This window comes from Rhizophagus irregularis, chromosome 13 (assembly GCF_026210795.1).
Source record: "Rhizophagus irregularis chromosome 13, complete sequence".
NCBI classification, from domain to species: domain Eukaryota; kingdom Fungi; phylum Glomeromycota; class Glomeromycetes; order Glomerales; family Glomeraceae; genus Rhizophagus; species Rhizophagus irregularis.
The window spans coordinates 1,890-112,891 of record NC_089441.1 but is presented as its reverse complement, the minus strand read 5'-3'; the positions used below and the strand labels follow the sequence as shown (position 1 = coordinate 112,891).

The window sequence follows — 111,002 nt, the reverse complement described above, 5'->3', positions numbered from 1 at the left end:
ATTGGTTTAACTGTGAACATAGTGCGCAGATTCTTCAAGATCAAAGCCTAAATTTTTTCCAATAGATAAGGCTGCCTTTGCTAATCTTGTGTAAATACCACTTTTTAAAGGGATATCTAGTAAAATATTTATAACATTAGATAATAATTAAGTTAAATTAATTATTAATTATAAAAAATTTTATTTACCTCGGAATTGTGGATGCAGATAAAAACAAAAAAGGTATTTATCATCGTCAAACTCCTCAAATCGCTTATTCATCACAGTAAAGCAATGATTTTGAAAATCACGATGAAAGCTTTGTGGTAGATTTTTTAAAACTACTCCAAGTCGTGCGAGACTTAGGTAACAATCTGCCAATGTTGCCCTACGAGATTCTAAAAAGAGAATAGCTTTTCGTAATGGATTTAACACAAAGGCTAAAATTTCAAGATCTGAAAAAAAATTACGCCCTTGAATGATTGATTTTATTCGATTATTTGTTAAAAGATCAGCATATTCATTTGCCATCTAAAAACAAATTAAATAATTAAAAATACGTTTTAGTTTTACAAACAAAATTAAAAGTCTTTATATTACCTTTTCAAGAACTGGTTTTAAAGTTAATACAGAATTTACCGATTCACTTGAAGTAGTCCACCTGGTTATACAATACATTTTAAGACTACCACCTTTAATACCCGATTCTTCTATTAATTTTCGGAATTTGCTACCTATACTTTACAGAAACTTTAAGTTTTCAAGTGATATCATTTCGATATCATTTTGATATCATTTCAATATCGATTTAATATTGATATGATATCAAAATAAAGTATTATGATGATATTAAACGATATCATTTCGATATTAAATCAATATCAAAATGATATTAAAATGATAATAGAAATGATATTGAAACAACATTTTTAAGTTTAATTTAAAGATGTCATTTTAATATCATTTTAATTATCATTTTGATATCATTTCAATATCGATTTAATATCGAAATGATATCAAAGTGATAATACTTTATTTTGATATCGTATCGATATTAAATCGATATTGAAATGATATTAAAATAATATTGAAATGATACCGTTAAGATAAACTTAACGATATCGATTCTATATTGATTAAAAATGGTAAGTTTCTGTAAAGTATACGTATTATATAAAAAATTTATTTCATCAATAATGTCAGTAATTAATAATCATATAATAAAAATTATATATTTACCCGCCATATGACAATTGCGAAAAAAAGATCCTAGTATGTTTACTTTACGAAGTAACCGATCTGCAAATGTATGACAAACAATATCACATGCAATTAAATTAATGCAGTGTGATATGCATCGAACGTTTTCAATCCTTGGATATTTTTCGCTAATAATTGCCCTTGCTTTTTTGACATTAGCTGCATTATCGGATACTATTGCAGAAATTCGATTAGGTCCTATTTTTTCAATAACATCTTCGATTTTTACAGCCAAAAATTCTGCGGTATGTAAATTTGATAACAAATCCAAAAGTTGATACAAGTATTCTTTACGAGATGGTGTAAGAATAACAAAATTCCAGATAGATTGGTGACGTCCAGATGTCCAACCATCCAACGCTATATTTAAAAAATAATTGTAATAATAATTTCATTAAATAATACCAAATTGTGAAAAAGACAAAAGAGTGAAACAAAAAGTACTTACCAAGAGTCAAATTTTGCTGATTCATAATGTCTTCTTCTATTTTATCATTAATGACACATAATTCAGTTTCAAGCAAACATCCAGATAAATATTCACGTGTTGGAGGATCATAACCGGCATTAAGTTCTTTTAAAAGGTCAAGGAAAAGGAGGTGCTCCACGATTTTATATGAAATTCCACAACAAACAAAAAATTTTACAAGAGCACGGTTAATTCGATTAGTTCTTGCTTCTGGAAGATCGCTTGAATCATGAAAAGCTGTTATAGTGGTTTGACCAGTTGTAGACTTGTCAAGTTTCCTCTTTTTGTTAGAAATATTTTCGCGTGCCCCAACCTTTTGTATATATTCACGCAATACAAGTCTTGGTACATTTGAACAATGACTTGCAAGATGTTCTTCTAATATAGGAACTTCTCCACGTTTCCAAGTTTTTGAACAATATTTACATTCAGCCTCAAATTTTCCAGGCGAAACTTTACTTTTTCTAGAAAAATGTTGCCATACGGCTCCTAAAGGTCGTCCACCTAACCATTTTTCTTTTCCAGACTGTTGAGCTTGTTGATTAACTGGAGTATTAACAGGTTCTATTGCTTCTATAGGACTAATAGAAGTTAAAGTATCCATTTTAAATGTAGTTTAGTTTTATAAAAATTAAAATAAATGACGCGTAAAAATTTTTCTTTGCAAGAGTAGAGAACGAATTTATACATACTCCTCCTATTTTACACAAAACCAAAAATACACGAGGAGTTGTAATTAACAAATGACAGTAAGGGTATATATTCATTATATAATAATTAAGTTTTGGTTTGAATTTAAAGTACTTTGCAATACCGAATATATGAAAAATTTTTTACTGCAAAATGATGATCTAAATCATCTGATCATATTTTATTGGTTGAAATGATTTTCCGCAGTTTTGACGTTTCAACATTAGTTTTGACATTTCGCAAATACCAAAATATTTTCCAATAGTTTTAATATTACTAATTAAAGTTTTGACATTTTCCAAAATTACAAATGGGTTTCACCCGGCATCCTTAGTTCGATCCGAGATCATTCAATAATATGGGCAAGAATAGCGAGGAGAATAAGCAACAATTATAACTTTATTGTCACCCAAAATTAATGCCGCAATAAATGGAAGGCATTGAAGAGAGGTGAATCTTTTACCATTTGTAATTAATTTGTGAATATTAGTAAATACTTTATTAATATATTTAATTAATAATAGGTTTCGAAAATTTGACCAGGATTAATAATGGTTTGTATATTTGAGGTTAACGTTAAATTTCTCAACCAATTCACATAAAACCAATTTTATTTATTTTAGGAAATCCTGATGGTCATCCGATCCACTCTCCCAACAATTACGATATTCGCTTTTTTAATGAATTAAGCGATGAATTCTGGCTGCAAACTAGTAATTGATTCGATCTTAATTATGATACTTTGTATATATTACTAATTCATTAAATTTATATTTACATTTTTTTCTTTTTATTTTAGATAGGTTACCCAGGGCATACCTGCAGCAGAGAGTGGATTGATGGACCTATAGGTATAGGGAACGACGCCAGCGTCGTTCCCGAAGCCGTAGCAGCAGCAGCAATAGCAGCGATCAGAGGAGGAGAAGAAGAAATAGAAGAAGAAGAAATAGGAATTAAGGTAAATACTAATTAATCATGAATTTATAATTAGATGGATATATATCACTAATGCGTAAAACTATAATCTTATTCTATGAATTTTGCGAAAAATAGACTCTCCCTTCCTTTCATTTTCCCTTCCCTTTCCTTCCCCTTCCCCTTCTCCTTCACTTTCGTTTCCCCTTTACCTTTCGTTCTTCCCTTCCCCTTTTCCTTCCCCTTCCCTTTCGTTTTTCCCTTTACCTTTCATTCTCCCCTTCCCCTTCCCTTCCCTTTTGTTTTCCCCTTCCCCTTCCCCTTCTTCTTCCCTCCTGAAATTGTCATTTTTAATCTTTTATTTTAGTTTATTATTTTTATTATATTTTTTATTATAATAATAAACAATATTCTTATATCAAATTTTCTTATTTTTTAATATAATATTGTTAATTGGTTTTTGATTTTTGGGCTTATAAAAAATAACTGATAAACATAAAAGCTATGTGGGTAAATAAAAATGATAATCCTTAATCTTCATTATTATGCCATCTAGAATCTATATAATTATTGCCGTTTTCAGAAATGTTGACATTAGAATGTCGATCATTTCTATAAATCGAACACACCGAACACACACCGAACACCCACCGAACACAGCAATTAAAATTAAAAAAAAACAAATTTTCCTTTAAAAAAAACAAAATTAATATATTTTTAGATAGTGTGCATAAAAAAATGTATAAAAATTATATTATTTACATATATGTATTCACTTGTATTTGCTTGTATTTGCCAATGTTTGGTGTGTTCGGTGTGTTCGTTTGTGTTCGGTGTGTGTTCGGTATAAATTTTCATATTTTCAATTGTATTCATATCTAAAAATGACAAAAATAGTTTTTATATAAAGTTATGCATGAATACTTCAAGTTTGCATAATTTTTTGTATGTGTTCACGGTGTGTTCGGTGTGTTTGGTATAAAATGGTCAAAATTTCAGATTGTCAACATTTCTGAAAACGGCAATAAAACATTTAGTCTGTATAAATAACTTATAATTGCGACCATCGCCTGTGATCTATTATAAGCTTATTAATCAATTAATACCTGATGCAAAGCAGCGGCTAAATTTATTCATATTGGATATTGGATGTATATCACGTATGATTATTCAATCAGATTATTTTGAAATATAAATTTATCAACGTAATTTTATTTATGTCACGTCGATGTTGTTTAAGATAATAAAAAAATTAATTCTGTAATATTTAAAAATATTAAAAATGATATAAAATTATATACATAAATAAAAAAAATTCTCAATAATCATTAATAAGTTCGTCCAATAAATAATTACATCAATAATATTATAAATCAACTTAATTCTCCAATAATCATCATTGTTATTGATATATATTAACCAATTAGGATCATTATGATTACATGCATGTGATATCTAAAAATAGATAAAATCGCGTGATTGTTTTTTTGTTTATTTTCAATTCTTTTCTTATTAAAACTTACAAAAATGTACCCACCAACTCATTCAAAAGAAAAGAATAAAAAAAAGGAAATAATATGCCCACCTACCCACATATATTTCCTGTTAATGAAGATGATGTCAGTGTAAAAACATTTAGACGAATGGAAGCATATGAGTTTGTAGATGCATCAGCTATTGACCATTGTGTAGGCTTTATTGAAATTGATAAATTATTTTATATCGTAGACAAAGAGGTTGATAGTGATGAATAACAATTTACAACAAAAAAAAATATCAAAAATTGCGTAATTATTGGATAAAATACATAATAATATCATATATTGTTATACGGTTTAGTATTACAAATACTGCGTAATTATTGGATAAAATACACAACAATATTATACGACTTAGTATTACAAATACTGCATAATTATTGGATAAAATACATAATAATAATGTACATTTTTATATGACTTAATATTAATAATACACTTTAAAAGATATTATAATAATGTGCATTTTATATACAATTACTAAATTCCTAGTTTTTACAAAAATAAATCAAATATCGTATAATTATTGGATAAATTGTAGTGTTGTACATTTTTATACACCTAGTTTTTACAAATATGAAACAAATACCGTATAATTATTAGGTAAATTATAATATTGTGCATTTTTATACAATTTTATACAATTATTATACACATCCTAGATATTTTATATATTGTATAAATATTATACAATATTAAGCTCATTTTGGATATAACCTATACAAGGCCTTACAAAAATATGATATAATCTGAATGATTTTTTTTATAGGGAGTGAATAACTCTGATAATTTGCGCTTTATCTTTTCAAACTTTTGGTAATGTTGGAATATAAAAACATTTCATTTTGTAAAACAGCATGTACCACAGGCTACGTCCCAAACTTGTATTTATTTTTGCGTGTATTACTGCTATTTTTATAAGACCTGGGACAAAATAAATCTTTGAAACTGACTGCTGACTCAGTTGTTATTTATTTTACAAATAAAACTATCAAATCTGGATCACGTGCCTAGCTAAAAATACTGGATCAGCGGGTCGGCAGTTAATTTCAAAAATTTATTTTGTATGAAAACAGCAGTAATAAAAAAACTTTTTTTGGCAAAAGTGATCTGCGTTCCAAATTGGAATGTCTTTTTTATTTTAAAAAGTGTTATAATATTTACTTAGGCAAGAAAATGCTAAATAGTAGATTTCCAACATATTCAGATATGTTTTAAGCAAAAATAATAAGCAAATACTAAATTTGATAAGGAATTTAATAAATACTGGATTACTTTGATGAAGAAAACATCAATGAATATAATAAAATATTATAGGTTAAATCTAGAATTTAAGAATTTAATGAATTATTATCGTATGATGGTCACTATGGTGAAAGTATAGCACTTGCTTTAAAGATTATAACTATGCAAGAATTAATTTATTAGTTGAAATTTTACACAATTATTACAATCATTGAACGTATTGTTAAGAATGGTTAGATTAAAATATTTAGATACTATTTATTAAAAGTGTTAAGAATACAAATAAATCTGATAATATAATAATTTTCATAAGATATACAGTAAATAATAATTTTAAAGTTAATTACTAAAGGACCTTCAATACATATCAACTAAATTTAAAAATGCAAATATTTGCTACTTCACAAATAAATAAATTACTGCATTCTTACCTTCAAACTTAGTATCAAGATAAAATTCATATTGACAAAATCCTTAGGGCCAGATGGCAGGTTCATTAAAATTTCCAGCTACAAAAGGACATAGGAAAATGAGTTGCTCCTTGCTGTATTGTGATTTATTGTATATGTTCTGATTACTTTATAATAGTGATACACACTTTATGATTAGTATAATTAGTGATATACAAAATTTTGATCGCTTTATTATAAAATAATCAATAAGATACCCGAAAAGGCAATCCTAGTGGTAAATCAGTTATCATATATCCACAACATGATCGATAATCCGAAGGGGTCCCGGTGTCGAGATGAAAATCTAGTTCTTTATACATATATAATTGTATTAGACACAACATGATTTACATACCGATACTTTTTTGACTGTATGCAAAATCGTAAATATATATTATTTATTATCTGAAAATTAAAAACTATTTTAATAACATATTGCGATGAAATAAATAATTAAGATTATTCATAATGAATCTTTTTTGTTAAGAAAAAACTGATATTCTCAATATAGTTTTAACATGGATCATCCTGAGTGTGAAAAAAAAAATGAAACATTGTTAATATAAAAGCTTATATTAATAGTTGGCAAAATGATTTAAGAAATAAAACCTATTACCCATGAAACGCATTGTTCTTTGCAACAATATTGATTCTGAGTGGATTAAAGAATAAAAATATAAATTGATTAATAATGTTTATGATTTAACGATCATTAAATGAGAAGATAAAGCATAATTACCGGACCGCATACTACATTATTACAACAGGTTACATACTAAATAATAAAATGTTTTTTAGTATCAAGAATTAACAATATCATACAAATAGTCAAAAACATGTATTCCGAATTTACTGATACTGAAGATTTCATTGAAATTTTTTGAAAAAAGTTAAACCCTTCGAATCGATAAATTCGGAATATTGGATACCGTCAAAATAAAGCCTATTACATTATCATAGCATTTGTCACCACAACATTTCTAAAACGGAAATTATATGTTAAGATATTAATAAGTAATAACATAAAAAGAAAAGAAATATATATATATTACCCCGCTACAGCATTTGTCTCCACAACGAGGTTCATCCTGTGTATACAAAAAAAAAGATAAGATGTATATTAATATTGACATACCATGTCATAGATAAAAAAAAATAAAGTATATTACCGGATCACACCACTAAATTTGCAAAAAAAATATATTAAATACTATTAGTGATAAGTAATACGTTGAATTAAATTACAAGATTTAAAAATAATCTGTTACCGGTTCATGGCAATCTAAAGAGTTTTCCTGAATGCGTTAAAAGCAAAATAAATTAGTAATTTAATCGAATTTATGAAATCAATCTCTGTTAATAATGAAATGATTCATACTATTGCGCACAGCCCGCCAGCTGGACGAGAAGTAACCATAAGAAAGAAATTGAATAGCAAAGCTACTAAATATATCATTGAAAAATTTTTAAAGAGTTTCATGATTTATTAAAGGGAATAAGTTAACGAAAATATTATTAATACAAAAAATTTTGAAAATAATGACTTTTTATAATTATCGATATAATGAGTATTTTCCTATTTCATTCTGTCCATTCTAACTATTAGAAAGTTTGGTTTTCACGCTTGAAATCAGAGTCATTTCACGGAAAGCATAATAATTTTCGCATGTCAGCACCATTATTATTAGCCCCAAATATTAATTTAAAGGAATTTATGCTCAGGATTTTACGGAATGTGAATAGTCTCCTTTAATTTATTCATTTCATCGTACTATTACCGGATCTGCGTTTAGTGCATTGAAAATCATTTACCAAGATAAAGCCAAAAATTCGAAATTTAGACAATTGTTCACGTGTAAGGTCTAGCCATCAATTGTGTATAAAATAAAATCCACAAATTTTTCACTTGCAAGGAAAATAACAAATTATTTTACATTTCTCAACGAAACTTTATCATTTTCACAAATTAGCCGGTATGAAATGTCTTATCTCGTTTCCCTTTTTCATCATTATTTGTATCATAATGAATATTGTTTCGGTTACTGAAGGTAAAATTCTTGGACGTATATTAAGAAGTAATTGCCTGTAAAAGAAAGAAAAAAAAGAATTAATTTGAATTTTAATTTATTTGGTATATAGCATACAAGGCTCTTATCCATAGTTTTATGGAATATGGTACATTGTGTCGACTTTATACCGAAGATGAATATGGTAATTACTTATCTGGTGATAAATACGATCGACCATGCCATAATGATGAGGATTATACTTATTATACACCGCAAACTACACATTATGTTGTTGCGCATATTCCCTTTAGCTTTGAAGATGATAAAAAGCGTGGTCCATTCCGCAAAGATAGTTGTCTAACTATACAAGGAACAGTAAATGATTGGGATTTTTATGAATCTTTTTATCCATGTTAAATAATTGTTTTTCAATATTTTCTTATATTCTTTATATTATAATAATTGCAATTGTAGCTCATGAAATATTAAATAGATGTCCATATTAAATTTGAAAAAGATTCTGTTAAATTAGCGTTATAAGTACCGGAAAACTGTACTTCTGTTGGTTGTAAATTTTCATTAAGTTTATAACTAACTTTAGAATTAAAATTCAATAAATTTTTGTGAGAGCAATTATTTATAAAATTCTAAAGGAAGCGAGTTATATATGTATACATTGTATCTTTCTTATTTGTAACTTTTTAAATCGCAAACTCATGCTTTATTAATACAAAATTAGCACGGAAAATACAATAAAGATAAATATATCACAAAAATTGAGACAACTATCCTAAGGCTATTATTTCTAATTAGTCTTTCCTATAAGGTTACTCAATGATTTTACCTTTTTTACTCTCGATTGCTCTCCACTTTGAGAAGCTTCAACTGGTTTCTGGGCCTCCTTCAACAACCATACAATAATCCCGAGGATTTTTTCCACTTACAGGACCCGCGACGAGGCTTGCGGACTTCGCTAAGGAAAGCAAGGAGAAAAAGTTGAGGGCCTTCTCCTTGTACAAGAGTTTGAAGGAGGTGTTGGCGAAACATGGTATTGGTGGCAACGGTATAGGCACCATTCGTCAGTTCCCACCGAGTAAGTCTCTTTGCACAAATATTCTTGACGTTGACCTGGCTAGGCTAACTTTTTTACCCATACTCTTAGAAACCTATCCGCTCAAAGATGATGACGAGGAGTTACAACAATGTGTTAAGGAAATAAAGCGTAGGCTGGGAAACATGGGGACTTGCCGATAGCAACGAACCATGCGTCGTGAATATATTTCAGCAATCCTCCACGCTTCGCTCTATATCGTCAAAAGAATAAACAACAAAGACTCCTCAACTCGAAGTTGTTGGTGAAGAAAGTACTGGTCGGGTTGATTACGCAATCAAGGCTCTCGAGAAACTTATTTGTATAACGGAAGGGAAATTGCATCAGGTGACCATGGGCTTTGCTCAGAATTTAGTACAATGCGAGAGCGCTCTACAGGTTAATAAAAAGAATAGGAAACGTAAATCAGGCGAGGCGTTTGGGAAGACTTCGACTATATCTACGGCATCGTTACAACAGGCGCAGAGTGGTATTTTATCCTTTTCGCCTCGGATGGTTCGATATCAAGCACGAGCAAGGATCCCCTAAATATTCGATTTTCCGAATCTGCTTTGAAGGAAGGATCAGAGGACGAAAAGGAGTTGCGTAAAACGTGAAGCGGGTTATGGAGGTTGTCGTTGGGTTGTTGAAGGGTGTATGGATGAAGAACCTGATAGGAAGAGGGCTAGGATAGAAGCTATCGATTAAAAAAACAATAGCATAGACGTCATGTATCCGGGGCAAACCTTTGTATTTTATTTTTCGCATGTATTAATAAAAAATTAAAGTGATCAACGTGAACAATTGTTCACACACGTGATTTTTGATCGTGAAGATTATTCATATGAATACATGTTCGGTAAGCTAACTTTAGTTTATTTTGGAAGTGTGAGAATCTCGCAGTAGTAGTGTTAGAATAGCTGTAGAAATTTACCGTAAATGTAGGAGCAAAGAATAAATAATATGACGCAGGAACTTGCCTAGGATCCGCTCACTTGAAAGCATGTCATATATTTCACTTGCTACTCAATATTTTACTGGTGAAAATTAATAAAGATTTTCGTTTTTATTTTAGAAAAAAATAAATTATAAATTTTGATCACATGTAAGCACGAAAAACAAGTTTCATAAGCATATTACACTAATGGAGCTATAATTATTGATTCCTGCGTTTTTTTCTTGATTTTCTTGATTTACTATTCTCCCCTTTTTTACCCCTATCTAGTTCCTTTCTTTTGCAGTGCCTTTAAGCTCGTCTAGAAATTGTAGATGATCTCCTCGAAAGACAGTTGATGCATTTTTGTGATCAATAATTCCGATGAGCTGTTGATTGCTTGATCGATTCCTTAGATCATGCAGATGATTATTTGTGACATAAGATTCTTGGAATACATCAGCCGGATAGGCGACCAATAAACCAATAGAGCCAACTTTACATATTTCAATTATCTTATCGATTATGGGTTTATTTGATTCCTCATTATAAACATCTCCGTTTTTATTCTTGTAAAACATATCTGGATGGATCGTACCAAGTGCCCCCGCCATTTCTTTAACTACATAACGTAATTTCACTTGAACAAAAACTGGAACCGTAACTTGCTCAAATTCAACAAAAAAAATGATATCAGGACCACAACGATCCTCTGGAAAATAAAATGTTGGACGCGTCTCAGGCGATTCATTAAAGAATTTATCCAATGTGTAACCTGCGGATGCATTTGCTACTCGTGGAACAGTAACATCAGAGGATTTGACAATCTTTGGTGATCCTATACAGAAAGCAGGCAAGTTATATTTCTTAGCAACTTCAGCAAATACAGGCATATTTCTAATATCACTCCGCCCGTTGAATATTTGCTCAAATTCATCAGGTAAATACATTTGCCACAATGTTCCCCATGAACTCGCATTATTGACTTTGGACATCATATTTAAAATATCTTTTGGAAGACTATCATGATCCTTAAAGAAGTTGAAACCAGCAGTGAGAGCAAAGGGTTCGTCAACATAAGCGACTAAAGATTTCTTTCCTTCCAATGCAGGATGTACATTTACACTTGAGATTCGCAACTTATCTTCATCTATACCTTTACATACTTGCCTTAGGTGAGAAATAGTAGGTGGGTTTACAAACTGGAGACGCCCGAAACCACTTTCAACTAATGACATTTGACTAGTATCAGTGACCCTCCGGAATAGTAATAGGCAAGTGTTACGCTTTTATACAAATTAAGAATATTAGTTGACAGCACATGATTAGGTCTTTCCATCTTAATGATCCTACATAGCTGGTGATATAGTGATTGATCATTGTCACTAGCCTTTGTTAAGACCTTCCAATGTACATCAATAACATCTTCAGCCGGAAGACCCATAATAATATCTTCTACGCAGGTAACAATGGGACGAAATCGGCCACGAAAGTGATTATAAAGACAGTTATATTCATTGTCTGTCAAACTCACAAGATTATTAACATAGTTCTTCACATGAGCAATATCCTGCCACCCTCCAAACTCTGTAAATTTAGGTATCTCAGTCTCTGGTTTCGAAATTCCTGAAATACGAACATCCTCAAGAGAAAGAATTCCGAGTCCAGAACCACACGGAATGACACAATAATTGACCATTGATGGTGCTGGTTGTCTCAGTGCTTGAATTATGGGAGACAAGAGTGAGCGTTTCTGTTTACCTGTTCGTGATTTAAACTTTCCCTTAAGTACCGTTTCGAGTACTTGAGTTTCATCAAGAATAATGACAAACGTTTTGTTAACTGAAATTTCTTGATATATGTTATCAATGTAAGTCATTACAGACAATGGTGTGCAAGTATTGAGTTTCAACATAAGGGCAACAAACATATCATCATTATAATCATAAAGCTTTCCAAATATACCTTGACAAGTTTGTATTAGAAGCCAACGCTGTTTGTTGAATGCAGATGCACTTTCCAAACAATAGTTTAGTATAAGAAGTCGGGAGAGAATTGCACAACGCACAATTCCTAATGCACGTTTGCGGGTTTGTTCAAAATCTTCTGTCATTTTTGTTTCAAGATAAGTTTGGATTTTCTCGATATCAGCCGAACCTCCATTTCCTTTTCTAGACGCGACAAAATAAAGCCCCCAGTTCTCACAAAGTAATTCATAACAAGTCCTCGTTTTTCCACATCCAGATGTTCCTAAAAAAATCAATAAATTGTTCTTTGCTTTTGCAATCGCGGACTGAACATCTGAAACCCGGGTAATTGGTTCATGTTTTTCATCACCTCCGGGGAGATTGTACTTTAAGAGTGAAGGGCGTTCACCCGTAGAGGAAGCGGGTACAGTTGGTTTAAGTTGTATTCGTGATTCGTATGATGGCAACGGATCATTATTCTTTATGTATGTTTTGAGAAATTGACCGTGTTTGCTGTTGAGAAATTCTTTGAAAATATCCTTAGGTTTGGGTGTAGTCACTGAAAAGTTACAAACAGTAATAAAATGAATACTATTGTTAAGAAATCTTTTTAGCTAATTACGGAAAAAAGATAATGTACCTTGTGAAATGCCTTGTTGAGAAGGACCTACTTTTAACGCGAAAAAGAAAGAGATCAGACAAAACTCGATATTATGTTACTGCAAATTTCTTGTTCGAGAGGTAAAACGTTGGGAGACACTTACCAGTGGCGGGGGCTACAATGGTGGGAACTATGAAAATATGAAGGCATTTTGACTTTGGTTTTTTGTCATCATTATTGAAATATTCTTTAAATTCAACCATAGATTCCATCATTGCGCCAAGATCTTCAATTTCATCTTTTGTATAAATTTTATCTTTAAGGTTCGGAAGTCTGAGTTCAACTTTATAAAGATCCATACTGTCATGATCTTGAACTGCCCTTTTTACTTTTTCCTACGAAAGAGAAGCTCTTTGAAGTTTGAAACAGTGAATTTATCAAAGGCAACATCAATTTTATCATCATTAGTATATACTTCGTCAACGAATTAGTTTTAGAAGCTTCTCCTAGAATCAAACAATTTACTGAAGCTATCATTGTGCTTCTGTAAGTGCTGTAAGTGATAAAATATATTTTAGAGAAAGGTAGCTAGAAAGGAAAGTATTTAGAGATATAGGTGTATATATACTTTTCTGAATACATCATGACATAGACTCTTGCATAATTTTTTAATATAGATACTTCGACCAAAATCAATAAGCATAATAAAAAAAGTAATTTATCAGTACATGATTATTACGGTTTTATCATTACTCATTAGATTTTTGATGACGAATTCTCAGGGTATTTATTAAAAAAGGTGAATTCATGTTACGGAATTTTTAGGTCGTACGAGTGGTACGATTGACTAATCAGAGTGGCTTTTTTTTATTGGTAAAGCACAGAATATTTATATAAAATCTATTTTTAGAAGCGGGTCGGGATTACTATACCTTTTAATTTAAATGGTAAATATTTTATTAATAAATTTTATTTTAATTAAAAAATTTAAATATACAAAGATTGATTAATCCATTTTTAAAATTTATTTTTTGTTTTTAATTTGTTATCCTTAATATATCTCAATTTAAAAATAGGCAGTATCAAGAAAAATTCTTAAGAATTTTCTTGACAATCGTAATCTTAACTTTTATTTATGTCGCGAAGTTATAACTAACATTCTTGGCCCACCTTCCAGCATCCGATGACCAGATTTCTTGAAAATACCTGAACATCCTCAAGTATTAGAACTTGAAATCTACTATACTCTGTGCTATTTTTTCTTTACCTATAGTATTAAAGATTCTATGCATCTTTTGTCTCCCCTGGCGTCAGTCGCTACTTCCAAGTTTCTAACCAACACAAGGAATATCAGTTATTAATTCTTTACTTGATACTTTTTCCTACCAGTCTCTAGCTTTTTTGCTCGATAAATGACTCCCTAGCATGTTTTTTCTGTGCACTATCTAGTGGAATCTCCATATGATTATATCGAGAATCGCTTCTTTTCATCTTTATTTACATTGCAATTATGTCCGATAATACTGATTATCTTGGATATGCTTATGCTTTTTTGTAAGTATTAAATATGTTGATGACAGGACACAATCCTCAATGCATTCGTAATTCACAGCGTGTATATATCTTGCAGGGTGCTGACTTTGGAAATTCTACAGTAATTTCTTCAGTGCATTTCTGCTTTGAACTTGCAAGGTGTCCAAATTTATGAAATTGCTAACAATCTGTACCTTATCAATCCCGATGTATGTGGGGAGTTGACTATTAAATGAAATAAGTATTTACGCTGTACAAATAATTGAAAATAATGTAATTAAATCTCTGATCTGAAATAAATTCTTTAATAAAGAATAGAGCAATGCAACTAAATAATTTTTATTTTAACTGAATTTGCACCACAAACATAAGCTACAGTATATACATGATAAAGTACAATTATTTTACTACAATGAAATATTAGTAATTTTATGTTACGTAACCTTCACATATAAAAATATAAAATCCCGATTGATACTACAGTACAAATAATAAATAATTACACCATTTATGACATCCATATATTTTGGAGGGTACTTCTACACAATAACGGCCACCTCCTGGATATGCAACGACTAATCCAAGTTCATTCACACTTAGTTCTCTCGGAAAAAATGTGGCACAAGCGACTCCAATTCGTTCCATACCCAATAATTTCTTGAATTCGAAATCTTTCGTTACCTCCAGTTTATTTGAAAACTCCATTAATCTTTTAACAAGCATGGTAATCTTTTCCTTAAAATGTCAGATTTGTCAGTGAGATTGTCCAACAGATTCGTGAGAGTACATCAATTAATTTTTTTATACTTACTTCGGTCATTTTGTGTTTTGATTCACATAGAAACACCTTGTTACAACATATGAAGATACCATCCCACTCCATGATTGGCTTACCAGTTTTGTCATGCATAACTCATTTAGGAAAGTCTGTGACAGGACTTGAGCATTTTGTTAACCACAGCCAATCTCGTTTCATCTTCCAATGCGACATCCTCGACTTGTGTCCACATAGAACCATTTTTTACTGCCATAAAGATACGAAGCACTGATCCGGTAAAATTTGTTAGTTTGAATATCCTCAAGTGACGTGATAATTTTGGATACTTTATTATTATCTTCAATGTTTTCTAGTCCTCTCGCCTCCACTCTCTTTAACAATTTACTGAAATCTTCATTGTTGCGCATTTCAAATTGTTCAAATTTGTCCAACGGCATACCTTCATTATCATAACATTGGATATGAAAAGTCTTCATTTCCAGATAATTTTCTAATATGATAATAGTTAGCAAGATATCACACAGACACGTGTTAAAGACAACAATATGTGTAACGAGCGCGTGCGTCACGTTGACTTAAAAGCTTCCCAGTTTCAACGACACAGGTTCGTTGTAACTCGTTGCAAATCCTTCGTCAATCAACATTTCCGCACATAAGGTCTTATGTTCTCCAGGTTTTCGTAATGTTATTTGATTAATATCAAATTTTCCTAGCTGGTTTTTTAGTTCGGTCTTAATTTGTTTCTTCAGTGCATTAACGTTATTTCCCTTAAAAGAAATTTCCACCGGTTCGCCTTTCCTGTATTTGAACCAGATATTCATTATTTAATATTTATGTTCAGAAAATAATATAAGAAATAAGAGGCAAATACTGCTTTATTTAGAATAGTGTGTAAAGACGAAGAGTAGGAGACAAATACTGCTTTTATCAACTTTTAAACTTTTATCATTGGCACGTGGTACTAAAATTATCTCAAACTTTTTATATTCACTATACATGTAACGTGTATTATGACATAATGTGATTCAAACTTCGTACGTAATAGATTTTTCACTGATTTTATTATGATTCTATAGCTCGCTAACTACGATACGAAATTCTCACACAAACTATATTTACAAACTTACCCACCCGCACAGATCATATAAAAGTTTCAATTTTAAGAACTTACTGAGATTGATTAAATTTCAATCCTATAGGCTTCGTTTTCACAATATTCCGTTCTTTTCTGTATTATCCATGATATACTGCGTCAAACTTTTGCTGTGCTATGGAGAGAATCATATGAATGTTTTCACTGCGCCTATTATACGGTCAGTGGCGAAGATCAAAATGCCGATATATAGTAAGAAAAGTAATATGTCCGTTTTATTTGGGACATCTATAAAGGAGGAAAAATAGATTAACATCGTGATGACATGTTTCAAGAATCTAGCCGAACAATAAACCAACTTGCCTTATTATTACTTTGCGGAATATACGATAAATGATATTGACGATGTACTGTAAATAATGATAAGATCTGAACAGTTGAATTTTTGTTTGACAGATAAAAGGATTCACTAACCAGGACATCACCTTTTTATATTTGCAGGATCGGTTTTGTTATAAGCTTTTGGGGGGAAATTACATTAATATCAACGGCATCCCCTTAATTTAACAATAAAGAATTTAACGCTATCCATAAGTTTGAGAATAAAAGCCCCTGGATCTTCGCTGGCAATCTTATTGCCCAATAATTTGCCGATCCAGATTTCCTAAATTACCATGTGTAATATACATATACGCTTGAACAGTAAAAAATTGGTATATATTATCTAAAAGATCGTTAATCGCCACGAGAAAAATATTTTACTACATTGCTTGGGTCATTTAGCACCCTAAACGTTTTTTATTTGCAATACATTGAGCCCTCCTTTGATGCTACGCATCTGCAGGAGATAGCCTATTCTAATGGGGTTCTTTTTTCGAATTTATGAGAAAAAAGGGCTTTTATTTTCTTTAAGGCAAAAAGTTCGAGACGTAGTCCATGATATATGCTATGTGCCTATGTCATATGATAATCGTGAAGACTTCCAGCCAATAGAATCAGGATCTACCGACTAATAACGTTAATGACGTATTACCTAGGTATTATTGCGCATGAAATATGCGAAGCTAAGCCACCCGCATGATTCGAAAAAAAGAACGAAGTAACGAAGTAACGAAATAATAATAATTCTCTTAGGCTGTTACCGGAGAGATAATAGGACTCATCATTGGTGAGGTTTTTCTTTCGTATCTTCCATCACGATAATAATAACCTCTATCACTATCATATCCTCCGTATCCATCGTATCTATTATATCCATCATCATCGTCGGAATCATTGTCGTGGCTACAATCACTATCATCATCTGCCATATTTGGCACCTCTTCATTCGTTCCTTTCTCTTCCTCATCTTCGGAATGAAAATACACATCGTCATCATCGTCTGCTTTAGAACCCTCTTCAATCGAATCATTCGCTCCTTCTTCTTCCTTAAAATAATCTGTATCATCTGATGTGTCACTAAAATTATCATCTGAGTCGTGGGCTGAAGTAGTAGCCACGATCTCATTCACACGACTCTGGTGATCACTAGTTTTCGATTTGACTTGTTCTATAATGAATTCGATTTGAGGGTTAGTGAATCTTGAAATTTTGTCAGCACTACAGGTGACCCGATTAAACCATATACCCTGTTATACCATCAATCTTTTTCAGAGTTACGAGGTCATATTCATAGCCAAATAGCTTATTGATTTTCTTACTTTACAGGTCATTACACGTAAATATCCATCGGAAACGCCCGTAAGGTATGGTTTCGTAAGTTTCTTATCATTAGATCTAAGCTCCACGACTTTATCTTCGAACCTTTCGGAGAATAAACACCAAGCTGTTATTTCTGCCTGCTTTGCTATGATCAATTTATTTCTTGCAACATTTGCTTGACAGAAGAATTGGCAAGTTTTTGATGCTTATCTAGGGTTTTGAGAGGAGAAAACTTTATATGTTTCAAAAGTTGATCGTCAGATGAGAGAAGCTCTTCCAACAAACCTTGAACGAATTCGGTTACTATATTCGGATCTACCGCCGATTCATCTTGATCATTAACATAGTTAACGGTTTTCCCGATTTCTTCCATCTTTTCCAAAGCGTTTCGATCGTTAACTTGGTTGACGGTTTTCTAGATTTCTTCCGATCTTTCCGAAACTTCCCGATCGTAACGGTTTTCCCAATTTCTTCCGATATTCCCGAAGCTCCCCGGTCGTTAATGGTGTTCGAATTCACAACAGAACTCGCAATATCTTTCTGGACTTGAAGTGATTCCGGTACCTCCAGCATACTATCTTCGGTGACTAACTTCTCCGATTCACGCTGGAGTTTCTTCTCTTTATTGCGTTACCTAATACCATCGCTAATGCTTTTCTTATACGCCTCGTCCAAGAAATTATCCACCTCTTCTTTCTGCGATGACTTCTCATGGTGGTCTACACCCGAATTGAAGTTAGATGAGTTATTGTAGGAGTATCATTTCCATTTGAGTCATTTTGCAACTGATTCTGTTCCACTTTCGTGAGTCTATCTCTAAACTCAACATTCTCAGATTTCAACTCCTCGATTCTTGCCTTGAGTTTAGCATTCTCGGCATCACGCCTCGTTCTCTCTTCCTCAGTCATTCTTAGAGCCTCAGAAATCCTGCGCTTAAATTCAGCTATCTCAGCATCAAACTCTGAGATCTTTCTTCTAAGATCTACATTCTCAACCTCAAGTTCAGTGATACGTTGTTTTGATAATTCAAGATCAGTTGACATGATCTATATATAACTAATACACTGCGTATAAACATTCAAAGTAAAAAAATATGTACGATAAATTCATCATTAAACTTCGGCCTCTCGAACCTCGGTTGTTGATCGAAGTCACTCTATCGAAAAAGTCGTCCCAAAGTTGCACACTTGTCGGCGGGACACCATTAACCTTTGTAGTGGTCTTCGATTTAGTACATTTCGGAGAATATGTTACTGGTGGGGGAATGCACGACAACGCTTCTTCCAAGCTGAGGACTGGAAACGAATACGCGTTATGCTAGGGCAAATGACGAAAAATACAGACTATACCAGAACTCCAGACACTTACGTGGCAACTTTACATTGACATGGATATGCTCTTCGAAGGTGAGTCTGGAAAATATTTCGAAATCTTTTTCGTTGCAAGGGGTCCTGTAGTGTGAGATTGCTTAAGAGATCGTCGCGATCGTCAGGAATTTCCTTTTTCCATAAGCTTAAGCCCGTCTGCGGGAAAATTGTCGAACTCGGGTGCTTTTTTCGCCTTAATAGCGTCCTTGAGGTGTCCAACAAGCTGGTCCTGATTAATATCGACAGGAAAAGCGTTCGCTAGAGTATTTCCTTTAACGAGGCAAAGCAAAGTGATAGACATGTTTCGGCTTTTATAGATAAGTGAGGACGAATTTTATTTGCGAAAAAAATACTGTGTAATTTTGTTGTCCGATCTGGTGATCACTTACTGACCACCCTGAAGATCGTTCCAGCATTTGAGACGATAAATTCGTTCTCCGCAATAGTTACCGCAACCCATTTACCCGATAATTCACTACATTCATGATCAGCGATAGGCAAACGATATTCAGAAAAAGAGAGCTAGATATAAATTGTTGCTTTATTTCTTTTTTCAAGAAGAGAAAAGGGTTTTTTCTTTATGATCTCCATTGTATATAGATTAGATCTGTCACTATTCCTTAAAGATAAGGAAAGCGCTCTAAAACTAACCCATGATATGTTTTCGTGTTTCTTCTGGATCATTAGTTAAAATAGAGTCGGGTTTTGTTAGATTTACTTACCTGACAGGGGGAGGAAACTGTTATAGAAGTCACATGATTCGGATCGTTACCGATGGTAAAGGTTTTCCAAGTCTTTCCAAATTTTCCGACCCATGATTAGTCTTTTAATTTATTTTTTATCTTTGTTAATTTATTTAATTCACTCTTTTTACGTACATAAATTTTTTTTATGACAATATCGAATCTTTTATTTATAGCTATAAATTATTACAAAATGATACCATTTCATGCTAACAATTTTCTATTTTAGTTTTTTTCATTATAAACTGAACGTTCAATATTGACAAAACCAGAATCTGTCTTGGCAGTCACATCAGTACATGTATTATTATTTACAGTGAATATAAGATTCTCACCACTACGAAAACGTTCAAGTGACATAAATTTTTCATTGAAATCTTCAAGGCCGTTGAAATTAATTTCAAGGGTATGAGAAACCTTGGCCAGCTTAGGCTTAAAGTCCATCAATTTATTGACTACGCCAACGGCAGTAAAGTTAAAGCGTAAAACTTGAGTTATTTTGACACCGAACCCACACATTTTTTACCAATAAGCCATTTACTAGTGTGATTCCCAGGTTCAAGTTGAACCTGATCAGGAGACCTTTTTCCATATTCATACGTCCAATAATCCCCGGTAATACTCTAAGAACCCCCAGTTTTCAAGTGCCATTCGTCTGATATAATCTTGGTACTTTCAGATTTTTTCATTAGGAATCCGACCTTTGATAATGCCCCCAAACTTTCAACAGTACGATTTTTCATTTTTGGAAAGTAATATTCTAGCTCATATAGTGCACTTCTGTTATTAGTTGCATCTGTAATTGGAAAAAAGCTAATTGTAACAGATTCAAGATAATAACCACTACCTAAATTGGAAAGTTGCTTCCAATTTTGATTAAGCAATTGACCTGCTCTACATTCAGATATATCAGCACTGATTAAAAGCATTCGGTTGAATTCATCATCATTATAAATATTTGCATGGAAATGAACACAGATACCAAATATTTGAATATGACCTTCACTTTCAACAGATGCCACAGAAGAAACTTTAATGACTTTTCTCCCTTTAATATCACCACTATGGCCACCATCATTGCCACCACCATCACCACCATCATTATCACTATCACCATCACTATAATCTCTATAATCTCTATCATCATCTTCATCTTCATCATTTTCTTCCTTTCCAAATTTTCATCTTTTTTTATTATTTGACTTATTTCCACCAGGTTTACTGGGTCCTCCTGAAGTACTACTACCGCCACTGTTACTTTTGCAATTAGCTGTTACCATCATTTCATATACAACTTTAAATTCACCATCATATATTCCTCCAAGTTGCTCTAGAGTTGATTTACTTAAAGCTGCTGTTACCACAACAGGTAATGCATGGAAAGTTATAATCTCCATGAAAGCTGGGACCAATATAATATACTGGTTGCAATTCCAGTACATGGAGTGGAATATCACATGTGATATAATTATATCACATGTGGTATTCCACTTACTCTAGATTATAGTACCACATGTAATCTAAATATCACATATAATCTAAATACCGCATGTAATCTAAATATCACATATAATCTGAATATCGCATATGATCTAAATATCACATATATAATCTGAATGTCGCATACAATCTAAATGATGTGATCTAATTACCACATATAATCTAAATAATACAGTCTAAATACCACATATAATCTAACATTTTATTATTTCTTATACCATTTTTACATTCTAATTATGTATTTAAGTCTTTCTTGATATTTGTGTTTTTTATGTTAATATACTTTTATTACCACAATATAATCTAATTACTACACACATATAATTTAAATACCACGCTTTTCTTCTTATTTCTGAGTTGTTTACATGTTAAATTTTATAATGCTATTGTCAACCTTCTGTAGCTGTTTGGATATCTAGTTTTATGTCGAGGTGTTAAGCTTCTGCGCCTGATTGGGTGCTGGATTCTATATTGGAGTACTTACCCTTTGCGCCTATTTGGTTGCCTTTCTAGATACCGAAATAGAGTAAAAAAAAGGTGTCAGGTGGCGCAGTAATTCGATCTAGATCTGTGATTAATTTTGGCTGGACACTATGTCATAATTCTGGCCGATCTTTTGGGTATGTAATTTGAGGATCCAGCCTGGCACCATGATAGTGACCTGGTTGCTATCGTGAAACTGTCATGGAACTGTCATGGAACTGGTAGTTTGCCAGCTTGAATGCCGAGTTGTTATATCCAAGTATCTGGCCGAAATTGTGAAATAATGCTGGCCAGTACTGCATCTTACTGTGCCAGTCACGTGATTTTTGCTAACCTGCGGGTCAGAGAATTCGAAATGCAAATATAAATATATCACATCTTGTTCTATAAAAAATCATCAAAGAAGATACTAGAAGTACCTTGTTAAGTTTTTTTACCGTCCCTATAAAAATTTTCTATTCCTATAAGAAAAATTCTTGAGGATGCTTTTAGGGATAATCTTAATATCATTTTTGGGCTTCTTAATGCTCCTAGTAAAAGTAAAGTTATATGAAAAAAAAATATCGAATCCATCCTATATGTATGCTGTCACCAAGAAAATTTGTTAGTGATGCTCTTAGTGATGCTCTTAGTGACACCCCTGTATACTTTTTTCGAAATTTGGAGACGCTCAGTTGTCTTCCTTTATATCTGTCACTATGTCACTAAGAGTCACTAAGAAAAAGTAAAGTTCTAGGAAAAAATCAAATTTTCTATGGTATATCAGTATGGTATATCTATCAGTATGCTATATGTATGCTATATTTTGAGCATCACTAGTGTCATAAGTTTCATATACTAACCTGTGATGCAATCTGTGACATGTTCATTATGTTTTTTGAGATTATTAGGCTATTTTATTCCTTTCTTGATTACTGTCACTAGTGTCACAAGTAAAAGAGTAATAAATTTTAGAAAAAAAATCAAAAATTTTCTATGCTATCCTAATGCTATATATGTATCGTGAGTATATGTATGATATATATGTGGTGTATATATGTTATAAAAAATAAAAAAAAAGTTAGGATTTAGCCGATTTTTCCAGTAACGCCTGTGCCACCTGTAACACTCATCAAAAAAACTTTCTTTCGACCTAGAATTCCTAAAGAGCCTATCATCTGCGTTATAAGCTTCTGTCACAAGTTCTATCACAAGTTTTTTTTCTAATGACAAGTTGTATCATTTTCGTTTACCTCTAAATTATCTACCAGTTTCTCCGCTAAAGCTAAGTCTACCATCCTTTTTTGATGGTATTGTTCCCTTTTACGGTGCTTTCTAGCATGATCATTGCAATATCCATATCCAGAATAAGATAATTTTTCACATTCTTTGCAAAATACCTGAGAAGGAGAATTGCAGGACCCCGGAAAATACTTATACCCTATAAAAAAAAATTTTACTTAAAATATATTTAAAATATATTTAATTTTCTTTAAAATATACTTAATTTTCTTATTTTATACTTAAAATATACTGAAAATTGAATTTTTGCAAAATTTGAATTAAATTGTATTTAATATATACTTAAAATATATTTAATTTACATTTAAATTTTGCTTATTTCAGTATATTTTAAGAATATTTAAAATAAGAATATTTTAAGTATATTATTATATACTTAAATTATACTTAAATGATATTTAATTTTTGCCTATTTAAATATATTTTAAGTATAAGATAAAATTTTAAATATATTTTAAGTATAAAATAAAATTTTAAGTTTATTTTAAGTATATTTTAGCAAAAATATTTTTTATAGGGATATAGGTAAGGTCCCAAAAATATTTTTTATTAGTAGCTCTAAGCATAGGTTTTTACTATGATCGCTAAGCATTGTTGATATCTAACCTTAAAAATTATATAAAAATAAGCAAATCAATCTTCTAACCTAATTAAATTTTTATTATAACACATATAATTTATAAAATATATTTATTAATTAATATATTTTATTAAATCCAATTTTAAATATGTTGTGAAGCTAAACTAAACATAATATACAAGTAGATTAACAATATTCAATTAATAAAGTTAATAAACAGTAAAAGAAAAATTCGAAATTAATACTATTACAAAAAATGTAAATTTCTCCATAAGTATTATACTTACACCCATAAAAATTAATATGTAGGTAGTTTCGACCTTGCTGAACAATTTTCAATTAATTTAGAAAGTCGATTTCATTTGACCAAAGATGTGTAATTACGCTCTGAAGTTGTAAACGGAGAAATGAAAAATTCGGAAGTTAGTACCGTTATGAAAATGCACTTTTCTCCATAAGTATTATACCCACACTCATGAAAATTTATATATAAGTAGTTTCGACCTTGCTGAACAACTTTCAATTAATTTAGAAAGTCGATTTCATTTGACTGAAGTGGTGTAATTACGCTCTGAAGTTATAAACGAAAAAGTGAAAAATTTAAAAGTTATTACCGTTAAAAAAAATATGCTTTTCTATATAAATATCATACTTAGCCTTATGAAAATTAAAATACAAGTAGATTTAACTTGCTGAACAAACTTACTTAAGCATAAAAGATAATTTGATATAACCAAAGTGGTGAGTATTGAAATTATATTTAAAGTAAAACATATTTATAGTAATTTTACTATTTAACAAAATAAACATGTATAATATAGTAATTTTATATTAAAAATAATACACTGAGTTTAATAAAAATTAAAAAGATACTATTGACAGATAATTAATAAAACATTGAAAAAAAAAAATGAAATTTCATCAAAAAAAAATTTTTGTTTATGTATTTATATAAAATTGTGAAATTGTAGTACAAAATTAACACTCACCGTTAGTGAAAATAAAATAAAAATTAATTATAAATTCAATATATAATATTTTAAAAAGTTATATAAATATGAAAAATAAGCAACTAAAAACTCTTAGTATTTTAAAATAATACCAAAAATATGCAATTTAATTATCTTACATAGTATAAAATTTTCTTAAAATTAAGCATTATAAAATTCTTACATCATAAAACTTTACTATGTTGGCTAAGCACCTTGGTACCTTACATATATAAGCATTTTCCGGGGTCCTAGAATTGCGATAAATAAAACATCCTTCCAGATGGTAGCATCCTCGATTGCAAATCTTACCACTCCTGTGGATATAAGTACATTGATAAAATACCATTTTTAATAACTATGAATTGTTGATTTATGTATCGATCTATATAGTTCAGAATTAATTTTCATTTTAAACTTTTTTCTTCTGGAGTATATAGTTTCTCTCGAACTGTATATTTGCGATATAATATCATAATCAAACAATCCTCGCTTTCAGAGTTCCTCTCCAACGTACCCTCCGTCCTGTACTATCAAGGACAGTGTTGGCACATGACCGGATGTGACCTAAATGACTTAGTGACTAAGTCATTAGTCATATGGTCATTTTAGCTTTGAAGAATTTATGTGACTTGGTCATAACGATATATGATCACGTGATTTAATATGATTTAATTTTTACCGTTATAAAATTTCAAAATTTATTTATTATTTAATATATCATAAATTTTTACAACAAATACTATAAAGATTAAAACATATGAATTCATTTTTAAAGTGCTGAATAAATCTGATTTCCCTGTAAATAAGCAGGAAATCCTAAATTAGAAATGAACAAAGATCGTAACGGCCATTTTGCTGTCAGATTGTCTGCAGGATGAATTGTTCTTCCTCCAAAATTAAAGTCATTATCCATTTCACCATCTAAAAGTATTTCATCTTCAGAATGATCAAATGTATTTTCACGTTTAATAGCTTCAATCCATTCTTTAACAAATATATTCCATCCTTGTTCTTGTTCTTCAGTATGAGGTTTGGAAGAGTCATTTAAAGTCAAATTATTACTTTCATTTTCACCATTATCATCGTCACTAACCAACAAATCATCATCAGTTAAGTTATTAAATTCAGGATTATTTATATTATCATCTTCAATAATTGGTGTTGCTATATGTAAACGCTGAACTTTAGTATCTAATTCTTTTGCATTTTTTTTTGACGATGATAAAGTATATCACTTCGAATCTGACTCATAGCTAATACTTTTTTGCTCTAAAATATTAAATAATATGAATTAAATTTTTGTGTAATAAATAAAATAAATATTGATATAAAACATACCTTTAATTTATTTCGCCTATTCGTGTGAAGAAAACCCATACTACTCCACAATCTTTCAACGGATGCTGAGTTAATACAGACACCATGTATGTGTATTGCAACTTTTGCTAATTCTGGTCCAATACCAGCTGTAGAATCCCAATAATTTACCAAATTACCTTTAAATTGTGAAAATGTTTCAAGGTCATAAGGATCTTCACCATGTTTATATAAAATCATTTCAGCTACAATTGATGAAGGACGGGAATTAAAAAAAGCTTGATAATAGTATTTTAACCATTTTCCAATATGAGTCCATGTTAAATTATTATTTGTAACTTGAAAATTTTCTAATTTGTATTGGGGGTGAAGAACAATAGAAAGAATAAGGAGCGGCTGCTCCCACTCCTTCCAACGGTTTTTGATTCTTTCAACCATTCGTGAACCAAAATCAGTATCTTGGTGATTTTTAAAAATCTTAATAGTATTTGCAAAACAATGTGTTACTTCAAACAATCGTGCAGTATCCTTCTGCAATTTATTTAAAAAGCCACATAGTGGATAAAGCATATGTTGTAGTAAAAAAAGGGTCGACCAAAATTCTGAATCATTTATAGTATCAGCAATGTCATCAGGAAGTTTTCGGTCACCATTTTGACTTGAAGATTTATCTGCAGATGCTGAAGGTATTCCATTTTGACGTGTTACATTAGCCCGATGTGGATTGAATTTTGCTGAAATAAACTTTAATAAAAAAAATTTAAATATTATATTTTTATTGATATAAAATATTTATTAAACTAATAATATTTACCTTTAATGCTGCTTGAGTTTTTAAAATAGAATAAAAACAAAAGTAATAACTGTTCCATCGAGTATCTCCTGGAGATGCTAAACATATGTGTTTATTATAAATTCTCATTTGTTCATCACGAAGATTTCCAGTAAAATACACTGATTTATTAAAATAAGTAACTAATCGGACTGCTTCCTTTAATATTCTTTGATATAATTCTTTCTCTTTTAAAATGTCGCCAAAAACAAGATTCATTTGATGTGCCATGCATGGTAAAAAAATTTTACTTGGATATTTTCTTCTTATTTGCCGTCTAGAAAAAATAAAGTTAAATTATTTTTCCATTAATAAATTAATAAGTATTATAATAATGAATTAAAATTAGGTTTATTAAATTTACCTTGCTGCTGCATATTCGCCTGCTGAATCTGAGACAAATGCTTTTATACAAACATTTTTGTTTTTTGCGTCTTCCATCATTTCTTCTATATGTTGGATAACATTAGTTGTACGAGATCGCTCAGCACTTATTTCATGTGCTCCCCAAACCAAAGGTTGTCCTTTTGATGTAATAAATACTACACCCCATAATTGCTCCATTTTTACATTCGTCCAACCATCAAAGGCTGCCGTAACACCATCTTTATCATTTGCTGCGATTTTTACAATATTATGTTGAAGAGATTTAGCTGCATCTTTTAAGATTCTGCCACCAATTGCTTTACGATTAGGAAGAACAAGTCCAGGAGCAATAAATTCAAATAATGCTTTAGTTTCTTCATTCTCTACAAAAGAGAAAGGAAGACTATTAGATACTGTCATTCTAATGAATAGTTGTTCAAATCTAGGTACATCATTTGTTGATATTTGGCGACGATAATATGATGTTAATGATTTTTGTTGGCTGCCAATTGAGTTAAAACTTGATACTGTTGATGTAGAAAGTCTCCTTCGTTTTGCTAAATTTTGAATAGATTCATCATCATCATCAACTTCTATAATATCATTAACTTTGTCTTCAGGTACTGGCAATTTAAGGATTTCCTTTACTTCTTCTTCAGAAAAGGTTTTCTTAAAATTTTCACATTTAGCCAAGTGTGCACGACATAATCTTGCTTTATTTAATGTATAACATTCTGGTCTTAATTTAGCTTCTTCTAACCCCCATCACAATTATTAATACAACTATTGCATACTGCAAACGCATTTCCTTTATTTATTGTATTTTTAACAAGTGTAAAGTACGGACGAAAATTATGTGGTTCCGGAGGCATTATTTATTTGGGTTGACGTTGAGTAAAAATTTTTTCGGTTAGTTGATTTACAAAAAAAGATTATCAATTAGAATTTTATTGGTTAATCAAACAAGGGGTCACGTCAATTGTGACATGACTAAGGTGACTTATGGTCATGATGGTCACGTCACTTGGTTATTTCTGATATGACCGTAATGATCAATGACCATAGGTTACATGCGTAGTGACCTATGTCATTTAAAAAAAAACAAAATGACCTGGTCATTTTCCATCACTGATTAAGGATACAGAGCCTCTGATATAGGTGTATCTCTATATAAAATTTGAGATGATAGTGTTAAACCAAGGCATTTTCTTGATGCAGACAATGCGGATGAAATAGAAGCCATACTAACAGAGCATGAAGCAGGGCCACTCCTTACATGAATTTATTGATGGAGATAAGCCACTCTGTCCTGTTATAGACTTTGATTTGCCAATAGAAACATTAAATGTTATAACTCCCAAGCTTTCAGGCAGTCAGGCAAAAAATTCACTTTGTTATGCCTTTAGAGATACTTGCCTAAAAATATTTCCAGAATGGGATAAAGAAACTTTAACTATTGCCAAAAGTAGTGATAGATGAGAAAAAAATATCTCTCCATGTTTCAACCTTTAATATGAGACTTCCAAATATTGCTCAGGTCACGATGTTTATTGAGCTTGTTCGTAAAAAACTTCCGACAGCTTTACAAGGAAATAGCATTATCGATAACATAGCAAATAAATGTTCATTCTCCTTGCAGATGCTTGGATCACTCAAATACAATGAAAAAACTGGAGAATATATTCATGTGAAAAAAGCTATTCGTCCTAAAGATGGAACAATCTTTGACTTCATGATTCGCTCACCCAATGATGAATCAGAAGTCATCAAGAACAGTCCTTTTTTGGTTGTTCCGAAAGTAAAAATGGAGGGATGTCCTAGCACAAATAATGTTATCACTGACAGTAATGGAAAATGACCAGGTCATTTTGTTTTTTTTTAAATGACATAGGTCACTACGCATGTAACCTATGGTCATTGATCATTACGGTCATATCAGAAATAACCAAGTGACGTGACCATCATGACCATAAGTCACCTTGGTCATGTCACAATTGACGTGACCCCTTGTTTGATTAACCAATAAAATTCTAATTGATAATCTTTTTTTGTAAATCAACTAACCGAAAAAATTTTTACTCAACGTCAACCCAAATAAATAATGCCTCCAGAACTACATAATTTTCGCCCGTACTTTACACTTGTTAAAAATACAATAAATAAAGGAAATGCGTTTGCAGTATGCAATAGTTGTATTAATAATTGTGATGGGGGTTAGAAGAAGCTAAATTAAGACCAGAATGTTATACATTAAATAAAGCAAGATTATGTCGTGCACACTTGGCTAAATGTGAAAATTTTAAGAAAACCTTTTCTGAAGAAGAAGTAAAGGAAATCCTTAAATTGCCAGTACCTGAAGACAAAGTTAATGATATTATAGAAGTTGATGATGATGATGAATCTATTCAAAATTTAGCAAAACGAAGGAGACTTTCTACATCAACAGTATCAAGTTTTAACTCAATTGGCAGCCAACAAAAATCATTAACATCATATTATCGTCGCCAAATATCAACAAATGATGTACCTAGATTTGAACAACTATTCATTAGAATGACAGTATCTAATAGTCTTCCTTTCTCTTTTGTAGAGAATGAAGAAACTAAAGCATTATTTGAATTTATTGCTCCTGGACTTGTTCTTCCTAATCGTAAAGCAATTGGTGGCAGAATCTTAAAAGATGCAGCTAAATCTCTTCAACATAATATTGTAAAAATCGCAGCAAATGATAAAGATGGTGTTACGGCAGCCTTTGATGGTTGGACGAATGTAAAAATGGAGCAATTATGGGGTGTAGTATTTATTACATCAAAAGGACAACCTTTGGTTTGGGGAGCACATGAAATAAGTGCTGAGCGATCTCGTACAACTAATGTTATCCAACATATAGAAGAAATGATGGAAGACGCAAAAAACAAAAATGTTTGTATAAAAGCATTTGTCTCAGATTCAGCAGGCGAATATGCAGCAGCAAGGTAAATTTAATAAACCTAATTTTAATTCATTATTATAATACTTATTAATTTATTAATGGAAAAATAATTTAACTTTATTTTTTCTAGACGGCAAATAAGAAGAAAATATCCAAGTAAAATTTTTTTACCATGCATGGCACATCAAATGAATCTTGTTTTTGGCGACATTTTGAAAGAGAAAGAATTATATCAAAGAATATTAAAGGAAGCAGTCCGATTAGTTACTTATTTTAATAAATCAGTGTATTTTACTGGAAATCTTCGTGATGAACAAATGAGAATTTATAATAAACACATATGTTTAGCATCTCCAGGAGATACTCGATGGAACAGTTATTACTTTTGTTTTTATTCTATTTTAAAAACTCAAGCAGCATTAAAGGTAAATATTATTAGTTTAATAAATATTTTATATCAATAAAAATATAATATTTAAATTTTTTTTATTAAAGTTTATTTCAGCAAAATTCAATCCACATCGGGCTAATGTAACACGTCAAAATGGAATACCTTCAGCATCTGCAGATAAATCTTCAAGTCAAAATGGTGACCGAAAACTTCCTGATGACATTGCTGATACTATAAATGATTCAGAATTTTGGTCGACCCTTTTTTTACTACAACATATGCTTTATCCACTATGTGGCTTTTTAAATAAATTGCAGAAGGATACTGCACGATTGTTTGAAGTAACACATTGTTTTGCAAATACTATTAAGATTTTTAAAAATCACCAAGATACTGATTTTGGTTCACGAATGGTTGAAAGAATCAAAAACCGTTGGAAGGAGCGGGAGCAGCCGCTCCTTATTCTTTCTATTGTTCTTCACCCCCAATACAAATTAGAAAATTTTCAAGTTACAAATAATAATTTAACATGGACTCATATTGGAAAATGGTTAAAATACTATTATCAAGCTTTTTTTAATTCCCGTCCTTCATCAATTGTAGCTGAAATGATTTTATATAAACATGGTGAAGATCCTTATGACCTTGAAACATTTTCACAATTTAAAGGTAATTTGGTAAATTATTGGGATTCTACAGCTGGTATTGGACCAGAATTAGCAAAAGTTGCAATACACATACATGGTGTCTGTATTAACTCAGCATCCGTTGAAAGATTGTGGAGTAGTATGGGTTTTCTTCACACGAATAGGCGAAATAAATTAAAGGTATGTTTTATATCAATATTTATTTTATTTATTACACAAAAATTTAATTCATATTATTTAATATTTTAGAGCAAAAAAGTATTAGCTATGAGTCAGATTCGAAGTGATATACTTTATCATCGTCAAAAAAAATGCAAAAGAATTAGATACTAAAGTTCAGCGTTTACATATAGCAACACCAATTATTGAAGATGATAATATAAATAATCCTGAATTTAATAACTTAACTGATGATGATTTGTTGGTTAGTGACGATGATAATGGTGAAAATGAAAGTAATAATTTGACTTTAAATGACTCTTCCAAACCTCATACTGAAGAACAAGAACAAGGATGGAATATATTTGTTAAAGAATGGATTGAAGCTATTAAACGTGAAAATACATTTGATCATTCTGAAGATAAATACTTTTAGATGGTGAAATGGATAATGACTTTAATTTTGGAGGAAGAACAATTCATCCTGCAGACAATCTGACAGCAAAATGGCCGTTACGATCTTTGTTCATTTCTAATTTAGGATTTCCTGCTTATTTACAGGGAAATCAGATTTATTCAGCACTTTAAAAATGAATTCATATGTTTTAATCTTTATAGTATTTGTTGTAAAAATTTATGATATATTAAATAATAAATAAATTTTGAAATTTTATAACGGTAAAAATTAAATCATATTAAATCACGTGATCATATATCGTTATGACCAAGTCACATAAATTCTTCAAAGCTAAAATGACCATATGACTAATGACTTGATCCACAAGTCATTTAGTCACATCCGGTACGTGCCAACATCGATCACTGATGCTGAATTCGAACTAGTAGAGACATTACTTCAAGAAGCTAGCATCGAAGGGTATAGTCTCTCATATCCATCTGAAAATTTTCCTAACAAATTTCCATTATCACGCATCTCTCCATCGCACTGCCCAATATGTAACTGAGAACATAATAGTGATTATGGATATATTATTCGAAATAAAAAATCCTACAGTTTTTTCTGCTACCAGGCAAACAATGATAGGGAACCCAGTTCTAGAAAACCTTTAAAAAAGCTTACTATTAGTGAAACTGTCTTGTATCAAGAACAAAAGCTCTCAAGTCCTACAAAACTAGACTGATCCAGAATTTCTGACCCAAATGACCGTTTCATATGGAGAGATTTAATTGATATGAGCACCTCTGGACAAAAATTTTCTCGTAATAAAGTTTATAAAGCAATACAGGTAAAGCTCCGCACGAGCCAGCTTGAGCCGAGCTGAGCCAAAATTCTAGCCAGCTCAGCTCGATTAGAATTTTCAAGCTTGGCTCGTGTCGAGCCAACCTCGAGCTGAGCCGAGCCAAGTTTTAAAGTGGCTTGGCTCAAGCCAAGCTGAGCTTTTATCAAATACTACATATTTCTCGTGATTTTTTTAATTTTGGCCGGAATTAAGTAATCGACATTGGCCCAAATTTCCTTTTTTGAAACAGCATGAGTAACGTTATACAATCCAAAAAAGGCAATTTTATTTCTTATCAAAAATGGGGAAATGCATTGCACAGGATTCCAAAAAAGGAAATTTCCATGTCGATCACTTAATTCTGGCCAAAATTAAAAATCACGTAACGCCGGCAATAATAAAGAAAAAAGTTCTGGAGCTTGTGAGAGCTCATAACTGTGACTAGCTCGAATGAGCGTATCAAAGCTCAGAACTAAATGAGCCAAGCCAAATTTTTACGAGTCGTGGCTCAGCTCGGCTCGATATACCTGGCTCGAGCTGGACTGGCTCGTGCAGAGCACTAAATACAGGCAACGGTCGCCTGTATTCAAATAACATCAAGATTATAAGTGCTCAAAATAGAGGATACGAATAGTGGACTCTATTATGATATGGCACCAAAGCTAGATCTTGCCAAGTATGAAGTTAGCTTGCTTGAACTAGGTGGGGTGGGAGTGAAATTAATTAACTTAATAGATTAGGCGGTTATCAAAAGTCTAATCTTTTACCACAATATTAATTTTCTACCGTATTCACTGAATAGTCCAGTTTCCAATACAAAGTTCTTTAACCTTTTCATAGGATTTTTGGCTAAGCCAGTGGTGGAAATTAATCCCAAAATCATGGATCCTATTTTCTGGTATACGAAGAATATAATCAGTAATGAAAATGTGGAACTTCACGAATATCTTTGGAATTGGTGAGCATATTTAGTGCAGAAGTCAGAAAAAAGCCTTGGTCAATCTTAGTCTTAAAGTCTACACTACAGCAGTATGGAAAAAATATTATCACTGACTTTATTGGTGATAAAGTCCTAGGAGAATATCTCCATTATGCTACATCAGATTTGGAGAAAATTCTTGGGCAATTTAATAGTGCTATTCAAGCTTAAAAACTTATTGTTATGAACGAGACTGGAATGTCTAGTGGGGAATAGCATAAATTTAACGGACATCTTAAATCCCTTATAATAGAAGAAATGGTGTCTATAGAGCGTAAGGGTATTGAAACAAAGCGAATTAGAGATTTTACCAGATTTATAGTTATAAGCAACCAGGATACTCTGCTCAAAATAGATATAGGGGATTCTCGTGTAGTCTGTTTTGATGTGTCTTCATGATGTAGAGGAAATACAGTATATTTTAAGCGACTAGGAAAGTTCTTGACCATCCCGATGCACCAGGAGTAGTCATGAGATATCTTTTTAATCGCGACCTCTCAGACTTTGAACCACAAGAAATTCCTGTAACTAAAATGAAGATAAAAACAATGCGAGACCAATTACCTAATCCCATCTGATTTATAATTGACTATATTTCTTTATGGTGTGGGGTTAAAATAGCCAGTCCAAGTCGTACATTATTATATTAGAAGTATTTTGAATGGTGTGAAGAGAATGGTGAAAAGCCATTTTCTAATAACATTACTGGAAAAAAATTTTCAGATATTGGTATTGAGAGCAAATAAGCATGAATAGGTGGCGGAAAAAGGGAATGGCAATATATACTTGACCGCTCCAAGATCGTAGTCAAGTTCTGTGAATTTGGCTTAGATGATGTGAAAGAATTTTCTGATATATTTCAAGACGACTTGCCCAAAAATGAGACTACAGACATACCCATATTCAATATGCCAGAAACTATTCCACAGAAAATAATCACGCCTCAGCTAGAGCACCATAACAGAGTAGCCAATAGAAAGAATAAACCTTCACCTAATACTAGTAAAAATAAGAAGGCCAGTAATCAGGACGATTTGATTCAGATCCTCTTCGACTATGTAGCAACTGAAATTCCGGTCGCCTCAACATCTGGAACTTCCGAGGCTTCTAAGATTTCTGAACTATTTAATAAGCCTGAAACTAGCAAACCTTCTAAGCCTATCGAGCCTATTAGTAATGTGATAAAAGCACCAAAACCCAGTAGTAATGAAATATTATCTGCCAGAGCCCAGCGTGAAGAGCATCTCAGAAAATGGGCTATCGATCACAATGAGGATCCAGATATCTTCATGAACATCACAGAAAAAGATGTTAATCAGTCCCAGGAATATCAAGACAGGATGATGGCAGATGCAGAAGTCATCAAATTCGCTAGAGAAAATAAGATGAACTCAAATGATTTATTTTATATGACTAGAAGAGAAAGGTTAATAAGCGAAGAAATATATCTTTGGGAGTTCGAGCATATGGAAAAACCCCAGAAGTATATTTACGATGATAAGGAATAGGAAAAAAATATAAGCATACTCCAGAAGAATGGTATGCTTTGGTAAAGAGTGAATAAAAAGCCAGTTTACAAGAAAGCTATTTGGATAAGAGGAAATCCCAGAGGGATCAGGTCTTTATAGTCTTTACAAATGGGCAATATATAATTCCAAATTATTATTATTTTTTTCATATATCCTATCTACTTGCAATTTTCAAATATATATAAAAGATACCCCAGCCGGTGGCTTCATAGAGACCTAACATAAGCTATATCATTATTTTTTCGCCCTCTAATCCTCCGATAGCTTTCACTGATCATGAGGTAGTAAAATGATGGAATATTTTTTTTGAATTGAACTTTATCCCACATAATATAATCTGAATACCACAGATTATCTAACTACTATATATAATCTATATACCACATAATGTCTGCAATTGCAACCAAGTTCGTTACATCAGGAATTTAAACACGGCATAATGTTTCGTAAGTTTACAGATTTTCGTAAAATTACGTACATTTACGGTATAATGTTCCGTAGATTTACGGATTTCCGTAAATCTACGTAATTTTACGATCGAAATATTCTGAAATAATACGGGATCGTAAATGTTCCGAAGCATTACTAAGGTTGCTTGTCTAAACCTCTTCAAAATCCTACGATTAGTTTCATCAAAATTTTACTATAGATTTATTATAGTTTCGGCAGAGTTTCGGCAGTTTCGGCATTTATAATAAGTTTCAGCAGTTTCGCCTTTCTCCAAAGTTTCGCCAGTTTTTTAATATAACTTTAATATAGTTTCGGCAGAATTTCGCTTTTCGGCGAAACGCCATCTTGCCTAAACCCCTAGGTTTCAGCAAGCAACCTTAAGCATTACAATCGAAATATTCTGAAATAATACGTGATCGTAAATGTTCTGAAGCATTATGGTCAAAATATTCTGTAATAATACGTGATCGCAAATGTTTCGAAACATTACGATTGAAATATTCTGTAATAATACGTGATCGTAAATATTCTGAAGCATTACGATCGAAATATTCTGTAATAATACGTGATCGTAAATGTTTCGAAACATTACGATCGAAAATGTTCCGAAGCATTACAATCGAAATATTCCGTAATAATATGATATCGCAATTGTTCCGAAGCATTACGATTGAAATATTCTGTAGAATTATGATATCGTAAATGTTCCGAAGCATTACGATTGAAATATTCCGTAATAATACGTGATCGCAATTGTTCCGAAGCATTACGGTCGAAATATTCCGTAATAATACGTGATCGAAAATGTTCTGAATCATTACGATCGAAATATTTTGTAATAATATGATATCGCAATTGTTCCGAAGCATTACGATCAAAATATTCTGTAGAATTACGATATTGTAAATGTTCTGAAGCATTACGATCGAAATATTCCATAGAATTACGATATCGTAAATGTTCCGAAGCATTATGATCGAAATATTCCATAATAATACGTGATCGTAAATGTTTTGAAACATTACGATCGAAATATTCCGTAATAATACGTGATCGTAAATGTTCCGAAGCATTATGATCGAAATATTCTGTAGAATTACAATATCGTAAATGTTCCAAAGCATTACGATCGAAATGTTCCATAATAATATGTGATCGAAAATGTTCCGAAGCATTACGATCGAAATATTCTGTAATAATACGTGATCGTAAATATTCTGAAGCATTACAATCGAAATATTCTGTAGAATTATGATATCGCAATTGTTCCGAAGCATTATGATCGAAATATTCCGTAATAATACATGATCGAAAATGTTCCGAAGCATTACGATCGAAATATTCTGTAATAATACGTGATCGTAAATGTTTCGAAACATTACGATCGAAAATATTCCGAAGCATTACAATCGAAATATTCCATAATAATACGTGATCGTAAATATTAGCCCTGTTCATTTCCGGTCGGGTACATTTTTCGGTCGGATTTTGTTGTACAAAAATTATCCAATAAAATTTTTTTATTTTCGATCGCAAATTGAACTGCTTTAGATTGAAATTTAGTTCAAACTCCTTGTATTTCCTGTAACTGATTTTGTTAGGATTAAAAAGGAAATTATAACTTATGTCTTTTTCTTAAATATCACGTAAACAGAAATTATCTAATTTTGGTTGGTTGTTTTTGGTATTCAAAACAGGCTAAAAGTTCAGAAAATGGTTGCGTTATACACCGAAAAATGCGATCGATCAGAAATGAACAGGGCTATTTTGAAGCATTACGGTCGAAATATTCTGTAATAAATTCAATAACTTATATTACGCTACGTAACTTATCTCATCTGATAATTCAAGTTTCTAAAATAATCATTCTTATTTATTACAATCGTAATATTTCACATTTACACAAAATAAAGTGGCCAACTACATAATGATCAAATATATTTTACCCGAACATGTATTTATTTATTGACTTGAAAATTATCTCCTTTATTAAAATAAATGGGATATTAAAATATATGGGGGGATATTAAAATATAAAAAATATATGCGTAGTCAATTATTATTTTATTTTTTATATTGTTTTTTTAATCGCCTCATTCTTTCTTTTGTCTCTTCATCTGTACTACTTATATAAATTCTTCCGCCTTCCTCCTCATCTTCTTCTCTTATCTCATTTTCTTCCTCTTCTTGTAATACTTCTTCTGCTTCGTCAGCTACTTCTTCTGCTTCATCAACTTCTGCTGCTCCATCAACTCCTTTGTTTGTCTCTTCAGCTTCTTGGGAAGCTTCTATTTCGTCATTATCGGAATATGAATAATTATCCTTACTTGTAATTTTTTTCTAAGAAGTAAAACAAAATTAGTTTTTAAATATTACTATTTATTCAAATTTCTAATGCTTACCAAATTCTTCGTTAAAACGGGTTTTATGACAGATTCTGTAACCTGAATATGTAAATTTTTCGGATTTAAAATAATTTCACAAATACTTATTGCATATGCAATTTGCATATCAATCACCGGACAAATCCAGTTACACCAATTTACTAATTGTTAAAATTCTGTATAACATTAATCGTTAAACTTCATTCAATATTAACTTATTCAAACATAATGTTACGTCATGATTTTATCACAGAAAATCAACTTCTGACTTCCATTTTAGGTATTAAATTCATTTTTTTGAACATTAACTAATTAAAATAGAAATTCAAAATATTCGAGACTTTTTTCATTATTTTGGTCTTTTTTCTCAAGATCCTTTTTAATTTCAAGCTGTTAAATATCAACAATAGCCAAAATATATGTAAAAAGATGTGCCAGTTACGTCTACTTTATCTTATAAAATTAGTTTACACACTACAGTCCCCTCTCGATATAACGAACCCTAGGTTCCAGCTGATCAGGGCTTCGTTATAAGCAACTTCGTTAATACTATAACGAATTCTTCGGTATAGGAATATTGGTTATACAGATCATGTGACTTGTTGATCTGATTACCGATAATTTAACATTTTTTTTAATCTTTTTTTTATAGGGGTGCTTTCTAAACTTCAAAATAGATGCCTAGAATGAGAAGTAAGTGAGAACTGGAGGTTTTTTATATTAATTTCGTTTAAGAACATTTACTAATGTTCTTTTTTATTTTTTTTATTGTAGGGAACTTCCTGGACTTCGAAATGGATGCCTGAGACGAGAAGTAAGTGGGGAACTCAATTTTTTTTATTTAAGAACATTTACTAATGTTCTTTTTTTATTTTTTTATTATAGGGAACTTCCTGGACTTCGAAATGAACGCTTGAGACAAGAAGTAAGTGGGAAACTCAATTTTTTTTATTAATTTCGTTTAAGAACATTTACTAATGTTCTTTTTTATTTTTTTTATTGTAGGGACTTCGAAATGGATGCTTGAGACAAGAAGTAAGTGGGACAACTCAATTTTTTCTTTTAATTTCGTTTAAGAACATTTACTAATGTTCTTTTTTATTTTTTTTATTGTAGGGACTTCGAAATGGACGCTTGAGACAAGAAGTAAATGGGACAACTCAATTTTTTCTTTTAATTTCATTTAAGAACATTTACTAATGTTCTTTTTTTATTTTTTTATTATAGGGAATGCTTCCTGAAGTGTTCTATATAAAAATGTTTATTATAATTCCTTTTTTTTGTAGGAATGCTGTTTAACAATAACTGACTATATAATAAATAAATTATTAATGATATATTAATTTAACTAGGAGTGTCCTTACCCCTGTGATAAATATAAATTAATAACAATTCACATCGAATCCTATTACAACCGAATTAATGTAAATTAATGTAATTCTGTCTAAATATTAAATAAAATAGCCAGAATTATTAATCCTGATACGATCCTAATACAATCCTGATCCATAATTTAAATATAAAACACAGGGTGATATTTAATGTCATAATGCATCAATATTTATTAATAATTACATTTAATTATAAACTATAGAAATTCTTCGTTATAACTGAAAAAAAATTCGTTATAAAAAAAATCCGTTATATTGAGAGGCATTTTTATATAAGAAATTCACACACTTTACTTCGTACTACGTTATACAGTAAATAAATAGTAAACTTCATTATATCAAGGTTTTTTTCATATTTAAAATCGGTACCACACTGTATGATCTGTTATATCGTGTTATTCGCTATATCGAGGTTCGCTGTAGAGAGGGGTGACTGTAGATTTTTTTTATATATGTAAAAACACTTTTTGTAATAGAAATGCACTTTTTCAATATTACAACCTGACTTTATTGCTTTGAAAAAAAGATATTACCTATTTACTTTTCTTTTTATGCCTAATATTATTATTCCAATACCTTTTAACACGCTGGATATTCCATTCTTGTGATAGTTTACTTAAGACTTCATTAATTTCAGTTTCTGTGGGTAATGTTTCCTTTTGTAACAAGCAACTTAAGATTTGTTTTTTTTCTTCAGTTGTTATAATTCTAATTCTTTGGCATTTTGGTTGAGGCTCATTTTGATTGTCTAATTCAATACTTGCTCTTTTTAAATTACCTTTAACTGACTGAAGAACTTGTTCGTTAGATTGAATGGGCAACACACCAGATGATTGATTCCCATTATTTTTTGGCACAGTATTCTTTCTTGGTTTTTTATTTTTTGATAAATCAGAAATTTTAGTTTTCATTACTGACAATACCCTTCTTCCTTTAGTATTAATTGCCTCAGTTTTTATTACTTCTTGTCGAAAAATTTCTTTGATTCTCTTTAATCCATCCATATATGCTTGGTTTATTTTTATTAATCCTTCTTAATTCAATTCAGGTGGAGAGTTTTTCTTGAAAAGATCATGATTAATAGGATTATCCATTTCGAATGCTTCTAATAAATCATGCACTAATTTCCATAATGGTTCAATACGATTATTTGTGTTGCGATCCTTGTGTTGATATGTGTAAGTACCCAGAAATTCATTTAATAATGTATCTATTCGATTTCTTTCCTCTTGAGTTGCTTTAATTTGTAACTCTAAGTTTTCTTGATTACACGAATTTCCAGTAATATTCTGTTTAATATAAGCAACAACATGAGTTAAGGATGGTCATCGGTCCTACCGGTCCTACTCGGTCCTGGACCGGTCGGTCCCAGGACTTGTAGGACTGGACCGCGGTCTTGCATTTTTTTGTGGCGCAGTAGGACCGGTCCTGAGGACCGACCAGTCCTCATACCGGTCTTCATATAATAAATGATTTTTATATTGAATAAACCTATTAATCTGACAAAGGTCTTCATAAAATAATATAAAGACCGGCCATTTCCAAACCAATAAATAATAACAATCACTCTTCCCACTTGTAGAGTTGCTTGTCAAAACGCTGAAACTCCGAAACTCCAAAAAAGCGTTTAAGCGGAATATCTCGTCATCCAGTGATCATAAAAGGATGAAACCACCACCATTCGAATCGTCTCAGCGAGACTCGTCGAATGGTGACTAAATCATGTTTCTAGGATCGATAGATAGTCGGTAATTATTGAATTTATTATCAAATAGTTTTGCTGACGTAATTTTTTTTTATCGATTCTAAAATCATGATTTTGATACCATTCGACGCGCCGCAGCGAGACGATTCGAATGGTGGTAAAATCATCCCTTTATAATCACTGGATAGCGAGATATTGCGTTTTGAAGTATTTTTTCTCAAAGCTTTAAATTTTGCATGACGTTGTGATGATATCCAGGTGATTTGTAAAAAAAAAAATTTATATTAAAAACCATCCCAATTAGTGTTCATTTATAAAACAAGGCTATTCCTAATAAAGTTAGGGAAGAAAATCTTTTTTTATTTGCAAAAAAAGAAAAAAGACCGATCGGTCTTAAAAAGACTGCGGTCCATAAAAAGACCGACGGTCTTATTATATGTGATACAGGACCGAAAGACCGCGGTCCTACACTAAGACGGACCGGTCCATCTTTTTATGGTGTAGGACCGTAGGACCGCGGTCTTCTAGGACCGATGACCATCTTTACCATGAGTTTCTAACGCTTCGTCAAAAGCAGGATAATGTCCTTCTCTTGCTAAATTTATAGAAGCACAAAGACGAAGTTTTTTTTCTAACAGTGGATATTTTTCTAAATTCGCAAGAAAATGTGTAACAGAAGTAGCATAATTGCTTTTTCCCGCGGCAGGAAAAAGTGGAGCAAAAGCTGCTAATCCAAATTTTTGTAATTCATAATTTCCATAGCGTATTCTGGTAAGATGAGTTTTCCATATTGCAAACCATTCATAATATAAGTACCATATTCTTAAGCATATTTTCTCATTTGCAGGACATGATAATATTTTCTTTGATTTTAATCTTACTTTTTTGTAAGTATATATTAATGGCTGCTCCAACTGCAACCCAGATTAGTTCTAAAACCCTTCTTGTAGATCGATAGTCAATAACAGCTGCAAATTTATCCAAAAATTTCACACCTAAAGCCGTAGCCAAATCATATATTCTGTAACTTGAAAATAATGTAACCAAAGCGCTCATTATATCCTTTGAGGTGTGCCACTGACCAAGAATAGGCCGTATATTTTCTGATTTATTGCGGCATTTTAATTAATCGTCTAAATATCGCCTCATCTGCACAAATATCTAGAAAATCATTCTCCTCCAAAGAAAAATCTCTTCTATACATTTCCATAGCACGTAAGATTTCATTATCATCATTTGGGGATCCACTTGGTTCTAGTATGACTACGTTTGGAGGTGGAAGATTACAGCCGAATTCTGTTTGCCTTAATATTTCTGAATTTATTGCTGTAAGATCAATCTTATTGTATTCTAGTTCTTGTCTTTCATTGTACCGGAATGCCAGCAAACTTATAAAAATTTCATTTATTTTGAAAATAATATCGCGCATTTCTTATGATATTCCAAAGATTTGTGTATCAATATTTAGATCACGTATTGGTTCTGGTTTTTCAACAATAACTTCCGGTAATGAAAACTGAAACACCATTCTTAGCGTAGCATGTGATGTACCTCGAGTTACATCATAGATATTTCCAAATTGAAAGCTTCTTTCTTTAAAATCGATATTATCAATCACAGCTAAATTAAAGACATTTTTTTCGGTCAATAGGCGTTTAAAAGGGTCAGCACTTTTCATCCGTATTTTTTCCAATCTTCGTTCATGTCTATTCGTATGTCCAATAATAGAACATTTGGTTAAAAGGTCATGCAATGAAGATAATAATTTTGGTCGTCGGCATAATGAAGCTAATACATTCGGTAGCCACAAATTTAGGTATGGAAATGTAAAATTAATTAAAGCTGAAATTAATAAAGAAAAAAGATGGTTGATTTTTTGCGAATCTAATTCCTTTAATGATTTTTCTTTTAGGAGTCATTTTCGGTTGGATTCTGCGGTCTTTCTTTCCAATATTGTTGTAAGCATGGACTCAAAAAAATTTGTTAAAGACTCGGAAAATACACTAATATAATCATTAAGACTTTCTGAAGTTTGTAAGTTATTTATATTTTTTTTAAGACATTTATATGATTGCCATAGATTTTATCCCATTTCCCGGCCAATTTCTTTATATTTTAGTTCATTCAACTCCTCTTCTTGAAATTCGATAGGAATTTGGTTTAATTTCATTACTGTTTTTAATATAAAATAACTTGGAGCACTGTGATTAGAATATAGAGATTTATCGAGTGTATTAGATATGTCTGGTTGTGATACCATTGTAGATTTATTTTTTGCATTAAAAAATGGACTAATTTGTGGCAAAATTGCCGTAAGAACATTTTCCTGATATTCAAAATTTTCATTATTTGCGACATGTAGAAGCCAATTGGCTAACATTTTCAAGTTTTTTTTTATATCCCCCTTATGGTCTCCCCCTTTTTTTACATAATAGTATTTCTCGACCTCTTCTTGGTCTAGTGTGAAAATGTCCTCCTTCATGTTCATAACAATTACAACATACATATCGAGGATTTTTAATTTTATTAAAAGCACGTTCACATAAAGAATTGTATGGTTCTAACGCGCTACAATTAAATTGGCCATTACAGACCACTTGAACATTCCTTTCAATTATCTTCCATGAATGTTTCTCGCATCCCGTGCTTCATGTAAAAAAATAATAAAGTTTTTCACAAAATAAACATCTTCTTCAATAAAGTACACTTTGACTTGTGTCTTTTAATTGTTTAAAGCCCGGTTCATGAAGATTTTTTTGATCATTGTTAAAATGATAACTACAAACGCCTAGCCGTTCTAATACACCATCTGCTTCAACAATGCTTTTCCCATCTATTTGATATACACCACAAAGCTGCCATAATGTTCGAAAACTTTTTGAATTTTCACATTTTTTAATATGGCCTTCGATCTTATCAACAATAACACATCGTGTTAAATTTTTAGATGCTTTTTGTTCAATAATTATATCATTGTCTTCCGAATCTGTTTCTGAAATTGAATCATCGTCAAATATACTATCTGTTTCACTTGTATCCTCTATATCAATAACTTTTTTTAAATATTCTTCATCCAAAGAAAAAGTAACTTGTTCAATTTCAGTTTCAAAATTATCATCATATATAGTTTCAGATTCCGTGTTTTCACTATCAAAAAGACAATATTCTTCGCTTCCTTTTGGTAAAATACTTGATATTCCTAAAAGTGAAGCTTTTGGGGCTTTTTCGTGTGTTTTATTTAAAGACATTTCAGAATTTAAAAGTTTATACGTAAGCTTTGTGAGTAACCTTATAGCCGAGATCCTTTTAAACTAAATTCAAAAAGCGCGTTCTGACAACATACCTACTTTTAAAAAAGGCTTTTTTTGATCTGTAACTAGGTCACATTTCTTATTAGCCAGCCAATAATTTTTTTATTGTGTATGAAACTTCAGTTATTTGACGATTTTATATGAAATCGGTGATGTAATATGTAGATCATTACTAATTAAAAAATTTGATCATCATGTGACTGAATTTGTCCGGTGATTGATATTAGATAATTGATTTTTGCCTTTAAGTATTTGGAGGATTCTCGACATATATGTCTCCAGATCCGAATTCTTGATTTTTTTGAATAAATTACCGTAACAATTTTTCACAGCTGGGCTCCCTTTCCATTTTCTTATTTCGCTTTCCTTTAATGCCGTGTTTATGGCAGGGATTGTGGGAAGGTTAAATTCTTTAAAAACGACATACATTATGTCTTTCACTTTAGAAGCTAAAGAACCCCGGGCACTACGATGTTTAGCTAGAAGCTAAAGAAAAGATTTTAAATTTAAATTTCAATAAATTAATGTAAAATCGTAATTTCTCAAAACTTACGGGAGAAGCAATGTTTTTTTTATAAAATATAATCCATTTATCATATCTTTTAAACCGTTTAATAAAATCATTGTAGTTTTCATTCATATAATTATTAGTGAACTCTCAAAGTTCATCGGAGGTAGGATATATTGAAGTTTCAAGTAACTTTTTAGCAACTTCTTTGATTATTTTCTATAATCAAGAATATAATGATTTAATGAAGAATTACTACTAAATGTTCAACCATGATTTACGTAAATATTTGTATTTTTGGGTCTTACTTTTATATATTCTTCATCCCCTTGATTATTATCATTATTTTTATCGACCGATTCTTCTACTTTCGATACTTTGTTTTCTAAAGCCTTTTGGTTGGAAATAATTATATCCAGTTTGGATAAAATTTTTGTATTCTGGCGCAATATTTTTGTTAAAGCTTCTTTATAACAGTAGAATATAAATAATATAAATAATAATATATTAGTAATAATTATTTTTATTTTTCAAAAATATATAATTTAACCAACCATTAATTAATTCATCAGAAGATTCATCGGTTTTTCTCCGTTTGTCTACATGCTCGACTGTTTCAGTGTTTTTTTTTTTTTTATTATTATTATTTTTGTCCATGATTGAAAAAATGAAAAAAAAGAGAAATTTAACGGATAGAAGAGAAGAAAGGAGTTTAACGGATGAATTGAGAGAGAAAAGAAAGGGGTTGGTTAATGGATAAAGGAGAGTTTGAAGGATGCCTGTGAAACAATAGCATGAGTTTTTTTTTCTGTTAGTGGACTTGCATTGCGTTGCAAAATTTTTTTTTTTTTTTTTGAAAGGATTTGTTAAGGGGTGTGAAAAAGAAATAGAAAAGACATGAACTTGCATATATTTCTAAAAAAAAAAAAATCTGGGAACATTTGCAAATCCAGTAGAAGAAAAAAGGTATAAAAAAAAAAAAATCTGGGAACATTTGCAAATCCAGTAGAAGAAAAAAGGCATGAAATGAAAAATGAACAAGACGCTCGAGAGACTAAATCTGCAGACAAAAAAGATGAGGACCAAGCCTAAACGGATAGATTGAAAGGGGTTGGTTAATGGATAAAGGAGAGTTTGAAGGATGCCTGTGAAATAATAGCATGAGTTTTTTTCTGTTAGTGGACTCGCATTGCGTTGCAAATTTTTTTTTTTGAAAAGGATTTTGTTAAGGGATGTGAAAAAGAAAATAGAAAAAACATGAACTTGCATATATTTCTAAAAAAAAAAAAAATCTGGGAACATTTGCAAATCCAGTAGAAGCAAAAAGGCATGAAATGAAAAATGAGCAAGACGCTCGAGAGATTAAATCTGCAGACAAAAAAGAGAGGACCAAGCCTACAGAAGATGAACAGAAACAATGCATATTTATATATTTTATTGTTTGTAAATCTTTCTATATACTGTTGTTTGTTAAAAAAAATTATTTGATCATTATGCGTAATGATCGACTACACAACAAGTTTAATTTCATGTAAAGCCTATATATTTCTAGATCGCAATAAATATAAGGTTTTCGTTACATTTACAACAAAGTTAATAGATAAATGACAATCTTTCATGTAAAGCCTTACAATATTTCTAGATCCGAATAAACATTCAAATTTTATAAGGTTTTCGTTTACATTAAAGTTAATAGATAAATGACAATCTTTCATGCAAAGCCCTATAATATTTCTAGATCTGAAATATTTCGCAATAAATATTCAAATTTTATAAGGTTTCGTTTACATTTACAACAAAGTTAATAGATAAATGACAATCTTTTATGCAAAGCCCTACTATATTTCTAGATCCGAAATATCTCGCAATAAATATTCAGATTTTATAAAATAATAAGCTGTGCATGATTATAACGAAATTTTTCTAAGCTTATTAATTGATAAATATATAGAAAAATGCTTGTGGTCTTTTGATGCACAACTATTGACTGAAAAAATGTATAACCAACCAGATCACAGTTACAATTGAGCACAATTTTTGATTGATCGGGTTGGTTATATATCCATAATAGCTTATGTTTATTATATTTATTATAAAATTAAAATCGATCAGGGGAAAACCAATTTTTGTAGATCTGATTAACCGGCTTATGTTTCCATTAACATGATCTGATCTATAGAGTTTCAAAAATAGGATTTTAGAGATTTTGGCTTATATTAGGCGAGGCTTGTTTCAAATTTGAAATATAGCTTCGCCCGAAACTCACTTTATGATTATCGAAATACGTCACTTTTCGTAGAAAAATTTAAAAAGAGGTAAACTTTTCACAATGATCTATACCTGAGCTGGATCATGTTGTGGCTAATTATTTTTCGGCTAACTACACCATTATGCAAACGTTTATAAATTGACATAAATGAGCAAATAATTTTTTAATTAATTTGTAAAGTTTAAATTCAAGTAAATAAAATACTCTTAAAAATGTCATATAAATGCCCTTTTTGTCCAAGGTACTTCAGCACAAGGTCTGCATACACTCAACATAAGAATTTTTGTACTCCGCCTAATAACGATAGTAGCGATAGTGAAGAATTAGAAGAATTTGAACATAAAACTAATAATCATGATATCGAGGTAAAGAAAATAAAAAATTATAAAATTTTTTGAATTTCTTTTTTAACATAATTAATTTTATAGATGGTCCGTGAAGATTCATGTGAAGATCTTTCTGATAATAAAAGTACAGACTTGGAAATAAATAATCAGAGTTTTCAAAGTATGATGTTAATTTCAGAGGTTGGTGAAATTGATCAAAATATAGAAGAAATAGACCACGATGAAAATGAAAATGTCTTTGAAAATATCTTGGAAGATTCTGATTCAGAATTGAATGAAGAAGAATCCAAACCAGAAATTAATGTTAATTACCCAAGTGAAGCATATGGTGATTTAATGGCATTAGTTACGAAACATAAACTTAACAATGCGACAGGAAATGCTATAATTAAATTCTTTAATAAACATGCAAATTTAGATAAATCACCTCTTCCAAGATCTATCGAACAAGGCCGCAAATATATGGATAATATGAAACTACCAAATTTAAATTATACTAAAACTAGTATAATGAATTATAATAATAATGAGTATTTTCTTTATCATCAGTCTTTAATAAACTGTATAAAAAATATTTTGTCAATTTCGGACATATCACAAAATTTTGCGTTAACTTTTGAGAAAGTTGAGGTAATTATTTTATACTTTCGTATGAAATATACAACTTAATATTATAGGATATTTACTAATCTTCATATAAACTTAAATATTTCTGAGTTCTTTAAAATTTGCTAAGTGTCTGTAATTTGAATACACGATTTTTGCCTGATACACGATTTATTATAATTATAAAAAATCACGTGATACCAGATATATATATAATTTTTTGAAAAAAAAAAATTAAAAGCTGGTTGCCAGGTCATTTCAAAATTGCTATGTCATGAGAACCAAAAAAATCAAGTTTGCATGGCCTAATGTAGATTAAACAAAATCCTTCTGATATTTTCAAAATTTTTAGATATCATTAAGCGGTAACGAAGAGTAAAGTTGAGATCAAGTGTTGAAATGACAACTTATAAATATCCATTTTAACATTATATCATTATAATTTTATTATTAATTCAAAAAATGTATCATTCTTTTGAATAACTACGTATTATTATAATCTGAAAGCAAGAAATTGATGGTAAAATTGGTGAAACTTTAATTGAAATGCTTACTTGTGAAATAGAGTCTAAATTTGGATCTACTATACTACAAGAAATCAGAATGAAAAACCAAAACTGGGATTGATCAACTAAAAATAGTTTTGTGTCTGCTTTTTAAACTTAACTAAATCTGCTATTGATAGCTAAATTGACAAACTTGGAACTTATTCAATTAAAAGTAGCTTAACTACAAAAAAAATCAGAATATGTTTGGTACGTAGTACGTTATATTAAAGAAAGGCATTTAAGAAAATGCATCAGTATGAGTAACTATGTGCATAACAGATACAACTAAAGCTCCGAATGGGTCGGTAATTCTTATCAATTCGTTCATTACTACTCTGCTATCCATATGCGAAGAGTTAATCAAGGTGAGATTTTTTATTTGCAATATATTGGATAAATTACAAATTAGCGACTTTGCTTATTATACAGTTGAAAGGCGCTGGTCCACTTTATACATGATAGTCTATTCTATTCATTGCGTCTATTCTATCACCACCCAATAATCTGCTATATTCATTGTTTTTCATCCTAACCTCCATTTTATCGGTCGTGACGCTAATGAGAGCCTTAAAGGGAAACTATGTATTAGCTGTCTTGCAAATGCTCAGTCTAAACCAAAAGTATCCTACCCTAGGTAATGTCTTGTCCGATATTTCACTAAGTAAGTTTTGTTTCCATTATTTTCACTGGAACTTTCTTATGTAGCAAATATACCTATTTTATTTGCTTATTTACATAGTTGCAAGATTGGGTTGCGAAATTCTGTTTACCTAAAAAAAAATTTATACTGTATATGCGACTCGTACCGTTGTACGTCGCACACAGCCCTATTCTTCAGCAAGAATTTTCCTGATTTTACATGACTGGTCTAAGCTACAATCGCGAACTTGAATTTATTGCTTGAAGTGAAGCAAGTAAGACAATATTCTGTTCTATACCATTCACCATGTAATCCATAATTTCCATGTTTTTCATCACAAATAGGGCATGGTGAGCTCCATGGCTGAGGTGATGCAAAATTATAATTATTAATCCCCCTAAAACTATTTTGGAATTTCAGGTATGTGAAATGCTCTAAGACGGATTTGATAATTAACTTTTGATCAGGTTTGACTTTGAAAGTGATATGCTTGAAATCAGAGGCTTGAGGCTTTGCTGGCGTATTTATCACAGCTCACAGGTTGAAAAGTGAAAAATCAGGTATCAATCAGTCACCAATCAGGCAGTTTGCTAACTTTTGATCCAGTGATCAGAAAAGAATAAAATATAGCTCATTGGAATCGTCTCAATAAGACGAATTTAATGGTAGTAAAATCGCATCTCTAGGATTGATAGTTAAAAAAAAATAAATAAAATATAAATGATACATTTTTATTTTTATATTTTACTTAATTTCTCATCAAGTATTAATCCTAGAAATCCGATTTTACTACCATTAGATTCGTCATGTTGAGACGATTCCAATGAGCTATATTTCATCTTTTTCTGATCACTGGATCAAAAGTTAGCAAACTGTCTGATTGGTAACGGTATTTGGTGAAAATGCCAATCAGTCACCAATCGGTCACCAATCAGTCACCAATCAGCTACCTGATTGGTAACCGATTGGTGCCTGATTTTTCACTCTTCGACCTGTGGCTTCTGATAATTGCCATGGTTCACATCCAGTTTCTTTTTTATATCTTTTGTATAATTTGGTATGAATCTTATCAAAATGCTTGGTAACCCACTTAATTTGGCATGCCAATCCAGATATTCAGAGGTTAGTATTTTATCAGTCTTGGACATATCTTAATTTATATGGTTGTAAGTCAATTTAAATCCCTTTTTTCTCATATAAACCTATTTGTTCGAAAAAAAGATTTCGCCCCAAAGAGTTATCCAGACTATTGTAAAGCAATGAGATTATGCAACTATTTCAATTTCGCACTGTTCACATTTAATAAAATAGGAACCAGTTTTATATCTACTTTCTATTTCTTCATCATCATGACCTAATTTGCATAATGGGCAGATATAGTTCCCGCAGAACCCCAGACATCACATATATAACTCATAACTGATCTGCATGAATTTAAGTACTTTTTACTCCTGCTAAAATAGACCTAATTTGCTAAAAATCAAATTATCACATTTCAAATCTATACTAATTTGCTAAAACTCAAAATATGAGTTAATAATCTTTTTTTTTATTATCAATAAAAAAATAAATGATTAATATAAATTAAACTGCCAATTTTTATAATTAAAATATGTAGATTATAGATAAAATAATAATTAATAAAAATAATAAATTAAATAAATAATTATTAAAAAATAAAATGTTGCAAAACTAAACGGACAGTTTTTAGCCTGCATTATGCTTAATTTTGGCCAAAATATGACCTGGACCCCGAAACTAATATTTTTAAAAATATTATTTATAAAGTTAAAAACAAAGGATAAGTTAAATTTAAAAAAAAAGTACCAATTTGCTCAAATATAAAATATGACTTTGTAAAATCAATACAATTTGCTAAAACTCATAATTATGACTATTAATTAATTTTCAATCAATTTGCTCTTTTTAAAATTATGAGTTTAACCTAATTTTGATTGAATTTGCTAAAACTCAAACGTGAGTTATATATGTGATGTCTGGGGTCCTGTCCTCGCATGATGTTTCATCAGTAATGCCATAATAATCAAAATTTTCGCTACTAAATTCTCTATATAAAGTAGGATATTGGTCCAACGTCTTATTGCGAAAATAGGTGCGGTTATAAGTTGGATTAGATTGGGATGCAGATAATACATTTTCTGATGTACTTACCTTAGCTTTTGGAGAAATATATGCATTAGTCGGATTAATTTTTGAAGTCACATGACTCTGATCGTGAAGAATCTTCACGGTTTCATTGTGTGAATTTATCACTGAACTCACATGATCTATAATATTTTGTATTTATGGGTAACTGAGGCTCGAAATAGCATCTGCACTATAAGAGACCTGTTTAATTTTCTCTATTCCTAATGTATTGAATAACTTATATAATTTTCTAGCTCTAAGAATTTTTTGTCACAAATTCACACCTGATTTCTTGATATACTATAGATGTTGCAGTTTTTTTCTTAACTCCACCAACAACAAGGTTATCAATCCTTTTGTTATATTTTTCTATAAAGTAGCACCAGTATAAAATTGCTTCTTGACTAAGCTTATTAGCTTTCCTGAACATGCAAACTATATTTTGTGCGGTATCTAAAGATGGATCCTGTTCTTCTAAAGTTTGATCTGATGTAGATGTATGTGCAGGTGATGATAACTGTTGCTTTAACTCCTGTTCCATAATTATATTTTTATCCAACTTGGCAATAACTTCATCATGCAAATCGGATTTAAGTTCCTCCATGTCAAATGATTCTGATCATGAAGAATCTTCACGGTTTTCAATATTACATGTTAATTTGGATGCATTAACTTGCGGTTGCTTCGATAAGACGCAAGATGCGGATTTTATGCTCTCAGAATTAGCCTCATAAGATTGTGATAAGTCTTGCTCGTCTTGCTCTGAAGTTAACATGTCTATGACCTCAGGGATTTTAGTCACATCCTGAGAAATTACGAGTGCCTTTTGATCTTTCTGCTTCTTTTCCCGCCTCTTCTCTCTAATTTCATTACTAATGCTTTTCTTATATGCCTTATCCAAGAAATTGACCACTTTCTCATCGTTACCATAAAGATCACTAGGTGCTCATCCTACTTCATTATTGAGCTGATCTATTACAGAATTGGGTACGTCAACAGTTGGCATCGCTTCGTCACCATTTTGTGTCTGACCAAATAACAATAACATCTCATTCACTGCTGAACCCTGTTCTAATAATGCAAGTCTAGTTTCAAGCTCTCTGACTCTGGACTTGAGTTCAACATTCTCAGCATCACGCCTTGCATTCTCTTCAATAATTTGCTTCAGCCTTACATTCTCAACCTCATCCTCAGCAAATTTTAGCAACTTCTTTTTAAGTTCGGGAATCTCAGCATTCTCCTTCCTAAGCTTGGCAATCTCGACTAAGAGCTTGGCATTTAATTCTCTCAATGAATCAGTGGATTGCATGTTCAATAATAATTTTTTATATAAAACGGATTAATTCAAAATTTCGTTAGTATAGATAAAAAAAACCGTGACAAAATGCTACAATCGAAATTATTGATTTATTGATGTAAAAAAAATACATATTGGTTTACAATGTAAAATAGAGTCTCTATACTAATGCCTGCCAGTGTTTCGTTCATCTAAGCTATCTAAGCTATCTATATACTACATTAACTATAATCGATTTTCATTTGTCCCAACATTGATATTCTGAATCAAATAAAGTGGTTGCCAGTTAGCAGAGTCAGAAATAAATTAACCTTAGTATAAAACTCACTAAAAGTTTATGTTCTCCACCCAATAAGGCCCTCGAAATTTCAGAACAAAAAAAAATAGACATTAGCTCTGCAAGCTCAAAGTCGCTTCCTTGCAAATGTACAGTCATAACTGCGTAATGTCTTTGATAGCTGGGAATTATTTTGATTGGCACTCTCATGTGACATTGTGAGATGTGGCTGATTTTTGATAAATTTTTTTTCGCAATTTTGTATTTTTGATCCTGACACATCGCTGACTCAGTTCGTACTAACTCACAGTTTGTAGTAATTAGTCAACAACCATTTATGGAAACATATATATATATGATAAATAATCAAAATGTCAAACTATTCTTCACCTCAAGTACTTTCACCATTCCAGGTATAAACTAAATTCAAGGAAAATTCCCTACCTGCTAGGTCTAATATTATATCCAAAAAGTCTTTTACTCGTGTTATACTGAAAAATTATTTTTTAGAACCTTGTTTTTAACTTTTAATTTTCACGTTTGCAGGTATACCATGGCATATTATCTCATTCTAGGTAAAGTTCCTGCTAAAGAGGAACTTGATTATGTTAAGTTCGATTCCTCAGAACGCATTATGATACTCAGGAATACTATATATGAGATGAAGAAGAACACTCTTTCCAGTATTGACAGAAGCGATCTCAAATTATGGAAAGTCAATATTCCTTTCGACTGTGAAAATGATAAGCTGAAGATGCTTGATAACGCGTTTGGTACAATTAACATTGAAAAAGATCTTAAAGGAGAGAAAATGTTACCAGGAGACGAAATTTCAAAATATTTAAAAAACTTATCAACATCCTCAATCCACATCCTCGTGCAATTGCCTCAGCCCACCACCACTGGTAAGTGTTTCCCAATGGTTTACCTCTCGAACAAGAAATTCGCGTTATCTCACATCTTATATTTTTTATTCAATCAGAAAAAGGAAAGCGATCGCGGATAGATTTGGATGAAGGTCAAAATAGTAAAAGAGCAAAATTTGCAGGTGTGTAATTTTTTGGGTTCAACTAAGACTAAATATCATCATTTTAATATGTAAAATTATTTTATAGATTTAAATATAATTTCTACTGCCCATAAAATCATGGAAGGCATAATGAAACTTGATGAGAATGAATCTACTTACTCAAATCCTAAAAATTTCCTCTCATTACCATATCCATACATTGGCGAAAAATTACCAATAGATAGATTCGCTATTGACAATAATCGTTATTTCAACTTTATGGGACGAAAGGAATTCAGAAACATTTTAGAAACCATAAACAAACTTCGATCTGGTACTGGATATATGAAATTATTTGTTTATGGTACTGTCGGATATGGCAAGTCACATATTCTTTCAGCAATTGCATGCTTCCTTTTCCGAACAGGAAGACGTGTTGTATTTCTTCCCGATTGTCGCCAACTGGCAGTAGACCCAGTAGATTATACCAAGTCTGCCTTATTTCTTGCCTATCATGATGATGATGCAAAAATAAATGAAATTAATTCCTGTGAAAATTTTGAAAATATCGTAGATTTTTGTAAAAAATTACAATTCAAAGAAAAGTTATATTTTATCGTCGATCAAATGAATGCTCTAGATGAACTTGATAATACTGGGGTTAGCTTAAAAATTAAACAACAAATTAATAAAATGAGCAATTACCATTATTATATAATGAGTTTTTCAGCTAACAATAAGACAATACTACATTATCTTATGCAAAAGCAAACTGGTGAATTGAAGATCAAGCTTTATGGAGGGTTTAATGAGGTAAGATTAAGATACTTTATGTGGTGAATTTTTTGTATATTAATATAATGTTTATTTAGGAAGAGATGGAAGAATGGTGGAAAAAGTATAGTTTGCCAGCAATGAATGATCAGGAGAAGGAACAAATCAAAGACATCACAGGCAAAATTCCACTATTCTTAAACTTTTTGCTAGAATATAGTCACGAGAATTTTGAAGGTGCATTTGCATATCTAAAACAAAAATTAAAGTCAATAATACAAAAGCCGATGATAGAATATTCGGAAAATCTATTAGGCAATAAACATACATGGGATCGGTAAATATATTTTTGGTTTGTTTTGTGAACTATATGATCTATATGATGCTGACTTTCTCTGTTTTCATAGTCATGTTGGATTAATGTCGTCATTCATTACAAATACACATCCTAAACTGGGCTATAGAGATGATGATTATGATCATCGTTACTTTTACATCAAAGATGACGATATCTGTTATTATGTCTGTGGTCTTGTACGAGGTTCCATGGTTGAATATCTCTTTGAAAAAAGAGAAATGGAAATATTCACAGATATAAAATGGATCAGTTGCATGGCAGATTTCAAAAACAACCCATCAGTTAAGGGATCTTTTGTTGAAAAGGCGTGTATTGCTAGTATTTTTAGGAATGGATTAATGGCGAACCGTGTAAATTTTAAGCCTGGTGGTATGGAATTTTTTTATAACGAAAAAAAAATTAAGTTTTCTTCGAATGAAGAGAAATGTATGTTTTACTTACCATGCTGTTGGAACCAAGAGGCCATCGATGGATTACTGATCTTGCAAACAAAGGATAAATTGTACGTTGCCCCAGTACAGATTACTCTTAATAAGGATAACCATTCAGATTCTGAGAGAAAGTTTTTCTCCAGTATCTGGCCAAATTTAAAACCAAACTTATCAAATTTTGAGGATAAGTTGGAAATAATGTTCATATGGATTACACACAGAAGTGAGACAGATGAATCAGTAGAATGTATAACTAAAGAAACGCGAAATAAAAATCATGAAATTAATCCCAATTATACTCGGGTAGTAATTGGATTTGGGAATGTCAACAGTGATATTAATAGATATTTACCTAAGATTATAATCACAAACAATAACCATATCCAGTCTCAAATCGTTAAAATTGAGGAAACAAATCACGAATCTGATAAAGAGACTAAAGAACAAAAAAGCGCTCAAAGGAGAAGGGGAAGGCCCAAAAAAAGTTTGTAAATGTAAAATGAAATATGGACGAAGGGAAGGGAATCAAAAAGGACATAGATAAATATTCTGGAAACAATATATACATAATAGAATAACTAAAGATAATAAAAGTTTTATTTCACGTTGAAAAAATCTTTAATTTTTTTCATTGTTTATGATAAGCTAAAAAAACAAATGTAATAAAACAAACGAAGTAGCGAGTTTAAAGGGAGGAAGCATCTCGAGCCCTAACCCATAAAATGAGAGTTCCTTCCCGCTATTCTAATGCCAATTTTTCGCCTAATTTACTATGCTTTTATAATTAACCAATTCCCACCAACATATTCCGTTTCTGTATCTATGCTAAAATTTTCGCAATGTTTATCTATTAACATAAATCATGTAAAAGGGTTTTGATTTTAACCAATTACCGCTCGCGTATTTGAGATGATTTAATTTCAGATCTATTAGATATTCCAGAGCAACAATTACCGGTCGATGAATTGTTACTGTACATATAAATCAACTAAAAAAAAGTCACTATACGTTATTCACAAATCCTTCTAGAGAACACAAAACCAGGTAATTTTTAACAAGATTTATTTTAAAGGATCTTTCCGAAAAAGCCTGTAAAATAGAAAGGAATATACATTTCCATGCACATTAAGAAGGGACACGTTCATCGACCATTACTGTGCATTTATTTATCAAGTTCTGACTCATTCAGAAAAAACAAACAGAACATGCATTATCTTTCATGTATCATAGGTGCATAGGTGTAACCGTGAAGAATCTTTATGATCAAAAATCACGTGCGCATGAATAATTGTTCATGCCGATCACTTTTGCCAAGAAAATTTTTTATTAATATATGTGAAAATAAATACAAGATCGGGACCTAGCCCACAATACACATTATTTTTTGATAATTTTTTTGATCCTAGCCCTCTTGCTAAACGGAGAACTATCTACACTAACCCGATTTTTTAATAACCCAATAATTATACCTATTACCCTTTTCACATTGTTTCGAAGTAGCTCAGAATTTTCTTTAACGGCGGACTTCGAGAGATTAATTTAATATTCACTTCCACTCGTAGAGTATATACCATCAGGAGTATATATGATAAAATGCCACTCCATACCTGTGGTCACAATACCATAGATATAGTCAAAATAGTCGTTCCCAAATGCTTGATCCGCAGTCCATTTCTTTTTATTTGTCTGAAATGCGCTTTCAAGTTGTACTAGATTTTAAGAGATAAACCATCATTAATATCTCTAATATGTTAGAAAGCGAAAATGTGGATAGTAGGCCTACCTGCGCATATTCAATCTTAATATTTCGTGGTTTCCCTTCGGTGATGCAAAGAAAATCCTCTAGACTTTTGATCGTGTAGTCTACTCGGCCAGTAGCATCTTCACCAGAAACGTCTTTCTGCAAAACTATAAATATATCTTGAGAGGTGAGTTTTTTAGCTATAGCGATGGATGCATGTAATAAATTCACAGCGCGTCATCTCATTAGCATCGGTCATAGTTTCCACGTTCGAAAGCTTTAAGATAATGTCTTCCATACAATGTTCGAATGCCTTATCATCATCACTAATCTCCTCGAAGACTACAGAGAAAAATAAAGTTAATATAGCTACCCTATGAAAAAAGTCTGTGTGATTTTTGTTGAAAAATCATTCAATTAAATTCACTACGATTTCTATATATTTAACCATACAATAATTGTGCTAAAAATTGCAATAAATCACACAATTATTGCATGGTAATTCATTCAATAATTATCCTATTTTTGACCTGAATTTATACAATTATTGTGTGATTTTTGAGCCAAATTTTAGGCCATATTTTAGGAAATATAGGTTAAATTTTACAGTAATAACAGGCAATTTGTAAAGTGAAATTATGAATTTTTATTGACTTAAAATATAAAAAATATACACAATATTTCATAAATAAAATACTAAATTTGATATAATTATAAATATAAAAATTTGTAAGAAAATAAAATAAAATAAAGTATGTTAGTAACATGAAAGTAAATTAGTAGTATCAAAGAAGAAAGTAAATTATTAGTGTAAGTAAATTATTAGTATTAAATAAAAAAGTATGAAGTTAGTGAAGAAAGCAAATTAGTAGTGTTAAAAAGTAAATTATTAGTGTTAGTAATAAAAAAGTATGAAGTTAGTGAAGAAGCAAATTAATAGTGTTAAAAAGTAAATTATTAGTGTTAGTAATAAAAAAAAAGTATGAAGTTAGTGAAGAAAGCAAGTTAGTAACATTAAAATGTAAAAAGTTAGGAAAATAAAAAGATAAAGAACACAAGTTTTTCTTACCTGATATTTTAAAAGAAAGTTGAAGAAAAGTTAAAAGGTTAAAAAAACATAAACATAAACAAAAACATTTCACGTCATCATATTTATTTTGACGATCAGATCACGTGATTAATATATATAATTTTAAGAGTTGATTTTTACCACATAATTCTGGCCAAATTATAATTCCAGTCAGAACTAATTGTGTAACCTAATAAAAAGTTTTTGACTTTTTTTTAGTTACAAAAATTTCACCAATGAGTCTAGAATAGAGGTTAGAACCGGAATCGGTTATTGGATTTATAACCAGGTTTAACCAATTCGAAATTTAACCGGTTTACAATTCGGTTAACCGGTTATATTCAAACCGGTTTAAACCGATTAACCAGTTATTTCAAACCAGTTTAAACCGATTAACCAGTTATTTCAAACCGGTTTAAACTGATTAACCGGTTATTTCAAACCAGTTTAAACCGATTAATCAAACTGATCAAAACTGATTTTTAATTTTTGTGAATGATGACATGCCTCCACCTGATCTTTTCATAAAGATCAGCTTCATGATACATCAGTTAATGAAATTTTAGAATTTTTTTTTTGATTAATAATTTTAAATTTTTCATTTTTTTTTTCAAACTGAAAAAAAAATTTTCTTCCTTTCTTCTTTCGGTTTAGTTTTTTTTCAAACCGAAAAATTTGTTTTTTCTCATTTTTTTCCCGTTTAGGTTTAATTTTTTTTCCCAAACTGAAAAATATTTTTTTTTTTGAATTATTGTCCTTTTTTTTTCAGAATTTTTTCAGTACTTATTTTTTTTCAGATTCCTTTTTTTTGGAAATTTCCCTTTTTTTGAACTGATTCCTTTCTTTATCCTTTTTCTTTCCCCCAAATTTATTTTTAATTTTTTTTTCTTTTTAATTTTTTTTATAACAACATGTAGAAAAATGATTAAGATTTTCAAGTTTGATTTTCAAATTCATAAAAATCAAAAAAAATTGATATTTTTACAATATTTTACAATTAATTAATTAAAGAAATTATTGATTTAATAATAGACTATTATAACCAAATTCATATTCGAAATTCTTTAAATAATCACCAGATTTTTGAATAAAAATTTTAATTCAAATGGTTTAGTTAAATTGATAATTTATCGAATAAAATGAGTATCAAAAGAATGAAATGAACAGATTTCTAATATATTTAATTGTTCAAATATTTTTCCTAGATTGATTATAAGTTTAAATTGACGTAATATAAAATAATAAGAAATAATTATAAAATTTATAATTAATTAATAAAATATTTGAAACTTTATAGTGCTGGCCCGAATTACGAAATTTAAATCACGTGACTACGGCTAAATAGTTTAGCCACCGGGTAAGTTATGTTATACAAAATTTTATTATAGATATTTGTATCCCACAAAATTTTGAACTGTATTACACAAGGGATGTAATTCCGGCCAGAATTATAACTTGGCAGGATTTATGCTGATCACATTTAATTCTGGCCAGAATTATCAAATATATACGAATCGGTTATTCAGTTTCAATCGGGTTTTGCGAAATCGGTTTGAAACGGATTGAACCGGTTGTGCTCGTTTTAAATTCAGTTTTCGAAAATAAAACTGGTTCTAAACTCTAGTCTGGAAGATGCCCATTTATAAGCAAATATGCAGTTGAATTTTATGTAACCTTACTGCATAAATCACTTTACTTAGGAAAATCTATTTATAATGGTTAAAAGTGGTCTATTTGACCCTAAAAGTGGTCAAATGTAATCATACAAGTAAGATGGAAAGTAGTATAGTAGGATTACCCCAAAATTGCTTTCCATATTCTAAATTTAAGTCTATTTTCAAGTTGTACAATAATTATAATTTTTATTGTACAAAAATTGAATGTTTTCTGTATCCTAAATTTAAGTTGTATAAAGATCACACAAAAATTGAACATTTTCTATATCCTATATTTAAGTTGTATAAAAATTGCATACTTTTAATATGCTATGAAAAACTTCATAGCTATTTTTATCCAAAAATCTGCAATAATTGTACAATTTCCACATGGACTTGAACAAATATTGTACAAAAATTGAATGATTTTTTTTCATAGGGCTATCTGGTCAGTTTGAAAATTAATTAATTACCTACTAGGGGTAAACTGATTAATGTTTAATATATCTTTCCCATTGACCTTATTTCTACGTAACATTTCCTTCAAGTCATCGAGAGATTTAAGTGAAAAATAGTTTCTTATTTTTTGGCCAAAACCTTCGATAAATTTTGCAAGTGTTGTTGCTGATTCTAATGCTAACCCAATACTGCGAAATTTTTCTTCCGTCAACTCAAGGAAGGCAAGACCAGAAATTTTCTCTTTATGAAGAATTTTAATATCATCTTTATTAAGTTTTAAGTTTTTCCTCCCCAAATAATCGATAAGCTCCTCTGTATTAAAATCCTTAACCACATCCGACATTGTTCTAGTGGAAATTTCTTCCGTTATTAAGGCGGGTGAAGCGGATGAAGAAGCTTGTGAAGACATGGTTTTTATATATGTGAGTTTGTGCTTGCGAAAAAATGTGCACTTGACTGCTGTTACAGGTAAAGCTGGTCTATGGATATAAAAGTATTTTTGGTTTCCGGTATAAGTGCTCATGTGGAAAATGATAGATTTTTGGTATCAATTCATAATGCATTTACCCAATATATATGCAATTAAGATGTAGTACAGGATTGTTAGACGATTATATTACATCATTACACGTGACATTTATCAAAGATTTACGACAAAAACATAATACATGCTTTATTTAAATAAAAAAACACTGCCAGAGTATCTAATACATAAAAAATTGTGAATATATCGCTACATGATATGCATGAAAGAATTCTAACTATTGAAGGTATATGAGGATGAGACCCTCTTCAATGTGATCGATATTAAAATACTTGGAAATCATATCATCTTGTTTCAACGCTTTTGCCGGCCCTTTTGAATTATCCACGTAGAGCTTAATCTCATCAGGAACCTGCTTATAAAGTATTGTCATTCTTTTTTTAATAGTAGGTATGGCATCTTTGACCAATGTTTGCCAGGCTATTTTGATTATGAAGATTTCGTCATCCGATTTATCATGGACTTTAAACCTGAAGTCAATAATATTGGCCATTTTTTTTCATTTCCTAAATACAAGGCTCATAGTGAGAAAAAACTCGCTTCCATACATACATAATTTAGGGCATATACATACCTTATTTTGCGAGAAAGTTTTTTGCGGAAAGTTGGCAGAACTTCCACATACTCCTACATGCTTTATATCTTGCTGGGAAAAAAGATAAAGAGGTATGAGGCGTGATTAGTGTTGTCGTCTGATACCAAGAGCTTCATGAAAGCACATGCAAATAAACTTTCGTACCTTTTCACATGGAGATCTACCAGAGAGACACATAGTTGGTCTTACGCCTGACGATCTCGAAATTGTGACTCCCTCAGCCTTTCATAACATATGCTTTTGTCGTCAATATTTACTTTTAGAGCTGGTTCTGTGTTGCAACTAGATCCCCTTTCACATTTTCTCACATTCGTTTGGAAAAAAAAATAAAGAATAAAGGTTAATATGTTTTTCGAATATATATGCAAAAATTATTATATCGCACAAGACCTGACTGATGATCAGCCTATTTTTGTCGCACAATCTGTGGCCTAGCAAAAATCTTCCGAGCTGATGATTATGAGAATCGCCTCACGGCCTGCTCCAGACTAGCTAGATTGGTAAAGTACGGTACCATTCTGATCATTGATTGGCTAGTATTCTATCACCAGCTCTCGATATTAAGGTGGAAATATTACCTTGAGTCGGTGAATGTCTGTTCATAACTATAATGTGGTGATCGTCATCAGAATCAACCGTCATGAAACTAAGATGCTGGTATATATAACTAAGGTAGAACTGAATTCAGATTATTACCAATACTATGCTGAATGTTATATATCCGTCCTATCTCTTGATCTAATTCAGTTCACATATCTATAGAATTTATGAAATCCTCAATATGGATATTTGGATTAAGTAAAACGAGCTGATCTATGGCTTCTTTAGTAATATTAGCACACCCCTCCAGATTAAGATGTTTTAAATAAAGACACGAACGAGAAATTTCTTTGATAGTTACATCAGTAATTCCACAAAAACTAAGGTTGAGATGTTGGAGATTTGGACAGAAATGAATGGCATTGCAAATTGAAGTCTCGGCGACGTAAACACACCTACCAAAATCAAGATACTCTACACTAAGATGTTTCTCTACATTAAGGTGTTTCTCTACAGCAAGAAGTTTTTCTACTAATATATCACATCTATTTTTTCTTTGACAGCTACCCGGAATACTAAATCTTCGTAAATTTGGGCATGAGTTTAAGATGTGACTTATAAATCTTTCAGAAATCAAATGCACACAAGCAAAATGAAACTCTTGTAAAGCTTGGCAACTGTCTGCAATTTTGATTAAAGATCTATCAGTAATGCCTTGGCAAAAAGAAATATTTAGATATTCTATTTTACGACATGATCCCACCATTCCACATAAAGCTTTATCACCCATAATACACTACTACATAAATTAAGATATTTCAGATTGGGGTAAAGTGGATTATAGTATGGAATTTCGAGATGGGTTAGTTTCAAGCTATAAATTGGCTTTTGCTTCCCACATACTAATTCCATGAATTTCTTTGCTTTGGGATCGTTCCCTTTAGCTCAATGCGTCACCACTCACTATAGAATAGGGGCACCGCATCTGTACCACAATCGGGAAACATATAGAGCGGGGTAGATGGATTTATCTATCAATAAGAAATGTAAAATATGTTCTAGTACTTCTGGTAAATAAAAGATGGTTAAATGCATCATGTGAAGCGTCTCTAGCTAAATAGTCTGTATTATATGTTGTATCTTTAATCGAAAAAATAAATTAGCCAAGCTGGTAGATCACTGCTCCAGACCCTACACCTCTGCATTTTGCTTGTCTAGTCCAAATATCTAGGCTAATTTCTCTGTATCTGATAACTGATTTTGATCAGTTACTATTTTTGCGATATTTCATATATGACATATCTTTAGGCGAACGAAAAAATAAAATCAACTGACCTGTTTCCTCTAGGATCCCCTCTAACCCATATATGTGATTAGTTTTCATCAGAAATCCAGAATGGTTTTGCTTGATCATAAGGTTGTCTTTTCCTTCTAAAATTAACTATAGTATATTTATCAGATGGAGAAGCATGGTTATCAGGCAAATGTCGAAAGGCTTCACTGGCATAAGTATTAGCTTTTGACAGATTTTTAGGCCCATGCACTACAGAAGCAAATACCGCCCCTAATTTGCGCAAGGAACTAGGGAGTAATGGCTCATAAGGTTTAAGAATATATTTATCTTTTTTTAGAAATGAACTTAAGTATGTTGATCTAGGCTTTCCTGGATCTTTTAACACTCTGAAAACGATTGCTTCCTGAATCCATGTAAGCAATTGTTTTGCTCGCTCCTCATTTTTTTTCAGTGATCTAAACACCCAAGGAACATCCTGTTAGCCTCAGTTTTTTGTATATCCAGTTACACCCCCATTTGCTATGCGCAAGTTTTTAATTTCAGCAGGATGGATACAGAGCATGATTATTACATCAGCTAGAGTCTGTTTATCGGGTGTGTTAGATACAACATATAAATCTAGCCGTTCCTTAACTAATTCTAACGAGAAGTAGTCCAGATAATGAAGTCCTTCATTTTTATGTTGCTCAGTACGCTTCTGTTGGATTTTATTAGATGCTCTGATTATCTCCAGAATCTTGGTAGCAGAGATTATTTTTTCTGAAGCATTGAGGGTCCGCAATTCTCTTTGAAGCCTGGAGAGACGTGATGAGGCAACGATAGGATCAGAGGTAGTTTTAGCTAAGGTTCTAGATATCGCTTTTACATTTCTTTTATTAAGATTATCTTGAACAATACGCTGAGCTATTTCTCTAATAGTCTCGCCTTCTGAGGTGTTCTCAAATACTAGGCTTATATTCACTTTAGCTTCTAATCCTAGTTCCTCTAGGATCGGTACTTGACTTATATACCACTCAATTCTCTAGTCAGAAATCAATGCGAATGCCTGTACTTTGCTAAATTTATATCCTTTTTGAAGATGATTACGAGCCTGACGTCTTTTCTCTCTATCATCTCCCAAGAGGTCACACATTTCTGGTGCATACCGACTGAGCTCTTCGATACTCATCTTATTGGTGAGTTGGTAGTCTGTACATCTGCAAATTGAATACGGCGTAATATTACGAAAATTTACGCCTGCGAAATACTCTGTAAATTTACATGACCTTCGAAAAATTACGCAACAGTAATATTTCGTAATTTCAACGCAATATTTCATAAGTTTACGCATAATATTTCGTAGAATTACAGTGTAATATTGCCATGTATGTAAATTTTACATCGTAGAATTTCTTAGATTTACGGTGCAATATTTCGAAACTTTTCAAAAGTGTAATATTTCGTAATTTTACGTTGTAGGATTTTCGTAGGTTTACGGGTGCAATATTTCGAAACTTTTCAAAAGTGTAATATTTCGTAATTTTATGTCGTAGGATTTTCGTAGGTTTACAGGTGCAATATTTCGAAACTTTTCAAAAGTGTAATATTTCGTAATTTTACATCGTAGGATTTTTGTAAGTTTACAGGTGCAATATTTCGAAACTTTTCGAAAATGTAATATTTCGTAATTTTACGTCATAGGATTTCGTAGGTTTACGGTATAATATTTCGAAACTTTTCTGAAGGTATAATATTTCGTAATTTTACATCGCAGAATTTCGTAGGTTTACGGTATAATATTTCAAAACTTTTCCAAAAATATAACATTTCGTAATTTTACATCGCAGAATTTCGCAGGTTTACGGTACAATATTTCGAAACTTTTCCAAAATATTATTATTTCGCGAACTTTTTTTACAAATTCAAGTGATTAATATATGTAATTACAAAATAATATTTTTCACTGTAACTTACACGTAATATTTTATAAATTTATGTAATTTTTGTATTTTTATTCGAAATATAGCTACAATAAATAATTTGTATTTAAAACTATCATAATATTGCATTCAATCTCGTCAATAGAATTTTTTTAATCTTATTTGTCGCTCATCTTCATTTATTTGACTTTCGTTCTTTGACTTTTTATTTTTCAACTTCACTTCTATTTCATCTGTGATTAATATTTTGCTATATCTGATATTATAAAATAAAAGTCATTTGGATAACATTATTTGTTAATATCAAAAGGATGTGTTGTAAAGACAAATTGTTATTAAAACTTAACCTATAAACATAATTGTAATAAAGTCGTACGAACATTAACGAAATTATGAAGTACATACCTTCAGTCCTTTTACACTGCTACGTTGATAGCATGCGTTAAATTCATTTCTGCATCAACGAATATTACAAGATCAAAAGTTAGACCAACAGTTATCATTATGCGTGATTATTAATATTTTTTATAAAAAAAAAGTAAACTTACGAACATTAACGAAATTGTGAGATATATACCTTCCACTCCTTCTACACTATTACATTGAGAACATGCGTTAAATTCATCTCTACATCAAACAAACATTACAAGTTCAAAAAGTTGGACCAAACAGTTGTGATTATTATTAAAAAGTCATAAACATACGAACATTAACGAAATTAAGGAATACATACCTTCCATCCCTTCTACACTATTACGTTGGGAGCACGCGTTAACTTTATTTCTACAAGTTTAAAAGGTTAAACCAACAGTTTCAATATGCGTGATTATTAATATTTTTTATAAAAAAGACGTAAACATACAAACATTAACGAAATCGTGAAGTACATACCTTCCATTCCTTCTACACTACTACGTTGAGAGCGTTAAATTCATTTCTGCATCAACGAATATTCAAGTTCAATAAGTTGGGCCAACAGTTGTCATTTTATATGATTATTAATATTTTATAAAAAAGACGTAAACATACGAACATTAACGAAATTATAAAGTACAAATACCTTCCATTCCTTCTACACTACTACATTGAAAGCACGCGTTAACTTTATTTCTACAAGTTCAAAAAGTTAAACCAACAGTTCATTATGCGTGATTATTAATATTTTTTATAAAAAAGACGTAAACACATTAACGAAATTACAAAGTACAAATACCTTCCATTCCTTCTACACTACTACATTGAGAGCACGCGTTAATTTTATTTTTACTTTATAAGTTCAAAAGTTAGACCAACAGTTATAATTATTAATATTGTATAAAATAGTTAAATTATGGAGTATAAATACTTTCCATACCTTTACCATTATATTGTACGCAAACTTTCCATGAACAATTATTAATATTATGAAATAGTCGTAAACCTACGAATATTAATGAAATTATGAAATATAAATAACTTCCATACTTCTACTATATTGAAAGTACGCGTTCATTTTTCCAGCAGCTGTTGCAAAGCTTTTTCATGTATAATTTATTAATATTATAAATATTCATAAAGCCTATGAATATATATAAATACTTTCCATGATACTTCTGCTAGTCTTCTGCTACGCAAATGTACAATGAGCAGTCCTTGCAAAATAGAGTGTATCGAGAATATTAAGTTTGTTTATTTAATTCGTGTTTAGCTATTTTTAGATGATCACATAAACACATGTATATGCCATAATAGGTTAATTTATCAAATTTACTAGATTTATAAAATTAATTCGTAATCTGTGAGTCAAATTATATGATTTTGGTAGAGTCCTAAAGAATTCTGACCTCGACTATTAAAAAAAAATTCTTGTATGATAAATATAAAATTAAGAGAAATATGCATGACGTGTTGATAATATATACTATATAAATATAACAAATAACTAAAGGTTAATTTGTAACACTTTTCACAAATTTATAATTTCTTATGGTCGGCACTCGGCATCAGACTTGATAGAAATAAATTTAACTTTCCAAATATTGTGAAAGAGGAACAAAAAAATGAATTTTAACAAAATTAATAAATTTTGTGCGATCAAATTCAAAATAATTTTGTGTTTCATGGATAAAAATTCTTTTATTTGTTTAACAGTTATCAGCCAAATGAGAAAAACTCAAATTAATAAATTTTATATACAAATTAATCGCAAAAACATAAAATTCACCAGTCCTGCCACACCAATAAAAAAAAATATCTTATGCATACAATAAAATTCACCTTATTATACATCATCATCTTCATCTTTAGTTTCATTTCCGCTTTCTTCTTCCTCATAGCTATTATCTTCAAAATCGGAATATCTTATGCCCGTTTGACTGTTGATTTTTTTCTTTAAAGAATAATACTATGATTAGCCATGAAATGATATTTTATTAAATGCTACTACAAAATTACAAACTTACTAAAAATTTTTTAACTTTTTGTTTCATGATATTCTTTTTACACCTTATTTCGTCATGATTTGGGTTTAAAATTGTTGAGCAGATCGCAAGAACATATGCAAGTTCTGCATTAGAATAGTCATTTTGGAGGGCTCTGTCAATAACGCTTGCTAAAACAATCGAAGAATTTTTGTCCTTGGGATTCATTTTTTTGAACAGGCCTTCAAAACAATCTTTAACTTCGGGTTTTCTCTCCCACTTTGCTACTTCAGACGGCCCGGCATTTGTGTTTATAGGTGGTAAATAAGATCTGAATATAGAAAAAATAGCCTCCCTTGATTTCGAGGACAATGTTCCTCTTATGGACCGTACTTGTTTTGTTAACTTTACGAAGAAAGTTAATACTTAATATTTTATTTTATTTTATTAAACATTTTGTTATCGAATAAGGACTTACTTGTTTATGTATATTCTCGTTGTAATATGCGATCCAATCGTCTTCAGTAAAATTAGAGAAAAAACTCGCATGGTTCAGTACTAAATATCTTTCAATCAAAATAATTAGAACGTAAATAAATAATAAAATTAAATATTTCAAAGATATTCCTACCACTATGAATGATTCTTTAACGCTTGATGACAAATTTATTTTATCAGAAAGTAAATTTTTTAATTCAGATTTAAACTCGTGTATTTCTTTACTTAAAGTATCGATTTTATTTTCAATTTTTGTTAATCGATCTACCATAATTACAATAAATATTAATTACAAGATAATTTTATTAATTTCTTAAATATTTGCGAATACCTTCAATTTTTGAATTTACAGGAAGCCATCTCTTAGTCTGAAGAACGTTAACTTCGTCATTGATGGTTTCGCTGGTGTTGATGTTGGTTTTACTGTTGTTGTTTCTGCTTCGGCTTCGGCTTCTATCACTGCGCTTGTGATTCCCTTTGATTAGCAATTCCTCAATTTTCTTACGAGAGGATTCTCTCAATTTATTTCCTGATTCCATAATGATACTTTTGAAAAATGGGATTTCTTACAATTTAAGAAAAAAAAAATATTTCTGAAGAAAAAAAATTGACCATTATTTATGAAAAAAAAAAACTCTTTAAACCAAATCAAGCAATTTTTCGTACCAGTCATTAACAGAAACTTTTGAATACTCAATAATTACATCATGCAAATTTTCGTACCAGTCATTAAGCAGAACCGCAGAAACTTTCTTAGTAATAATTATGTCAGTCGAGGAAATAAAAACAAATGCACGTGAACATAAGGATAAATCGCATAATTACTCATTATTCTAAACCAAAAAATTTTTTCGTACAATTCGCATAATTACTCATTATTCTAAACCAGGAAAAGAAACTTTCTTAGTAATAATTATGTCAGTTGAGGAAATAAAAACAAATGCACGTGAACATAAGGATAAATTCACATAATTTCGATTACTTACTCATTATTCTAAACCAGGTAATTTTTTCGTACCAGTCATTAAAGTAGAACCGCAGAAACTTTCTTAGTAATAATTATGTCAGTTGAGGAAATAAAAACATGCACGTGAATATAAGTATAATTTCGATTACTTACTCATTATTCTAAACCAGACGTACCAGTCATTAAAGCAGTAACTGCAGAAACCTTCGAATATTCAATAATTATATCACTTTATATGGAAATAAATAATTACGCGTAAACATGAGTTTTTCCTTGTTATTATTATGGATAGAACCGCATGATTTCGATACTTACTCATTATACTAAACCAAGCAATTTTTCGACAAGTCATTAAAGTAGAATCCGCAGGAACCTTGAACCTTCGAATATTTAATAATTATATCATTGTTATATCATATATGGAAATAAAACATAAACACGTGAACATGAGTTTTATTATTATGGATAGAAATTCGCATGATTTCGATACTTACTCATTATACTAAACCAAGCAATTTTTCGTACAAGTCATTAAAGTAGAATTCGCAGGAACTGCAAAAACCTTCGCATACTTAGTAGTAATAATTATGTCAGTCGTATCTTACATGGAAACAATAAACATTAAAGTTTTTCTTTGTATGATAAAAAATTTATATAATTTCGAAAACATAAGCATGCATACACATTATAAAAAATCTAATGATACACTCCTGAGTGAAATAAAATTCCAACTCATTATATATTAGTCAGGGTTGTTTGATCAGCATTTTTTAATCACGAATTTATTAGTTGGTGTGACCGATCAGACAATGAATTCCAGTCTAACCAATAAAAAATAGAACAATTTTACACATTCAATTGTAACTATGAATTTTAACAAAATTGCGATCAAATTCAAAATAATTTTTTGTGTTTCATGTATAAAAATTCTTTTATTGTTTAACAGTTATCAGCCAAATGAGAAAAACTCATATTAATAAAATTATATATATAAATTAATCGCAAAAACGTAAAATTTATTGATTTGTTTTTGTTTTTTTGAAGAGAGATGCTCTTTTAAATGATTATCAAATAAATTTAATTTATAAAATTTAGAGGAGTGGGGTATTTTTTTTTTTGAAATTGTACATATCAATTACTAATTCGTAATATTATATATATTATTAATATATTCACCAGTCCTGCCAAACCAATAAAAAAAATAATAAATTTATTAAAACAAATAAATATATATATAATTATCTTATGCATATAATAAAATTCACCTTATTATACATCATCACATCATCATCTTCATTATCTTTAGTTTCATTTCCACTTTCTTCTTCCTCATAGCTATTATCTTCAAAATCAGAATAATTTATGTCCGTTTGATTATTAATTTTTTTCTTTAAAGAATAATATGATTGATTAGCCATGAAATGATATTTTATTAAATACTACTACAAAATTACAAACTTACTAAAAATTTTTTAACTTTTTGTTTCATGATATTCTTTTTCAACATGATTTCGTCATGATTTGGGTTCAAAATTGTTGAGCAGATCACAAGAACATATGCGATTTCTGCATTAGAATAGTCATTTTGGAGGACTCTGTCAATAACGCTCACTAAAACAATCGAAGAATTTTTGTCCTTGGGATTCATCTTTGTAAACAGGCTTTCATAACAACTTTTAACCTCGGGTTTTCTTTTCCATTTTGCAATTTCAGACGGCCCGGCATTTGTGTTTATAGGTAATAAACGGGATCCGAATATAGAAAAAATAGCCTCCCTTGATTTCGAGGACAATGTTCCTCTTACGGACCGTACTTATTTTGTTAACTACGAAGAAAGTTAATACTTAATATTTTATTTTATTTTATTAAACATTTTGTTACTATCGAATAAGGACTTACTTGTTTATGTATATTCTCGTTGTAAAACGAGATCCAATCGTCTTCAGTAAAATTAGAGAAAAAACTCGCATGGTTCAGTGATAAATATCCTTCAACCGCTCCACAACATTCATCTTTTGTTGGGTAAATCGATACTTTTATTAATAATTTCGAAACATTTTTCACAACATCCTAAAATTAGTCGAAATTCAAAATAATTAGAATGTAAATAAATAATAAAACTAAATATTTCAAAGATATTCTTACCGCTATGAATGATTCTTTAACGCTTGATGTCAAATTTATTTTATCAGAAAGTAAAGTTTTTAACTCAGATTTAAACTCTTGTATTTCTTTACTTAAAGTATCGATTTTATTTTCAATCTTTGTTAATCGATCTACCATAATTACAATAAATATTAATTAATTACAAGATAATTTTATTAATTTCTTAAATATTTGCGAATACCTTCAATTTTTGAATTTACAGGAAGCCATCTCTTAGTCTGAGTAACATAAATTTCGTCATTGATGGTTTCGTTGGTGTTGATGTTAGTTTTACTGCTGTTGCTTCTGCTTCTGCTTTGGCCTCTATCACTGCGCTTATGATTCCCTTCGATTAGCAATTCCTCAATTTTCTTACAAGAGGATTCTCTCAATTTATTTCCTGATTCCATAATGATACTTTTGAAAAATGGGATTTTTTACAATTTAAGAAAAAAAGAAATATTTCTGAAGAAAAAAAATTGGTCCTTATTTATGAAAAAAAAAACTCTTTAACCCTAAATCAAGCAATTTTTCGTACCAGTCATTAACAGAAACTTTCGAATACTCAATAATTACATCATGCAAATTTTCGTACCAGTCATTAAGCAGAACTGCAGAAACTCTCTTAGTAATAATTATGTTAGTTGAGGAAATAAAAACATATACACATGAACATAAGGATAAATTCGCATAATTACTCATTATTCTAAACCAGGAAAAGAAACTTTCTTAGTAATAATTATGTCAGTCGAGGAAATAAAAACACATGCACGTGAACATAGGCATAATTACTCATTATTCTAAACCAGGCAAAGAAACTTTCTTAGTAATAATTATGTCAGTTGAGGAAATAAAACCAAATGCACGTGAACATAAAGATAAATTCACATAATTTCGATTACTTACTCATTATTCTAAACCAGGTAATTTTTTCGTACCAGTCATTAAAGTAGAACCGCAGAAACTTTCTTAGTAATAATTATGTCAGTTGAGAAAATAAAAACACGCACGTGAACATAAGGATAATTTCGATTACTTACTCATTATTCTAAACCAGGCGTACCAGTCATTAAAGCAGTAACTGCAGAAACCTTCAAATATTCGATAATTATATCACTTTATATGGAAATAAATAATTACACGTGAACATGAGTTTTTTCCTTGTTATTATTATGGATAGAACCGCATGATTTCGATACTTACTCATTATACTAAACCAAGCAATTTTTCGACAAGTCATTAAAGTAGAATCCGCAAGAACCTTAAACTTTCGAATATTTAATAATTATATCATTGTTATATCATATATGGAAATAAAACATAAACACGTGAACATGAGTTTTATTATTATGGATAGAAATTCGCATGATTTCGATACTTACTCATTATACTAAACCAAGCAATTTTTCGTACAAGTCATTAAAGTAGAATTCGCAGGAACTGCAGAAACCTTCGCATACTTAATAGTAATAATTATGTCAGTCGTATCTTACATGGAAACAATAAACATTAAAGTTTTTCTTTGTACGATAAAAAATTTATATAATTTTGAAAACATAAGCATGCATACACATTATAAAAAATCTAATGATACCACTCCTGAGTGAAATAAAATTCCAACTCATTATATATTAGTCAGGGTTGTTTGATCAGCATTTTTTGATCACGAATTTATTAGTTGGTGTAACCGATCAGACATGAACAGTCTAACCAATAAAAATGGAACAATTTACGCATTCAACCGTAACTTTACGGAAATCCATAAAACTTACCTTATCAAAAAAGGAAAAGTAATAGTCATATTTTAAATCAGTAACGTTATACAAGATATTAGTATCGCTGTCGTTAAATATAATAAACTTTATTAAAATATGTATTTATTTACAAAATATTCATTTGTTTTATTAAACCGGGGTACTATATGTACGATATCTTGTATTGCTTCTATATCAATAAAGTTATAGATTTCCGTAATTTCTAGTAAGGGACACCCATAAAGATGTGGTTGATTTTGAAATTTGAAGTCATACCACTGAATTAATGCGAGATTTAATGGAATATTTTGATTCTTAAGTTCTATTTTCGCTATTAATAAAACCTTAATTTAAAAAATCATTTTTAAATTAGCAATATTATATAAATATGTAGTATCAAATCAATTAAAAAATTACTTGCCCGTAACAAATGCCTTGATCAGAAGCGTAATCAAATAATTCATCAGAATTCATACAAACAGACACATTACTATACCAAGGTCTGCCATAATAACTGTTAGTAGCACGCATTATTGCACCATTTTCTATTATAACTGATCTGTATATTGTCACTTGGCTTTCATTTGCAATACTTTCGTGATCCATATACAGATTTAAACATTCCAAAAAATTGTCAAATCCAGATCTCATTTTGTGGTCTATATTAGCCTGTTCTACAAAAAAATCATGGGCATCTTTTAATAGAAATTCGAAAAGTATTGCTGTAAATTTAAATATATGAGGGATAGTAGCTGAATTTGGTAATCAATGGGTTATATTTGTTATTGATTGTCGCCGAATCTATAAAAATTAATTTTTTTTAGAAATTTAACATAGTATTGTGTATTTTATATAAATAATACTTGCTATTTTCATTATTTGAACTTCAATATTTTTTTTATTACTTAATCGGTAGGGATTCTTAACGTATTCTTTGTGAAGGCTTTCGTAAGTCTCCGTAGTGTATCCATTAACTGCACCAAATGATCGAATCGAATCAATTATATGATATGCCCACGAATGCAGTTTTGGTAATTTTAACTCCGAGAGGGACATACATTGGAGAATTTTTATGAACATTTGAGACCAATTGTTTATAGATTCCTGAAATTATAATTTTAAGTATTAGTGGACAGCGTTATTTTATAATAATTATGTAGTACATACCCTAAATTTGGCCAAATCACTTTCTTTGAAATTTTCATATCGACTAATTGCATACATTTCATTCCAAGCTTCGTAAAGTTTTGCCAGATCTTCATTCTTTACAAAATTTTCATCATCCTCATTATTTACAAACAAATTGTCCACTACAAAAACCATTACTTTCATCAGATTGCGATACTCATTAGCTGTTAATCTGGCTATTGATTGTATGCCATTTGTAAAGATTTTCAAACTGGGAAATCTTGGTATTGCGGCTAATCGATGATCTACTTTATCAACTAAAGTTTTGCCACATTGCGCCCCTAAAAGTTTTTTCGTATAATCGATTTGATAATGAAAGAGGCCTAAATCGAGATGATGCATTCTATCAGGCACTGTGGCTTGATAGATATTTATATTACTTAATATAAATTAATAAAAATAAACTCATGTTAGTGTAATGCTTGTAATGCTTACGTGATTTGGCGAAATGGCTGGATGCCTAACAAATATTATGTAAACTTACGGCAGATTCCAAAAAAATTAGATATATTTTCAATGCAAACGGAATTTCCCGAGTTTTGATTAAAATACTGCTGCATATTAACATGAGTTCGTGGTGTTATATTATCAATTTGTAAATTAAGATTAGCAAGATTGTCTCTTGTGACTAGACAAAAATGACAAGGATGTTTTGACATTGGTGATTTGTATGTAAGACAGTACATTGCAGCTTCCGGCCAGTCAGATATTATAGCTGAAACTCTAGGATAAAACCAAATCATTTCGTTATTTAAAAATAGATCAATGCCATTTTTATTTAATTTTAATAAAGGGTCTAGTAACAATTCCAAAGATTTATGGAAGCATTCGCGAACAGCAATCTTAAATGTTTCAGACTTCCTTTCAGTAATATTATTAGATTTTAAGATCGGCAGATACGCTAATAATTGCTTTGCATCTTTCTTATTACGCCTCCAATTTTTAATATTACTAATAGACAAGTAAATGGGATGGAGTTGACTTTTTCCTAGTGTGTCAACATTTGTAGCGTCAGAATATAATATTAAAGATAAAAGCCTGGCACCAGGTGGCAGAGATTTTTCCGCATTTTCCCACCATATCCCAGTATTTTGTTCGCTAAACTCCCTTTCACCGTTATGAAAGGACCTTATTATATATATGAAGTAATCTCTAAAGGGTCATATAAAATTAAGACTATAGAAGAAAAAATATTGAAAATACCAGTAAATGGAAAATTGTTAAAGAAATATGATGTTGATAGGAATTTTGAAGTTATAACCCAATCTAACTTATTGATCTAACATATATTTAGGTTAATGCTTAAGAGAAAGAAAAATTTGCATGAATTTTTCTTAAAAAGTTTAATAAAAATATTGCAAAATATTTTAAACTGAAATGGTTCACAATGTTTTTTATAATTAAGTGAAAAACATTGTGAAAATATTTTTTTTCATATCATAATTTAATTAAAAAATGTTTTACAACTTTTTTTTGAAAATTTAAAGCAAAAATATTTTTTTTTAAAATAATTTAAGGGATGGTCCGTTAGTCAACGGGTGTGCATGATCGGCAAAAATGGAATGCTGTGTTCTTTCAAAGTAAAGTCCATGAGTAAAAAACTAATACTTTACAACTTTAGGAATATAGAAATGTAGGTTTTTGCGTATCATTTTGTGCAATTTTCAGGATAAAATAAAAAATAAAATTTGTGCAACAGAAATCGTCAAATTTGCTGCATTTTGAAATTTTATATAAAAACTGCGCATCAAATTTGTGAACTTTTTATTATGACAGATTATACATATTTTCCATTTAATTAACAGACATATAACTATATTTTTAAATTAAAATAAATTTATAATTTAATATAAAACACAATGAATAATTCTAATTTTTTAATAAACCAAAAATTTACTGATTTTGCTAAATAAAAATTTAAAAATAACAAAAAATCTAGTTTAATAATCAACTTTTTAACATTAACAAAAGTTGTTTATTTTGTCAAATTGCACTTATGAATAAAGTTTTAAAGGTGATTCTTCGTTTAGTTATCTATCTCATTTTTTACCATGAAAATAGTTTACGCAAACTATATATAAAAGTCACGTGATTTACCGCAATGCAGTAATTTGACGATCTCTGTCGCACAAATTTTATTTTTTATTTTATTCAAAAATAACTCGAAATGATAGGCAAAATCTTCATTTTTATATTTCCAAAGTTGCCAAAGTATTAGTTTTTTATTCATGGACTTTACTTTGGAAGAACATGGCATTCCATTTTTGCTGATCATTTTCTCTCGTTAAGTAATGAATCGTCACTTAATTAAAAAAAAAACATATTTTGAATTTTTGAATTGAACTTACCATATTGGCATATCCAAGTCCCAAAGCCGAAAGAATCAAACCCACAAAAAAAAAGAGAGAAAAATTAAAAAAAAAAATAAAAAAATAAAAAGATGTAAGTTTTGCTTCAAAACTTACCAAATCCAAATCTAAAGACAAAGGAAACCAATATCTACACAAAATTTTTTTAAAAAAAATTTCGAACCCCCATTGAGTCTATGCGTTCAAAGACCCTGAAGAACCAGCGGCCTACAAAAAGAACGGAACGTTATATGTTTCGTCGAAAGAATTATTTACAAAAAACCTCACCGATTTTCCCTTCTTGTAGTCCAAGCTGGTGCTCTACAAAAAAAATATGAAAAGAAACGTTAGTTCGTTTCTCATATTTAAAATAAAAAAAATTCACTTCCTTGTGTTCAAACTGGTGTCCTCCTACGCGTCCTACAAAAAAAAAAATACTGAAAAGAAATGTTGTTTGTAACTTTAGTAATCTGTACGAGAAAATATTATTAGTTTGCAAGTCCTGGAATCGTTTCCTTGTAAATGCACAGCCACAACCATTCATACCCTTCCGGACTTCAATAATTTTTCGTCAACGCTTCTTTACATTTACGAGTTATACTCGGAGAGGAAATCTTACATCATAGAGCGTTACTGCGCTTTATTTGTAAGCCACACTGATTAGTCAAATACGGTAATCATTCGTACGACCTAAAAATTAATAAATACTCTGAGAATTCGTCGGAGAATCTGAGTATTGATAAGTATTGATTAATCAATTTTTTTCGTGTACTGATAAATTACTATTTTTATTATGCTTGCTGTATTTCGTCATAATAGTCATAATAATCAAGAGTCTAGTCACGATGTATTCAAAAAGGCATAAAAGGTATATATATAGCCTCGTTTTCTCAAACACTCTTTCCTTACTATTTTTTTTTTTTAGCAATAAAATCTTCTAACCTTTCATAAATACTTCCTACATAATTTTGATCCTAAACACTCTTTACACGTACTTGTATTATATTTTTCTTTGTTAAATATAATGAACTACATATGTCTGATGTTTTAATTCTTTATTCTTTCTATTCAGAGTCTCCAAAATGGAATTGTCGCTAAATTGTTTTGTTCTAGGCGACAATGATACTTTTACGGCTGTCGTTCCAAAAAAATATATCAGCGACAGTAATTTGACTGAAATCGTATATAGCGCTTTAACCGTTTCAAACTTTACAAAGATAATTGAAAACCAAGTTGAACATGCAGTTCCTAACCCCAAAGATCCAAACAGTATGACACTTTGGAAAGTTGATATCGACGATGGAAGTCTTAAAGATATTTCTACCGTAAAAGACATTGAAGACAATTTTAACGGCAAGAAGATGAAACGTGCATACCTGCTTAGCGACTATTTTCCTAAGGATACTGTACCTACATTGAGGAATATTCATATTATCATAGTCCCCGCCACTAGTAAGTGTCTCCCAACGTTTTCATCTTATGTGAATTGTTTATTGACCTTTTTTTTGCGCTTCTTCTTTTTTAGATACTTCAAACAAAAGGATAAAGCTCGAAGGTAAAGTTGTTAATTGGTGGTGGTTTGTTCCTAGTATAGTTTTATTTGATTTTTAGTACTAATAGTCATATTCTTTTTTCATTCGATGAAGATATTGGAATAGGACATATACATGATAAGACAACCGAATATTTACAAGAACTCTTGAGTCCTTTTAATGAACCAGTCTATTGTGATAATGTCGATTTATACTTTAAGGCACCGCTACAAAGGAAATTGGTAGCCTCCCACTATCTATGTAAGGAGTATCCTGCCTATTTTGATCAAGAAGATTTAGAGTTTCTTCCTGACGTAACGCTTGCTGTTGGGGATGCTATGGAACTCTATACGGGTAAGGATAACCAGGAGATGGAAACCAGTTATATGGTCGACAATGTCATTCGGAAAATGGTTAAACTTGCTATTAGATATATTGGTAAATCTGGATTTGAATGGGCTCGCAACAATAAAATGAATGAGTACACTACAACAACAACACACAAGAGAAATGTCCGACCAGATGTATTAGTTTATTGTGATGAAGTACTTGTAATATTGGGCGAGGTGAAAGCTGATCATTCAACACTTGCAACTGCAGCGGAAGATTTAGATTATTACTTTAATAATTGGAACACGCTTGCCTTTGGTGACTTACCACTTGTTTTTGCCTTTGCAGCAGTTGGTTCATATATACAATTTTATTATTTTCACAAAGTTGAATCATCAACAACACCAAAACGTGAGAAAATTGGAGATGTTTTGTTGCTTGGAACTGAAGTTAAGAGTAATAACTATCTTGCAATTAAATCTGTAATTAATGTTATTCGGATTATCAGGACTTTTAAGCACTTTGGTTTATTAGAAACTCCTCGTCTTAAGTTATTTAAAACAATTTACCGAAAAAATGGCACCGCCATTACGATAAAGAGCGAAGAGATTAGAAAATCAATAAATGTGGCGAACATTATGGATCTAAAATTTCACATGGATCTTTACACAAGAATTCTTAAAGAACATTATGAGAACATTACATATAAGGAGTCTAGAGGAAGGATAAACATAACTTATGGACCAGTTGGATATTTATGTACACCTAAAAATGAAGATGAACTGCGATATGCAATATGTGATATACTTGAAATTGTAAGTAAACTTCATAGGGAGGAGGTTGTCCATCGAGACATTCGTTGGGATAATGTTGTAAAGCTCACAAATGGTAAATGGTTGTTAATTGATTTTGAGGAAGCTGCCAGAATTGGAGATGAAAGGTATAGTAGTAATGCCAATCGAACTGTTTAAGCACGCGGTTAAGTTTATTAACTGATTTTTTAATATTATTGTTAGAGATACATTGATAATTTCGGCTCCAGAATATGAAAATGGGACTGATACATGTCAAGCATCGGGTGATATCTGGATGATTGGGAAACTTATGAATGAAGTTAAATTTACACTTTCTGAAAAGGCTAAAAATTTTCGTGATAAATTGATGATTAAAGATTTTAATTTACGATTAACTGCAACTGATGCTTTAAAAGATGATTGGATTGAAGAAATGGGATGTGGATGATTTAATGGAATAGAAGTAAAAAATTTTCCCTTTCACTCTATTTCTGATTTATTGTTTGTCTTTTTCGCAATAGCTAAATTTACATAATATATTTCTGATTTTTAAATGCTTTATTGTTTTTTTATGCAAGATGTAAGATTTGTCTTTATAAAATGGGGAATAAATGACCATATTATTGTAATTGTTTAGATATCGACCTCACATTAAGAAATAAAACAAAGTTTTTGCTACGAAACATCAGAATTAAATAAATATTACAATGTTATTCTACAATAATATGTGAACTATTTTTATCTTAAAATGAATAATTGAGCTACCTTTGTCTACATTATATTGGCAATCAAAAATAACACAGTTATATGCAATAGAATAACAATGTATGGGAAACTAACTCGTAATATACAGTATGTAACACTTTCAATAAAAATTGTGCAGAAAAAAAAGGCTAATTAGCAATTAAGGAATAATCTGCCCCTTGTTCTTTGACTGCAAGGTGGAAGGGTGGAAGATAAAAAAATTTTAGAAGGGTCCTGGCTGAGATTTCAGTCACGAGATTTTTAATTAATAATTTCAAATTTGCTATTTAATACCAGTGGTAATTTTTACCAATGTGTGATAGATGTGTTCATGCGATTTTCGATTTTATTATAATCTAATAGTAATTGAAATTATTATTATGATTATAAAAAACTCTTTCCCACAAAATTCTGGATAAAAATTTTTACGTTATTTTTAAATATAATAAAAAACCTTTGTTTTCACTATATATGAAGAGTTGTGTTTGCCTTCACGCACACTTTAATGTACTTTTTAAGTTCAATTTTTTTTACCTTTATTCAGTTTACTTCCCGTAGTTTTTAAAGTTAGGAACAAAATTCTTTTTTGGCTGGTGCTATTATTATAGGAAGAATTTTATTAAATTTTCAGCAATTCTTCATAATTATGATATTTAACCAATAATGATATACTAGTAAAATAAATTTGATGTGTTAAAATCATTAAAAATCTGATATCTTTGATGATAATATTACATGGAATGGTAACCGAACTGCATCACACCAAAATTCTAACAGATCTATCGGATTGAACAGATTTCACCAGAGCGCACTTCTAGATTATTGTTTTATTATATAGCAGCATCTTATAAATTTTTTAATTTAATAAAATTACAATTTGAAAAAAAAAGATAACTATTGAAAGGAATTTGTTAAATTTCTTAAAGTGCTAATAATTTATTTAAAAATAATATCATTTTATCAACCTAGTTTAGATTGGTTTAATTTAGTTAGGTCTCTTAGTACAGGCAAGGTAAGTGGTTATGATATTAGATATATATTTATTTATTTATAATGCGATTACTCTGTTATAGAGTTTTCTGTGCCTTGTGTGCAGCATAGTGAACATTCCTATTTTATCACAAATTTGTTGATTATTTATCGATCATTTGTGTGATCTTATCACATAATACAAGTGCTGTCTATTATTTATCAACAGATAACAGGGAAATTTACTTAATACATGGCAAAATAAAATAAAATAAATAATTTACTCTTGTATTTTCAAGATCTAAACAAAAAGATTTTGTTCTTCAGTTTTATTAAAAATCCATTAATAACAAATAATTAGTTAAATTCTCTATAAGCAAAAAACCTGTATTATAGGCCAAAACCTGTATTATTTTTTTTGTTAATTATATATGATAAAAGGAATGTTTATGCAAAGTTTTAAGTTTCAGCTTTGCATATTCAGTTCTGGCTATCAATTTTATCTGGTGATTAGCCAAAATTATATTAATAATATAGTACAGTCAACTCTCTTTATAGTCACACATTTGTGACAGTCCATATTTGGTGATTATAAAGAGATGTGACTATATAAAAAATTTCTTATATTAGTATATCATAATTCTGGCCAAAAATTAACATAATTCCGGCCAAAATTATACTTAAAACTTTATTGTATCATAATTCCACCAATATTAATCGTAGAGAGATGATCTTACTGCCATTCGATTCTTTTTGATGAGACGGTTCTAATGGTATAAAATACATCGAAATCCAATCACTAGATTAATTTCCGAAATTAAAAAAATGTTAATGGTTTTTATGTAATAACTCTGCCAATATTAATTCTAGAGAGACGATCTTACTACCATTTGATTCGCCTTGATGCGACGAATCTAATGGTATAAAATACACTGAAATCCAATCACTAAATCAATTTCCAAAATTAAAAAATATTAAATAGTTTTTAAGTAGTAACTCCGTCAATATTAATCACAGAGAGATGAGCTTACCACCATTCGATTCGTCGTGATAAGGCGATTCCAACGAGCTATTAATCGTCTTTTTACAATCACTAGGTACCGAGAAATTTAGCAACATGTTAAATGTAGCAGTAAACATAAATCAAGAAATATAATAATGCTGATGCTTAACATTTTGTTGAATAACTCATCAGCCAGTAATCGTAAAAGGATAAAACAGGGTTGGTCACCCTATCTCAGTGGTTAGTCACTGAGACCCTCATTAAGCCTGAGTATGGTGAGTTCGCCAGTTCAATTCCCATGACCACGAAAATAAAAAGAATTTTACTGCAGACGCTAAAACCAATAGCGTGAAGGTACAGGGATTAGTGTAGTTAAACTGCATCATAGTGAATTAGTGTGTACAGTTAGGCAACTAAGGGCCATGGTGTCCTTCTAATGTTCCCTATGAGGCCATTGGCATGTGCACAGTCCTATCCTTGAAGTCACTACTATACCTCGAAGCTTGCCTTCCTATCCGTAGTCACTCCATAATACCACTTGGCCAGAATTCGCTGATGGTTGCCCCAATTGCAGATAAAGTAAAGTGCAATGTCTGCTGCATTTGACCTTCTTCGTTAGTAGCCTAGGGGACCAACCAAGATGTTTCGTGCATGCATGCAGCAGTACATGGCTTCGATTCCCTACTCTTGGGCCTGGCAATGATCCCGTGGCCGATACCTACCATAAAGGGTGATCCTGAACAGATGCCTGCTACTTCCTGCCTGAGTGGTCACTACAAAGTATACCACTTGGGGTAAACAACTGTACTATTGGTGCTAGGTAATCGCAGGCTATAGTGGCCTTTGAGTGAGATTTAGTATCTAAAATGGTGGTATGAAAAGGTACTAGATGGTTGATGTTATCTGTCGAAAGTCCTCCATGAAAGTAAGTGCTCTTTAAAGGTCATAAAAATAAATTGAGTACCAGTATCATGCAATGGATTAAGGATGAGTAGGCGGCGTATACCTAACTTCAGATCAGCCTAAAATGGCCTGATGGGAGATGTCTTTTAAGTGGTGCTGTTACCTAAGGAATTAAGTACTCGGTATAATGGTTGCCCATAGAGATGATAGGACACAAACCCGAGATTAGTCTCATAAGAGGCAATAGGTGGTCTGGCCGTAAACACTAGCAAAGTAAAAGAATAAAACATTATAAGGGTTGGTCACCCTATCTCGGTGGTTAGTCACTGAGACCTTCATTAAGCCTAAATATGGTGATGTCACAGGTTTGATTCCCATGACCACGAAAATAAAAGAATTTTACTACGGACGCTACAACCAATAGCGTGAAGGTACAGGGATTAGTGTAGTTGGACTGCATCATAGTGAATTAGTGTGTACAGTTAGGCCGTACATTTCAACTAAGGGTCATGGTGTCATGAACGTTTATATGAGGCCATTGGCATGTGCGCAATCCTGTCCTTAAGGTCACTACTATACCTTAGGGAAACTTCCTGTCTGGATGGTCACTCCACGATACTGCTTGGGATCAGTAATGGCTAGATGGTCGTCTTAGATGGTAAAGCTGAGGGTGCAATGTCTTGGTGGTAGTTAGACCTTCTGTTAAACCAAGGTATTCGTGCACAGAACAGGTAGCATGATTATGGGGTTCGATTCCCTACTCTTTGGGTCCTAGACTCCTAGTTGGTGATCCCTGGTGGTTGATACCCACCATAAGGGGTAATCCTGGACAGATGCCTGTTACTTCCTGTCCAAATGGTCACTACAAAGTATACCACTTGGGGTAAATAACTGTACTATCAGTTCTAGGTAATCGTGGGCTGTAGTGGCCTTTGAGTGAAACTTAGTACCTAAAATGGTGGTATGGAAGGGTACTAGATGGTTGATGTTACCTGTCGAAAGTCCTCCATGAAAGTAGGTGCTCTCTAAAGGTCATAAAATAAATTGAGTACCAGTATCATGCAATGGATTAAAGATGAGTAGGCGGCATGTACCTAGCTTCAGATCAGCCTAAAATGGTCTGATGGGGGATGTCTTCTAAGTGGTGCTGTTACCTGAGGAATTAAGTACTTGGTATAATGGTTGCCTATGGAGATGATAGGACACAGACCTGAGATTAGTCTCATAAGAGGCAATGGGTGGTCTGGCCGTAAACACTAGCAAAGTAAAAGAATAAAACTACTACCATTCGATTTGTCTCAGTTAGAATATTTTAACAAGCTATGGTACATCTTTGTATGATTATTAGATACTAAGTTATTTAATATATTCTTTATATAACTGTGATTATAAATGGTTCTTTTTAATATAAGATTTTTGAGGATAGGTGTGATAGTGACTATAGATAGATTGTGACTATATAGGATAGATTTTAATAATAAAGTGTTTTGAACATTCAACTGGTGTGAATATATAGTAGAATGTGACTATAATGGGAGTGACTATAGAGGGAGTTGACTGTATACAAAAATTAAAGAATTATATTAAAATAATATAAGTTATATAACAATTAAAATACCACATTTTTGATTTATTTTGTTAGGATTTACTTTGTTAGATACTTTTTTAAAATTTTTAATTGTTTTTAATAATAAGAAAAATATGATCAGCAAATGATCGGCAAAGTGATATAAAGCATGTTCGCTATACTCTTATATGTATAGTAGACTCTAAGTATCTTATTGTATTAAGAACCATTATTTTATTTTTTAATAAAGATGTGTTACAGTTTTATAAAAAAAAAAAATAAATGATTATTTCATTAGTGCTTAATAATTACCTAAGATAAAATGATTTATCAGTTTTTCCTTCAACTCATGCTTGCCATATGGGCTGATTTGTCTCATATTACTAATTAAATTTATGTAATATAATAAATATGAATTTTGATCGACATGCCGATCAAAATAACTTGAAAAAAGTGATAATATCAAATAATGCATAATAATTTACATAACGTTTTTGTATTTAAACCAATAGTTGTAGCTTAGTACGCCTTTAAAACTAGTTTTCGCAACTTTGAAACCTGTCAGAAATTGGTTTGAAATTGGTTTTTTTGGAAAGAATTAGGCTTTTTAGGAAATAGTAAGTAGTATTCTAAAAGTTATTTTAAAGGAAATTTTCAATAATAAAATATAGAATAATAGCCATAATATCAGAATAAAGTAAAAGTAATATGTTTTTTAGTATATTTTTATAATATATGGAATAAATACTTAAAGAATCTCTTTATTAATAGACTTTTCTAATCATGTTTTTGTAAATAACTATCCAACCAGTTTAAGAATTGAAGCTCATTATCAGTCAAATGGTCAATTATATAGTTTATACTAGCTCGTAGATCTGGGCGTTACCTTGGGTTTGTCAACGTTAATGAAATTTTAAGGTTTGATTTATAAAAAATAATTTTTATTATAAATAAATTATAAGAATATTTTTTTAACTTTAAATTTATATAAATAATATTATTAATTTACTATTATAATTTAAACTTTAAATTCTATTCTTTTTTCTATTATATAAATTTAATATTATGATAAATTTTAAAATATTTAATTCTAATCATTATATTAAAATACTAACCCTAATAATCAACTTACTTTACTTACTCTCTCTAGACCTAACTAATACTAATTCTACCCTAATATAAATCTAATACTAATATTAACTTAATAATAACCCTAATCCTAATCCTAATCTTAATCCTAACCCTAACTCTAATTCTAATCCTAACTCTAACCCTAACCCTAATCCTAACCTTAACCCTAACTTTAACTCTAAACTTAACTTTAAATTTAACCTTAATTCTAATTCTAACTATATCTCCTACTAATATTTTTTTTTTTTTTTTTTAAATGTTGAATCATGTATCATTTTTATTAGAATATATTTAGACTACATAATAATCACAACTATTCTGTAAATAATACTCCCAGCACCTGGCCAGTCTGATCAAACATTAACTATTATATTACAAATAAATTAAGAATAAAATTAAATAGTAAAAGTAAACCAAAATACTTAAACCAACATACTATACTATAAACCAAAATTAAACTAGAAAAGAAAACTAAAAGAAAAATGAAAGTAAAGTAAAATAAAATAAATTATTATTATTATTATTTTTTTTTTTTAAATTATTACTCCAGTAATTTTTTGCTTATGTATAATGTAACCTTATTAAACTTCTTCTTTATTGGGATCCAATCCTCACATATGTATTTCTTTATAAAGGTATCCATTGATTTCTTTACTATAGGAATTGACTTTTGTACTTGATCTGCTTTTCTTGTTTATATATCTTTTGCTTTATCTGAAGGTTGATTTAAGTTGTTGGCCATAAGTATCTGTGCCTCATTAAGAGTTATTTTAAAGTCTTTTTGTAATTTTGTTGTTAAATAAGTTTCAACTTTCACTTCCAATGCCAAGTGTTGGAACTTTTGGAATTTTTCTGATTTTGCTGTAACTCCTAATATATCTTGTATTACATTTCTAATAAAATCTTCACCTTGGCATTTAATTTGCTTTTGTTTTAAACATATAATTATAGATTCTTCTGTTGGTCACTACTAAAAAATAATCAGGAATTATATTATACAAATATTAATCAGATAGACTGGAAAATTACTTGGCTTATTTTCCATTATTGCAAAAGGTTTCACTGCACTAGTATGCAAACTAACTATTTGTGAACTTTTATAGCAAAACTATTTCATAAAATCCTTCCTTTAGGGTCCATTCTAGCATTAAGAAAGCCAAAACTTTATAAGGAAATGAAATGTATTATGAACTGTAACAAGGAGGAAAATTGGAATCACTTATTTGAATGCCAAGCATATGAATTGATTTGGCAAAAAATTTTGGAGATTACAACAGAAGAATCTATAATTATATGTTTAAAACAAAAGCAAATTAAATGCCAAAGTGAAGATTTTATTAGAAATGTAATACAAGATATATTAGGAGTTACAGCAAAATCAGAAAAATTCCAAAAGTTCCAACACTTGGCATTGGAAGTGAAAGTTGAAACTTATTTAACAACAAAATTACAAAAAGACTTTAAAATAACTCTTAATGAGGCACAGATACTTATGGCCAATATTTTAATAAGATTCATTTTAACATTTAAAGAATTATTATGGAAATCAAGATGTGAACAAGTTATTTTATGGGAAAAAAGAAAGGCATTACTCGAACAAATAAAATTACTTCAGAACCCAAAATAAAAAACAACTTAAATCAACCTTCAGATAAAGCAAAAAATATACAAACAAGAAAAGCAGATCGAGTACAAAAGTCAATTCCTATAGTAAAGAAATCAATGGATACCTTTATAAAGAAATACATATGTGAGGATTGGATTCCAATAAAGAAGAAGTTTGATAAGGTTACATTATACATAAGCAAAAAATTACTGGAGTAATAATTTTAAAAAAAAAAATAATAATAATAATTTATTTTATTTTACTTTACTTTCATTTTTCTTTTAGTTTTCTTTCTAGTTTAATTTTGGTTTATAGTATATTAATGTTTGATCAGACTGGCCAGGTGCTAGAAGTGTCATTTATAGAATAGTTGTGATTATTATGTAGTCCAAATATATTCTAATAAAATGATACATGATTCAACATTTAAAAAAAAAAAAATTATTAAAATAATATTGCATAATATACAATATAAATTAAGACTCACCATTACAACATTGCCATTTAACAAATCACGTAATAAAGGAATATTATAAGTTGCAGGATCAACTTTTATATATCAATGGTATTTATCATTTAGTTTATATTTATCACAACCAATAATATAATTAGAAGTAGATGTTTGATAGTTCTTTAGATTGATTAATTTTGGGAGATTTTGGGCGAAACTGAAATATTTAGTCATTTGACTAAACTGAAATAATTTAGACATTTAAAATTAAAAGACGAAATGCCGAAATTCAATATTCCATAGTATTTTCATAGATTTTTTATAGATTTCCATGGATTTTTAATTATAATAATTACTTATAAAAAAAAATAATAAATTTATATTAAAATATAATATTTTTTAAAGAAATTTATAAAACTATTATATGTATAATATAATTTCATATATTTTTATAATAAAACTATAATTTTATATAATTAAAATTTAAACTTAAAAATTATTACTATATAGTTTAGTCAATGACGAAACCAAAACTAGTTGGTGACGAAACCGAAATTTTTGGCAAAAAGAGTTTAGCCAGGTATCACTATTGCCAGAACAAGATATACCATTTTGTTTAAATTTACATTTAGATTTCATACTTCCAAGATATAGCTTATTATGATTTAAAGTAATTATTAAATAAAATCAATTATCATTTAACTTTTGTAACTTACACATAAAATGCACTATTGCAACTTATATATATGTATAGGTCTTTGATTTTTTTGTCTCAACATGTTTATTCTTACTGATTTCTTGCCAAAATTCTGAATCAAAATCTATTTCATTATGGCTCATATTAATAATTTCAGGATTGATAAATTCACAGTACTTGATTTCCATACAGTTTCTTTCTTCTTTTTTAACACTAATATTACCAAAAAATGAACAGTTTTTAATTGAACTTTGACTACCTTCACCTAAGGAATATTGAATTAGGAGAAAAATTTATTTGTATTATATTTAATAATTTTAATAGAATTAATAAAGCTGCAGATTAATAAATGATAATTACTTACATTTTTCCAATAGTCTCTTGAATTCTTCCAATCTGTAATATTATATATTATGGCAACACCATATTCTGAAGTTTTTGGATATTCAATTGGTACAGTAGCATAATGAACTTCTTGTATATGTGTTTTTCTTGAAAATATTGCGATTGAATCTTCTTCTTTATCACTTATATCAGTATCTTTATTACTTTTAATAGTATTACTATCACTTTCAACTTAATATTCTTTTAAGAAAGCCAAAAGAAAATTAATTTATTAAATTGAAAAACTTAGCCTCACATATTTTACTTACAGGATCTAATTCAATATAATTAATATCAAGTTCTTTTATGTCTAAAAGATCTATTTTCTTACTCATTTTTATTATTTTGGATAAGAATATTTTTTGCTAAAAGAGAAAAATTTTTTTTTGTGTAATTATAAGTCACAATAGAAAGTTTTTTTCGTGTTATATTTAATATTATTGTTTATTATATATGTTTCATTGTATTATATAAAATATTTTAGTATGATATTTATTGTGTTATATAGTATAATATTATTTTAGTATGGTGATCCTTGTCCAAAGCTTTTAGTAACTCCTATCAAACTTGCGGTATATTGGAATTTTTTCATAACGTTTAGGCTTAAAAAAGAATAAAGTATAAAGTATAATTTATAAAAAGCTATTTTATTGGATGATTACACCATCATCGCGTGATTTAAGAGTACACATCACTCAAATATTTCATGATTTACATAGAGGATTATTTGGAAAGGGTAAAAATTGATGGACAGACAACAATAATCTTCATTAATGAATTAATTACATGTACTCAAAAACTGGGTGAGCTTTTCTTCATCTGTACTATCTAAAAATTTTATTGGACGGTTCGGTTCGTGTGCGTATGCAAGTTGGTCGGTAACATCATTACCGATGAGTGCATGCTCTACTTCATCACCAGGTTTTTGATCACAGACTGTAATCTTTGCTGGGACCCATTTTGTCCAATTACACCTATCGCTGAGATGGACTTCAAACATTTTATTTGCATGGATTTCAGTTACGCCACCTCCATAACCTGAGCCTGCTATAGGTCTTAAATTCCATCCCTCATCTCCAAGTGTTCTTTTAATTTGAAATGGAAAGATCGTCGAAGGTGCACCTGTGTCTATGACGCATTCATATTTTTTATGATTATCATAACGATCATATAAGTTATAATTGATCAGAGCAACTAGTTCAGGTTCTTCAGGTCTTCTAACGCCAACTCTGGACTTTATTTGAAAAAAATTAAACTGTTTTGAGGACTACATGTACTAAAACTTATAATTAAAGTTTTAAACCCTAATTTTTTAATTTTAATTTACAATTCAAACCTTGTAATCACACCCATTATCAATGACACGCTTAGTAGTTACCATCTTTCTTTTTTTACTGCGTGGCAGACTTTTCTGATTAACTGGAAGTTGTATGGCACCAGGCATCTCCTTGAAAATGTGGTTCAATTCATCGTCGCTATACTCTTTTCCATATGCCTTTATTTCCTGGTTGTATACGGTCACCCAATCATTTTCGTGACCTAAGAATTCCCCTCTTTTGAGTGCGTTGTAAAAGAATATGATATCGCGCCCACTTTGAACATCAATATTAGACCCGGTACCAGTGATCTGGTGGAAACAATATCTCCTTATATATTCCGGCATTGAGGGGGGCCAGCTAAAGTTATTGTTCGTATAAGCTATAAATAGATCAAGAAAATAAACATCAAGACACTACTATATATATTGCCATTATGCTATTCAAGAAATAAAAGTTTTATTACCAAGAAACGTTTCTATTTGGCCAGGCCTATCCTCATACTTTGAGAGAGTTTGAGACGTTTCAGGTAGATTTTGAACTGGCTTAAGAGATCCCATTACTCGAGATAAAATAAAAAGTCTAAAGAGGCTGGCTATTCTAAAATCAATTGACAGGATTACTCGAGATATAGCCGACACCTGACACCTAAAGACAGACGTTAAGTGATCTTAGTATGAATGCTTTTGACAGTACAGTACGTGTTTATTATATATTTATTTGGAAAAGATTTATACCCAGCAAACGAGACTGCAAACGGAAGCCAAATTGGAACGAGCACAATAATTGTGCAATTTACAAAAAGAAAAACAAAGAATACGAGAGGAAGTAATATAATAAACAAGAAAGCAATTTTTTTAGGATCAACGGGAATAGGCATGACGAATTTGGTATATATCTTATAATTTTTTTTTGTACATACTACGGACGACACCAATTTTTTACATATTTATATAAAATCTATTGTCGCACAGATTAACGGTCATGTGATATGTCCCCAAATTTTAAGGCAAATGTTATTAAAATTTCAAATCGTAATATCTTGGCCAATAATGATCCAATTTTTATGATCTAATAACCATTAGATTCGTCTTAGTAAGATGAATCTAATGAGCTATAAATTATCTGTTTCTGATCATTAGATTATAAGATAGAATTAACAGTACTTCAATTGATGTTTTATAATAAGTGTTATTCTAAAAATTATAAAATTATAACATTTGATTTGACTTAACAAGATGAATCTAATAAGCCAAAGATCAATAAAATCTGATCACTAGATAGTGAGATAATGTGTTCTATAGTAATGCTAAAATTTTTTATATATGTAAAAAAAAAAATTAATTAATTTTATATATAATATAACATTACATCCTAACAGGTATAATTTTTCAAATATTTTACTATCATAATGTTCAAATATTTTATTTTTCAAAAAATCAATTTATTAATATTGTTACAGCAACAGTTTTAAATAATCTTTGATTAAAATTATTAAAAATAAATATTTTTACAATACAGTAAATTTACAGTTTTTCTATATAAAACTCAAAAACGGCAGTCTAAATCTATTTTTTAAGATTAATTAAATTTGTAGCCCTAATAGGTATACACATAATTACAAATTTATAGACTCACACAATAAATAAATAAGTTTCACGTCCCAATTTCGTGCTTAATTTTAATGATTTTAACAGTTTATCTATGTATGGCTTAAAATCAGCATTCTAAATCTACCTTTTAAGATTAATTAAATTTGTAGCCCTAATAACTTTACACATAATTACAAATTTACAGGCTCATGGAATAAATAAATAAGGCTCACGCCCTAATTTCGTGCTTAATTTTAATGATTTTAACAGTTTATCTATTTATAACACAAAATTAGCATTCTAAATTTACTTTTTGAGATTATTTAAATTTGTAGCCCCAATAAAATTACACATAATTGCAGATTTATAGACTCGCGCATTAAATGGATAAGTCTTACGCCCTAATTTCGTGCTTAATTTTAACGATTTTAACAGTTTATCTATGTATAACTCAAAATTAGCATTCTAAATCAAACTTTTAGTATTAATTAAATATGTAGCCCTAATAATGTTACATATAATTACAAATTTATAGACTCATGCAATAAATGAATAAGGCTCACGCACTAATTTCGTGCTTAATTTTAATGATTTTAACAGTTTATCTATGTATAACTCAAAATTGGCATTCTAAATCAAAATTTTAAGATTAATTAAATTTGTAGCTCTGATAAAATTACGTATAACTCTTAAATTTGGGATCACTTTAATTAATAGCTCCAGAAATATTAAAAAAGTTCATAAAAGTCAAGAAAGTTTTGTGCTACGCCAAATCAAATTTTTTTACTTATAGATCGGCATAATGCATTTCTTCAATTTTAATTTGAAAATTACGTTTACACCACTTTTGCTTATATGTTCACTACATGTTTTTACAATAAAACATCCCATAATTTTATCATGCAAGATACATTAGGTTATATTCTTTTTATAAATCAATTTATTTTTACTATTATAACAATAGTTTTAAATAATCTTAATTATAAGTAAAATAAATTATTTTTGTAGCGCAGCAATTTCTTTTAACAATTTTAACAGTTTATTTATGTATAACTCAAAATTGGCATTCAAAATCTACTTTTTATGATTATTTAAATTTGTAGCCCCAATAAAATTACACATAATTGCAGATTTACAGACTCACACAATAAATGAACAAGTCTCACTCCCTAATTTCATGCTTAATTTTAACGATTTTAACAGTTTATTTATATATAACTAAAAATTGGCATTCTAAATCAAACTTTTAATTGTCTGAAGCATAAGCGTAGGACACTTCCATTTTACTCTATACCATGCATGTTGATGTCTGTCCACACACGTGTATGGCCAATAAAATCTAAGGATAAGGTGTAACCCTAGATTTGTTTACGTGCATTACATTTTTTGTTTATGCCTCTGATTCTAAAAATTACTTTATAAAATCACATGACACATGACTGTTTACACGTTAAAAATATCTTAATTTTATTATTTTGTTTTTTGTCCTCCCTTATTTAAAATTTTTTTAAGTTATTTCTTAAAAGTTTTTTATGGCATTCAAAAAATAGTAATTAAATTTTTTTTATTATTTATAATTTTTACAATATATTTGATTTTTTTAATTAAAAATTAAAATAAAAATAAAAATAAATAAAAAAATAAAATAATTGTATTCATAAATATTATATACCATTGAATTTTTTATTGCTGTGTTGTTGTTTTCGTTGATATTAATTGCTTGTAAAATCGTAAATCAAATGGTTTCCCAGCCACTTCATGATATATTACGAAAATGAAAAAACAGAGCGGATGAAACTGTTGAGCAACGTGAAAATAGACTGGTTCAGGACAAAGAAAATAAATGCGTAAAAAGAGCAACTAAGACTGCAGAACAACGTGAATTACGATTGCAAAAAAAATGTGAACGTTACCATATGAAAAGAAAAGAAAGGCTTGTTTTATCAAATATTAAAGAGCAACTCAACAGACAGGATGAACTAACGCAAAATGATTCTGATGAATCTCAACTTCCTGAAACTGATAGAAAACTTCTACATAACTTTCGCACTAAGATTAATAGCTTCATAAATAAGTTTTGCCCTGTGTGTAATGAACGATTTCCATCTATCGAACTAATAAGTGGACAATGTCGTCACTGCTACTATGACAAAAATACTGTTAAAAAGTTTTCTGCTGATAACAATATGGATCCTGGTGATGTGCCAGAAGAATTACGTGATCTTACCAAAATAAAGGAAATGTTGATTGCAAGGATCTTTCCTATTGTTTCAGTATATTGTCTTCTACTAGTCGAAATAAGGCAAATCGGACATGTGATAAATCAGCTGAAAATCAAACTAAATTCAGCTAAAATTCAGAAAATTTACATAATTCGGCATTTCCAATTTATAACAATCAGAAAATTTACACAATTTGACATTTCCGATTTATAACAATCAGACAATTTACACAATTCGGCATTTCCGATTTATGGTAATAAAAATTTGACATTTAATTTAAAATTAGCATATGATAAAATCATTAATTTCGGCCGAATTTTAATTTTGGCCAAAATTAAGACCGAGTTTCAGCCTAATTTCGGCATTTTCGGCATTTGAACTTTAATTAAAGTTAATTCTTATCCTCCCAAACTCAATAAATCCGGATAAATCATAATAAATATAATAAATCATAATAAATTTGACATTTAATTTAAAATTAGCATATGATAAAATTGTTAAAGTTAATTCTTATCCTTCCAAACTCGATCAAATACCAATAAATCTGGATAAATCATAATAAATCCAGTTTTAATCTATAAATTGACAAATAAGAATCTATTAGCGAATATGGTATTTTTTATTTATTTGATTTACGGCTAAATACTCTCTTGCATTTCTTTGGTCTGAAATTCAGTAATTTATTGGAATAAATCGACTAAGAATATGATGAACCGGAATAATACAATCACGTGACTCTTGATAAAATTCGGCGCACCATAGCACAAGTATTAATATCATTATCACTACTGAAATAATATCGAATATTTCTAGAGCCTGCATGTTTATACCATCGGACATAAGCCAAAAAATGCTTGGCAGGACCATTCGGAAGGTCAACTGTATGAGTAAAATAATATTGAACTTGACCAGGGTAAACGTCAACATCATCGTCAATCGTTATAAATTTTGCCGTAACAAATGAACTTTTCACATGATGAGACGACATTTTTGAGCTGAATATTTCAGAACCAATTCTGCATCTTCCGAATTGATTCATTCTGACGCGAATAATAATTGAATCTTCGGGTCCTTCTCCAAATGGTTTTTGGAAGTTATTTGCTGGGTAGGTCACATTATAATAATCTACCATTATGTCAAGCATTTCACTTGACATTATAACTTTTTCTGAGGAAGAGCCTAGCATTTCTCCTGGAAATGCTTCGCATCCAGCAATCGGAGATTCTTTAATATTTTGCGAGTATAGCAAATATCGCTCCATTTCAACTGAAGTAAATTCGTCGGGTTCTGAAATTGAACCGACTGAAGGTCTGGTATCAAGTATATCAAGACCTTTTGTATCAACTATTCCAGAACTAACAATATTATTAATTTGTTTATCGTTCATAATTCGGCGCATGAGCTTTGGTTCAATTTTCCGATGGCTATTAGGCAAAGAACCTAAAAAATAAATAAAGGAATGGAATTTAAAATTAATTTTAGAAGAAAAAGGATATTTTTAGAAGTCAGCATCTTACCTAGCACGCCATTCATGCACTTGAACAAAAAATACCAAAAAGCGTAAAGAGGCCCAAAATCTTTTGCACATTCGTATAAATGAAGCGAAAGGTGAAGGTTTGGAGTTATCATATCTCGACCGTAATTTTGCTCAATTATTTTTACGATTTTAACCAATTTTTGGTGAGCTTCATCCATTAAATTGGATTGAACAATTTGTCCTACCAAAATCGAGCAAATTCTTACAAAGCGTATAAGAATCTTCTTATCTACGCCAAAAAGGTGTTTCCAAAGTGACACTGTGGCATAAATGTTAAAAAATATTCACCACTGATCAGCCGTAAAATTCGCAAAACCTTTGCCACATTCCACCTTTCCTGGGATCCTACCTATGTCAACTGGTACTTGGAATTGATTCATTTTCTTTTGAATTTCTTTTAGAATTTCCGGTTTTAATATATTTTCATCAACCCAAATCCGCTTAACAATCCACTTTGCAATGCCTAAGAATAGGCAGTGCATTGGATCAATTGATAAAAACCGAATTGGGTCAAAATATGGCAATCTCAGCAATTCAGACCACCTTACGCCAGTAGTTTTTACAAAGTGATTCCTTACAGCATTTGAATTGCAGCGACGCCATTCAAGGGCATTCTCGCGAAATTGTGCTGAATCTCGATTGATGAACCATTCGCTCATATTATCCATTCCAGCGAAATTATGTTTATGATTTTCATAATTTGCTTTCTTCTCACATCTATAACACAATGAAAGGGCTGAAATATGCCCATATATTTTTCTTGCCACGGGAATGTCACATGAAACAAGTATCAGTGCCGCTCGAATTTTTCTTGGTTCTTGGTACTCAAAAGTATTATCAAACATCACTCCGTCCCAAAGTAACACTAATTCGTTGACAATTGGCGCCAAATAATGGTTAATTTGGTGAAGACTCACTTCGTTTGAGCCGGGCAACAAACCAAGAACTAACATATTTTTACGTTTAAACCGCATATCTTGTGGTAGATTACAAATTGCGGCATATATTACTCCGGTACTATGAATAATACCATCATATGGTTAAAACCAGTCGAGATTCAAATTAAACCAAGATTAAAATCGGCCACTTCAGGTCAAAAAAATTTCGCTGAATTTTCATCGCTTGTTTCTTTAAAATTTTTCCAGACCTGACTGTCATAGATATCAGTTAAAATATTGTCAAATCATTTGCGTTCAGACCAGTGACGTAAATTTCTTTCAAATCCCGGTTGGCAATACATTGATGCTAATTGATTTCTGATACTAGCAAATGGAAATATCTTCTCAGATTGAATTTTAATACGGCTATGTAATAACGTTGATCTTTTTGCTAAAGGCGTCTGGCATTGTTTTAATCTCCTGAATGTCGAATTAGGAAATTCGACATGACTACACTTCATAACTGTAAGATTTCCATTTTGCTGAAATTCTTCTACTTCCTTTTTATTATATAATTTGTGGCATTTCAGACATGCCGGCATGCCGCAAAGTTATGATATTGATCTTTTAGCCCAAGAACATTTCTTGCTAAGTATAAAGAGCCAGAAAATTCTTCAAAATTAGAACTGCCGATTTCTATCAATAACAGCTTTATGAATTGAATAAGTGCTTCTGTTGCTGTTTCTGGAATATTAAATCTTTTGCGAAAGCTTATTATCCACAGCAAAATTCACAAAAATTGTCTATTGGCATTTGTGTCTGGACTAATTCGATCTTGAAATTGCTCATAAACAGGTGGGCATAATTCTCAAAAATTTCAGTATACTTATAATCATTATTATTGCCGTTATTGATTTCACTTTTATTTGATTCTTCGTCAGTTTCATTTGATTCTTTGTCAGTTTCGCTTGATTCTTCATCAGTTATGAATAATTCTGGAGGAATTTTTTCTTCGGTAATTGTTGCTTGTTGATTTGCGTATCTTCTTGAACGTTGTCGATGAAGTAAATCAGTTGATAAGTCGTCTATTTCCTCTATTTCCATTCGTTGAATTACGTTCTGATTATTATCTGAATCTTTGTCAGACAATACTGGGTTATCTTCTGGTAAAGAATTACCATAATCTTCAGATGATGATGGTAAAGGATTACTATAATCTTCAAATGATGATGGTAAAGGATTACTATAATCTTGAACAACTTCTGAATCTTGGTCATCATCCGAATCTCGATCAGCCTCATGGTTCAATTTTGTATGAACATCTACTATTTTTCCGTTACATTTAGAACAATTGCAAGGAACTATTCTTCTGTCATGTGTATGTATAATCGAAGTTGATTCTTCAGATTCTTCATCAATTGCTCTAGAGATCGCGAAGAGCAAGCTGTAATTGATTCTTCATCATTGCTAAGTAAAGCAGAAACTGATCTCTTTCGTCTACTCATTTTATGAAATAAAAAATTTGCAGTATTTATCTCAATATATTTTTAAATAATGTCAATTTAATTCTTTTTAAAAAGTAAATTCCTGCTGCGCTACAAATCGAACAAATTCAATTTCACATTATAAATCGCCATAATATGTTGTCAATTATTCAATTAAGATTATTTTTTAAAGAACAATATAAAAAATTCGCCATATAATTAAAGTAATACATAGGAGTTAAATTAGATCCTTTTTTAAAGAACAATACAAGAAATTCGTCGTATAATCAAAAGAATAAAAAAGATCATTTAATCATTTAAGAGATAAATTTAATTGTTAAAAATTTTTTAAGGAATCGATGGTAATTACAATATCATGATAATTTGATTGTGATTAAGCTTATAAGAAAAAAGCTTAATTTGACTGATTTTAAGTTATAAAAGTTTAAATTTTGAATTTTTTCTCTCTCATCTCTCTTTTCTTTCTCTTTCTCTTAATTTTTTACTTTCACCATGTCCCAACAAGAAAAAAAAAAATTACCAAAGTTTATAAATATCCGTCTGAAATTACTCCTGCTGCTACCGCAGCCACCACTAGCAAAAGCGCTTCTGAAATTACTCCTGATGCCACCACTAGCAACGAAACTACTCCTGCGCCTGCTACCACTAGCAAATCGACTGTTACTTCAAAATCAAAAGTTCAGCATATGAAAGAACAATATAAAAATTTCAAGGTTCCAGATTCCTATTTAGAAAAGCAAAAGGAACTTCGCCATAATTTAGACCTTGATGATGATAATCCATCTTTGGAAACTGGTATAATTGTAACAAAATTGCTAAAATTGGTTGCTGTTTTGGTTGCTTTACATTGAAAGTTTGTTTGTTTCTGAATTTGGTTAATAAATTTTAGAAAATCATAAATTACGTGTGACAATAGCCGATTTGTGTAATAAAAACACGAAGTTGGAGAAAACAAACGTAGATATTTCTAAGGAATTAAAAAGCTTAAAAGAGGATTTCAGTACGCTTATGGAAATTAACGATGCATTCAGTACAGAAAATGAAGAATTAAAAAGAAAAATCAGAATAAGTGAGATCGATGATATCGAATCCAAGCATCTTTCCAAAAAAGCCAAGGGCAAAAGAAGCGTAGTCCAAATAAGTGACGATGACGATAAAGATGAAGATGTTGATGACGACTTGATGGATTCCAAATCGAATGCAACTAAAGAATCACCTGAAGAGCTTAACGAAAGAGAAGCAAGGGGTTGTTGAGTTTTGACAATCATATTTGATACTAATTTTTGCAACTGATTTCAATACTAATTTCATCTTTTACGACAATTTACAAATTTTTATTAATTTAACACAATTCTAATTTAACACAATTCATATACTAACTTTTACAAATTACTAATTTTTTATTAATTTAACGCAAATTCATATACTAACTTTATAATTACTAATTTTTTACTAATTTAACGCAAATTCGTATACTAACTTTATAATTACTAATTTTATTAATTTCAACGCAAATTCGTATACTAACTTTATAATTACTAATTTTTTACTAATTTCAATAACTAACGTTTTTGGCACCACAAATTTATACCGAATTTTCTACTAACATATCTGTTTGTTGCTAATTTTATTATTTCATAATACTTTCTTTAATTTTCTTTTTCTAAATATCAATTAGATCGAAATGAAATCAATCTTAAAAACACTTAATGATAAATATAACTTAAACTACAATGAAACGTTTAACAGTGCAAAAAACATTAAAATTTGACGTAAATTAATTCCTGAAATCTGAAAATCACTTGCTCCGAATTATCGACCATCCTTTAACCAGGTAACAAGGTGGTAAAGTAGCCTACATAAATCTCAACGATCTAAGTTGAGTTTGAGGATGTCCGGCAAAGAAAGCATGGACAATCGACGAGTTCATGTCAATAATAGATTAAATGATGTATGTAATGTAATCTAGCGGCAAATTAATAATCCATATTAACTCATTTTAAATTTATCAATCAGAAAAAATTGCGAAGGATAAAGGCTGTGAAAGATCTCTTTAATAAAAAGGATAGCTGAATTATAAGTTATGGAAAACGGGATCTGTTAAAAATTCTGGCAAATCATGCATATCATTCACCGGAAGTGAGTGAAACCGAAGATGAAGGTTCAAAATCGGTCATTAATGTTTATGATCTATCGTGGCGCTCAGAAGAGGTTACTTATTTTATCTTGATAATTTATTTTGCTATAAATTTTCACTAATTCCGATTTTACTTATTTTCACTAATTCTGATTTTACTTATTTTTACATTTTCCGATTTTATTTATTTTTACATTTTAGTTGAAACTTTTATTAAGAAATATTCTTGATAAACATGTAAGAGTGGGACAAACGGTGAAGCAATTGCGATCTCGAAACTATGACGACAAGATACAATGCTATGATAAAGTACCACCAGATGATGCTCCTGATTGGTCATATATTGATCAACTGGATATGGTATATAACACAGAATATACAGACGATTTAAATATTGATGATGAAAATTTAGACGCAATTTTGGAAGATAAAGCGGATAAATCTGAAAGTTTTATGCAAGAAGATTAATGGTTAGAATAAGGTTGCTTGTCTAAACCTCTTCAAAATCCTACGATTAGTTTCATCAAAATTTTACTATAGATTTATTATAGTTTCGGCAGAGTTTTGGCAGTTTTGGCATTTATAATAAGTTTTGGCAGTTTCGCCTTTCTCCAAAGTTTCGCCAGTTTTTTAATATAACTTTAATATAGTTTTGGCAGAATTTCACTTTTCGGCAAAACGCCATCTTGCCTAAACCCTTAGGTTTCGGCAAGCAACCTTAGGTTGGAATTTCAGAATTCTATTTTATTACTAATTTACTCTTTTTTTTTATTTTTGCGTATTATAGTATGTTTTATTACATATCTGAATTAATTTTACTCTTTTTTTAGTTTTGCGTATTATATATTATATTTTATAGCATATATAAATTTATTTTACTCTATTTTTTTAGTTTTACGTATTATAATATATTTTATAGTATATCTGAATAAGGTTGCTTGCCGAAACCTAGGGGTTTAGGCAAGATGGCGTTTCGCCGAAAAGCGAAATTCTGCCGAAACTATATTAAAGTTATATTAAAAACTGGCAAAACTTTGGAGAATGGCGAAACTGCCGAAACTTATTATAAATGCCGAAACTGCTGAAACTCTGCCGAAACTATAATAAATCTATAGTAAAATTTTGACAAAACTAATCGTAGGATTTTGAAGAGGTTTAGACAAGCAACCTTATATCTGAATTTATAAATTGAATTGTAATTGAATTATATCTGATTTATATCTGATTTATATAATAAATTTAGTTGATTTATGTCTAATTAATAGTGTCGAATTTAATAGTATTTGTTGATTTATATCCGATTTATATCTGATTTCTTATTCTGAATTATATCTGAGTGGCAACCACTCAGAACCCAAACGGAATATTGCCTTTTTAAAAAAATCGGTCAAAATTGAGTTATAAATCAGATTAAAATCAGATGATCGATTTCTATCTGATTTGAACAATTTCGACTAGTGTACATTACAGATAGTAATACTTAAATTGTTAATATCACTTGAGCAGAGGCGCTAAAGCATGATCATGAGGAAGAGAATAATCACCAGGTCATGAATGAGCTTAAAGTATTATCCCAATACCTGCTTGATTATAATAAAAGAACTTTCGTTCAAAATAGTTTATAATTGGAATATATTGTGGCTCATATATAGACTTATTTGACACAAATTTAGATATAAAAATGGTATAAATCTATGTACAAAAATAGATTAAAAATTTGATTAAACTTAAAATAAATACAATACAAATTTTATGTCAAATAGGCTCACTATATAGTACATAACTTATGGATATAAATTTGGTATAAATTGATGCAAAACTTTTTATTGGGCAGTATATAATATAGAATAAATTTATTTTTTTAAAGTACAGTCAAAACTTGATATAACAATTTGTGATAAACTGATTTTGACTTATAATGAACTTTTTTCTCAAACTAAAACCACTTATAATTAATTTTATTACTATATAATGATTTTATTATAAATTTTTGATATTATATATAATGAAGTCTAGTTGTAAACCACTAATATGTATTTGTTCACGATTAACAGATACTGATTTTTTTCTCAATTTACTGATCATTATTATAAAAAAAAGATTTTTTACTTTATTTAATGATCATCAATATAAAAATAAAATATTTTTTTATATAATGAATTATTCTTAATATAGTAATATAACAAGTGTTAATTGATCAAATTATAAATATTTGTTACCATAGATCAAAAAAAATATTTCTTTTAACTATACTTCACTATATCTTCTGAAAAAAATGTGTTACATTATCTATAGGATAAAAGAAAGAGCTTTGTCTTAAAAAAGCTGATAATCCATTCATGTCAAATACTGAACTTGCTAAATATTACAATATCAAGCCTAATATGGTTAGCGATATTTTAAAAAGAAAATCCAAATATTTATCTATCTCTAATTCTGAATAGGATAGAAAAAGGTTTTGAGAGTCCATGTATAAAGAAATAGATGAGGCAATTAGTATTTGGATGTCTCAGTTTTTGTCTATGAATCAAATATTATGTGAAGATATATTACAACAAAAGGCCAAATTGTTTGCATATAAATTTGGCATTACAGGATTCAGTACATCTGCAAATTGGTTAACTAATTTTAAAAAAAGAAATAATCTTCGATCATATGTTAAATCAGGTAAGGCTGCTAATGCACCTGATATTGATAAGCTTAATAAATACTGGACAACAATTGCTGAAAAATTATTTGAATATGATTTGCAAGATATTTATAACTGTGATGAAACAAATAATCTAAATCAATTATTATTTACCCAGCTCTTTTTTGGCAATTAGAACCTTTAAAAAACATTTGCACGAGGTCCTGTAATTGGAACTAAAAAATCCAAAAACAGAGTTACTATTTATTTTACTAACATGCAATGCTACAGGTGAAAATAAATTTAAGCCATTATTTATACATAATTATAAAAATTCTCAACCCCTTCATGATGTATCTGTTAAAGATAATGTAGATTATTATTGGAATAAAACTGCATAGATGCAACAGTCAATTTGGTTAGACTATTTAAAAAATTTAAATAGTTTAATGTGTACTCAGGGAAAAAACATTCTTTTATTAGTAGATAATGCTCCTATTTATGGAAAAGAAGATGATATTCCTTCTTTTAGTAATATTGAATTATGTTATTTACCATCAAACACCATCAGCAAGTTTTAAACAGGCGTATAAAGTGTTGAAAAACGCCATGTAATGTTCTCAAGCCAAAAAGTGTAGAGATACGAACCGCTTTGTCAATCAACACCACTTAAAAATGTTGAAAACCGCGTAGTGCAACAGTGTTTTATGTGTAAAACAACATACAGTAAAATAACACTAGTTTAATAACGTGTATATAATGTATAAAAACGCGTATATTGATATTAAAAACGCGTATAGCAATGTAGTTAATTTAATAGTATTAATTTATTAATATATATATTATTGTATATTATTAACATTTCATTAATTGTAAATTTATTTATAAATACAGTTACAATACAAATTACATTAAATTATCAAATTATCTAATGAAAAATCAATTCCTCTTGTTATAATTGGATTGCTGCGGATTTTTAAGCGATCAACGTACTAAATTTCCGTTGACAAAGCGCCCCTGGTATACTACCTAACAAGATAAGGTTTCAAATAAAAAAAACACAAAAATTAAGTTTCGTTAACGAAACTTACACAATCTTATTCTAAAAATCTGACCGAGATTTACAAAAAGAAAAGAGAAATTTAAAAAAAAAATAAAAAAAATAAAATAAAAAAATGTAAGTTTTATTCGAAACTTACCAATTCATTCCAAAATGCTAATCTACAGCAACGCCACGTCTAACGTTGAGAAATCTAATTAAAAGTCCAACGCTGAAGGAACCGGATACCTATAAAAAAGAGATAAAAAAAACAAATTAAAAAAAACCCAAGATTCGTATCATAATACGAATCTTTGGTTTTTTTTTCCATTATTCGGAACTCGGAAGCCCACCTGAACCTATAAAAAAAAGAAAGAACGGTTAGTAAACCGTTCCAAAATAATAATAAAAAATAAAACCCAAGATTCGTACTCGTACTTACGAATCTTGGTTCCTTCGTTTGTCTGAAACCCACCCGAACTTCTAAAAAAAAAATACAAGAACGGTTAGTAAACCGTTCATAATAATAAAAAAATTAAAAAAATAAAAAAAAAGTAAAGATTCCTTACGAATCTTTAGGTTTTCCGTTCTTCGGAAGCCCACCGAACCTATAAAAAAAAATACAAGAACGGTTAGTAAACCGTTCCAAAATAATAATAAAAAATAAATAATAAAACCAAGATTCGTATTCATACCTTACGAATCTTGGTTCATCCATTCGTCGGAAATCACCTGAACCTATAAAAATCAAAGAAAAGAACGGTTATTAGTAACCGTTCATAGTATTTTTTTTAAAAAAAGAAAAAAATTAAAACCAAGATTCGGAATACTTACGAATCTTGGTTCCTCTGATTTTTGGAAAACCACCGAACCTAAACAAAAAAAAGAACGGTTATTAGTAACCGTTCATAATAATATTAAAAAAAAATAAATAAAACCAAGATTCGTAATACGAAACTTGGTTCCACTTTTCCAAAGAACCATAAGCTACCCGAACCTAAAAAATGAAAAGAACGGTTATTAGTAATCGTTCATTAATAAAATTAAAAAAACAAAAAAAAATATAGATTCTGTACTTACGAATCTTTGGTTTCGGTTCTTCGGAAGGCCTCCACCGAACCTAAAAAAATAAAAAGAAAATCGGTTATTAGTAACCGTTCATTAATCAAAAAAACAAAAAAATATATATATAAAGATTCGCTTTTTTGAATCTTTTGGGTTTTTCCGATCTTTTGGAAGGCCCACCCGAAACTACAAAAAAAGAAAAAAACGGTTATTAGTAACCGTTTATTGAAAATAATATTAAAAAAAAAGAAAAAAAATTAAACCGAGATTCGTACTTATCTTGACGAATGGCTTGGTTTTCCGATTCTTGCCGGAATTTCGGAAAGCCCACCGCTGACCTAAAAGAAGAAAGGGAAAAAAATGAAAAAAAAAATTACAAGCGTTAATAAGCGTTTCATTAAAAAATGTAATAAAAAAAATCGGAACGTTAGCGACGTTCCGATTGAAAAAAAATTAAAAAAATTATAATGCAAGCGTTATCGCGTTTACGTTAAAAAATGAAATAAAAAAGCTCGGAGCGTTACTAGCGTTCGATTAAAAAATTTAAAAAAAAAGAATATTTGAAACGTTTTTCAAGCGTTTTACGTTAAAAAAAATGAAATAAAAAAATTAATGTCGGAGCGTTAGCCGCGTTCGATTAAGAAAAAATAAAAAAAATAATAGTGGGCGTTTTTCAACGTTCTGATTAAAAAAATGGGAGAAATAGTTCAGACGTTGTAGCGTTCCGATTTAAGAAAATGAAAAAAGTTATTAGCAGGCGTTAAAAGCGTTTACGTTAAAAAAAGAATAAAAATAAAAAAATTCGGAGCGTTAGCCAACGCGTTCGATTAAAAAAGAAAAAAAAGTTGTGCCGAAGCGTTGGCGTTTACGTTAAAAAAAAAAAAATGTAAATCGGAACGTTTTTCGCGTTCCACGTTAAAAAGAATGAAAAAAAAGTTAATAGCAAGCGTTAAAAACGTTTACGTTAAATGAAGAAAAAAATGTAAATCGGAGCGTTAACCCGGACGTTCGATTAAAAGTTAAAAAAAGAATAAATGAAGCGTTTTTCAGCGTTTAGGTTAAAAAATAAAATAAAAAATATGTCGGAGCGTTAGCCAGCGTTCGATTAAAAAAAGTAAAAATTATGTTCGGAGCGTTTTGAACGTTCCGATTAAAAAAATAAAAGAAAATAAATAACGGAACGTTAGATAACGTTCCGATTAAATAAATTTAAAAAAATTATTTCGAAACGTTAAACAACGTTTCAAGAAAAATGAAAAAATAGTTTCGCAACGTTTCGTTGCAAAACTCACCAAAAGTTTTTCTGTAAAAGGCTTATATCTCTGGAATTAATAACCTTATATTGCGGAATTTGTCAAATTATCTACATTTCCGTTGAATGAGCTCATTTTACGGGAGTTGGAAGGGCAGAACGAAAGAGAAAAATGAGGGAACGAAAAGGAAAGTTTTTAAAACGGCGAAGAATGGAAAGAAAAGCGAAGGAACTAAATGAAACGAGAGAAAGCGAGAAAACGGGCAAGAAAATGAAGGGAAAACAGGACGAAGTGGAAGGAGTGAAACAGACGGAAGTGAAAGGGGAAAGAAGGGGAAATGGAAAGAAAGTGAAAGCGAGCGAAAGTGAAAATGCACGAAAGCGAAATGGGCAAATATAACGAAAGTGAAAGAGAGCGAAAAAATTGCTTTCGTTTAAAAAAAGCTTAATTTTTTTTTCGCCATACCGCAGTCCGCAGCGGTAATTATTAATAATCCATTATCACGCGATACACATGATATAGAGTACATTACGCAATGCCGAAATAATTTTTTTAAATATTAATTTTAATATATATAATATATACTTAAATTAAATAAAATATTGTTGCTAGACGTGAGATAATTAATAGTATAAGTTGAGGTGTTTGGTTCAATTCCTAAGGTGAGTAAAAATAAATATAATTTAATTTAATTAAGTGTTAATATACAGCGCGTTGAACAACAATGCATACGTGCCAACTACACATTACTAACAACGCATATTGTACATGCGTTAATATACTTTAGTATACGGGTGTTGATTAATATTGTAAAACGCGTTGAACAACTAGCTGGTGTTGATCAACGCGTATACCAGGTGTGAATCAACACTTTTCAAACTTGCTGATGACCGCAATTCACGCATTCTACAACCCCCAGATACATCGAAATTGATTAATTTCTTTAGACACACTGGTCGAATGAAGGGCTACCGGGTAAATTTCATATACCCGATTAGCCCTATTATATGTTTTTCGATTTTAACCTGAATGGCACTGATCGATCCACTCCGATTTGTGACCGGTTCTCGGCGCATCAGGTATAAGTCATGTGACTTTCAGGTTAGAACATAACCGTGAAAGTAAAGTGCTATATGAATATCGGGGGGGAATTTCAGCAATCCGATATTTCTCCGAACTATTTATAATATTAGATGTATATTTGCTACATCGAAACCCGAAAACTTATTATTTATTCATTTATATATACTATATATTATTCATTTATTTATTTATTTAACATAATAACATATATATATATTTATTTTATTATTATATTTTTAAAAATTATATTCGTTAATTTATCCTATTCTATCTATCTACATTATGTTGTTAATGGTTTGGAATATTATTCCAGTTGGTTCGATTCCAACAAACAACTATTTTTCCCAAAGTTTTTATGCCAACTCTTCCGAACTATTGCCTACTAATACCAAACGAATTAAGCAGAAGATGGATATTAGATTGCATGGTGGATTAGGTTGATTTTGACTTAGGTAAAATTGTAGAGTGAAATATTATTTCGTTCTCTATAAAAAAAAAAGAAGCGTTTAGTAAAGCGTTCTTAACGAAAAAATATTAAAAAAAATAAGTTCTGGTACCTTGTGTCGAATTTCATCTTGAAGGCGAATTACACCTACAAGAAAACGAAAAAAGTAAGCGTTAAAAATGTTACAAAAAAAAAATAGAAAAACCCTTCTATTTACCTTTCGTCCAAAGTCCAGTTCGTAATCTTGTCTGGCGTTCCTACTAAAAAAGAAAGAAACGTTAGTACGTTTCTTTAAAACAATTAAACACCATACACCGCATTATCCCATATACCTAAGTCCAGGTTCTCCCAAATTCCTAAGGGTAGTGTCCGTAAACTAAAAAAAAAAAAACGTTAATACGTTTCTTTAACATAATTAAACACCAACGCTATACACTTCCCCATATACTTTACCGGGTTCTTCCAAATTCCTAGGAGTCCGGTAACCTAAAAAAATGAAAAAAAGAAACGTTAATACGTTTCTTTAATACAATTAACGCCATACACTCCTCCCATATATTTTACCGGATTCTTCCAAGTCCGGTAACCTAAGAATGAAAAAAGAAACGTTAGTACGTTTCTTTAACACAATCAAACGTCATACGCCACCCATATATTATACCGAGACTTCCAAGTTCCTAGGAGTCCGGTAACCTAAAAAAATTGAAAAAAAGAACGTTGATACGTTTCTTTAACAGCCCCCATATATCTAAATCCGATTTATTGAAAAAAAATATTTAGTTTCGACAAAAAAACTTACCGAATTTAAATACCGAGCTCAACAAATCCTACAAAAAAAAGAAAAAGAAACGTTAAAACGTTTCTAAAAAAAATAAAGTTTAACGATTTTCGTTACGAAACTTACCATTTCGACCTTGAAAGTACCGGAGGCGCGCGGAGCCTACAGATTCTACAAAAAAAATAATAAGAACGTTAGAAACGTTCTTTGAAAAAAAAAAAAAATATTGAGTTTGAAACTTACCCTCTCTTGGGCCTTAGCATCCCAGTCCGTATAAAAGTCGGGTACTACAAAATAAATAAAGAACATTAGTAACGTTTCTTTTAAAAAAAAATAAAAAAAGAATCGAAGTTTCAAACGAACTTGAAACCTAACCGAAATCCAATATCCAGAGAGTATCTACAAAAAAAGAAGAAACGTTAATATAACGTTTCTTACAAAAAAAAGAATAAAAAAAAGATTGTTTCGCAACGTTTAAACTTACCGTTTCGAAACACCGAGCCGAACACTTGAACCTACAAAAAGAGGAAACGTTAAAAAAATATAACGTTTCTCAATTTTTTAAGTTTCGAACGTAACTAAACGTCGCGAAACTCACCGTCATTTCGAATTTCACAAGGCCGAAATACGAACCTACAAAAAAAGAGAGAAACGTTAATATAACGTTTCTTACAAAAAAAATAAATAAAAAATAAGTTTCGCGTTGTGAAACTTACCATTCGAGGTTTGCCATTTCGAAGCTCCCCCTTGAACCTACAAAAAAAGCGTCAGAATAACGTTTCTCAAACTCTCAAAGAAAAAAATTGTAAGTTTCGCAACGGGCGTTTCGCGAAACTCCGTTCGTTCGTTGAAAAATGAAAAAAGATATTTCGAAGTATACTTGAAGTATATCTTCGAAATGTCGAATTTAATTTCGTCCGTCTAAGGAGCCGCCCAAAAGAAACCGAACCTAAAAGAAAAAAAAACGAAACGTTAATAAACGTTTCGTTGAAAAAAAACAAAAAAAAAATATATTTCGAAGTATACTTCAAGTATACCTTCGAAATGTCCGAGTAAGGAGCCGCCCAAAGAAGTCGAACCTAAAAAAGCAAAAAAAACGAAGCGTTAATAAACGTTTCGTTGAAAAAAAAACCCAAAAAAGAAAGACATTTTGAAGTATATATACCTTCAAAATGTCTTATGATTTCCGTCCGTCCAGAAGCCCAAGAAGCCTTGTTTGAAACGCCCAAAGAAGCCGAACCTAAAAGAAAAAGAAACGAAACGTTAATAAACGTTTCGTTAGTCGAAAAAACAAAAAAATAATTATTTCGAAGTATACTCGAAGTATACCTTCGAAATATCGAGTTCCGTCTCCAAGGACTGCCCGGCCGAACCTAAAAAAGCAAAAAAACGAAGCGTTAATAAACGTTTCGCTAGTCGAAAAAATAAAAAAATAAATTATTTCGAAGAAGTATACCTTCGAAATGTCGAATTCTGAACCTATACCTTCGGCGTTCTGGACCTAAAAAATAAAAAAGAATATTAGTGCTAACGTTCATTAAAACAAATAAAAAAAAAATTTTTGCTTAACTTTACCTCAGACTGGGAACTAATTTAGATACCGGTAATATGTCTTCGAGCATCATTAAAGTCTCCAAGAGTCCGGCGTTTCCTTCAAAAGAAAAGAAGTCCGGAGACTACTAAAGTGAAACTTTTTAATCCGTTTCTGCATGTTGCAGATTATATTCCGAACGTTGGACGAGCTTGCCAGAAGTTAGAAATTTGATTTCGAGTTAAATATTTGGTTCTTGAAAAGGTGTTGATAAAAATTTATTTATTTAAAGTATTAAAAGCAAAAAAGTTAAAAAAATTAACTTTAAAGTTGTAAAAAAAAAAAAGTTTATCAATTAAAAAAAGATCAAGATTATGCGAATAAATAATTATTACGCCGTAAATTATTCCAACGACCTATCAGACTACGATAGGTATAATAAAATTTTCTGATATTTTAATGATATGTCTTTAAAAAATCAGATTTTTTTCATAAAATATTATTAAACATTTCGGATTACCGATAATTTCGTAAACGTTTAATGTTTAATGGCGCCATATCGGGCTTCTCGATTATTTCCCGATATTCGACCAATACGTTATTACCCGATATTATTTCATCATTTGACCAGCGGCCAAATATTGAAAACTCTTGGTGTAAAACAGAGTTGAAGCATACATCTGGTGACAAGAAATCAATAACCAAAGAAGATCGTCAATT

At 30.2% G+C, this 111,002-nt stretch overlaps 34 protein-coding genes across 34 annotated transcripts; 9 read left to right on the top strand and 25 right to left on the bottom strand.

Annotated features, from left to right (window-relative positions):
- Positions 1-8,571: 8,571 nt before the first annotated feature.
- On the top strand, positions 8,572-8,974 carry OCT59_004667 (uncharacterized protein; the record flags this gene model as incomplete). The annotated part of the gene is made up of 2 exons (XM_066137839.1): positions 8,572-8,623; positions 8,688-8,974. The coding sequence occupies 2 exons, from the start codon at positions 8,572-8,574 to the stop codon at positions 8,972-8,974; spliced, it is 339 nt and encodes a 112-aa protein (XP_065997043.1).
- A 1,709-nt stretch (positions 8,975-10,683) lies between these two features.
- OCT59_004666 (uncharacterized protein) lies at positions 10,684-13,508 on the bottom strand (the record flags this gene model as incomplete). Its single annotated transcript, XM_066137838.1, has 4 exons — positions 10,684-11,867; positions 11,984-13,107; positions 13,189-13,218; positions 13,313-13,508. The coding sequence occupies 4 exons, from the start codon at positions 13,506-13,508 to the stop codon at positions 10,869-10,871; spliced, it is 2,349 nt and encodes a 782-aa protein (XP_065997042.1). The 3' UTR covers positions 10,684-10,868.
- Positions 13,509-15,159: 1,651 nt separating this feature from the next.
- On the bottom strand, positions 15,160-15,565 carry OCT59_004665 (uncharacterized protein; the record flags this gene model as incomplete). Its single annotated transcript, XM_025309487.2, has 2 exons — positions 15,160-15,417; positions 15,494-15,565. 2 exons carry the CDS (start codon positions 15,563-15,565, stop codon positions 15,160-15,162), a joined length of 330 nt encoding a protein of 109 aa, XP_025171890.2.
- Positions 15,566-15,654: 89 nt separating this feature from the next.
- Positions 15,655-15,936, bottom strand: OCT59_004664 (uncharacterized protein; the record flags this gene model as incomplete). The annotated part of the gene is made up of 1 exon (XM_066137837.1): positions 15,655-15,936. The coding sequence occupies one exon, from the start codon at positions 15,934-15,936 to the stop codon at positions 15,655-15,657; it is 282 nt and encodes a 93-aa protein (XP_065997041.1).
- A 99-nt stretch (positions 15,937-16,035) lies between these two features.
- OCT59_004663 (uncharacterized protein) lies at positions 16,036-16,281 on the bottom strand (the record flags this gene model as incomplete). Its single annotated transcript, XM_066137836.1, has 1 exon — positions 16,036-16,281. One exon carries the CDS (start codon positions 16,279-16,281, stop codon positions 16,036-16,038), a length of 246 nt encoding a protein of 81 aa, XP_065997040.1.
- Positions 16,282-17,683: 1,402 nt separating this feature from the next.
- On the bottom strand, positions 17,684-18,627 carry OCT59_004662 (uncharacterized protein; the record flags this gene model as incomplete). The annotated part of the gene is made up of 5 exons (XM_066137835.1): positions 17,684-18,102; positions 18,191-18,197; positions 18,254-18,356; positions 18,425-18,464; positions 18,540-18,627. The coding sequence occupies 5 exons, from the start codon at positions 18,625-18,627 to the stop codon at positions 17,684-17,686; spliced, it is 657 nt and encodes a 218-aa protein (XP_065997039.1).
- Positions 18,628-20,589: 1,962 nt separating this feature from the next.
- Positions 20,590-21,761, bottom strand: OCT59_004661 (uncharacterized protein; the record flags this gene model as incomplete). The annotated part of the gene is made up of 4 exons (XM_066137833.1): positions 20,590-20,819; positions 20,891-20,987; positions 21,066-21,533; positions 21,642-21,761. The coding sequence occupies 4 exons, from the start codon at positions 21,759-21,761 to the stop codon at positions 20,590-20,592; spliced, it is 915 nt and encodes a 304-aa protein (XP_065997038.1).
- A 7,208-nt stretch (positions 21,762-28,969) lies between these two features.
- On the top strand, positions 28,970-29,194 carry OCT59_004660 (uncharacterized protein; the record flags this gene model as incomplete). The annotated part of the gene is made up of 1 exon (XM_066137832.1): positions 28,970-29,194. One exon carries the CDS (start codon positions 28,970-28,972, stop codon positions 29,192-29,194), a length of 225 nt encoding a protein of 74 aa, XP_065997037.1.
- Positions 29,195-34,972: 5,778 nt separating this feature from the next.
- Positions 34,973-35,572, top strand: OCT59_004659 (uncharacterized protein; the record flags this gene model as incomplete). The annotated part of the gene is made up of 1 exon (XM_025327324.2): positions 34,973-35,572. One exon carries the CDS (start codon positions 34,973-34,975, stop codon positions 35,570-35,572), a length of 600 nt encoding a protein of 199 aa, XP_025171887.2.
- A 2,535-nt stretch (positions 35,573-38,107) lies between these two features.
- On the bottom strand, positions 38,108-38,553 carry OCT59_004658 (uncharacterized protein; the record flags this gene model as incomplete). The annotated part of the gene is made up of 2 exons (XM_066137831.1): positions 38,108-38,383; positions 38,446-38,553. 2 exons carry the CDS (start codon positions 38,551-38,553, stop codon positions 38,108-38,110), a joined length of 384 nt encoding a protein of 127 aa, XP_065997036.1.
- Positions 38,554-40,351: 1,798 nt separating this feature from the next.
- On the bottom strand, positions 40,352-40,822 carry OCT59_004657 (uncharacterized protein; the record flags this gene model as incomplete). Its single annotated transcript, XM_066137830.1, has 1 exon — positions 40,352-40,822. One exon carries the CDS (start codon positions 40,820-40,822, stop codon positions 40,352-40,354), a length of 471 nt encoding a protein of 156 aa, XP_065997035.1.
- Positions 40,823-42,047: 1,225 nt separating this feature from the next.
- OCT59_004656 (uncharacterized protein) lies at positions 42,048-42,579 on the bottom strand (the record flags this gene model as incomplete). The annotated part of the gene is made up of 2 exons (XM_066137829.1): positions 42,048-42,250; positions 42,405-42,579. 2 exons carry the CDS (start codon positions 42,577-42,579, stop codon positions 42,048-42,050), a joined length of 378 nt encoding a protein of 125 aa, XP_065997034.1.
- A 52-nt stretch (positions 42,580-42,631) lies between these two features.
- OCT59_004655 (uncharacterized protein) lies at positions 42,632-42,952 on the bottom strand (the record flags this gene model as incomplete). Its single annotated transcript, XM_066137828.1, has 1 exon — positions 42,632-42,952. One exon carries the CDS (start codon positions 42,950-42,952, stop codon positions 42,632-42,634), a length of 321 nt encoding a protein of 106 aa, XP_065997033.1.
- A 654-nt stretch (positions 42,953-43,606) lies between these two features.
- Positions 43,607-43,903, bottom strand: OCT59_004654 (uncharacterized protein; the record flags this gene model as incomplete). Its single annotated transcript, XM_066137827.1, has 1 exon — positions 43,607-43,903. One exon carries the CDS (start codon positions 43,901-43,903, stop codon positions 43,607-43,609), a length of 297 nt encoding a protein of 98 aa, XP_065997032.1.
- Positions 43,904-44,216: 313 nt separating this feature from the next.
- On the bottom strand, positions 44,217-44,771 carry OCT59_004653 (uncharacterized protein; the record flags this gene model as incomplete). The annotated part of the gene is made up of 1 exon (XM_066137825.1): positions 44,217-44,771. One exon carries the CDS (start codon positions 44,769-44,771, stop codon positions 44,217-44,219), a length of 555 nt encoding a protein of 184 aa, XP_065997031.1.
- Positions 44,772-45,026: 255 nt separating this feature from the next.
- Positions 45,027-45,999, bottom strand: OCT59_004652 (uncharacterized protein; the record flags this gene model as incomplete). Its single annotated transcript, XM_066137824.1, has 5 exons — positions 45,027-45,320; positions 45,388-45,433; positions 45,536-45,561; positions 45,651-45,808; positions 45,897-45,999. 5 exons carry the CDS (start codon positions 45,997-45,999, stop codon positions 45,027-45,029), a joined length of 627 nt encoding a protein of 208 aa, XP_065997030.1.
- Positions 46,000-47,823: 1,824 nt separating this feature from the next.
- Positions 47,824-48,627, top strand: OCT59_004651 (uncharacterized protein; the record flags this gene model as incomplete). Its single annotated transcript, XM_066137823.1, has 2 exons — positions 47,824-47,976; positions 48,040-48,627. The coding sequence occupies 2 exons, from the start codon at positions 47,824-47,826 to the stop codon at positions 48,625-48,627; spliced, it is 741 nt and encodes a 246-aa protein (XP_065997029.1).
- Positions 48,628-51,723: 3,096 nt separating this feature from the next.
- Positions 51,724-52,441, bottom strand: OCT59_004650 (uncharacterized protein; the record flags this gene model as incomplete). Its single annotated transcript, XM_066137822.1, has 2 exons — positions 51,724-52,040; positions 52,183-52,441. 2 exons carry the CDS (start codon positions 52,439-52,441, stop codon positions 51,724-51,726), a joined length of 576 nt encoding a protein of 191 aa, XP_065997028.1.
- A 78-nt stretch (positions 52,442-52,519) lies between these two features.
- Positions 52,520-53,209, bottom strand: OCT59_004649 (uncharacterized protein; the record flags this gene model as incomplete). Its single annotated transcript, XM_066137821.1, has 2 exons — positions 52,520-52,792; positions 52,856-53,209. The coding sequence occupies 2 exons, from the start codon at positions 53,207-53,209 to the stop codon at positions 52,520-52,522; spliced, it is 627 nt and encodes a 208-aa protein (XP_065997027.1).
- Positions 53,210-54,027: 818 nt separating this feature from the next.
- On the top strand, positions 54,028-56,538 carry OCT59_004648 (uncharacterized protein; the record flags this gene model as incomplete). The annotated part of the gene is made up of 5 exons (XM_066137820.1): positions 54,028-54,379; positions 54,457-54,522; positions 54,590-55,296; positions 55,356-55,594; positions 55,665-56,538. 5 exons carry the CDS (start codon positions 54,028-54,030, stop codon positions 56,536-56,538), a joined length of 2,238 nt encoding a protein of 745 aa, XP_065997026.1.
- A 5,193-nt stretch (positions 56,539-61,731) lies between these two features.
- OCT59_004647 (uncharacterized protein) lies at positions 61,732-62,286 on the bottom strand (the record flags this gene model as incomplete). The annotated part of the gene is made up of 3 exons (XM_066137819.1): positions 61,732-61,934; positions 62,067-62,160; positions 62,254-62,286. 3 exons carry the CDS (start codon positions 62,284-62,286, stop codon positions 61,732-61,734), a joined length of 330 nt encoding a protein of 109 aa, XP_065997025.1.
- Positions 62,287-62,857: 571 nt separating this feature from the next.
- Positions 62,858-63,439, bottom strand: OCT59_004646 (uncharacterized protein; the record flags this gene model as incomplete). Its single annotated transcript, XM_025332442.2, has 1 exon — positions 62,858-63,439. One exon carries the CDS (start codon positions 63,437-63,439, stop codon positions 62,858-62,860), a length of 582 nt encoding a protein of 193 aa, XP_025171880.2.
- Positions 63,440-64,022: 583 nt separating this feature from the next.
- Positions 64,023-65,111, bottom strand: OCT59_004645 (uncharacterized protein; the record flags this gene model as incomplete). The annotated part of the gene is made up of 3 exons (XM_066137818.1): positions 64,023-64,418; positions 64,515-64,944; positions 65,089-65,111. The coding sequence occupies 3 exons, from the start codon at positions 65,109-65,111 to the stop codon at positions 64,023-64,025; spliced, it is 849 nt and encodes a 282-aa protein (XP_065997024.1).
- A 3,011-nt stretch (positions 65,112-68,122) lies between these two features.
- Positions 68,123-69,298, bottom strand: OCT59_004644 (uncharacterized protein; the record flags this gene model as incomplete). The annotated part of the gene is made up of 4 exons (XM_066137817.1): positions 68,123-68,230; positions 68,304-68,666; positions 68,740-69,023; positions 69,091-69,298. 4 exons carry the CDS (start codon positions 69,296-69,298, stop codon positions 68,123-68,125), a joined length of 963 nt encoding a protein of 320 aa, XP_065997023.1.
- A 1,600-nt stretch (positions 69,299-70,898) lies between these two features.
- Positions 70,899-71,374, bottom strand: OCT59_004643 (uncharacterized protein; the record flags this gene model as incomplete). Its single annotated transcript, XM_066137815.1, has 3 exons — positions 70,899-70,907; positions 70,992-71,114; positions 71,189-71,374. 3 exons carry the CDS (start codon positions 71,372-71,374, stop codon positions 70,899-70,901), a joined length of 318 nt encoding a protein of 105 aa, XP_065997022.1.
- Positions 71,375-71,539: 165 nt separating this feature from the next.
- Positions 71,540-72,281, bottom strand: OCT59_004642 (uncharacterized protein; the record flags this gene model as incomplete). The annotated part of the gene is made up of 4 exons (XM_066137814.1): positions 71,540-71,551; positions 71,626-71,796; positions 71,872-72,002; positions 72,074-72,281. The coding sequence occupies 4 exons, from the start codon at positions 72,279-72,281 to the stop codon at positions 71,540-71,542; spliced, it is 522 nt and encodes a 173-aa protein (XP_065997021.1).
- A 1,454-nt stretch (positions 72,282-73,735) lies between these two features.
- OCT59_004641 (uncharacterized protein) lies at positions 73,736-75,556 on the bottom strand (the record flags this gene model as incomplete). Its single annotated transcript, XM_066137813.1, has 5 exons — positions 73,736-73,969; positions 74,043-74,320; positions 74,489-74,729; positions 74,793-75,172; positions 75,298-75,556. The coding sequence occupies 5 exons, from the start codon at positions 75,554-75,556 to the stop codon at positions 73,736-73,738; spliced, it is 1,392 nt and encodes a 463-aa protein (XP_065997020.1).
- Positions 75,557-78,006: 2,450 nt separating this feature from the next.
- Positions 78,007-80,562, top strand: OCT59_004640 (uncharacterized protein; the record flags this gene model as incomplete). Its single annotated transcript, XM_066137812.1, has 7 exons — positions 78,007-78,029; positions 78,234-78,613; positions 78,687-78,716; positions 78,808-79,479; positions 79,558-79,963; positions 80,040-80,280; positions 80,396-80,562. 6 exons carry the CDS (start codon positions 78,007-78,009, stop codon positions 80,263-80,265), a joined length of 1,737 nt encoding a protein of 578 aa, XP_065997019.1. The 3' UTR covers positions 80,266-80,280; positions 80,396-80,562.
- Positions 80,563-88,929: 8,367 nt separating this feature from the next.
- OCT59_004639 (uncharacterized protein) lies at positions 88,930-89,607 on the bottom strand (the record flags this gene model as incomplete). The annotated part of the gene is made up of 3 exons (XM_025327318.1): positions 88,930-89,153; positions 89,249-89,464; positions 89,538-89,607. 3 exons carry the CDS (start codon positions 89,605-89,607, stop codon positions 88,930-88,932), a joined length of 510 nt encoding a protein of 169 aa, XP_025171874.1.
- Positions 89,608-90,050: 443 nt separating this feature from the next.
- OCT59_004638 (uncharacterized protein) lies at positions 90,051-91,148 on the bottom strand (the record flags this gene model as incomplete). The annotated part of the gene is made up of 3 exons (XM_066137811.1): positions 90,051-90,506; positions 90,609-90,970; positions 91,055-91,148. The coding sequence occupies 3 exons, from the start codon at positions 91,146-91,148 to the stop codon at positions 90,051-90,053; spliced, it is 912 nt and encodes a 303-aa protein (XP_065997018.1).
- Positions 91,149-99,008: 7,860 nt separating this feature from the next.
- Positions 99,009-99,576, top strand: OCT59_004637 (uncharacterized protein; the record flags this gene model as incomplete). The annotated part of the gene is made up of 2 exons (XM_066137810.1): positions 99,009-99,117; positions 99,212-99,576. 2 exons carry the CDS (start codon positions 99,009-99,011, stop codon positions 99,574-99,576), a joined length of 474 nt encoding a protein of 157 aa, XP_065997017.1.
- A 901-nt stretch (positions 99,577-100,477) lies between these two features.
- OCT59_004636 (uncharacterized protein) lies at positions 100,478-100,927 on the top strand (the record flags this gene model as incomplete). The annotated part of the gene is made up of 2 exons (XM_066137809.1): positions 100,478-100,483; positions 100,661-100,927. 2 exons carry the CDS (start codon positions 100,478-100,480, stop codon positions 100,925-100,927), a joined length of 273 nt encoding a protein of 90 aa, XP_065997016.1.
- Positions 100,928-106,616: 5,689 nt separating this feature from the next.
- Positions 106,617-106,844, top strand: OCT59_004635 (uncharacterized protein; the record flags this gene model as incomplete). The annotated part of the gene is made up of 1 exon (XM_066137808.1): positions 106,617-106,844. One exon carries the CDS (start codon positions 106,617-106,619, stop codon positions 106,842-106,844), a length of 228 nt encoding a protein of 75 aa, XP_065997015.1.
- A 1,063-nt stretch (positions 106,845-107,907) lies between these two features.
- Positions 107,908-110,373, bottom strand: OCT59_004634 (uncharacterized protein; the record flags this gene model as incomplete). Its single annotated transcript, XM_066137807.1, has 15 exons — positions 107,908-107,910; positions 108,191-108,233; positions 108,306-108,349; positions 108,422-108,459; positions 108,773-108,800; positions 108,878-108,913; positions 108,995-109,038; positions 109,122-109,150; positions 109,236-109,266; positions 109,350-109,384; positions 109,468-109,504; positions 109,789-109,830; positions 109,917-109,991; positions 110,081-110,124; positions 110,327-110,373. 15 exons carry the CDS (start codon positions 110,371-110,373, stop codon positions 107,908-107,910), a joined length of 576 nt encoding a protein of 191 aa, XP_065997014.1.
- Between the last annotated feature and the right edge of the window lie 629 nt (positions 110,374-111,002).